The 144,179-nt window shown below is 39.2% G+C and overlaps 9 protein-coding genes across 15 annotated transcripts in view; 6 read left to right on the top strand and 3 right to left on the bottom strand.

Moving 5' to 3' along the window:
• Nucleotides 1–8,168, bottom strand: part of ark2n (arkadia (rnf111) N-terminal like PKA signaling regulator 2n) — a 29,447-nt gene extending 21,279 nt beyond the window's left edge. For all 3 annotated transcript variants that reach the window (XR_013817829.1, XM_079834062.1, XM_079834063.1), the window contains exons 1-2: nucleotides 7,981–8,168; nucleotides 5,089–5,850 (exon numbers count right to left, since the gene is read on the bottom strand). Coding sequence is in view for 2 of the 3 variants with exons in the window: in XM_079834062.1 (XP_079690188.1) it covers nucleotides 5,089–5,779 (691 nt within the window). In the remaining variant the exon portion in view is untranslated. The remainder of the gene's footprint in view (nucleotides 1–5,088; nucleotides 5,851–7,980) is intronic.
• A 53-nt stretch (nucleotides 8,169–8,221) lies between these two features.
• On the bottom strand, nucleotides 8,222–22,473 carry haus1 (HAUS augmin-like complex, subunit 1). Its single transcript, XM_079834508.1, has 9 exons — nucleotides 22,333–22,473; nucleotides 21,719–21,893; nucleotides 21,436–21,571; nucleotides 20,006–20,140; nucleotides 18,784–18,907; nucleotides 18,612–18,677; nucleotides 11,755–11,826; nucleotides 11,460–11,507; nucleotides 8,222–8,757 (listed from the first exon to the last, which is right to left on the bottom strand). The coding sequence occupies exons 1-9, from the start codon at nucleotides 22,351–22,353 to the stop codon at nucleotides 8,698–8,700; spliced, it is 837 nt and encodes a 278-aa protein (XP_079690634.1). The 5' UTR covers nucleotides 22,354–22,473; the 3' UTR covers nucleotides 8,222–8,697.
• Nucleotides 22,474–23,471: 998 nt separating this feature from the next.
• Nucleotides 23,472–29,532, top strand: atp5fa1 (ATP synthase F1 subunit alpha). Its single transcript, XM_079835744.1, has 11 exons — nucleotides 23,472–23,664; nucleotides 24,339–24,414; nucleotides 24,698–24,867; nucleotides 26,265–26,438; nucleotides 26,553–26,719; nucleotides 26,806–27,106; nucleotides 28,229–28,453; nucleotides 28,527–28,634; nucleotides 28,819–28,963; nucleotides 29,050–29,200; nucleotides 29,313–29,532. Exons 1-11 carry the CDS (start codon nucleotides 23,605–23,607, stop codon nucleotides 29,389–29,391), a joined length of 1,656 nt encoding a protein of 551 aa, XP_079691870.1. The 5' UTR covers nucleotides 23,472–23,604; the 3' UTR covers nucleotides 29,392–29,532.
• Nucleotides 29,533–50,990: 21,458 nt separating this feature from the next.
• thbs4b (thrombospondin 4b) lies at nucleotides 50,991–69,036 on the top strand (the record flags this gene model as incomplete). 4 transcript variants are annotated; one of them, XM_079835204.1, is made up of 23 exons in its annotated part: nucleotides 50,991–51,327; nucleotides 51,450–51,644; nucleotides 56,516–56,713; nucleotides 58,959–59,242; nucleotides 59,343–59,445; nucleotides 59,754–59,836; nucleotides 59,935–59,986; nucleotides 60,250–60,401; nucleotides 60,903–61,040; nucleotides 61,258–61,335; nucleotides 61,419–61,571; nucleotides 61,652–61,756; nucleotides 61,861–61,968; nucleotides 62,097–62,256; nucleotides 62,393–62,511; nucleotides 62,598–62,650; nucleotides 62,765–62,958; nucleotides 64,159–64,337; nucleotides 64,429–64,477; nucleotides 64,558–64,754; nucleotides 64,846–65,018; nucleotides 68,150–68,289; nucleotides 68,552–69,036. In XM_079835204.1, exons 2-23 carry the CDS (start codon nucleotides 51,569–51,571, stop codon nucleotides 68,608–68,610), a joined length of 2,853 nt encoding a protein of 950 aa, XP_079691330.1. In that variant the 5' UTR covers nucleotides 50,991–51,327; nucleotides 51,450–51,568. The 4 variants fall into 4 exon arrangements, with proteins under 4 accessions (XP_079691330.1, XP_079691329.1, XP_079691328.1 ...); XM_079835203.1 differs by lacking the exon at nucleotides 50,991–51,327 and having other exon boundaries at nucleotides 51,363–51,644; XM_079835202.1 differs by lacking the exon at nucleotides 50,991–51,327 and having other exon boundaries at nucleotides 51,363–51,644; nucleotides 59,340–59,445.
• Nucleotides 69,037–72,092: 3,056 nt separating this feature from the next.
• Nucleotides 72,093–76,138, top strand: LOC307137332 (dnaJ homolog subfamily B member 5). Its single transcript, XM_079834938.1, has 4 exons — nucleotides 72,093–72,454; nucleotides 73,357–73,603; nucleotides 73,780–74,279; nucleotides 75,486–76,138. The coding sequence occupies exons 1-4, from the start codon at nucleotides 72,362–72,364 to the stop codon at nucleotides 75,717–75,719; spliced, it is 1,074 nt and encodes a 357-aa protein (XP_079691064.1). The 5' UTR covers nucleotides 72,093–72,361; the 3' UTR covers nucleotides 75,720–76,138.
• A 10,792-nt stretch (nucleotides 76,139–86,930) lies between these two features.
• hwa (huluwa) lies at nucleotides 86,931–90,074 on the top strand (the record flags this gene model as incomplete). Its single annotated transcript, XM_079834919.1, has 3 exons — nucleotides 86,931–87,461; nucleotides 89,008–89,203; nucleotides 89,908–90,074. 3 exons carry the CDS (start codon nucleotides 86,931–86,933, stop codon nucleotides 90,072–90,074), a joined length of 894 nt encoding a protein of 297 aa, XP_079691045.1.
• A 787-nt stretch (nucleotides 90,075–90,861) lies between these two features.
• On the bottom strand, nucleotides 90,862–94,374 carry rpl37 (ribosomal protein L37). Its single transcript, XM_079836031.1, has 4 exons — nucleotides 94,309–94,374; nucleotides 93,406–93,541; nucleotides 91,760–91,844; nucleotides 90,862–90,963 (listed from the first exon to the last, which is right to left on the bottom strand). The coding sequence occupies exons 1-4, from the start codon at nucleotides 94,309–94,311 to the stop codon at nucleotides 90,894–90,896; spliced, it is 294 nt and encodes a 97-aa protein (XP_079692157.1). The 5' UTR covers nucleotides 94,312–94,374; the 3' UTR covers nucleotides 90,862–90,893.
• Nucleotides 94,375–97,923: 3,549 nt separating this feature from the next.
• On the top strand, nucleotides 97,924–130,536 carry st8sia5 (ST8 alpha-N-acetyl-neuraminide alpha-2,8-sialyltransferase 5). Of its 2 annotated transcripts, XM_079835040.1 has the most exons (8): nucleotides 97,924–98,332; nucleotides 108,888–108,995; nucleotides 118,956–119,048; nucleotides 119,285–119,371; nucleotides 119,555–119,699; nucleotides 122,201–122,313; nucleotides 122,412–122,504; nucleotides 127,847–130,536. In XM_079835040.1, the coding sequence occupies exons 1-8, from the start codon at nucleotides 98,202–98,204 to the stop codon at nucleotides 128,307–128,309; spliced, it is 1,233 nt and encodes a 410-aa protein (XP_079691166.1). In that variant the 5' UTR covers nucleotides 97,924–98,201; the 3' UTR covers nucleotides 128,310–130,536. The 2 variants fall into 2 exon arrangements, with proteins under 2 accessions (XP_079691166.1, XP_079691167.1); XM_079835041.1 differs by lacking the exon at nucleotides 118,956–119,048.
• A 4,920-nt stretch (nucleotides 130,537–135,456) lies between these two features.
• The window catches only part of loxhd1a (lipoxygenase homology PLAT domains 1a), a gene marked incomplete at both ends in the record, with an annotated part of 58,820 nt that continues 50,097 nt past the window's right edge, over nucleotides 135,457–144,179 (top strand). Inside the window, 5 exons of the mRNA XM_079834610.1 lie at nucleotides 135,457–135,751; nucleotides 140,690–140,804; nucleotides 141,137–141,148; nucleotides 143,905–143,985; nucleotides 144,065–144,179. The exon at nucleotides 144,065–144,179 is cut by the window's right edge and continues 70 nt beyond it. Coding sequence (XP_079690736.1) covers nucleotides 135,457–135,751; nucleotides 140,690–140,804; nucleotides 141,137–141,148; nucleotides 143,905–143,985; nucleotides 144,065–144,179 — 618 coding nt within the window. The remainder of the gene's footprint in view (nucleotides 135,752–140,689; nucleotides 140,805–141,136; nucleotides 141,149–143,904; nucleotides 143,986–144,064) is intronic.

Genomic DNA, 144,179 nt, shown 5'->3' with positions numbered 1-144,179 from the left:
TTTACATTATTATTAGGGCGGAACTGAAGCATCAGCCAATAATCAGTATCGGACAATAAAGGCAATGCAACTCATGTAAAATGTCTAGTGTTGAATTTAGGTCTGTCAGAGTTAAAGGCACAATATGTAAGATTTTTGGAATAAAATATCCAAAAAATCAATAGAAGTGTTATATATTTTATTCACTCACATTATCCCAAATGTTTCCAAGAATGTTTAAAGCCTGTGTCAGTGCATCGCCTATCAATAACATCATACCTGCATTACCCACGTTAACCATGGTAAAACTTATTTTACCATGCCTAATATCAATATAGCTTTTTTCCCTACCCATAAACATTGTTTGTAGGGTGTTTCCCCATCCAATTTGAATAAACTTGTCATGAAAACAAGTGTTTATAAAAACTACAGTTTTTTTTACAGTGTAATTATTATATTCAACTGCTACTTGTTTTCAAATATAATAGTTAGGCTCTGTTATTAATTTTACCTTTAAATATTATAGTAATGCACCAAATGAGAGGGCTATATGTACACACACAGAATTAGTTGGGAGTTTTCCTTCAAATAAAAATATCAATCGGTAGATGTCATTCTGAATTAGTGTTGTCAAAAGTAAATCGGTACTAAAATTTAAAAAATGTGATGCTTTGAGTGGAATCGCAAACACTTCTGACTGGCCATTGTGCTCACACGCTCATCAAATATGTCCGTGATTGGCTACAACGATCAGCCTGTAAATTCACATCAATGACGCTTTTCACAGAGCGCTTCCACAGATACACACGGGCACCTATCAGCCTACCGCTCCGCCTGCTTTTGCTTTCAAACGCTCCTGCTTTCAAAACACTTCTGTGTGCTTTCAAACGCTCCCATGCGTTGATCATTGTAGCCAATCCCAGACACATCCGATGAGCGCATGAGCACACTGGCCAGTCAGAGGTGTTTATGATTACAGCTCAACAGCGCTCAGAGTAGGGCTGTAACGATTTGACCAAAAATAAAAATCTTGATTAATTTAACATTGTACCTCGATTTCGATTAATGATTGATTATTTTGCCCTCATTAGTTCACTGATAAGGTTTGTACTGTAACTATTTTCTACTATTAAAGGTGGGATATTTTTTTATAATGAAAAAGTGCATTTCTTTGTGATTTTAAAATACTTGAAGGAAATGGTTCACTTTCAGTAGTTATTGTCTATGGAGCAGATTTCTGTTTGTTGTACATCAGATACAGATAAATTAGCACATAGGCCTACATTACATTTATTTGAATGCTTTAATGAGAGAGTGATTGTGTGTAGGGATGCTCATTTTGACCGTTTAAACGTTAACCGATAGTGTGAATTGTAAATAAAAATATTTAGTGTAGGCCTATTTATTTTATGCTTTTTAAAAATATTTTAATCCAGTTTTTCTGTGTTGTCAGAAACGCTGCAGGTGCGTGAACATTTGATAATGTGAATCCAGGTTCTGATGTTGTTGTTGGGCTGTTCTGTATGCTGCTGTTTGCACAGTAAAATAAACCCGTGGAAAAAAAAAAGTGTATTTTTAACGGGTCACAGACACTCTTCAACTGTATATTTATTTAATGCCAATTCAATATTATAATCTTATCAGTTAACGGTTAATATTCGGATAATGAGCGGCGGTTGTCTGACAGGAAAATGAACCGTTTTGAGCATCCCTAACGCCGCATTCACACGGGGCTTCGGCATCAACGCTTGACGGAGGGCGTGGCTGAAGCTTGGTGCCTGACGCGACCGTCATAGTGACAACAGCTAATCACATTACTTGCCGCTTGGACCACAACACAACACAAAAAAAGCGCCTTTTTTGACAGCTAGTCTGTGAGACTATTTTGTGTATGAAAACTGATCACTTTAATATTTGATTCCTCATTTGGCTGGGGGATAGCTCTATTTGAACCACACATGATATGATATGCTGCTGTCATTCAATGATAAACAGAGTACACGGACGGAATACAAGCATGATACATTCCAGATTCTCCAACCGTCTCTGCCACCTCCTTCCAGGCCTGGTCTCTCCAGTTTGTGTCCCGGTATGTAAATAATGATTGGTAGTAAAGGACCGGGTGATTATCCACCGCAATTATTAGCTTTTCCTCCATTTTAGATCGTTCTTTACTCTTCATTCACCGGTGTTTTAAACGAACGCGATTGGCTAGCGTCTGCTCTAGGATATTTGCATAGGGTGATCTGATTGGATGACGCCTGCGTTGGCGCTTGAAAAGTTGAGAAATCTTCAACTTTTGCCGCTTGCAACGCGAGTGAAGCGCCGCGACGGAACCCACAATTCAGTTCGGCAACGCATGACGTCACCCATTCAAAGTAAACGAGAAGCGTTGACGCCGACGCCCCGTGTGAATGCGGCGTAATTGTGTATGTCAATTACTCATACCGTCTCTATTAATATGAAGCTGTGGTTTGTACTTACATCAAAGGTATTCAAATATATGCCTATAACGGTTGAGTTACTAAGCTACTTTAGTGACTTTACTTTAGTCACAGGTAGTGTTGTTTTTGGCGGCCTGTTTTAATTTTAGTTTTAGTCTAGTCTTTGTGTCAAGCTGTCATTTTAGTTTTTATTAGTTTCAGTCAAAGTCATACTCTTTTTAGTCTAGTCAAGTTTTAGTCGACTAAAAGTCTGAGCATTTTAGTCTTATTTTAGTCAGAATTATCCATGACTATTTTCGTCGATGAAAACTTATGACATTTTAGTCAAGTTTTAGTCAATGAAAATTGTATTTTAGTCTCTTTTTAGTAATGCAATTCTATTTAACCCAGTCAATATAGTATAAGTACGTAGACAAAACCAAAAACTTATTTTAGCCAAACCCGTTTCAAACAATGTTATCTTATTATATTATTGTTACCTTATAGACTCAAGAATACATCCATTCCAGACACGGAAGACGCTCTGATTTGAAGTTACAACATATTTATTTTACCAACTAAACATGTTAGAAGTACACACACATACATTTAAATAAAATAAATAAAAACATTGAGATGTCTCTTAAGGTTTGTGGTGTTTTTTCCTGTGATTTTGTGGCCACGTTTCTCCCCATCTTTTTCCACAACACCCATTTTAATGTATTTTCCACTTTAATGTAATCAAAGTTTTTCCAAATGTCTTAATAAGAATAAATGCATATTTAATTTAATTATAGGAAAAAAATATCCAAATTATTATTTAATTATTTACATCTGTTTAAAATTAGACCCACATTATAGGTAAAATGTTTTTTCTGTCTTGTATTTTATCTCAAAATAAAGGATGTAATTTTATTCCACATGGAAATGAGCGGAAATAAGTGAATACAGCCTCTTATTCGCTTATGAGGTAATCATAATGCTGCGGTTATTTTAACATATATAATTGCTACCGTTATAATGGCACATTTCAAATGTTTACGTGCTTTTCTTTCTTTCTTTTTTTTTTGAGCGGTGATGAAATATCTTGCTCTTGTAAATACTTGCCAGCATTTCAGTAATACAAGTCTAGATCTTTCAAATGCATCCAAATAACAGCGAAGCACAACCGCACGGTGCTCTGCAGTGGCCAAAAAGGATATAAACCGTGAATTCTGAAGTGATATATAGTATTGAAAACTCAGAGATGTGGATTCAGACGGCACCACACGACCTTGGTCATTTACATTGCGTCTCGTCTCTTTTTCGTCACGTGATAAAAGGTTCGTTGACGACGATATTTAGTCATACTTTTCGTTGAGACTGCGTTTCTGCGCACCTCTCTGCGCGCGATCTTCACGTGATGTGCAAGTGAGTGTTCGTGTGTCACAATCAGGCATTAGTTCAACATAACACACATCTGATGGTCTAAAAATGCCTCAATGTTCAAACTGGCAGGCCTTAAAACACATAAATGACAAAGCTTTGTGAGGACGCAAGTGAAAGTGATCTGGCGCGCGTTGTCAGAGGCACGACACAGCTCTGTCTCACAGAAAACAGCTCATGAGCCTTGAACGGAGAAGTTTTCCATAACGTTGTTCTTGAAAAGTGCACAATAGCTTTAATGTTCAAACTGGCAAGCCTTTAAACTCATTTAATTGACAAACTTCATGAGGACGCAAGTGAAAGTGATCTGGCTTCTAGGCTTCTGTGTGCCATCTCTGTGTGTGTATCAGCGCATATAAGAACGGCGATTAACTTGCGTGTATAAACTGTGTGAAACATGCCATTACCATAGTAATTCTGAGCATCTATAAACAAAGATAACTGATCCTGAGTCCGAACTAACCAACATAGGAAAATTACGTCAGTTCGAGGTTCTAAATTTCGGTTTCGATTATTTTTCGGGCTAATCGTCCAGCCTTAGCTCAAAGTGTCACGTTTTTAAAATGTCAGTACCAATTTGGTATCGCGGACGGTACTTTTGACAACACGATTCTGAATTATCAACTATCGTATCGGCGGAGAAATTTAGTATCGGTGCATCTCTAATTAGGCTATTAATAAATCTATTGTAATTTAAAGATGCACCAATATGAACTTTGACCGATAATTCTTTAATATTTGAAAACTGATATATTGGCCGATAAATCTAAATTAACATTTTTGAGAGCCTGATTACAAAAACAAAAGTCTCACCACCCCCAAGCACACAATAACAATTTTATGTAGCCGATATGACAGACTTGTGCTGCACATGTCGCCTTTTTTGAAGTGATTCCAATCATATTTCAAGCTATTCAAAACCATCGGGGCGAACAGCACGCATCTGAATCGTCTCAGCTGAAGGAAATACATTTTTTATCAGCTTTAATATATCTGACAAATTTTCTTTTTGGGCCGATAGCGATAAATATCGGCCGATATTGATATGGTGGCCGATATATCATGTATCAGATTGTAAAACAATGAATTTAAAATTGCTCCACTGGTTGTCAAACACTTAATCAGAAGTCGTATTGGTTGTTAAATAATTAATAAATTTATTAAATATGTGGATCAGCGAATCATGATGCATCAGTGAATCGATTTGTTCAGGACAGGCTGTTACCGTGTAAATGCTGTGTGTGTGTGTTTGTGCAGTTACCTGGTGCGTGAGAGTTGATTGTCTCTCCCTCGTTGTCGGACGAGGCCGTTAGAGGCGAGGATGATGAAGAGTGGGCTGTGATGTCGCTGTCGCTGGTGCTGCTGTCCTGGAGCACGTCGGGCTTGCGTCTCGCCGCCGCCTCCCGCTTCTGTCTCAGCTGTCGCATGCGCAGCTTCTGCCGCTGGCTGCGCGGGCCTTTGACGCGGACGCGTCCGTTCGCCTGCTTCTCCTGGCAGCGGTTCTTCTTAGCCGCCATTGCTATGGAGGACGTGTCGCTCTCTGAATGCGAGCGCCGTGACTTCCTGCCGGCCGTCTGGGCGGGCGTGGTCACTTCCTCCGCCGACGAAAGCGTGTCGGAGTCCCCGAGGTGACCGGAAGAGGAAGGCGACCGCAGGCAGACAGAAGAATCGCTGTCTTCCTGCGGGCGGGACTGGGCGGCGCTCGGGGGCGGATCCGTTTCCTGCGGCTGCCCGGGGGCGGAGTCTCTATGAAGCTCCTTCAGTAAGCACGGCATGGAGAGCAGGCCAGGGGCTGACTGTTTGTCGGGGCTCTGCGAGCTGATTGGCTCTTCACAAGCCGGAGAGCTGGTGGGTGTGGTCTCTTGCCTCAGGGGCATGTCCTGCTCCTCTGCTGTGGCCCCGCCCTCTGTGGGGCATTCAGGGAGCTCGTTGGCCTTCTGGGCATCAGTCATCTCTGGAGGGCGGGGCCAGGGGCGGCGTCTCTGAAGTGGCAGTTGCTAGTCGATAAACAGGGGCGGCTGACCTGGAAAACAGCAAATACGTCAATATAACAGCCAACAAATGTCTGATTACACTGAACTGACTTGAGCTGAATAATGACACCATTGTCTTCTGTGGAGCAGCTTATAGCTGATATTAAACGCGTTTCAAAATTGATGATATCTGCAACATTATCAGTTATTTTCCTAATTAAATGTGACTCGACTATTTAACCACCAGAGGTGCAGGTGTTTAACCAACCCGAACGCTGAACTTTCACGCACCAGTGAAGCTCTTATCAACCTTTCTACAGGTCATCTGACTCCAATACACAACGCTGCATTTCACAACAGCGTGGCCTTGAAACGGCTTCAAAACATAATGTCCATAAACACATTTTTGCCACGATCAAGTGTTTAGTGAGTCCCGTCATACTGCATGAAGATTTTAAAAATCATTTTCGGGGACGGACCTCAGAAGAAGAACTCTTTACTTAATTGCAATACATTTCAGATCTACACAAAACTAAAAATGTTCTTGCTGTGAATATTAAAATCATTTAAGATTTGATATTGTTATTGATTCCTGGACTTTTTCAGGACAGAAAATGACAATTTTCTCACAGGTTTTCAATGACCGGATAAATGTTTTCAAAAACACTGCAGACCTTATTTAAATTCACCCTCTCCAGACATGCAAAACTTTACTATGGTCAAATTATTTATTTATTTAATTTATAATATACAATTATTTACTGTACACTTTCCACCAAAACACCCCATTCAGAAGAAATACTTGAAAAATACACACACGCTTATACATTGCATTAGTATATTGTATTTTTTCCAACTGCGGATGGCACAATTTTAACACTTTTTTTTTTAAAATAAAGCGGGGGAAAAAAACAACAAATTAAAACAAAGGAACAAACAAATAAGAAACTTGGGTTACACTTTTATTTAAAGGTGTAATTATGCATTTATAATTAACTACATGTATTTATAGGTTTAGCTGCATGCAAATATGCATAATTTATAGTTATTACTATAGTAACTACATGAAACAAGGACACTAAAATAAAAGTGTTACCGAAACTTGTGATGGTTTGAACAGGGAATCCCACTTCCGCATCAATTATTCATATTTATTTATTTATTATACATACACATATATACATATATATATATATATATATATACACATATATATCTATATATATATATAATAGCATTTGATTGTGCCATAATAAATATTTTCCTTAGAAATAATACATATTTTACATTAATCACAGTTACTATTGACAACTAAATATAACATATGTATTATATGTTATTCCAAGCAGACGTTTTACATGCACCGACTGCCACAGGTCGTGTTTCCTTATTGAACGTTAAATTACAACAATAAAAACTATAACACTGATTTGAGATACCAATGTTAGTTTCCAAAAGGATAAATTAAAATAACAGAACGATTCTGCAAGTTTCTTACACCGTTTGAATGAGATCCCAAGATTCATTACAACAACTGCGGTATTTTGGCGAACGCTGTGGTTACCATGGTAATTTTCATACGAGTTTCCATAACATTGCTAACGTTAGTTCTGCGCGCAGCCGGCTTGCAACACGGTTCACGCGCTCCATCAGACAGACATCAATGCATCATGTATGAACATATCGCGCGCGCTCTGATCCCGCACGCACCAAACAGCTGTTAATGGCGCATGTAACAGCCCGTTGAGTTGGAAGGGCTTATTTGCAAGTAATCCACATCAACGCTTCTTTAAAATATTCCCATAATCAGTTTATAGAGCAGTGCGCGCGTGCACTTCAATGCAACTGAACGCAGCTGCGAAATAAACCGACGGAATACCGCACAGAGAAAGTGGAGCAAAAAGTAAAACATACGCTAAATGAATGTTGGGACACTGCAGCACACACACACTCATCCTGCGACATGTTGCTGGAACACATTCGGTCTGGAAGTTGCTCGACCGCTGCACGGTAACCGGCGCATTTGCACGTTGAGTGAAGACCGCACGCGTGCACACATGCACGTATAAAAGCGTTCCGTGATTAAAGCGAGAGGAGGTTTGGGTCAAAACTGCAGCACAGGCTCAAAATGGAAGGGCGCAGTGAAGAGAGCGCGGCAATAACCGACGCCAGCCGCTTACCTGCTTCCAATCTGTCCTCATGTGTGTGTTCTCTGGGACATCTCAGGCTCGCGCGACCATATTCATGGGGGAAATATGGAGTCCGTTGGAAATTGTATGGAAAAACTGGCGTGTTCTCGACTTTCCGACCGCTTTAGCACAGTTTGCTAATTTAAAATGTCCCCACTAGCCGTCGCTGGAACAAATGTGTAGGCGTCATTTCCGCTGCGATGACGTCGATAAAAACACAAGGCACCACCATGAGATTCGGAGAGGAATTGCGTTTATTACAAAAGTCAAATGTATTACATTTATTAACATGTTTAATATCGCATTTATGCTCGTCTTAGCCACAAAATAAAACATTTTAAAAGATAATTGCGACTTTTTTTCTCACAATTGTGTTTACATCTCGCAATTATGACTTTTTTCCCTCGCAATTGCGAGTTTATATCACGCAATTCTGACTTCTTTTCTCACAATTGTGAGCTATAAAGTCACAATTGTGAGTTATAAAGTAATAACTGTGAGTTATAAAGTCATAATTGTGAGTTATAAAGTCCTAATTGCGTGATATAAACTTGCAATTGCGAGGGAAAAAGTCATAATTGCGAGACTTAAACACAATTGTGAGAGAAGTCATAATTCTGAGGGGGAAAAAGATTACATTTTTCTCAGAATTGCGAGTTTATATCTCTGTGGCGGAAACAAGCTTCCATACTTATTAGATATTTAAAGTTATCTAGATAAAGTGTTCATGAAGTCCACTTTCTGCTCCAGCTGGGCATCCAAGGCAGCCTTTGAATACAAATAATGTTACTCAAATTACTATTTCCAACAAGTATATATTATATATGTATAATAATGATATAAATTAGTGCTGTCAATGTTAACGCATGCAATACAATTTTTCCAGTTTAAAGGTGCACTGTGCAAAAAAAATTCAGTAAAATATCCAAAAACCACTAGGCCAGTGTTATATATTTCGTTCAGTTGAGTACTTACAATATCTCAAATGTTTCCAACTATTTGTACATCGTGAGAAATTGCTATTTTAACCAAGGAACCGGGACATGTGAGGGAGTCGCCTGTCGATGGCGTCATATCTGCGTTACCCTCGGTTTCCGGTTTTATTTTATTTGTGTTTTGTTTTTATTTTGCAGAAACGCTTTACTCTCACTGCAGTGTGAACAAGTGTCATAGCAGCCGCGGAGAGAACGCAGAGTAACGTCATAACATAATTTTCAACACACTCAGATGTATCTGATATGATAAACAGAGCTGTGTTACCTCATACTCATGACTGGAAAAGCGGAAGTGGCGCCGGCAACTGTGTCATAATAAAAGTCTCGCTGCTCGCAAGGCGTGCGTTGCGTTTATCTTATTAACAATCACTCCAGCGGTTCCTCAGCTCCACAACACTCGCTCCTGCTCTGCTTCATACTACAGTAACGTTAATAATCGCATCCTTGAACATGATTTCTGGCCGAGTCCTATCCCGATTCTTTTCCACCGGCTGTGAGGTGAAGACCACATGTCCCAGGATTCTGCGCTCAAACGTGGTGTCATCAAACTACGCTTTTGTTTTGAACAGGCGACCTCTAGTGGACGGAAAAGTTACATAGTGCACCTTTAATGCGCTAAAAATATTTTACGCAATTATGCAGTATCCGTTTTTATTTCATCCTTTGGCTAGCGTTACATTATATGATCACGCTCTTATTCAAGTAAATGCTTTAAAACCATTCAAGCGAGACAAGACACAAGAGAACACACTGTCTGTGAATGGTCTGTCACACACACACGACACGCGCCAGTATCATGCATGTACAGACAGCGCAACAAAATCGAGTTCTCTTTCGCGCTTTAACAAACAACACACAGAATTATGCCAAAATGTCAGTTTTGTCGAGTATCCGCATAAGAACCGGTTTAAATGATTTAAATAACGTCTTAAATGAACTAAAAGAGTTGTGAGAAAATGGGATCCGCGTCATGTTCGGCAGCGGCAGATCTGTCTGTCATTAAAGTTAATCAAAGACGAAAGGGAACAGAGAAAATCACTCACTGCTCTTGACTAAAGAACGTTTGTAGCTTTAATAAGAATTAAATTATATTTAATACATTTATGCAGTGCGGGCTGTTTGATAACTGTATTACATTTCTGTAGCCTATATTTCCTACCTGTTAGACAAGGCCACAGGTAAATATGACATTTATTATCGAGACAGAGCGACACGCGTCATAATCTGAAGACCACGCCCACCGGGGTTATTACTTTACTATTATGTTATTACACTGAGAACTACGCCCACTACAGGGGAACGTAATCAGAGACAGGAAATATCATATATAAAACTGACATTTGGATATTTCACTTACCAGTGACAAAATGTTTACTGCACACATAGGCATACTGAGACATACTGAGTGTCAGGATCCCAAAATGTACCCATTCTTCCTGCTGAAGCTTCATGTCTTATTGCCTGTCTCCACTTTTGTCTCCATAAACGCTTGTTTTTTTGGGTCAACAGCTTATAAAAACTTTTTTCTGGGTTTTTTAGCTTGTTTGCTGTACACCTTGTCACATATCAGCTTTTAGACATTGTTCTGTTTTTTGTTATAAGTCCGTAATGACAAGGAGGCGCTTCACGCAATGCAAAGTCAATGGAGTGCTTTGGATTGCCCCCCCCACCCCACCCCGGTGTGGGCGTGGCCTAAATATGCTCCGTCTCTTTAGGTTTATGTAAGGATTGTTTTAGGTTCACTTAAATAAAAAGTTATTATATTTTTTAAGCCTAATAAATGTTAAAAAGCTTTCAATCACACTGTAATGTTGAGTGGCTATTATTATTAATGTTTAAAATTTGGGGGGAAACCCATTTCATTGAGACATCAGTAGCTGTATTAGTATCACTGATACTGGCCTTCATTTATAAAAATATGTCATTTAACAAGTATTCAAAATATACTGTCTTTATGTTGTTTCTACGTTAAAGGGATAGTTCACCCAAAAATGAAAATTCTGTCATTATTTACTCTCCCTCATGTTGTTTCAAACCTGTATGAGTTTCTTTGTTCTGCTGAACACAAAAGAAGATAGAGTGAAGAATGTTTGTAACAAAGCAGAGAGAGCAACCATTGACTACCATAGTATTTTTTTCCCTACTATGGCAGTCAATGGTTGCTCTATCTGCTTTTGTTACAAACATTCTTCACTCTATCTTCTTTTGTGTTCAGCAGAACAAAGAAACTCATACAGGTTTGAAACAACTTGAGGGAGAGTAAAAATGATGACAGAATTTTCATTTTTGGGAGAACCATCCCTTTAATTTGGCGATTTACAGTGAAATTATTACGTTATAAAATATATTGAAAACATATAAAAAGTGTATTTAATTGCGATTAATCACAGAAAAAATGTGTGATTAATCTAGTTATTTTTTTAAATCGATTGACAGCACTAATATAAATTAATACAACTGTGAATGAAAACGTACCAGCTCTCGTTTAGCTTCCTCGATTTTCACCCGTGCAAGAGCTGGACTCTGGAAAAAAAAAAGTACAGCAATAATAAATACTGAGAAGGATTGATGAAGGATCAATGATAAGAATTTTAAAAACAATTAACAATGCTTTATTTGAATGTGGATGTGTTTTTCTTTTTATTGAATTGTGTCCTACATAATGTGCATGACAAAAATGAATATTTATTAACCACCCACACATCAAACAACAAAACCATATGATGGTTTCCATGTTCAATAAGGCAAATCTTCATATGAATGTACTTACAGGGCTCAAATCACTATACGGCTCTAGTTTCTTCTTCAAAGGTAGTGTTTCTTCTTTCAGCGCGGCAATTTTCTAATTATAGAAAAAAATTGAGAAAACAACTTCTGGTAAGATGCAGTTTTGTTTCAGTCATGTTTATTTAATTTAAATGTTCTTTAGTGTGTAATGTTGAAAAAGCTCTGCAAAGTTCCCAAGCACAAATTCACTCCAGCAAGAGTTCTTGTCTATATCAGTGTCACTGTTTCTGAACTCCCCGAAATGCCTCCATTGTAGTCTTGAACTTTCTTCCAGGAACGAGCACGTCACAATATTCTTCAATTAAATAATTCCCGCCCAAGACATACGCAAAATAAAGGGGCGGGGCCTGGTTGAGCTAGTTATGCCCTGTCCAAATACCCACACTTCCGGTCTTGGCCACTTGAGAGCGCTTGTACACGACAGGAAGTAAGTGCACAAGACTGTCCCATATCTTAGGCCCCAAATGGCACCCTAAACCCTCACGGTATTCCTCTGAGTCTGCACTTTCACGACGTAATGCCGCTTTGACTACAGGGTAGAAGTCCTCTGCGTAGCTCGCAAACTTGCGGGCTCAGCTGAAGTGCACAAAGGGGGCGCTCACGAGCACTCTTCTTTAAGCTTAAATGACGAATTGGACACCCTACGGTCTTGTGGACCGAAAGTGCAATATTTGGGACAGGGCCTTATAAATACCAAAGTGCAGTGCCCTTAATGCACACTAAACCCACACCATCTCGACTACTGCTTCAGAGCGGTATTCGAGGCTAAGTGTATCCCATCATGCATAATATTCGGGAACTCGCGTACGCCGAAATCACAAGATGTCGAGGAAAACATTCCACCGTAAGTTTAATTAACTAGATATTACATAGTAAAACAAAGAGTTGCACATTTTATTGGTGCAAAGATGAGTAGGCTATGTGTAACATTCGCAACTGCTTTTTATCACTTAATTAGCGCCACAATTTTAAAATTAAGTAGTGACTACTGAACAGACATTTAGAAGTTTATTTTAAAATGCGAAGTACTGAAAATAAAAAAAAGCTCTGCAAACACTTGCATTTTGTGCAACACTATAAGCGTGTCCCATCAGGTAATCAAAAGTTCTATACACACTCCTACTTGAACACTTGGGCCAAATACAGGAACGTGGTCAAGTGCAAAGACCGCAAGTGTGGGTATTTGGACAGGGCATTAGTAGGTGTGTTGAAACTCTCGGTTATGGTGAGGGGTGGGATATTTCCAAACACGCTCGAAGAGGTTGACCAATCACAACACAACCGACCAATTAGAGAACAGGAGGAGGGGCTTTATAGAGACAGAAAGTAAGCAGGGGTGCATTTCCCTAAAGCATCATTAGCCAACTATGTTCAAGGAGTCGTGTTTCCCGAAACCATAATTCCTATAAAAAACACAACAAACCGCATTGGAAAGTTGAGTGGTTGGAGCGACAGCTTTCGGTTAGAAGCATAGTTTCTTGTTTGCATTACATGGACTTCATAAATCCTTATCTTGAGCAAAATAAGCAAGCTGACATTTATTACAATCTATATATTTCATTTCCTATGTATATACACAAATTTAATTGATATCATTTAGTTTCTCAAGAGATTTAAAGTAGGGATGGGCAACAGTGGTAGAGTAATCGAGTACTCGAACGTGACCGCAATCATCGATCATGAGAACGATGATCGCCCTGACTTAAAAAAAAAAAAAAAAGTCTCTTTTTTTATTGGTCATTGCGTCATTTTGCGCGGTACCGGAGGTCTGATTGGCAGTGTTGCCACAGTTACTTTGAAAAAGTAACTTAGTTACTTTACAGATTACTTGATTTTAAAAGTAACTAAGTTAGATTACAAGTTACTTTATTAGTTACATTCATCAGTTGCCGACAACACCTCTGCAGCCTCAACATAAAAATGACAACCGTTTTTGCCAACACTAAACATAAAACATGTTACTAAACATAAAACACTAAACATAAAACCCTAAACATGTTAATGAAAAGGTACAAATTACTTTGTGCTCTTATTAAATACATTTATGAAAAACAATTTATATATAATTTTTAATTTATATTTATATATGAATGTAAATAATTATATGGGCCTACACAAATAATATAAAATTACAAGATTTATATTTTATTGTAAACGTAAGAACATTATATTTTTATTTTTTATATATATATTTTTTAATAATCTTTAAGTGCACAAAACTATGAAAATATATGAAACGCTTCAAAACAGAGCGGCAACAAAGCGCTTATGCGCATCCCGGGTGCAGAATGATGCGCTTAAAGCAACATGGAATCAGAGTGCGCAGTGCAGCGCGAGTGCACATTGAAAAGTCCACGGCATAAAGAGAAGATGAGCGTTGAGCCCACAAATCCTAGTCTACTATGTAGCCTATATCGGTCCAAACATTCACTGATTATTTGTTTCTTCACAGTTTTTAATTCTTGTGCGTGTGATGCTAATTAATAGTCCTTGTGTTGTCACCTGAGTAGCGAACATCTTTCAGAAACCGCTAGATAAACTCCAGGAAGATAAATTATTTTATCAACATATCAAGTATTATAACGGGAATATATCATATGGAGTGAGCTTTACTGCTGACTGGAACCAAACGACGCGCAGTTTTGCTGAACGGAGAATGATTGACAGCTGCAGCGGAGGAAAGACATTCAGCTATGGAATAGCTTTAGATGACTTTGTAGGCTACTAGCAAATAATAATATACTAATAATGATTGCTGAAGGATAATGTGACAATATATATTTCTGATGATTATTTAATTATCACGACATGCCTAATCTGAATTGGCTGCCTGTCTTGAGTTTTGTCGACAGACGGAGGCGGCAAGAAATTTGACGGAGCGGCCGCCTCGTAATTCTCTATGCAGGAAAACCCCTGCTGAGACTAAACAAGAAAGCAAAAATAAATATTTTTACTAAGGAAAATGACAAAAAAAAAGTAACTCACAGTGACTTGGATAAGTTACTTTAATCTGATTACTGGTTTGGAAATAGTAACGCGTTAGATTACTCGTTACTGGAAAAAGTGGTCAAATTAGAGTAACCTAACTGATCCACTTTCGCGGCACGACTGAAGCGTGGTGTTGTGACGCTTCCCCTCATGTGTATGTTGATGGGCGTTGCTCAAGTTTACCGCTATGGGTGTGTGTTTGAGCCAGCGGGGAATGAAAAACAAAGGACCGGCGAGAGACTTCCCTCCGTCTCCATGTGCTCTACTTCTATTGGATAGTCGCGTTGCGTTCAACGGATTCATTTGCATAAAGTTGAGCTTCGGTCAGCTTTTTTGACGCGCGGCGTTTGTTCAAATGCAGCGCCGCCTTCCCGGAATGCTTTGCGTGAAGTTCATGTGCGCATTCGCGTCCTTTTCTGCAGATGCATGTTGTCTATATCTGATTAATCTAATATAAAACGCGTTTGGTTGAGCTTAAGCTAGCAAAGCGCTGCCGTTGTACCGGCTGTTGTTCATTCTCTTCAGTTTCAGCTCAAATGCTAGCCTGGCGTGGCCATACTCAATTCTAGTCAGAATTTGAGTCTGGTACCGCTCCATTGAGCTTTGATTATGGGGCGTGTTTCAACCGAGCCAGGAAAGACCTCAATTGGATAGACCCACAACCAATCAGAGCAACGGAGCGACGCGTAACGTTAGTTGTCAAATGTCAACAGAACTCAACTGCACTGTTACCAAGTCCGTGTTTTTCTCCATGTCCGCGGATTGAAGCGACCCCAATTATGTGATTTTATAAACCCAGGAATGCGAATTTTAGCAGGCAACCTTGCCAAAATAACATATTTTGCCAACCAAACGTTTTGAGTAGCAATTGTGCGCGACATTGCAAAAACACTTGGAAACCCTGTCTGCATGCACGCATGATTAAGTAACGTTACAAGAAAAACATGAGTGTAAACGATCTTTGGCAGTAATAAAATAATTTAAGGATACACAGAGTACTTACCAACACGATCATCGTTTCTGAGAGAAATAGTAAAGGTGAACGCATATACGAACAAGTTCTCCGTTTAGGATAAGAGCAAATTCAACCCAAGAGCCTTCGATGACGTGCATGATTACATTACTGTTTATCATCTGTCCATCATCGTCTAAAGCCCGCCCTGACAATTTCATTGGTCCGAACAGTTTCTGTTCGGGCATAATTCCTCCTCTATGGAGCGAGTCCAGACCGAATTGCCCGAGCAAAACATTTTGTGGGCGGGGCTAAATTCGGCTGGCATCCAGGCTACTCAAATGCATTAATGCTCGACATTATGGTTTAGAGACGGTCATATTCTTTTTAGATAGGCTATTTCTTTCTCAGAATCATTGATATTAGTAATGCAGCAGTGCTATACTGTTCTCATATTTTTTAACAGTAGACCTAGTTTATTTAAAGTTGTTTTTCGTTATGAGTTCGAAAACGCGCAGTGATGTCTGTAAACGCTTCGATCATGAATAATACAATTAAGTGCATGATGTGCAGAGTCAATCTGTCAAAGCATTATAATGAGAACACGATTTTAATAAAATGTTGTTTCTGTGTGCTTTCGTTGTCCGTGTATGAGCGTTGTTAAGGGAAGAGCGCATTCAAAATGTTCCGTTTCAAACCCTTCGCCTGTAAAATCTAGCACGCTGAAGTTCACGTGCGCATTCACGTCCTTTTGTGTTGATTTAAGTTGTAATAGGTTCATATTAATCTTCATATTAATTGATATAGGGTGCGTTTGGTTGAGTTTATTAACCAGCTAGCAAGCTCTGCAGGGTGGTGTTATTCCACAGTTTCAGCTCAAAGGCATGCTCAATATTATTGACTTGGTTATTTGAGACGGTCATTTTATAAAGATGTTTCTTTTTCAAATACATTTATGCATCATAATCTAGCAGTTATTTTTAGTTTTATATGTTCATGTTTTCATGTCACGTTTTTATTTGTCAACAACCATTTTCATAACAGTATTTTCATTATCTCAATGACGGACATGCCCCGCCCCCTGCATATGCCCCGCCCCCGAGTACTCGAGTACTCGTTTTTGAGACCTATCGATGATCGAAATGAGAAATTGACAAAAATCCCCATCCTTAATTTAAAGCGGTGTTTCTGAAGAGTGAGGTGTTAGTGAGGCCAGCAGGGGGCGCTCCTCCTGTGGTCTGTGTGGGTCCTAATGCCCCAGTATAGTGATGGATGCGGATGTCAGAGATGCACTGTCCTTCGGATTAGATGTTAAACCGAGGTCCTGACTCTGTGGTCATTAAAAATCCCAGGATGTCCTTTGGAAAAAGAGTAGGGGTGTAACCCCGGCATCCTGGCCAAATTTGCCCATTGGCCCCTATCCATCATGGCCTCCTAATCATCCAGTGATTGGTTTCATCGCTCAGTCTCCTCTCCACCAATCAGCTGGTGGATGTTCTGGCGCAATATGGCTGCCGTCCCATCATCCAGGTGGTTGAGGAGATTCCCCCCTTCCATGTAAAGCGCTTCGAGTACCCAGAAAACCGCTATATAAATGTAACAAATTATTATTACGAAATATATGCGTACGTGCTCTAGTACGCAAGAACGAGCCTATGATTGAATCTGGAAAACAAACTGACAAAAATGAGAATTAGTTCTCAGATGCCATGTTCGTAATTTATAGCAAAGAATCTAGCATTTATTATCTCAAACAGATTCATTAAAATAAGTTATTTCTCCACCACCTGCGTGACATCATTAACCAACGTGGTTGAATGACAAATGTGACAATACGGTTGTTCATCTTAAATAATGCATTGTATGTAATGTCGTCATTGTATGGGAAACCCACCCCAGAGGGTTACTGACAGACTGAGAAGAGAGGAGCTACAACAATGTCAAATGACAAGATGATCAAATATGTGAAAAATAATGTTTTATTTTAAAGGTGTCATAAACTGGCTTTTTTTTTTTTTTTTTTACTGTTGTCTGAGGTAAACTTATGACGTTTGCGTGGTTTTTACATTAAGAAATATCATAATAAATACGTAATAGGCTATTTTCTGCATTGGTTTTGATGCTCTCTGAAGAAACGCTTGGTTTTTATGGGCGTGCCGCACTGAAGACTTGGAAGTTAACGCCCACGGCTAGGATTGGATAAGATTTGCATATTTAATGAGCTTCAGCTCCTCTCAGTACATGTGGGATTTGTTTTGAAAGCGTCTGGAGAAACGCTCAGAGGACTCGCAAAATGCCTTTATCAACCAAACACAAAGATATCATCTCTCATCCACCCGCGATTGATTGGAATGTTGTCGCCCGATCAGTGAATATAACCGCAAACCGTACACAAATACACACACACACACACACACACACACACGCACGCATCCTATGCTTCTGCATCCTATGATGTCAGTGGTCGACATATTGTGAGATCTCTCGTTTTCTGGGCCTGGTGTCTATAAAAGCTTTTCTTTGACTAACAAGGACGTTTTCAGCTCTGAAACTTACAGGATATTCTTATATCACGATGAACTTTTATATATCAAAGGCTCAAGGGAAAGTTGATTTCCCAATTCATCACCCCTTTAACATTCAAGCATGAAAACCTATTTTAGTAGAGCCGAAAAACTAAATCGACACTTTGTAAAAGGGCCTTTTTAAAATAAATCCCTACATGATGCAATTACAAATGCCATTTACATCATAACAGGCTAGTTATACGCCATTGTAGGTGTGCACAAAAATATCCTGAAAAGATAGAATGACTTTATGATACTAATGCTGCATTCACATCATGTTATTAAAAACATCTTTGTTGGTCTGTGATCTGGTAAATCAGTAGGGTAGTTTACCTCTGATAACTGCAGGATGGCCTGATGGGTAAGAGAATCATGCATCTGCCGCGAATCCAGCTTTTCCTGTCATAAACACACAGATTCTGTTTGTATAAGGCTGCATGACAGATATAATCAAACTGTATGAACTGATGCCTGGATACAATACTAAATAAAAAGAAACGCAAACCTGTGCAATCTTATTCCTGCAAGCGAGATCTCTGGATTTATTCTTCATGAAGTCCATGTTAAGAAGCCTCTCCTCCGCTGTAGCTGCTTCCACCTGCTGTATGTGTGTGATCTTCGTCAAATCGCTGAAAAACAGTTTCACACACAAGTGTTAGCTTTAGATCAGGGGTTTCCAAAGGTTTTCCAGGGGTCCGTGGAAAAGACTTAAGAAAATCTGAACAAATAAATAAATAATATGATCAAAATAAAGTTAATTGATTCATTAGATTGTATAGAAACTTGTTTCCACCACAGAATAAAAATTAAAAAGTAAAAGATAATTTATCTATAAAGACTTTATTTCTTAGAATTGCACGTTTATCTCTCACCATTCTTACGCTGCATTCACACGGTGAAGCTTCGTGCTGATGCGACCGTCATAGTGACAACAGCCAATCACACGTCGTCTGCTCTGGGGTTGCATGAACGCAATTGGCTAGCGTCTGCGCTAGGGTATTTGCATAGGGCGATCTGATTGGATGACGCCTGCGTTGGCGCTTGAAACGTTGAGAAATCTTCAACTTCTGCCGCTTGCAACGCGACGGAACCCACAATTCAGTTCGGCAACGCATGACATCACCCATTCAAAGTAAATGAGAAGCGTCAACGCCATTGCCCCGTGTGAATGCAGCGTTTGGAAAAAAGTCAGAATTGCGAGATATAATCTAAAACAATTCTGAGATAAAGTCACAATTACCTTTTTTATTCTTTATTCAGTGTGGAAACAAACTTCCATAAGATTGAAATAAATAAGTGATTAAAATAAAAAATATATTAATCTATTAAATAGACAAATTTTGATTATGATCAATATAAATAAAGAACATTTAGATTAATATTAAATAAATAATACATTTAACAGTAAATTACTATTGTGACTATAAAAATAACTATAAAATACTAATATTTAAGTGCATAAATTGGTGTTCATAAAAAATGGATGCCTCTTAAATTTTAGATTTTGATCATATTTGTGGGTCTGTGGCATCTAAAAGATTGAAAATCCCTGCTTTAGAATAATTTGAGCAGTTACTATAATCAGGAAGAGGAGTTGAATTAATGACAGGAGCAGTATAAATCATGACAGGTAAGAATCTTTCCAACCAAATCATTACCATTTTGCACAATTAACAAACAAAGAACAGCCAAGTGAAATGCATTAATTATCTCTTGTGTTTTCGTACTCCTGATGTTTTTTCCGAAGGACAACTGAGGCAGTGATTTTCTTCCTAACAGCAGAAAGTTCCCGTTGCAACTTGCGGTCCGTTTTCTCCGCCTCCAGCACGTCATTGGTCAGTTTATTGATTGCTGGCATGTAGCTGGAGGGAACAAGAGTGTGAAATCAAACACAGTTTAGATCAGTTATTATGCACATAGGGACGCGGCTTAATGTGACTTTGCCTAGTAGATCCTTGGGATGCAACAACTAACAACTAGTTTTTAAGTGCCCCAATTATGCTACTTTAAAGGTTCCTAATCTTGTTTTAAAGGTCTCCTACAACTTTAACACTTAATAATATACATTGCACATCACCACTCATCTCTTAAAGTCTGAAAATATTTTGTACGAAGATTCAGTCTCTCTAAACCCCTCTTTCCCAGTCTGTTGTGATTGGTCTACTCTGCTCTGATTGGTCAGATGACCCAGTCTGTTGTGATTGGTCTACTCTGCTCTGATTGGTCAGATGACCCAGTCTGTTGTGATTGGTCTACCACTTAAAGCGTCGGAAACAAAACCAACTATTACCATTTCTGAATTTCAGCTCTGGATCTTGATACACAGTGATACGAACAGTATCAATATTTTTAGTAACGCGGTTCCAAAACCACCACGCATGCTGCATCAGGAACATGTCTAAATTATGACTGTAATAGATATATTAGATTAGATTAGATTCAACTTTATTGTCATTACACAAGTACAAGTACAAGGCAACGAAATGCAGTTTAGGTCTAACCAGAAGTGCAATAGCAGCAAGTGCAGGATATACAACGTTTGCATAAGTGCAGGACATGGATATGTACTGAATATATATAAATATATCTATAAATAGAAAGATGGTTATTACTATAAACAGAATTTACAGGTGAATATGTACAGTGAATAATATACAGATGGTTAATACTATAAACAGAATTTACAGGTGGATATGTACTATGAATATAATATAATATACAGATGGCTATTACTATAAACAGAATTTTACAGATAGAGGTATACAATGATATGTTAGGCTAAAATGAGGAATATGGTAGTGGATTAAGGTAGTGCAATAAATTATGGACAGAAGCTATCCGAAAAAAGTGTAAAAGTGCAGTGGAAAGTGATTGCATATTACAGTTAGAAGTACGGTGCAAAATACAGATGTAAACAGTTGGTACTGTAAATAACAGTCGGCAGTGCAAATGAGCATCATCCAGTTACGGTGTGGTAGTGCAAAATGCATAAGTAAACAGTTGTTACTGTAATAAACAGTCGGTAGTGCAAATAACAAAGTGAAGGCGGATGTGAGGTAGGAGAGTTATCAGTATATGAGGGAAGTGGATCAATACACATCTACTACTTTTATCAAATCAATATATGATGCATTTATGATGTAACATGTTATTTTACCTTCCAAGCGATGTGTCCCTGAGTTTAAGCACTTCAGCTGTGCTCTCCAGCACCGACAGCAGGTCCACTGTGGGTTTGGAAAGTCCTCCAAGCTGAAGTCCAACCCCCTGGAGAAGCACTTCCTGCAGATGGGCTCCTGCCATAGACCACAATGAAAATCATGGACTAGCAGCCCCAGCTCAACATGAAAACAAGACTAAAAAATTATGATTCATTTATTCCACAACCTAAAATGTACATTTGCTGAACATTCATGCCCTTGGCAGGCTGTTCAGAGTCTCACCATCACTGCTGTACTCCTCTGTTTTCTGCTCGTGGTCCTCGATGAGCAGCTCAACCTCTCTGCATCTCATCTCACTGCTCTCCGCCAGCTCGTACAGAATGTCCACTGTGCGCTTGTTCACCTCAAACTCCGGTACCGGCTGCTGACCGAACACCTTCCTGAGCCACTGGGTCACCTGCAATTGTATATGTAAATGTAATGGTATATGCAAAAGCTTTGAGATTCAAGGATCAATGTTAATTGCCATAGCTTGGCAACACCATGGCACTTTAAAACATAATATTATTCTGAATGATTATTATATACATTTACACTGGTATTCACTTTGTATTTCAAGGTACAAAGGATACCACAGTATTGCATGTCCAAAATTGTTGTATTCATTTTTGTTGTTTTGTTTTCATCTACCACACAAGGACGTGTTGTATAAGACAACATACCATATCAAAATGAAAACGTTAAAATATATAGTATACAAAAAAGATTAGCACAGATAAACACTAACGTTACATGGAGCTGCTGTGAACATTTAAGCATTGACAAAGCGAATTGTTTCGCATTTCATTAATTTAGCGTATATCATTCTAGTGACTTCTACAAAGACATTAACTCACGATTTTGCTTTTCTCGCACATATTTCCAATAATTCAGTGGCACTTCTAATCAGATTAATTTATAAACTTCCGCTCCCGCCACTGGATTTGTTTTCTTCTTCTTGTTCCGGGGTCTCAATGCGCATTTCTCATTGGCTGCCCGAATGAAAAACCGACCAATGAGATTGTGGGACGCTGAAGCACCGCCAAATGACAACGCATCAAGGGAACTGACATTTTATCAAATAAAAGCATGAATTATACGTTCATATCAAGCCAAAGAAAAATGTTCAAAACGTCAAGACTTACACATTTTTTTACGGTCTATGAGACTAACGCAGAAGAATAATATTAGATCAATATATATCTGTTACTTTCAACTTAAACTTTTTTTTTTAATTTGCGTGATTTTTTTTTAAAGATAAGATTTATTGTTATCACAAAAGCGTTAACTCTATGTAAAAATAATTCTGTAATTTGTGAATACAGATAAATATACAGTGTAAATATATTTTCTCATACAACAAATTAAAATAATATATTTTTTTTCTCCCTTTTTCTAGTTTTAAATTAAATTATATTAGTTTGCCTATTAAGAAGTATATTTTTCTAAAAAAAAAAAAAAAAAAGGAAGAAGATATGTTTTTGAGTAGTTGTGTATTTTATTTTTACTTTAAAAGAAGTACGTTTTATGTTCGTTAACATTTTCACAACATTCCTAAAAAAAAACTTAAAAAAAATCACCATGTATTGTTTTCACAAAAGTGTTAACACTATGTAAATATAATTTTGAGATTTGTTTTATTGGTTTATATTTATAAACATACAGTGCACATATACTTTCCCATGCAACGAATTAAAATAAAATAACTGTATCTAGTTTTAAATTAAATCACATAAATAATTTGCCAATTTAGACGTATGTTTTTCTAAAAGAAGGTATGTTTGGCCAATGTTTATACTATTAAGAAGTAATCGTTCATAAAATATGAGCTGTTGTTCCTCTTTTGTATATCGCTTTGGATAAAACTGCCTGATATTATAAATATTTTTTGTTTTTAAATCAACACAAACACAGTTTAATTGATATAACCTTGACTTTACACGTTATAATCTATATATGAACAAAAATATATCGTGTCGTCTAAGGAACTACATCCGGGTCTGTTGTTGACCTTTCCTATATGAGCTGCGCTCACGACCTCCATTTCCTTCACTCAGCTCCTCGCGCTCCAGCCGGCCGCTGCAGGAGAATACACACTCGAGCTCACGCGACACAAACTATCAATAACCATGCTCTCCGTTCGCGTTGCGGCGGCTCTGGCCCGCTCCTTGCCCAGACGTGCCGGATTCGTAAGTCTCCTTTTGTGGCGTTTTACACCGCCGAGCCGGTGAATGTCAGAGCTTGTAAATGGCGTGAGGCTGCGCGTCGCCATCTTGCAGCATGAAGGGCCTTCCTATCCTGCGCTTCTTTAAGCTTTGTTTTTCGTTTTAACGACGGCAACATGTATTTTTAGGGGGCCGTATCTACTTGATAAAGCGTGTATTTGCCTTCTAAAAGGTTGCGAGTGCATTTTTAGCGAAGTTATTAGCAATGAATGACTTTCCCAATTGAAGGTCAGGAAATGCTGCTCGGGTTTGTGACAGATCAGCTGTCAGTAGCTTTACTATCTACATGAGTGAATGTGGAGCATTTGAGTGCTTATTTCATGGTTTAGTGCATCCATGTATAGCCATTTTGTTGCGTTTACTCTTTATTTAGGCGTGTGTTTGTTTGGATGATGTCATAGTACTTTGTGCCGCATTATGATCACTGAACACATTATGTTTGCAAATAAGCTACACACACTTCGATTAGTATTTGTAGTTGGTATGCTATTACACTGCTAATAGGTTTAGGTGCAGTTGTGTGGTTGTTGATGGCGCATGAAGGTCAAGGGCTCACGAGCAACATGCTAGGATTCTGCTGTCTGTTTATTACTAACTGTGTCATTATAGTATAATAACCAATATGTTTGCAATTGCAGGTTTCCAAGAATGTTGCTGCTGCATGTGTTGGAGCAAAGAACCTGCACACTGCCACACCATGGCTGCAGAAGACAGGTTATTAAATGTTTCTCTTCATGTTGCCCTTGGGTTGTTTAGGTCAGGGTTCCTCAAACTTGGTCCTGGAGGGCCAGAGTTTGGCTTCAACCCTAATCAAACACCCCTTCCTGTGATTTTTCTAGTGATCCTGAAGACCTTGACTAGTGTTTGATCAGGGTTGTTGGAGCTGAACCTTGCAGGAGTATGAGGAACCCTGATTTAGGTGTTGCTTTTGTATAATAGCATAAATATGTTGACCGATCCAGCCATGCATGCTCAAACACTCTCCACTGTTTCTCAGGCACAGCGGAGGTTTCCAGCATTCTGGAGGAGAAGATTCTCGGAGCTGATACTAGTGCGGATCTGCAGGAGACCGGCCGCGTGCTGTCCATCGGTGACGGTATCGCTCGTGTGTACGGGCTGAGGAACGTGCAGGCTGAAGAGATGGTGGAGTTCTCCTCTGGCCTGAAGGTGAGCGAGACAGGGGTCATGAGGTCGTCAAGCAGTCCAGATGCTTCAAGAGTCTTAAAGGGATAGTTCACCCCAATATGATATACTCGCCCTCAAGTTATTCCGAACCGGTGTGAAATTTCTTTCTTCCGCTGAACACAAATGATGCTTTGAAGAATGCTGGTAACCAAATAGTTGATGGACCACTGACTTCCATTAAGCTGTTACCCTTTCCTTCAAAATATAATTTATTCCGCAAAAAGTAATCCATACAGGTTTGGAACAACTTGAGGTCAAGTAAACTTGTATTTTTGGGTGAACTATCCCTTTAATTTTCACAGTATACCTACACTTTTTGTTGAGTGCATTGTTAGAGATGCATGTTTTGTGTGTATGCACTGTCTAGTATAGACACGCCTACTTTCCCCCTACATTTTTAGAATCAATTCTTAAATATTTAACATGGCTGACTAGTTAACTGTTTAAATTATAAATCTGGGGGTGTATTACAGAAACATCTTAACATCTGTTTGGTAACCATAGCAATTTCAGTTAAGACCTCATTTAGGACCAAAGCTATTACAGAATGACATTTCTTAAATTAATAATCTTACCTTAACTCTGGATAGGAAACGGGTATTACAGAAGCATCCTAACTCAACAAAAATCCTAAAAGCTGTCTTAACTTTAGGACAACCCCACTGGTGTCCTAACTTAAAAACTTTTGGAAATCCAATGGTAAAAATCACAGTACAAAGAGCTTTTTCAGATTGGTGTTGCGTTTATTAATTATACAAGATGAAGAGAAGTGGCGTTTGATGGTGGAGGACCCAGAGGATGTGCTTTGATAAAATACTAGTAAATGATTACAGATTCCACAACACATGATTTTGCGTTTAGTTGACAAATTGCGACCAAGGTTAAAGGCTAAAGTATGCTGTAGTTTCTCCATTTTGATTTCAGGTTTACCTCAGAAGCAGTTTGCGCGTTGTTGGTTGCTTGGTAACAGACCTGACAGTTGATTACCGAACTCGATGGAGAGGTTTAAGATTTCCCAAATAAAAATTTGATTTTGTAAGGTGGGATAAGAAGCCTAAATCAAGTTAAGATTTGCTACTGTAATACGAAATTGTGAGAATTTAACTTCTCATATCTTAAGTTAAGACCTAAGATAGAACGTTTCTGTAATGCGCCCCCTGTAGTATAAATGTAAACATGGTGTTTAAATAAAATGGTACAAGTCGATTATATAATTTATTTTTTTATTTTTTATAAAACTGTCTGACTAGTAAAGCTTTAAATGAAATTTAGTAACTTGGCATAAATAACTCAAATTGAAATTAAATGATTTGAATTAAAGTTGTTTTTAAATATTGAATCCAGTCTCTGTATTCTTGGTTAACCGCTTCTCCTCTTAGGGAATGTCTCTGAACTTGGAGCCTGATAACGTTGGTGTTGTGGTGTTCGGTAACGACAAACTCATCAAGGAGGGTGACGTCGTCAAGAGAACCGGAGCTATTGTGGATGTTCCTGTCGGAATGGAGCTGCTTGGCCGTGTTGTGGACGCTCTGGGAAACCCCATTGATGGCAAGGTGTGACACCAATTGGATGCTTGCATCGTTGTAGTTGCTTTCTTTAATATTCGTTCCAATTGTCAGAATTGTTCCTTTAAGAGTTAAACAATCTGTCTTTGTTTTTCCTCCAAGGGTCCCTTGGGCTCTAACGAGCGTAGGCGAGTGGGTCTGAAGGCCCCTGGCATCATCCCTCGCATCTCCGTGAGGGAGCCCATGCAGACCGGCATCAAGGCCGTGGACAGTCTGGTGCCCATTGGTCGTGGCCAGAGAGAGCTGATCATTGGTGACAGACAGACTGGGTAAGTGTAGGAAGATGACTAGACTTTTTGGCATTGCTTGCTTCAAGCCTATTGTAGCTCAATCCATTTATAAATGTTTTCCCCAGCAAAACCGCCATTGCCATCGACACCATCATCAACCAGAGGCGCTTCAATGAAGGCACAGAGGAGAAAAAGAAGCTGTACTGTATCTATGTGGCCATCGGTCAGAAGAGATCCACCGTGGCCCAGCTGGTGAAGAGGCTGACGGACACCGATGCCATGAAATACACCATCGTGGTGTCCGCCACCGCATCTGACGCCGCTCCTCTGCAGTACCTGGCTCCATACTCTGGCTGCTCCATGGGCGAGTACTTCAGAGACAACGGCAAACACGCCCTGATCATCTATGACGATCTCTCCAAACAGGTGAACTTGGCACTAAAGCTGCAGTCGCATTTACTCCTTTAAATCCAGACATGACCAAGGTGTCATATAGGCCACACTAGACTAACTAGTGGGCTTTTATAGAAGGGTGAAGCACCAACTTGTTGATTAAACATTGACAAAGATGTTATCAAAACAAACTTAAGGGCTTATTTTGAAAGATGGACTCTTACAATTTCTATCAACTACATTTAAATATTTTATAGAAACATGTTTTGTTTAAGATGTGTAATCTCTATTTGCACTTAAAATGGTTGTGGGTAACTCAAATACCACTTCTAAAGCTGCGGTCTTGCATATGTGATTGAGTATCATATACATCAGGCTTTTATGGGTATGATGGAGTGAGAATATGGATCTCACATCTGAATGTTATTCAGGTACCCAAACAAGCAATATGGTGCAGTTGCTGTTATTTATATGGGCAAAAACTACTATCTTCGGATGGCCTGTGAAGTAAATTGAGAGCTTAAGGGTAGCCGATGTCAATTTCCCAATAATGTCTTAAAATATTGAAGTGCTTTTAGATCTATAATCAAAGCTCTGCAATTTTAAAACCAATGCGAAGCGATGAATGAGACAAACGGTCCTCAAATGTAGTGTTAGATGCTCTATTTGAACCCCCCCCCCCCTTTTTTTTTTAAACCATTGTATTGGTTAAGTAAACAAGTTGCTTCAGTCCAGTAAATGTTCATCTTAAAAATATTGCTAACAATACAGGGTTGTTTACTTTTAACATCGCCCTAGAAATGCGCGTATCAAATAATTTGTTACTTTATATAGCGCTTTTCTAGGCACTCAAAGCGCTTTACATAGAAGGGGGGCACCACCAATGTGCAGCACCACCTGGATGATGCGACGGCAGCCATATTGTGCCAGAAGCCCACCACACACACCAGCTGATTGGTGATTTAGGAGGCCATGATGGACCGAGGGCAATGGGCAAATTTGGCCAGAATGCCGGGGTTACCCTACTCTTTATCGAAGAACATCCTGGGATTTTTAATGACCACAGAGTCAGGACCTCGGTTTAACGTCTCATCCAAAGGACAGAACATTCCTGCAAATGATACAGTAGCTAAATGTAAGCTTTGTCTCTTTCAGGCTGTTGCCTACCGTCAAATGTCCCTGCTGCTGCGCCGTCCCCCTGGTCGTGAGGCCTACCCCGGTGACGTCTTCTACCTGCACTCCCGTCTGCTGGAGAGAGCGGCCAAGATGAACGACAACTTCGGTGGTGGATCCCTCACCGCCCTCCCCGTTATCGAGACCCAGGCCGGAGACGTGTCCGCTTACATTCCCACCAATGTCATCTCCATCACTGACGGACAGGTGAGTCCCTGCACAAGCAGATGCTGCACAAAGATTGGATACACAAGCTGATCTACTCCATCTCTTCATGCAGATTTTCTTGGAGACCGAGTTGTTCTACAAAGGTATCCGTCCCGCTATCAATGTGGGTCTGTCCGTGTCCCGTGTCGGCTCTGCTGCCCAGACCAGGGCCATGAAACAGGTTTGTTTTGTGTCCTAGTTTGGCTCCCAATGGATGTTTAGCTTATTTCTAGTAGGGCTGCACAATATAGCTTATTATTTTTATTTATTCCCCCATATTGCTATATATAACCAGTCAATGTTTCAATATTTTTTACATAGAGCAGCCCTAGTTTGGGTTCTAACACGCCGGCTTTGTCCCCCAGGTGGCTGGTACCATGAAGCTGGAGTTGGCTCAGTACCGTGAGGTGGCCGCTTTCGCCCAGTTCGGTTCTGATCTGGATGCCGCCACACAGCAGCTGCTCAACCGAGGCGTGCGACTCACAGAGCTGCTCAAGCAGGGCCAGTACTGTAAGTACACTGCTGCCCTCTAGTGCTTAGGAGGACACGCTCACACTCACAACCTATCTGTAATGTTCCCATGCTGTTGTCTTAAGGTCCAATGGCCATTGAGGAGCAGGTGGCCGTCATTTATGCTGGTGTGAGAGGACACTTGGATAAGATGGAGCCCAGCAAGATCACCAAATTCGAAAAAGCCTTCCTTCAACACGTCATCAGCCAGCACCAGGATCTGCTTGCAGCTATCAGGTACATTTCAGAAGCTATTCTTCATTGTAAGAAATGCCAGGAGCACATTGTTCCTGAGCCATCACTGTAAAACTCCTATGATCGCTTATACTCTTATCTTTTTGTGTTCTAGGACCGAAGGTAAAATTTCAGAGCCCTCTGATGTAAAACTCAAGCAGATTGTGCTCAGCTTCCTCTCAAGTTTCGATTAAGTTTCCTGTATTGCTAATGTTTTGTCAATGTTCGCATAGTGCTCCTGCTTAAATTTATACAAACCCTAAAGAAATTCAAGTGGCACTTGATCCTCGATGTACAGAAATCTCCTAACAGAGAATAAAGTGTTCCCAACTCCATCTCTTTCTCTCTGTGTTGTGTGCTTGTGACTGTTTGAATTGTTCAGTGTTTATTTAGGGGTGTTCGGTGCATTTCGGGTTAATGTGTCAACTGGTAGCCTTAAATGTTTAAAGGTAGCCCAGTGTTACTGTTTTCTAGGGTTGTAAATATAATGTACATCTCAAACTGTGCCAATGAAAATGTGGCTTTGATTTAGTTGAGTCGTCAACCCCTTACAATTTAAAATACAATGGGTAGTTTGGTAACGCTTTATAACATTTACTACAATAGCTAACATGAACTAAAAATGAAAGACAAGCATTTTTACTAGGTGTTAATTTCAACAGTTGCTAATGCATTAAAATCAATAGTTTTGTTAATGATTTAATAGACTTGAACTATGAAAAGCTCTTTTACTACGTTTGAGTGATTTATATACTGACATGTCAATTATTGAAGTTTAAGGCATTTACTAACCTTAACTAATGGGACCCTTTTGTAAAATACTGATAGTTTTGAAATGGACTTCTGATTGCTGATACTCGGTGTTCCACTTCATGTGTGAAACATGAGTCATGAAGAGATTTCAGTTTTCAAAACTTGTTTACCTGTAAACCTCGTATTCAAACCTAGTTGTGGTGTGAGCTGAGGTCATATCAGTTCAATATCATTTTAGGGCAGTTACACATTCTGCCACTAGGGACACTCTTCTTCAGCTTAAACTATTGTTGGTTTCATGTCTTTACCACCAGGTGGAGACTGTGCACTTCAGGACACTAGTGATGGCAATGTGCATTTGCTGTAAAATACAAAAGCCCTGTAGTAGTTGGTCAAAATTTGGATTAAACTTTAAGCAGTAGCTGATAATGCCAATGGAGAAATTGTAATGATTATGTAAGACATGGTCTTAACAAACTGAAGTCCTGCAGTTGGAAATGGCATTAGAAATACAACTGACACTTCCCCCACATGGGTAAGTCACACTACAGAACTGACAATCATTTTGACAGTCTAGTGAGATGTTTTGTAACATGGTCACCATATGTAAATGTGCACCTACATAAACTACAGCAACTGCTTCAGACACTATAAAAATAAAGGTTCCAATTGGAACCAAAAGGGTTTTACATTCTAATGTGACAGAACTGCTTAAAGATACGGTAGGATTAAAAAAACTTGTGTTATACTAAAAATCTCTTAACATCCTGATTATAGCGTTTAATAATTAGAAGTGGTTTAAATATTAAAAGATGTACATATTTCTTCTGTGGAAGTCTCAGGACCAAGCAATGTTCGTCCAATCATTGCATTCGGTCCGAAAACGCGAATAGAGCATCAAAATCGTGTCTAGTTGGACGCTTGAACATTTTGAATCCATTCGTGCGTCCACAGCGAATTGGACGCACATAAATCGAGCGGTTGAAGCGAAATAGTCACGCGTTGAAGGCGCTCCAGGAGAAATGTCCTAAAACACCACTCTGCCTCTTTTAATTTTCATTAAAAATAAATATTAAACATTAATAGCAACACACGTGGTCCAGGCAACTCCTACATTGTCTTCACTGCATGTATATTTCAATATCCTAAAAAATAAAGTTATGAAACTTCTCTTTGCCCTCAGTCAAAATGATTTGGCAGACAACAAATTATAGATTCATGACACCAAAGATCGCCCGCAAGATGAATTCTATCTCATGTTTAACCACTACAGAGGCATCCGATCCAGTGGCAAACGTCAGAAGGACTGGCCGAGGAAAGGCTGCTCTCGCTGGGGTTAATGAGCGCTGAGCACCGCTGGTCGCCTTGATCTCACAACTCCAAAAACACAAGATTATTTTATTAAAATAGGCGCTCTTTATAAATAAACCACAGATTTGAGCTTTAAACGACTACATTCTCACCTGAAAAAGTCTTAAAACTAAATTGACACAATAACAGTAGTATTTTAAAATTATGCAGGGTTTTTCATCACGTAACTTTACCACGTGACAGCAGCAAGCAGGCTCCTGATTGGTTAACGTGGCGCGAATTGACACCAAAGTTCAGATTTTTCAACTCGGGCATCAGACGCGAATTCCCTTCAAACGCATGAATGCACAAAAAGCACCAAATAAAATAACTCTCGTGTATCATGCAAGATGGTCGATTCGTGAACTGGACGCTCGAATGAGGCAAAACGCGTCTATCGCGTCGCAGGAACTCCAGACACGCATCAACACGCCTTTCCATTGACTTCCATGACTCACATTACGCTGCATTCACACAGGGCGTCTGCGTTAATGCTTGGCTGAAGCTTCGTGCTGATGCGACCGCAAAAGTGACAACAGCCAATCACACGTCGTCTGCTCTGGGGTTGCATGAACGCAATTGGCTAGCATCTGCGCTAGGGTATTTGCATAGGGCGATCTGATGACACCTGCGTTGGCGCTTGAAAAGTTGAGAAATCGTCAACTTCTGCCGCTTGCGACGCGACGGAACCCACAATTCAGTTCTGTAACGCATGGCGTCACCCATTCAAAGTAAATGAGAAGCGTTAACACCGACGCCCTGTGTGAATGCAGCGTTAGAGTTTAGTAAAGCAAGAAACTCCACCTCCGACGCTCTGCGCCGTGCCTAACAACGCTCCTTAGCTGTTGTAAATTCACTGTAAACCACAGCTTCACAGGGCGCATTGCTTTTAAATATTTATTTGAACTTTTATTGTAGTGCGCAATAGTATGTTGGTGGAGAATGCTGCTCAACCAATCAGAATCAAGGCTTGGAACTATACGTTGTATAAGTTTTTTTTTTAAATTCCAGCCATTTTTTCTATCAACAAAAAAAAAAAAACATCCAACTACATGCTTTCAACTTGACATCCTTCATATCATGTCTTTACATTTTTAATTTTTTTTATTTTTTATTAAATTAAAATTGTATTTGGTTTTCTACCAATCATGTCTTTTTTCCTAATAGAGGCAACAGGGCTATATAAGACCAGGTAGATAGAGGAGTAAAAATCATAATATTAATGAAAACAATTATTATAACTATTATAATTATAACGATTAAATAGGTACTATTTAGTATTGTAATACTAGGCATAATAACACTGTAATGAAGTATGTTGATATGGGAAGGAGAACTGGAGAACGTTCAACACTTTAATCCAAAATAAACAAACTGAAAGTAAAAGCCCCTCACGGACGGCTGCGCGCACACACATAATAAAATATGAACAAAACAAAACGTAAAGTCCAGGCCTGGGGTCTCATTTATAAAACTTTGCGTAGGATTTGCGTCAGAAGTGGCGTACGGATGAAACATAGGACATGCGTACGCACAGAAATATTCGGATTTATAAAACCGTGCGCACGCACATCCTACGCAGTTTTCCCTTAATAAATCACAATCAATTCGAAATGTAGCGCAGCTTTTGCGGCTTCATGTCACGCCCATAGTTGCCCATAAACAGAGGGGGACAGTAACGAAGTACATTTACTTGAGTACTGTACTTAAGTACACTTTTTGAGTATCTGTACTTTACTGAAGTATTATTTTTTAGGGATACTTTTACTTTAACTTCGCTACATTTGAAAGACAAATATCGTACTTTTTACTCCACTACATTTCTATCAAGGTCCTCAAAGTCAAAAGTCGTTTTTGTAGCAGCTTTACAAGTCAGTGGATGATTTTTTTTTCTTCTTTAAAAGTTTTTTTTTTGCAAAATGTAAATGTCTGGGAGAAAGAGAAGCATAGACATATGGATGAATCTGAAAAAGCATGATGAAGGAGCTCAGTTCAGTCTGTTTTGTGCCTCTGAGATGCCAGAGCACGAGAACTGGATAGAGCTTTCTTTTGCGATTTTTTTTCCGCACTTAAACACTTAAACAGACCACACATAATGTCAATTTTCATTTTGGAAAGTATTCATGTAAACAAAGTTGATTATGTCTTAAGTGAACGTAAAGAGTTGAGGGAATATCGGGTGTGTATCAGTGTGTAGGATTTGTGCATTCTCCCTTAAAGTGACAGCAGCTTTGTAAAGAGCTTTGTAACTTTTAAGTATTTAAATTAGTTTAAGGCAGTCGTATGCTAGCATGTCGGATGGAGCATCACTGACTGGCTTAAACCACCGTGCATTTATACAACAATGCAACAATAATAAAATAATGCATTGACAAAAAAAAAGGAAACTTACTTTTGATACTTAAGTACTTTTAAAAGCAAGTACTTCTGTACTTTTACTTAAGTAAAAATAGTTTTTAACAACTTTCACTTGTAACGGAGTAATATTTGACCAGTAGTACTTTTACTTTCACTCGAGTAATGGAGTTGTGTACTTTGTCCACCTCTGCCCATAAATAGTCCGTGAAACGCCCACAAATTAATATTCATCGATTGCGAAATCATGGCAAACACAGAGAGGAAATAAAAAAAACGTAACTTCACTCAATGTGAAGTAGAAGTTATCGTTGGCGAGGTGGAAAAGAGGAGAAAAATGTTGTTTTGGAGGGCACAGTGTGGGCATTACTAATGCCAAAAAGGCACTTGAGTGGCAAAAGGTTGCAGACGCGGTAAATGCTGTAGCCTCACAACCTCGGACCATGGCCGAAATAAAAAAGAAATTTGTCGGACATCAAAGTCGAGGCAAAAAAGCGTCTAGCGCTCCATATTGCCACATCTTCTAAGAGCGCAAGATCAGCCATTGTGCGTCATTACGCATTGTGATGGGCATTTTATTTCCATCCATTTAATTGTATCTGACAAGCTACATATGTTGGTTATTATCTACGTGGAAATGGGAAATAGTTCAGTGCAAATGTAATTTCTTGCAGCTTTCTGAATGGTTGAGACATACGTCATACGTTATTTGATCAAAAATAAAACTAAAGGCATATGCATGAATACCATGATTCCGTAGCTGATGAAGAAATTTAACTATGAAAACAACTCTCCCCAGTGGACAATTAAAACATCTATCTATCTATTTATCTATCTATCTCTATATCTCCCTAATTATCTTTCTGTCAGTCAATCTAATTGCATCTATATCTGCTCCGCCAGACGGACACATTGACGAGAATATCAGTTTTGCACATTATTTCATTCTGTTTACCATATTATTTATGAGGATGAATTGCATAACATGCCAATATTATTGCAGAACATATTTTCACGCCATTTCTCATTTCACCCGTTTTTGTGCGTACGCCTGGGTCAGAGCTTGCATGAAGGACCGCACATTTTCCCGTCAAGTTTGCTTTTTATAAATACCAATTATTGCGTAGAGAGCGGCGTACGCCTTCTTTTGTGCGTACGCAACATTTATAAATAAGGCCCCAGGTCCTCTCTTGTCCTTCACTGTCGTCACTCTCTTGCCCCGTTCTCGCTCTCCCTCGGCCTCGCTGCTGACCACATACCCTCATTGCCCCTCACAGGCCGGGGGGTAAACCCGAGACTGCTCTCTACCAACCCATTTTCCTTAAGAGTGCCAATAAAGAACCATTACTTTTTAAGTGTAATAAAAAAAAGGTTCTTTTAAGAACTGTTCTTTGGGGAACCAAACATGGTCTTTCTGTGGCATCCTTTATTTTTAAGAGTGTTTTTATACAAAACTTGTGCCTCTTTATTGGGCCACAGGAAATGTTATCTACCAGCGGGATACTGTACTAGAGTTTATGATCACAAACACACACGTCTACCGATCCCCAATGCATAAAATGCTCTGCTGCTATATTTACACAGGCTCTGGTATTATTATGTCCCAAGGTAGAACTTTTTAATATCACAAACACACTCTTGGCACGAGGACTCGGAAGGTCTGATGTTGGAGTGAGTGAGAGTGTGTGTGTGTGTGTGTGTGTGTGTGTGTGTGTGTGTGTGTGTGTGTGTGTGTGTGTGTGTGTGTGTGTGTGTGTGTGTGTGTGTGTGTGTGTGTCTATAAACCAGACAGGATGCTCCAGGTCTGCTGTATGTGTGTGCGTCATTTGAGATGCGGTTGAACGGTGAGTTCACGTCTGAGAATCTAGACATCAATGTACGTGGATAAGAGAAGGTTGAGGTTTAATGAAGAGGGACAAATAAAACAGATATTGCATGAGCAGCATTCAAATCTTTTGGAAAAAGCAGATATACACACAATTCACAAGTTCACACTTACATCAAATAAAATAGATTAGGCGTATTTGGCGGGCTGTCCAGGGGAGGAATTTTGGCCCGAACCCAGAGTATCCCCCTGTGATAGAGATAGTCTAGAAATAGACTGTATTATATTATGGATTGTGTTGACGTCTAAAGCCCTATTCGGACGGGATTAGTTTAACATGGGGAGGTTCTCTGTGATTTTAGTCCTGTCTGAATGTGCCATCTCGGTAATCATTACGGACAATGTCAGTAAAGATTACGGAGACTTTTACCTTCTGTAAAAAGGTCCGGAAAAATGACCTTGGGTAAAACTAATCCCGCTCGAATAGACCCGCTGTAAAAATGTACGGTAAAATTCCATAATTTCCTGTTTAAAAGTATTTTTGGCGTTTTACCCCCACCTCCCCATGTTAAACTAATACCGTCTGAATAGGGCTTAATAAGAGTTTATTAGAATCAAAGTGAGGAGATGGGGTGGTGGAGGGATGCTAAAATAGAAAGAAGGTAAATCTGCTATATATATATACCCCTCTTATCGTTGATTAAATTGATTAGCTTGATGTGTCCGACTCGTGTTTAAATAGGTTGAATTATCTGAGCGTGCTCCTCCCGAAATGTGTTAATAAAACATCACTTGTGACCGCACAAGTCGTAAATGGCCTGCAAAATAATTATTTCTTGATTATTACTATAACATTAGCCTTTTTTATTGTATTGCTGTTGCCGATATTTTAGAAAAACCACTAAGACAATCAAGGCTGTGTATGGGTTTCAGTGATTTTAAAGGGGTGGTAAAACACATTCTTTCGAAGGCTTGATTGTGTTTGTGGGGTGCACTGTAACATGTGTTCATGCTTCGTTTTTAAAAAATTGCATTATTTTTCATATATTTTACCTTTATTCTACACTGCTCTGTCCCTCCTGACAAAAACGGTCTGATGGTTTCCGGGTTCTATGAAGCCAGTCCCTCAAAAATACGCAATGGGCTCAGATTGGTTAGCTGGCCCAGTGTGTTGTGATTCGCTAACCGCCTAGTGCACGTTTTTCGGAAACGTCACGCCCCTTACCTTTACCGGTAGTCTGTGCTTTGGTAGAATTAGAAACAATGGCATCAATAAAACCATACCAATCTGAGCCCGAATCGGACCCAGACAATTTTAGTGAAGATGATCGAGCAGAACCTGTTCAGTCCTCAAGAGTAAAGACTGTGGGTCTATAGTGATCGCTACTGAATGGCACTTTTACTTTTGTATTTTTAGAACGAATATAGCCAAATATCTGTCGCAAGAACTATTAACCCAAAACGAACACTAAACATTGGATTTACTATAGTAGCCAAATCAAACACAGAAGCATGTTTAGCATGCCTGTAGATAAACAAGAATGTAGATAAACAATACATAAAAGCTCTAATCAAAGAATAATTTACACTACTTCCAAGTTCGCTGTTGAAATGTAAAAAAAGTTTGTAACGTTAGGTGTTTGTCGGATAACGTTAAGTATGAATGAGCATTTAACAGACTGGTTTGCAGAACAGCGTTGTCATTTGTTTACTTCCTTGCTACAACGTACAATTAACAATACGAACTATTACAGGAAAACACATAGACGAAAAATAAATCATACTTACAGGTTGTGGCCCGTAAACAGCTTCTGTTTTTAAATCCATCTTTCAGGACAAGCCGTTGTGCGAATCCTGCATTGAACTCGCAAAGATTGTGGAAGCTTTCCTCCGTGGAATCTAAAACAAAAATCCAGAAAATCCCATTGTATGATTTTTAAGTAATTAATTTGCATTTTATTGCATGACATAAGTATTTGATACATCAGAAAAGCAGAACTTAATATTTGGTACAGGAACCTTTGTTTGCAATTACAGAGATCATACGTTTCCTGTAGTTCTTGACCAGGTTTGCACACACTGCAGCAGGGATTTTGGCCCACTCCTCCTTACAGACCTTCTCCAGATCCTTCAGGTTTCGGTGTTGTCGCTGGACAATACAGACTTTCAGCTGACCATCCAAAGATTTTCTATTGGGTTCAGGTCTGGAGACTGGCTAGGCCACTCCAGGACCTTGAGATGCTTCTTATGGAGCCCCTCCTTAGTTGCCCTGGCTGTGTGTTTCGTGTCGTTGCCCAGCCATCACCCATCTTCAATGCTCTTACTGAGGGAAGGAGGTTGTTGGCCAAGATCTCACGATATATGGCCCCATCCATCCTCCCCTCAATACGGTGCAGTCTTAGTGTCCCCCTTGCAGAAAAGCATCCCCAAAGAATGATGTTTCCACCTCCATGCTTCACGGTTGGGATGGTGTTCTTGGAGTTGTACTCACCCTTCTTCTTCCTCCAAACACGGCGAGTGGAGTTTAGACCACTCTCATCATTTGTCTCATCAGACCACATGACCTTCTCCCATTCCTCCTCTGGATCATCCAGATGGTCATTGGCAAACTTCAGACAGGCCTGGACATGCGCTAGCTTGAGCAGGGGGACCTTGCGTGTGCTGCAGGATTTCCATGACGGCGTAGTGTGTTACTAATGGTTTTCTTTGAACCTGTGGTCCCAGCTCTCTTCAGGTCATTGACCAGGTCCTGCCGTGTAGTTCTGGGCTGATCCCTCACCTTCCTCATGATCATTGATGCCCCACGAGGTGAGATCTTACATGGTGCCCCAGACCGAAGGAGACTTACCGTCATCTTGAACTTCTTCCATTTTCTAATAATTGCGCCAACAGTTGTTGCCTTCTCACCAAGCTGCTTGCCTATTGTCTTGTAGCCCATCCCAGCCTTGTGCAGATCTACAATTTTATCCCTGATGTCCTTACACAGCTCTCTGGTATTGGCCATTGTGGAGAAGTTGGAGTCTGTTTGATTGAGTGTGGACAGGTGTCTTTTATACAGGCAACGAGTTCAAACAGGTGCAGTTAATACATGTAATGAGTGGAGAACAGGAGGGCTTCTTATAGAAAAACTGAGGTCTGGGAGAGATTCTTACTGGTTGGTAGGTGATCAAATACTTATGTCATGCAATAAAATGCAAATTAATTATTTAAAAATCATACAATGTGATTTTCTGGATTTTTGTTTTAGATTCCGTCTCTCACAGTTGAAGAGAACCTATGATAAAAGACTTCTACATGCTTTGTAAGTAGGAAAACCTGCAAAATCGTCAGTGTACCAAATACTTGTTCTCCCCACTGTATTAAGCTTAACTTAAACTACATGAGTGCAGTAGAGTTCTAGTTCCCAGCATGCTTTGCATAAGACTGCACAAGGAGGATACATGTTGAAATGAAATGTTATTTTGTGTGTTTTTGCACAAGATTAATATAAGGAGAGATGTGTTCGTTTAATCTTCTGTTATGTTGCAGTTTTGCAACATTACACCAGCGATTTGGAAAATGGATGGATGGAGGATTCAGCTGCTTGCGACATCTTCTGGTCAGACACGGGAATTAATTTGGCGCATGGCTCTCAAAGTGCATTATGGGTATTCTCTAGCCATCGAGTGTACATTGGTTGTACACTCGTTATTGCGGTGCATTGTGGGATTGAATGAGTGCACTCGATAACGTCCACTATGGATTCGGACACCACTACAAATGGCTGTCCCCTCAAATAGTGCCCTATATAATGGGAAATTTCGGATGCAGCCAATGTCTCAAAATGAGTAATTCGCGGTTTCTACCCAATGTGACGTCACAATGGAACAGGCCCCACCTACGACTGCTGACGGAATCTGCTGACTGTAAACAAAAATATTATCTAATAAGTTGCAATTAAGGCATAATGAATGTTAAAATACCTTTCAAATGTAATGTTAAGTGGGTATCGTGTACCCATTTCACTCTTAGTAATTTTAATAATTTAATAAATGTAATAATTAAAGAGTTCAGTTTAGAAGTATTGTATCGGTATCGATATCGTGATACTGGCCTTGAAGGTATCGGTATCGTATCGAAAACAAAATAAGTGGTATCGCCCATACATAATACACAGTCACAAGCTGTAAAGGCACAGGAAAGGGGGGCGGGGAGCAGCAGCTCATTTGCATTTAAAGAGACAGATATGAAAACAGCGTGTTCTTGCTTCCAGCAAAAATGGGGCATTTTGGGCATGGTAAAATAAATGATCTGGGGGATATTTTGAGCTGAAACTTCATAGACACAATTTGGGGACACCGAACACTTATATTACATCTTGTAAAATTTAAGGGCAACTGATTGCCTCAATTTTTGTAAACCCTAATAAGTCCTGCCAACTTATTAGGGTTTACCGTGTAGCAGACGTGGAATTCTGACCAGTCATATTGTCATTTTTATTTATTTTTATACACCTTATGCTCCAGAGAATTTTGTGTTTGAACTGACTAGCTCGGTATATGTCTATGGCATCGCTGTCGAAGAGTAATTAGCTGGTGAACTCGATTTACTTATTGCAGTTAACATGAGCATTGTAATGTTTGAAGCGGATGTCATAAATGTCAGTAGACCGGGAAGATTGTAAAACGAGCGGTGCAGTCATAAATCCGTAAGATCTTACTGGAAACTTGAAGACAGAACACAACCAGCGCAGTGCTGAAAAGGGGTGGGGTTACAAAAGGTCTATAGATCATGTCCTGTGTAAAATTGAGCTTTTTTTATTCTTAATCAGTATGATTAAATGTTACCGATACTCTGAGAAGCATGAACGTTCTGCTAAACATCTCCCTTTGTCTTCCACTAGAAAGTCCAAGGGCTTTGGAGCAACATGAGGGTGAGTAAATAATTTTCTATCCCGTATGCCAAATATTCATGAAAATGCCCTTTTAATGTGTTGGGGTCTAAAAATAGGTTAAGCTCTTTTAAATGTGCTCTCCAGAGAGAGAAGTTCTTGAGAACATAAAAAATGTTTTTAAAGAGGCCATCTTTTTTTTGTCCTGTTGCTGTTTATCGGCGAGATGAAAGCTTTGAATGATGAAATGGAGCGACCGTCTGGAAAACTGCTCAATTTCTCTTTCTGTGAAAGCCATTATCTATACACACATTCACTATATAATACAAAACACACACACACACACGCACAGTCAGGTCATTTCGATTCCATGGTAAAGCAAGATAATACAGTCAAGCGTTTTTGTCTAAACACACACACACACACAGGGATCATTTTTTTCCCTAGCGGACATCATGTGACCATTAGCTCATTACAGCGATGATGTCAGTGTTTTGGGGCTGGTTCCATTTATCTGATAGTGATTTACCTGCGCTGTGCGACCTATTCAGCCTCCATAGACTAAACGTCTCTAAATCATCAGCTCCAGTCCACCTGGCCCCCAGACACCATCTGACAGAAGGTCATGCTTATATATCCACATTATTACACCTTGTGTTGTTTATAAGAGCAGACCTTTGTACAGCTCCAGAACTTTTTCCCCCCTTGTTCATTCCAGGTAAACATAACCATCTGATTTTTTTTGACTTCCTTTATAACATTCTGAGAAAAAATGGTCAGGAGTTACACGTCTTCTCTCCCGATGCCAGCGTTACAAACACTCTGATCCAGATGTCTGTGGGACTAGTTTGGATTTAGTTTGGAACTAAGTGTGGAATGAATGTCATTGTGTTTGGGTTAAAGGATGTGAGACCTGGTGAAACGTGTTGATGGAGATAAAGATTTTTACTTTTAATAACTGCAAAACCATATTACAAAAGTCATGGGGCCAGATTCACAAAATATTCTGAAAAATAAAACTCTTCTTAGCTGCTGTTTTCTTTTTATATCCTAACTTCCTAGGAATATTTTGCATTCATAAAAACATTTCTTGAGAATGTAATTTTTTTTCTTGCTCTGAAAAATGAAGGTTCTTTATTGGCACTGATGGTGATAAAATATCCATGGAAACTTTCCATTCCACAAAAGGAATATTCAATTACAGTGGAAACATTTTCGTTAGATATTTTTTTTTAAATGTCTATAAAAAATATGGTACTTTTAAAGGCCCACTGAAGTGACTTGAAACACGCAGCATTATTCAATGTGATGGTTCAGGGTGGGACACATCGAACAACCACTCCCCTTTAAAAAAAATAGCCAATAGCATTGAGTTGTGATATAAAATAAACACTACTGGCTATTTTAAAAAAGAGGGAGGAGCTCAGCCAGGGCCATTCAGCTCGGTCTTTTTTGTGGTCTGCGCCGACTCGATCATATGATCCGCTCTGTTATTGTGTTTCTGGATTGGAGCAAACTGTGTGTGTGTGTGTGTAGCATCGGTTTGCGTGACATTAACATGAAACCAGACTTCATTCGCCTCCAATGGAAAGCATATTTACACTGAATCGTTCCCTATTCCCTATATAGTGCACTATGTGCCATTCACCATGTAGAAAATAGTAAGTGTGTGAACGAGTGAGAGATTTTAGCCGCAGCTTCAGTGTCTGTTTATAATGTAGGGGGCGGGGCTTTAGATTCTAGAGAGCATTTGATTGGACAGAGTGATGTCATCAAATCCATTGATCCATATTGGCGCAAGTTGTGAATGCGTATATCTTCTAAATGCAAATTTTGTCATTGTTTTGGAGCACACTAGCTTGTAGAGAACAGTAAGACTCACATATCCAAAACTTCTATATTGATTTCATGGGGACTTTACGAACTGTTAGTTAGTTTACAAACTTCAGATCTTTTTGTGAACCCCATACTCTCATTTCTTTTGATCAATATTTATTTGCCAAAATGATTTATGCACACCATCGCATTTGCTTTAAACTCGTCCTGATTTTGTCCAAGCATTTTTCCCAAACCCAAGCACACTAACCCTGTGTGTGTTTGTACGCGGGGAGACTAAGTACCTGAGTAATAGCTTCCATGTGCAACCTACCTCACCACACACACACACACAAGCAGTGACAAACACACATCCCTGAATGCTATCCATCACACAATCTCATTCATCTCGGCTGATGTGTCTTTGAGGTTTGTAGCGTGTGACCGCACATTTGAGCTGGTTGTCTTCTAAAGCCTCAAGTTTTCCTGTTGATCCACAGAGCAGCGATTCCTTCCAGCCTCCAGCGTAACACACAACAGAAGCTGATAATCAAAGCCTGTTGTTGTACTTTTACCCCGTGCCCTCATTTCTGAGAAAACGACTAATAACGAAAAATATTTATGCGGTTTGGAAATTGCTGAAGTTTTTGAAATTACGTACATTTTTTTGCTGTCGTAATCCTGTGTACTAGAAATGTCCCAGTTCAGAGAAAGTTGGCATGCTGTTGATTACCACAGGACAGAATTTTGACTCATCCATCAGTTTGTAATAACAAAAAAAAATCACATTAACATGAATTAACTTGCACTGGGATGCATTTTAAATACATGCTGCTTTGAAAATGCAGTCAAGAGTTTGAAACATTAAGTTTAAATTATTTAATTACATTATCAAATTATTCTGGTGTAATTTAGACTAGAGTGATGCAATCAGTTACTATTATTGGTTTATGCAAAGTTCATATAAAATCAAATATTTCAATATTCTACATACTATGTAGTCGGTAATCCCAGTAATTTTGCATAATCCTGTAATGGGTGTGATTATACAGTATGTTTACATAAAGAAAGCCGGGTGCAGGGCTACAATTTTGTTTCTGGTGTCCTTTGACAGCTCTTTGGTCTTGGCCATAGTGGGGTTTGGAGTCTGACTGTTTGAGGTTGTGGACAGGGGTCTTTTACACTGATAACGACTTCAAACAGGTGCCATTAATACAGGTAACGAGTGGAGGACAGAGGAGCCTCTTAAAGAAGAAGTTACAGGTCTGTGAGAGCCAGAAATCTTGCTTTTTTGTAGGTGATCAAATATTTATCTTCCATCATAATTTGCAAATAAATTCTTTAAAAAAAAATCAGACAATGTGCTTTTCTGGATTTTTTTTCTCATTCTGTCTCTCATAGTTGAAGTGAAAATGACAGGCCTCTCTCATCTTTTTAAGTGGGAGAACTTGCACAATTGGTGGCTGACTAAATACTTTTTTGCCCCACTGTACATTCATACTGTCACATGTCTGTTTGGTCTTTCTGTTGTGTTTTGATTCTGTCACATGTTCCTTTCTCGCCACTTGTCTGTTTCCTTGGTTCCCCTCGTTAGTTAAGTTCTGTTCAGTTAATTTTCTCGTTTTTGTCTTTGTCCAGTCACCGTTATGCTAAGTGTGTGTTTCTGTTTGCCTGTGTTTGCGAAGATTAAAGTTTGTTCCTGCCTGCACACACCCGTGACACATACAGTGGGGAAATAATGATTTGATCCTCTGCTAATTTTGTAAGTTTGCCCAAAGAAATTAAGGGTTTATAATTTTTATGGTAGGTTTATTCTAAAGGATAGAGATAGAATGTGACCCAAAAAATCCAGAAAAAACACATTATATAAAAGGTTAAAAAAAATTGTTTGCATTTCAGTAAGTGAAATAAGTATTTGATCCCTAAGCAAAACATGACTTAGTATTTGGTGGAGAAACCCTTGTTGGCAAGCACAGAGGAAAGACGTTTCATGTAGTTGGTCACTAGGTTTGCACACATTTCAGGAAGGATTTTGGTCTACTCCTCTTTACAGATCCTCTCTAAATCCTTATGGTTTCTTGGCTGTCACTTGACTCCACAGATTTTCTAGGCCACTCTATGACGTTAATGTGCTTCTTCTTGAGCCACTCCTTTGTTGCCTTGGTGCTATGTTTTGGGTCATTGTCATACTGGAAGACCCATCCACGAACCATCTTCAGTTTCAGGCTGGTTCTCGTCCAAGATTTTATAGTACATGGCCCCGTCCATCATGCTCCTCAATGCGGTGAAGTCATCCTGTACCCTTAGCAGAGAAATAGCCCCAAAGCATCTCCGTGATTGACAGTAGGGATGGTGTTCTTGGGTTCATAGTCAGCATTTCTCTCCCTCCAAGCACGGTGAGTTGAGTTGATGCTAAAAACCTAAATTTTTGTCTCATCTCACCACAGCACTTTCTACCTTCTCTGAATCATTTAGAGGTTCTTTGGCAAACTTCAGACGGGCCTGTACATGTGCCTTCTTGAGCAAGGGGAGCTTGCAGGCGCTGCAGGATTTCAATCCATTGAGGCGTAGTGTGTCACCAATGGTTTGCTTGGTGACTGTGGTTCTAACTGCTTTGAGATCATTAACATGCTCCTCCCGTGTAGTTCTGGGCTGATCCCTCACTTATTTTGTATTTCTTCCATTTCCGAATAATCGCACCAACAGTTGTCTCCTCCTCAGCAAGCTTCTTGCTGATGGTCTTGTATCCCATTCCAGCCTTGTGCAGGTCTGCAATGGTCTTGCCCATGGTGGTATTGAGGTTGGAATGGAAGAAACAAATTTGTGGACAGGTGTCTTTTATACACATAACAAGCTGACATCAGGATTACTTTAGGATTAAGTGACGGGACTAATCTGTGTGTTCCACATTGGCACATAACCAATCTGTGGAAGGCAGAATTCTTGCTGGTTGGTAGGGCATCAGATACGAATGTCACTCGATCAAATGCTAATCAATTTTTAACCTTTAATAATGTTTTTTTTCTGGATTTTTGGTTGATATTCTGTCTCTACCGGTTAAAATAAACTTACCATAAAAATTATAGACCCTTTATTTCTTTCTAAGTGGGCAAAGTTACAAAATCAGCAGGGGATCAATTCATTATTTTCTCCACTGTATATATATTGAGGAGCACAACAACGAGTTTGAGGTGTTGACTTGGCCTCCAAATTCCCCAGATCTCAATCCAATCGAGCGTCTGTGGGATATGCTGAACAAACAAGTCTGATCCATGGAGCATCTTGGCGCCAGATACCACAGCACACCTTCAGGGGTCTAGTGGAGTCCATGTCTCCGCGGGTCAGGGCTGTTTTGGCACAATATTAGGACATTATAGCAATAATGCTATGCCTGATCGGTATATATTAGGGCTGTGAATCTTTGGGTAGGCAGTGAATCGATTCGATTCACGATTAATAGGTTTTCGATTCGATTCAGGAACATTTCTACATTTACTAATGCATTATTAAAATCTTTGTAACATTAGTTAATGCACTGAACTAACATGAACAAACCATGAACAGCTGTATTTTTTATTAACTACCGTTAACAAAGATTAACTAATGTTGTTCATTGTTAGTTCATGTTAACAATTAACATCCTTATTGTAAAGTGTTACCAAAAAAACCTTTTGTCCATTGTTAATGTTAGTTCACATTATTACTTTATTGTTTTATTATTATTACACACTTTACTTTTAATAGCCTATATAAAATAGCATTTGTAGAAATGTACATAAGCCAATATTTAAAAAGGCTTTAAAAGTATTGTTACACTTTTGCAATTGGGTTGTTTTAACCCAGTGAATGGGTCGTTTTAACCCAGCGGTTGGGTTAAATGTTTGCTTAAAACAACCTATAAACAACCTGTTACTATAGTATCGCATGCATCTGATTGATAGATAAACCGTGCGCTCTTATTTCAGTGTTGTAGTTACTTTAGCAGTTTCCTTTGTATATTCAGTTAAACAAATTTAAGTTAAATTTCATGTATCATTCAGAACTTAACCCTAACCCTGTGCGTGTGCATTTTAGACACTTACAAAAAAAATTCAGGTCTCCAATTTAACATTTTCTAGTGACCGATCACATCTAAATGTTTCAGTTGGCCAAATAAAATTTCTGTGAATTGATGCAATTTAATTAACAGAAATTCAATTTGGCCAACTAAAAAAATTTGATTCGACCAATCACTAGTGTTTGTTTGCTCCATCCATGCAATAAATGTGCATCCTTAAATAAGCAGGGTTTTACTTCAACTGCTCAGGTATGACCCATTTCCTTAAAACTGCAGTATTTAAAATTATATAAATGAGCTACGGATGGAGCGCGAGAGCAATCTAGTGAAGGTGGTAGTGCAACGCGTGTCTGTTAAGGCGAGCTGTGAGGGCGCGGATGACGCAGCACAACGTCTCTATTAATTCACACGTAGTAGATATAATCAAATGTTTATTTTAAAGCACTGAATCACTATTGAATCGCGATTCATTCGATTCTTAACATTTTAAATCGAGTATCGACCGAAATCAACAATTCACGATTCAAAAATACTTGTTTCAAGATCGATGCATATGCATCGTCAGGATTTGTAATCGATGCATCGAGAAAACGAGTGAATAGTTACACCCCTAGTATATATACAGTGGGGCAAAAAAGGATTTAGTCAGCCACCAATTGTGCAAGTTCTCCCACTTAAAAAGATGAGAGGCCTGTAATTTTCATCATAGGTACACTTCAACTATAAGAGACAGAATGAGAAAAAAAATCCAGAAAATCACATCTCGAAAAAATCACGTCTCCACAAGGATTTTACACACTGTTGCTGGTAGTTTGGCCCATTCCTCCATGCAGATCTCCTCTAGAGCAGTGATGTTTTGGGGCTGTCGCTGGGCAACACGGATTTTCAACTCCCTCCAAAGATTTTCTATGGGGTTGAGATCTGGAGACTGGCTAGGCCACTCCAGGACCTTGAAATGCTTCTTACGAAGCCACTCCTTCGTTGCCCGGGCGGTGTGTTTGGGATCATTGTCATGCTGAAAGACCCAGCCAGGTTTCATCTTCAATGCCCTTGCTGATGGAAGGAGGTTTTTACTCAAAATCTCACGATACATGGCCCCATTCATTCTTTCCTTTACACGGATCAGTCGTCCTGGTCCCTTTGCAGAAAAACAGCCCCAAAGCATGATGTCCCCCCCCCCCCCCCCCAAGTTTTTTACCAAAAAGTTCTATTTTGGTTTCATCTGACCATATGACATTCTCCAAATCCTCTTCTAGATCATCCAAATGCTATCTAGCAAATTTCAGACGGGCCCGGACATTTACTGTCTTAAGCAGGGGGACACGTCTGGCACTGCAGGATTTGAGTCCCTGGCGGAGTAGTGTGTTTCTGATGGTAGCCTTTGTTACTTTGGTCCCAGCTCTCTGCAGGTCATTCACTAGGTCCCCCCGTGAACTCATTATTTTAAGTCAGTTTAATGTAATTTAAGTTGCAATGACTTAAACATCCAAGTTGGTTGTACACAACTTAAGGTAGCAACTTTTTTTTTACAGTGTAATAAAAAACTTTTTTTAAGTTCAGATCTGCTTCCAATAGCTTAACTTTTATTGGACCTGATGGATTCCACGGAAAAGGCAGTTTTAAATCAGTTCAAGTTGGTTTTCTGACTTTAACTGGTTTAACTGGTCTTCCATCCTGGGCCAATTATCCCAAACCCCTCTAAACACCATCAAACTAGACCTGTGTGGCCAGATAAGACCAGTAAACCACTTTAAGCCGGTTTTAGATGTTTTTTCAGCTGAATAAAAAGCTTCAGAAGTGCCAATGAGTCACTGTTTGTAACTTGTAGATGTTGAGAGTAAATTTATCAACCCGTAGCAGGTTATGAGAACATTCCACCATCCCAAATGAGGTCAGAAGAATACTGTGCTGCCCCGAGGGGAGGTCAGGGGAAAATGATTCTTCCCTAGAGGAGTTCAAGAGAACATTTTCCCGCCTCAGTTTACCCCGTCTGAACAATTACATGCTCTTAAAGCCCTGTTACACAGGTTGTTAAAAGCACAACTATAACCAGCCCCAATAAACACATTGAACACGACCTGTGCGTGAGAGGTGTAGCTCATGTACGAACACTGTGAGGAGTCAGCAGTATTGGGTAAGAGATTTTCGACTCGAAAACACATGATTGCAGCTATTCTTACAAAAACATAGACGCGGATACACACGCAACCGAACCCTTGTGCTCACACACATGGTAAGATCATTAGCGGGGTCGTCTTACCACAAACCAACAGCCTCTGTCAGGCCATCTCAACCTACAGTGAGAACAAAAGGACACAGTGTGAGTGTGTCTGCTCTACTGACGGATCCAACATAACCAGACATTCAGAGAAAGACTTAAGGCCAGATCCTGTTGTAACACACACATGCCAATGGAAGGCGGTTTGAATCAGAACATTCCAGAACTTTGCCCACCTGGGTTTTAACATACCCATTATGCCTTAGAAAGCTTTAATGACAGAGCAGCTTCGGTAAAAGTCTGTAATTAAGCTCCTCTAACACACACACACACCGGGCAGTGTTCGCCCCTCTGATTAGGATGTGGGATTATGTCACTCACCACAGCATCACGTGATTGGTCAGTGGTCAGTGTGATCAGCCAATCGGCGGTATGAATATGAGTATGTGAGCACTATATCAGAATCAGACAAGTCTGTTATTAATGATACCGACCGCCATGAGTAACGTACTGGAGCTCCGCCACGAGACGAGTGATAGTATTTAGATTTCTTTTCTCTGTCGTCATTGTCTTTATGAGAACAAAGCATTTTTTTACATTTATTTTAAAATATATTTTCTACTGAAAATGTGCTTGCCTGTAAAAAAAAAAAAAAAACTCCCATGCTGCTAGGATTGTCGGTGGTTCCTTTGGTATTTGCTTGATGGTTGTTAGGTGTTGTGAATAATTGCTGTGGAAGGTTGCCAGGAAGTTTCTGTGTTGTTGTGGGTAGTTGCTTGGTTGTTATCTATGGCATTGCATGGTAATTGCTGGGGTGTTGCAGGAGGTTGCTAGGTGGATGCTGGTGTGTTGTGGGAGGTTGCTAGGTGGATACTGGGGTGTTGTGGGAGGTTGCTAGGTGGATGCTGGTGTGTTGTGGGAGGTTGCTAGGTGGATGCTAGTGTGTTGTTTGAGGTTGCTGGGGTGTTGTGGGACGTTGCTAGGTGGATGCTGGGGTGTTGTGAGAGGTTGCTAGGTGTATGCTGGTGTGTTGTGGGAGGTTGCTAGGTGGATGCTGGTGTGTTGAGGGAGGTTGCTGGGGTGTTGTGGAAGGTTGCTGGTGTGTTGTGGGAGGTTGCTAGGTTGATGCTGGTGTGTTGTGGGAGGTTGCTGGGGTGTTGTGGGAGGTTGCTAGGTGGATGCTGGTGTGTTGTGGGAGGTTGCTGGGGTGTTGTGGGAGGTTGCTAGGTGGATGCTGGTGTGTTGTGGGAGGTTGCTAGGTGGATGCTGGTGTGTTGTGGGAGGTTGCTAGGTGGATGCTGGTGTGTTGTGGGAGGTTGCTGGGGTGTTGTGGGAGGTTGCTAGGTGGATGCTGGTGTGTTGTGGGAGGTTGCTAAGTGGATGCTGGTGTGTTGTGGGAGGTTGCTAGGTGGATGCTGGTGTGTTGTGGGAGGTTGCTAGGTGGATGCTGGTGTGTTGTGGGAGGTTGCTGGGGTGTTGTGGGAGGTTGCTAGGTGGATGCTGGTGTGTTGTGGGAGGTTGCTAAGTAGATGCTGGTGTGTTGTGGGAGGTTGCTAGGTGGATGCTGGTGTGTTGTGGTAGGTTGCTGGGGTGTTGTGGGAGGTTGCTAGGTGGATGCTGGTGTGTTGTGGTAGGTTGCTGGGGTGTTGTGGGAGGTTGCAAGGTGGATGCTGGTGTGTTGTGGGAGGTTGCTGGGGTGTTGTGGGAGGTTGCTAGGTGGATGCTGGTGTGTTGTGGGAGGTTGCTAAGTGGATGCTGGGGTGTTGTGGGAGGTTGCTAAGTGGATGCTGGGGTGTTGTGGGAGGTTGCTAGGTGGATGCTGGTGTGTTGTGGGAGGTTGCTAAGTGGATGCTGGGGTGTTGTGGGAGGTTGCTAGGTGGATGCTGGTGTGTTGTGGGAGGTTGCTAGGTGGATGCTGGTGTGTTGTGAGGTTGCTAGGAAGTTTCTGGGATCTTTTGGGTAGTTGCTAGGTGGTTGCTGGCAGTGTTAGTTACATTTTTGTGTCACTGTTTCTCACCTGGGCTAAGCTTGCTTGTTTGTTTTAATAACAAGTTTTTTTTGACAAATGTAAAGGCAATTTGCTGGAAGCTAGATAATTTATTTTATGAAGTTTTAAATATGGATATTTTTCTTACACAAACGCATCGATTCGCTTTAGAAGGCCTTTATTAACCTCCCAGAGCCGTGTGGAGCAGTTATATGGTGGATAGATGCACTTTTATGGCCTTCAAAAACAGAGCAACAGTCACTGCCATTATAAAGCTTGGGAGAGCCAGGACATTTTTAATCTTTAATCTAACTATTTTATTCGTCTGAAAGAAGAATGTCATATACACCTGGGATGACTTGAGGGCGAGTAAATCATGGGCTAATTTTCATTTTTGGGTGAACTATCCCTTTACACGTTTTGTAAAGTGCTACTGTGAATGTTATTAAACTGCCATTGAGCTGAGAGAGGAGATAATTGCTCCTGTATCATTAAACGGCCGTTACCAGTGTGTGTGCCTGCTTCACATGTGTATCTGACTTTTTAATTTATTTTTTATTACAGAATCCCTAGTGCAAGAATCAGACCTTCACGGAACATTAGCAACTCTCCGTCCAGTTAACTTTAAACAATTCTCCAGAGATCCACCCCGGCAGACGCATTTTACGGCACCTGCCAGTCAAAATGACAGGAAAATATGTGAAAACCTGAGAAAGGAAGAACGGATGGAGGGAAAAGGAGGACGGATAGAAGGATGTGGAACAAATGGAACCTCATAAAAGGTACCAATAAGAGTTCAGACGGTAGCCAGGCCCGCCAATTATACGACACCACTCTTTGCTCCGCCCACTCAGCATGGAGGTGTCTGTTAGACTCATAACTCCGCCCACCACAGCTGCTGTAAGTTGATAGACAGCCTGTTTCCTCACCCCAACACACACACATCATTAAAACCCCAATGCACACAGACCTTGCTCTTTTCTTCTGTCCCTCACTCCTGTGTCCTACTCAATCACTCACAGACTTTCTCTATAGAACACACTCGCAGCCAAAAGACACGAAGGAATCAAAGATCAGCACCCATAAGACTTCTCTCTCTCACACACTCCTTCTGTGGGGTGGCAGAAGGTTGTGGTAAAGGATGGCCGGCGCAATGCGTCTCCTCACGGCTGTTTCTCTGATGTTGGCTCTCAGCTCAGCAAGCGCAGAATCAACCGGTGAGTACACGAAAAGTTTCCTTAAGAGGTTAAAATGTTTCTTTAATTCATGGAGTCGCCTGGTTTAACTAATAATATGACTATTTAAGTTAATTCAGAATAACATTTTACTGTAGTTCTATTTCTCTTTTCTTATACTTCTTTGTCTGTCTTGTAAAATCTCACGCTGAGCCTTAAATCTCACTCTAAAAGAGTTTAATTTCTCCCGGTTTCTTCCTTTTCTTGTGTTCTTTTCCTATTTACTTTGATCTTCTTTCAATGTGGATGTGTTTATCACAAAGCATCAATCAGGCTCCGATTTAGTTTTTTGGTCATTGCCTGTGTGTATGAGAGAGAGTTGAAGTGTGTGTGTGTGTGTGTGTGTGTGTTCTGGGCTATAGAAGTCATAATGTCTTTTGCAGCGAGGATGAGATTGCATTATTTTATTGAATCTGAAAGGCGGACACATAATACTTAAAGAAAACACACCCACACAAACACTGAGTACTTCCACCTACAGAGGATATAAACATTACCCTCTTTAATGTATATGTAATATTTACTTCAAGACTCATGACTTGGAGAATGTTTGAACATTAAAATGACAAATAATACATAAAGCCAGATCACAGATGTTGACCATCACGGTTGGCATGTAAATATTTCAACACATGATGCTTTTGAGCAACAAACAGCTGTTTGAAATGGGCAAAGTATAATCTTCACAAGAAAGCGAAGATAAACAAGAGGCACAACAATAGCCTTGGTGTTTGTGGGAATATACTTAGTTGTATCGAGTCAATTGATGTGATAATTGCTACGGCATGAAAATGAGAGTCAGGCCATCTTTGTGGGTGAAAATATTGGAAAAGACGTCATTCCCGGGTCATTAACATTTTTTCATTCAACATTACGTTTGCCTGTTTAGCCAATGGCACGCTTCCATCGCCATAACATCCAACATCTGTATTTGACATCCGGCAGTGACACCACAGCGGCTGTTCGTTCACCTGGTTTCCATGAAGTTTTCCACTGAAAATGTTCAATGGATAAGATCCAATTCGATCCCTGTCCATCTCAATTATACAAACTAAGACCAGTTTCTTCAGTTACAGGGGTTTCTGTTTAAAAACTCAAGATATTAATCTGAAATTCAAGCCTTTTGTGCTTATTCTGGAACCCAACAGAACATATTTCTATCAAGTGAAATTTCTACATCTTTGTACCTCACTCAGCAAGCATGTTATGGCCTGGTTTCAGCATTTAGGTCCCGTCAACACGGAGACGCGTTTAGCTGTATACGTAAACATGTTGTACCGTATGAGCTTTTCGTCCACACGGATCCGGCGTTTTGGGAGCATGAAGCCAATATTTTTTGAAACCGGGTCCCAGAGTGGATGAATCTGAAAACGACACCCTTGCGCTTTCGTGTGTACAGCCAATTCGTATATTTTTGTGTAACGGTGATGTTATCACAACACTTCCCGCACGGGAAAGACTAGAAAGGGATACAACTACGGGCACTGGGCATGCGCACATCAATATTGCGTATGTTATTTACTGTATTTGCATTATTGTAGGTTTAGGGTTGGGGTAGGTGTAGGCGTTAATAAAACACATCTGGTAAGTAGCCAATTTATTTATTGTTATTTTATTGTGAAATTTTGCCTCACTCACTTCTAGTCACAACTCTTCTTCTCCGTTTATAGTATATTTCTGTGGCAGAATTACAGCGCCACATACTGGCCAGGCATGTGCTGGTCATATAATTAGAATATCATAAAAAAGTTTATTTATTTCACTAATTCCATTCAAAAAGTGAAACTTGTATATTATATTCATTCATTACACACAGACTGATATATTTCAAATGTTTATTTCTTTTAATTTTGATGATTATAACTGACAACTAAGGAAAATCCCAAATTCAGTATCACAGAAAATTAGAATATTGTAAAAAGTTTCAATATTGAAGACACCTGGTGCCACACTCTAATCAGATAATTAACTCAAAACACCTGCAAAGACCTTTAAATGGTCTCTCAGTCTAGTTCTGTAGGCTACACAATCATGGGGAAGACTGCTGACTTGACAGTTGTCCAAAAGACCACCTTGCACAAGGAGGGCAAGACACAAAAGGTCATTGCAAAAGAGGCTGGCTGTTCACAAAGCTCTGTGTCCAAGCACATTAATAGAGAGGCGAAGGGAAGGAAAATATGTGGTAGAAAAAAGTGTACAAGCAATAGGGATAACCGCACCCTGGAGAGGATTGTGAAACAAAACCTATTCAAAAATGTGGGGGAGATTCACAAAGAGGACTGCAGCTGGAGTCAGTGCTTCAAGAACCACTACGCACAGACGTATGCAAGACATGGGTTTCAGCTGTCGCATTCCTTGTGTCAAGCCACTCTTGAACAACAGACAGCGTCAGAAGAGTCTCGCCTGGGCTAAAGACAGAAAGGACTGGACTGCTGCTGAGTAGTTATGTTCTCTGATGAAATTAAATTTTGCATTTCCTTTGGAAATCAGGGTCCCAGAGTCTGGAGAAAGAGAGGAGAGGCAAACAATCCACGTTGCTTGAGGTCCAGTGTAAAGTTTCAACAGTCAGTGATGGTTTGGGGTGCCATGTCATCTGCTGGTGTTGGTCCACTGTGTTTCTGAGGTCCAAGGTCAACGCAGCCGTATACCAGGAAGTTTTAGAGCACTTCATGCTTCCTGCTGCTGACCAACTTTAGCAGGGCTCGACATTAACGCTTGTCCGCGACAAGTGGATTTTTTGAAGGGGCAAGTAAAAGAGAATTTTACTTGCCCGACGGACAAGTAGCCTGATAAAACAAAAATAACTAGGGAATCACCCAAATGCAAGAATGATTCTGCATTCATTACTGTAAGTGGCGATTGACAGTGAATGATAATAATGTATAATGAACTGACGGTAACTAACGTTGCACTGTTTACGCTCGCGCAGCCTCTCGAGGAGAAATCGAAACAAATGTGCACCGCTCACACAGAGAAACTCAGTTAACACACTGCCGTAAAAATGTAGAAATGTGGAGTTTATTTATATTTATAACATGATACAGTTGCAACGTCACATTACCAAGAGTGCTGTTTTCCTGAATAACATCACGACTGAAAATGACACTGATTTCATATGACAGTTCCATAAACAATGATTAACATTAAGTCACTTACATTTTAGATGCAATATTGAGTGTTTTTGTTCTATTTCAGCAGCGAAAATAGTTCCAAAAGATCACAGCAGACGCGTGTCACAGCAACAGCGTGTTACTGAATGATTCAGCGTTTTGAATGAATCGATAGAATCAAAGATTCAATGAACTATTCGTAAACGGCTGCCTCATTCTTGAATGAATCAGCGTTTGAACGAATCGACTCAATGACTCACTCATTCAGACGGTCACATGCTGCCACCTACTGGTAGTTTAGTTTCATCTTTCCAACATTTCTTATTTGTATATTCAAAAAATATTTAAAACAATCTCATAACATTATTTAATGCAGTTGTAATTTTTCAGTGTAAATTATTTAATTTGACTGATAACAGCCAGTGTCGTCTTCTAATTTATTGATCCAATTTAAGAATATAAAAGGAAATCTGAATTAAAGCCTATATTTAAAAAGATTGGGAAAAATGCCCTTTATAAAAGGTAAAAATATCACAAATATGCATATGTCAAAGCTGATTGAACACTGGTGAGAATATTGCTTCAGAATACATTTTATTTACAACACACACAAAAAAAACAAAAAAGACATTTCCGGACAAGCACATTTTTTACTCGGACAAGTGGATGACAGATTTACGAGCCCTGTTTATGGAGATGCAGATTTCATTTTCCAACAGCAACAGGACTTGGCACCTGCACACTGTGCCAAAGCAACCAGTACCTGGTTTAAGGACCATGGTATCCCTGTTCTTAATTGGCCAGCAAACTCGCCTGACCTTAACCCCATAGAAAATCTATGGGGTATTGTGAAGAGGAAGATGCGATATGCCAGACCCAACAATGCAGAAGAGCTGAAGGCCACTTTCAGAGCAGCCTGGGCTCTCATAACACCTGAGCAGTGCCACAGACTGATCGACTCCATGCCACGGCGCATTCCTGCAGTAATTCAGGCAAAAGGAGCCCCAACTAAGTATTGAGTGCTGGACATGCTCATACTTTTCATGTTCATACTTTTCAGTTGGCCAAGATTTCTAAAAATCCTTTCTTTGTATTGGTCTTAAGTAATATTCTAATTTTATGAGATACTGAATTTGGGATTTTCCTTAGTTGTCTGTTATAATCATCAAAATGAAAAGAAATAAACATTTGAAATATATCAGTCTGAGTGTAATGAATGAATATAATATATAAGTTTCACTTTTTGAAAGGAATTAGTGAAATAAATAAACTTTTTGATGATATTCTAATATGACCAGCACCTGTATACTACATCGTTTTGAGTCGGTTTCTTGAAACCAGGGGAAAAAAAGATTGGATAGGGAAAGCTCTGGCTTTGTGAGGACGGGGCCTTAGACACACACCATTATCCCATTCGCAACGCCAAAACATTCAAAATTTGAATGCATTTAAATGCCATTAGACTTGTTACGGTTGAGTTGTGTTATGTATAAAAACCTAACTAATTCTTGCCATTTATACACTTCAAAGAACTACAAATCCTTAAATATTTATTTAGCTACATGCAACCACCTAAATAAACAGCAACGGTATTTACAGTCTAACAGAAATGACATCAACCTAAAAAGGCCTGGGCATCACTCCCAGCATGCATTAGCCTGAGGAACAACTGCATGTTTGTGAGCAGTTTGCTTTGTGTTTCAGTAACACTTATATAACATTTAAATAACATTTCCCCCACAGTGTATAACCTCTTAACGTCGCCGGACTGTCTACCGGATCTGCTGCACGGAGGTTTGGCAGAGCAGGGAGTAACGGAACTCTTTATTCTCACAACGTTCCGTCTCCAGCCTAGAACCGGAAACACCATATTCAGCCTCTACAATCCACGAGACAACAGCAAGTACTTTGAGTTCTCTGTGCTCGGAAAACTCAACAAAGGTACGTGAAATTTGACAGTGCCATACCTGTTCAAGCTTATGATTTCAGGGAAAAAAAACCTGTGTGGGCTTCATTTGCTTCGATTTACTATAAAAATTTGCAACTGACTTAAAGGTAGGGTAGGAAATTTTCAGAGAGGCTAGCAATAGCGAGCTAGCTTTGAAAGCATAAGATCCCACCCTCCCTTCAGAGTGTCTCCAAAGCCACGCCTCCTCCAAAACACACGCACACAGCAGGGAGCAAACAAAAGCACTATGAGAGACAGCATTAAAGAGTTAGTTCACCCAAAAATTCAAATAAAGCGATGAGAATATTTTTGGTGCGCCAAAAAAAGGAAATAACGACTTGTATAGTGATTTCAAAACACTCCTTAATGAAGCTTCGGAGCATTATGAATCTGCGTTTCGGAGCACCAAAGTCACGTGATTTTAGCAGTTTGGCGGTTTGACACGCGGCCCGAATCATGATTCGACACGCTGATTCGATACGCTCCGAAGCTTCATGAAGCAGTGTTTTGAAATCGGCCATCACCATATAAGTCGTTATTTTTGTTTTTTTTGGCGCACCAAAAATATTCTCGTGGCTTTATAATATTAATATTGAACCACTGTACTCACATGAACTGATTTAAATATGTTTTTAGTACCTTAATGGATCTTGAGAGAGGAAATGTCAATGCTGGCTATGCAGGCCTCACTGAGCCATCGGATTTCAACACACATATCTTAATTTGTGTTCCGAAGATGAATAAGGTCTTACATTATTGACATTATTTTCATTTTTGGGTGAACTAACCCTTTAAACTACTTCATGTCTTAAAGGCGCACATAACATTACAATAATAATGAACATAAACAACTTAGAGAGCACTGACCTGTATCATCGGACTGCTGCAGTTTCATTTCGGCGTTGATAGTGTTGCCATTGAAACACATAAATTCGAATATGTATCGTTGATGTAAACGATATAATTTGCGATATAGTGTTGTTTTATCCAAGGCTCAACTTGCTGTATTTATAAGGTATAATTGACCTAGAAATGTAAATTCTGTCATCATGTACTCTCATGTCGTTTTGTTTAACTTCCAAACACAAATAAAGAACTTTTTTATGAAACCGAGATTTCTGTCTCTCCATTTAAAGTTTATTCCTCTCAAACTTAAAAGATCCAAAAAATGTCATAAAGGCATCGTAAAAATAACGAATCGAGTGGTCTAATCCAAATCCAGGTCTTCTGAAGAGACACAATGGATTTATATAATGAACAGATTTACAACTGCGCGCATAGGCCTACTGTAGTAAACACGGATTGCTTGCGTGACGCGTGAAAACAACATGTGAGGGAGTAAATGCAGAATTAAAATTTTTGGATGAACTAAACATTTGCAGTTTGAGAATGGTCATTTTGACATTTTGATTTGAGCTATGATTGATTGCATTGATCATTTGAAGCGCACACGCTGGCGAAATGAAATTCCTCAAAGTCAAAGCGCAAACATCATTTAAAGCGGCACTCCTCAAAGTGAAAGTTTTAGTAGTATGATTATTCAAAGCATTTTAGATGGTTTATTCCTGTATGTATAGTGCATTAATAGCGGGAGAGGCAGGAGGCAGAGTCTGTGTGCGCGTGGCAGATCCAATGCCTTGAAAACTTGAGTAATGTGTGAGCGAAAAAAAAATTAATTTCAGTGACATCACTACAGTTAACGACTATATATGTAAAAATAATACAATGGGGGAATATTTGTGGGTCCTGATAATAATACAATAATAATATTTTAATAATAGTAAAAAAGTAAAATAAAAAAACTTTATTTTATTTTTTAAAAAACTGGCTAAAAATATTGCAATGCATATCGTATCCTGAGTCCAGTATCGGGATTATTATCGAATAGTGACACGAGTGTATCATTACACCGCTAAAACGCACTGATGACGTGTGATGTCTGCGTGAACAGGGTGTGTGGAAGTATGAAAATACATACATTGACAGGCAGGTAGGACATCGTATCATTGCATTCGGATGATTTTTTTTTTATGGTCCTACTCCTCCCACAGACGATATATATACATATAAATACATTTAGACCACTTAACTTCATGATTGCTATTAGGATGTGAAGAGACTTTCAACCAGCATAACAAAAAATGTTTCTGGAACAAATCACCTGCCCTGCCTTAAGCTCTAAAAACAAGCTGAAATGTGCAAATGGATAAGCACAAAAAACTCTTTCTCTCTCTGTAGCTACTTTACGGTACCTGCGCAGAGATGGTAGGATGAGTACTGTCACCTTTAACAACCTGAAACTGGCTGATGGAGAGAAGCATCGGCTGCTCTTCCATCTGAAGGGACTGGAGGTGGGCCAACCAGGGGGCTTCCCGCAAGGCCAGGGGGTGTTACCGGTGCCTGGGGTGGAGCTACACCTGGACTGCAGGCTGGTGGAGACGCTGAGAGATTTACCAGCTGTGTTTAATGGCCTAAACAATCACCAAGGAGTGGAGTTAAAAACTATGCAGGGGAAAGCACAAGTATATATATATTTAACATTTTAAACAGTTACACACGTTTTTTTTTGCATGTACTAATACGTGAACATAAACTCACCCTTGTGCACTTTCTGATTAGCAGGAGGATTTGGAGGAGCTCAAACTGGCATACGGTGATTCAATGGAAAATGTTGCATCGCTGCAAGACTGCCACACTCATCAGAGCGACTCCGTACAGACTTTAGGTAGCTTGATTTTTACATTTCTGAAGATGAGTGGTGCTTACATGTGCAAAAATCTGCCACCGAAATTCTAGGGTGTTATTGGTGGTTGCTGGGGTGTTCTGGTTGTTGCTACGGCTAGAAGTTTGTTACAAACAAAGGATTTTCCAGTGGCATCCGCAAACTTTTTCCATCCAAGACGACTGTTATATCGGCAAGCACAAAACCAGTTTAATAACTGAGTGCACCTTTGGGGAATAGATTCCAAAAGAGATAAGAAAGACTCAGTATATGTCTACTAAAATTTTAAATGTTTTTTGTTGTTTATAAAGGGCTTAACACGAAACAGCTTACAAATCAGATGCTGGAGCTAACAAAAGTCATCAATGAGCTGAAAGATGTTCTTATTCAGCAGGTAAAACCTTTCTACCTATTATCCTTTTGTGCACCTTTGTTTAGTGTTCTTAATTTCCACCACTGCTTATTTACGACCCAGATTTTGTGTGTTTACAGGTGAAGGAAACATCTTTCCTCAGAAACACCATCTCTGAGTGCCAGGCCTGTGGTAAGACATTGCAATGAGCAAGAGCTTGATATGCATGAGTTTGTTGATGCAGACATTTAGATAAGAGACCCAAACAAGATATTTATCTGTGTCCACAAATATTCATGGCAACATGTGTCAAACAAATACTCCAGTCATGACTTCAAAGTTGCCAAAGCTGAAGCAGATTTTAAGCAGGAGTGCAATCGGTCGGGTGTTCAGTTACAGGCATATGAATGCTTCAAACCACACCATATATGCTAAATATTATTGGTTAATTCTAGGTCTGGGTGGAACAGAAGTGGTGAAACCAAAATGCACACCTGGAGTGTGTTTCCGTGTTGATATGTGCATAGAAACAGACGAAGGGGTGGAGTGTGGTCCATGCCCTGATGGATACACTGGGGATGGATACAGCTGTGACGACGTTGACGAGGTACGTGCCTATTCATTAAAGGGGTCATATCGTGACAAATGACTTTTTTCTTGATCTTCTGAAATGGCTAATAAAATTTCGTAGTGATGCAAGTTTGAGTAGTGTGTGGGATTTATACGAGTTGAAGTTTTTGATGTGTTAAAAACATACTGCATTAATGAATGCATGGCCACTCACTTTGAGATTTCAGTGATGCCTTATAATTGTTTAAGTTGGCCCACCCAGGTACAGCGAGGTAAGAAGGAACATTTTTACAAGCAAAAAATTGCCTATTTAACATCAATGAAACTTAAATTAGGACATTTTTTCAAGTTACATGTGTGGACTTTTTCACCTTTATTTTAATAGAACGTATAGAGTTAGACAGGAAACAATGGGAAAGGAAATAACCATGAGCCAGAATTCAAACTCTGGTAGCCCAAGGTGAAGATGCCTTGTATGTCGGAGCACTAATCTTGTTTGAATGCATGACATTGCCATGCATTTTTGTTTCTATCGCAGTGTCAATTTAACCCCTGCTTCCCTGGTGTGAGGTGTGTGAACATGGCTCCAGGGTTCCGCTGTGAGGCATGTCCTCTTGGATTCACTGGCAAACCACTGGAGGGTGTTGGTGTGGCCTATGCACAAACACACAAGCAGGTATGTTGGATTTCACATGATCACATGAATCATGTCAACGTTCCCTAATGCGTTGAATTGTCAAGATTTAGCATTCCCCAGAGCCACTGTGCACAATATTTATACACTGATATTTTGATGCACAGCCATTGATTAATGGAGTAACAAGCGAAAGGGTGTTTAGTGTTTGACTGGTTACCAAGTGTACATTTCCTAATTCCTACCTAATTTTCTTTAGGTGTGTGATGATGTCGATGAGTGTAAAGGACCAGATAATGGAGGATGCACACCCAACTCCATCTGCGTGAACTCTGTGGTGAGAACCGACATGTTCATGCATTTCTGTGATGCAATGTGGCATCACCTTAAAGTGTAATATGTGTTACGGTGTGTGTGTAGGGATCATATCAATGTGGCCGATGCAAGACCGGATTTACAGGTGACCAGAACAAAGGTTGTAAACCAGAGAAAAGCTGTGGAAACCGCCTACAGAACCCTTGTGACCCCAATGCACAGTGCATAGAGGAGAGAGATGGCACCATCACATGCCAGGTACTTTTGAAACGCACATTCACACATATGAAAAAGGGCATTATGCTCAAGGGCAAATGCTGATTATGTGTGTTTACTAGTGTGGCATTGGATGGGCTGGAAATGGTTATCTCTGCGGTAAAGACACTGACATCGATGGGTACCCTGATGAGAAGCTGCGCTGCCGCGACCCAACCTGCAGAAAGGTAATTATGGCAACAATGCAATCAATATCGACTTGCTTAGGGCTCTGTTGACATCACTTGCCTGTCTCTGGGAGAGATGATTCATACTTTGTCCTCAATAACAGGATAACTGTATTAGCGTTCCGAACTCGGGACAAGAAGATGCAGATAGCGATGGGAAAGGCGATGCATGCGACCCAGATGCAGATGGAGATGGAATATTGAATGAGCAGGTGAACACACATACACACACATTCATGCATTGGTTGTTATATGTTAATGAATTTCACAATAATATCTTTAAAAAACCTACCTCTTGTGTTTTTATCTCTTTGTTCCTGTGTATATGTATGGGTTTTAGGATAACTGCTGGTTGACGCCAAATATAAATCAGCATAACAGTGATAAGGACAGTCATGGTGATGCATGTGACAACTGTGTCCGAGTGAATAACCCAGACCAAAGAGACACAGATTCTGATGGCCTCGGAGATGCATGCGATGACGACATGGATGGAGATGGTAAGAGACAAACACACACAGTGAACAGTGAAGTACGTCTAATAGTCTTGATGATTTGGTTCCAACAAAAGAATTGTCTTTGTCTTTTTGGTACTGAGTCACTCCCTTTTTTGGTGTCTGTTTTATTGATTGTCAGGGTTGAAAAACTTCCTGGATAACTGTCAGCGAGTGAAAAATCGTGACCAGCTGGATCGTGATGGGGACGGTGTGGGAGATGCGTGCGATAGCTGTCCTGACATCCCAAATCCAAATCAGGTTCATTATTCGCAGAAGGCCAAATATTCCTCATATACCGTTCTGCTCTTTTTTACTATATTTACTTTCAATCCTCTTCTCCCCAGTCTGACATTGACAATGATCTTGTTGGAGACTCTTGCGACACAAATCAAGATAGGTAAGAAAAGGTCCATCAGTTTCCTTTGCACATCAGTTTCTTCATTGTTACACCAAAATCATGAATTATCAGCCCAAACTGTGAATGGTCATACCATTTTTCTATTTGCTTCAGCGATGGTGATGGTCACCAAGATAGCAAGGACAACTGCCCGCTGGTAATTAATAGCTCCCAACTAGACACAGATAAAGACGGACTGGGAGATGAATGTGATGATGATGACGATAATGACGGTATTCCCGACTCGCTGCCTCCTGGACCGGATAACTGTCGGTTGGTGCCCAACCCTGAACAGATAGACGACAACAGTGAGTACACCACTAATCCTTACTCAGACATAGTATGCACTGTACATTATTCTGTGATAATCTACTCACCCAGAATGTCCGAAGAACAAAAATAGAAAATTAACTGGCTGTCAAGTTTTATAAAAGTAGTTGACATACGACGTTGCACTATATTCCAAGTAGGGATGCGCGGTATACCGGTACTGGGAAAATACCGGTATATTTTATTTCAAACGGTACAATATCATGATTTTGCTCATTTCGGTAAATGCTGCTGTTACGAAGTGAAAAATGAAAGCGGCAAATGTGGCAACAGAACAAAATTAATACAGCAGTTGAATCTCACTCAACACGCCCAAAACGAATTCATAAAGAGAGGAGTAGACGTAAAATTTGGAATTAATTTGCTTATAAAACTAATAAAGACCCATCAAACCTTGCCAAGCATCGGTCACTTACCCATCCTGACTTGTACAAGACATTAAGAGATCGACAGGTGAATGCATAATTCAAACTATCTAATTTAGACATTTATTTTCTTTTAACACTGATCAACGCACATGCATAAGATCGTATCATTTAAAAATAACGAAAATCTCCAGCGTTCGATTTCAACCAGTGACATTTAGATTTCATAATATTTGCACGCATACTATTGCACTATTTCCATTCGGGTAAGACATAACCAAGTGTGTTTATGTGACTACTCACTAAAGATGGACATTTTTGTGCGTGTTGTTAGTATGAGCGCATCTCAAAGAGCTCCCATCCCATGTATTACGAAATGCTATAAAATCGCTTGCATGTTCAAATTGGCCAGGTTTTTCCATCAGCTGTCCCGAAACGACAGCAAAAGTGTTGAATCTGTGTGCAGATTGCTTTTTTAGTGCAGATGCGATGTCTTTTGAAGCCAGAAGCAATTTGCGGTAATTTCCCGCTTCATATACCCTAAACTTGCGTGAATAAAATTATGCGCAATACCCTCGCCAAAATTCAAACCTGTATGTTATCGATTTAATATCTGTACTTTGGTTATCGATTGTGGTACTGTACTGAAGCCAAAATGGTGGTATTGAGGTCTTCTAAAGCCGTACGATACCTTTGTGAAAGAAACAGAAAATCATCCCATTATTCACAGAAAGTCTTGTATTTTTGTATTGCACTGAACACACAGAAATCATATTACAATCATTTCTCACTCACCTCTTTATTTCTACACAGATGATGGGGTAGGCGACATTTGCGAGTCAGACTTTGACCAGGACAAGGTAATCGACAGGATTGATAACTGTCCAGAAAATGCAGAGATCACGCTGACAGACTTCAGAGCCTATCAGACAGTTGTACTGGACCCAGAGGGCGATGCTCAGATTGACCCCAACTGGGTGGTTCTTAACCAGGTACAGCAAAATATACATATAATTTTATGTCTCTACAGAAAACTGTGTTTGAGACATACAATTCTGAAAAATTCTTTGCCTTGCTGCAAAGGGAATGGAGATTGTCCAGACTATGAACAGTGATCCAGGCCTCGCTGTTGGTGAGTGGATGCATTTTTTCCCCGTCACGATTAATGACACATTAAGTTATTTTGAGGAATGATGCCATTCCCCTCTCCAGGTTACACCGCATTCAGTGGTGTTGATTTTGAGGGAACGTTCCATGTGAATACGGTGACTGATGATGACTATGCCGGCTTCATCTTTGGATACCAGGACTCTTCCAGTTTCTATGTGGTGATGTGGAAGCAAACAGAGCAGACGTACTGGCAGGCCACGCCCTTCAGAGCTGTAGCTGAACCTGGCATTCAGCTGAAGGTTGATTAGCTGAATTCCAAGATATCTGATCTCTAAATTTGTGAGAAAGTCTTTCATGGAATTAAAACTAATCTGTAACTCTCGCTCTCAGGCAGTGAAGTCCAAGTCTGGTCCAGGTGAGCATTTGAGGAACTCTCTCTGGCACACAGGTGACACTAATGATCAGGTGCGTCTCCTGTGGAAGGATCCAAGGAATGTTGGCTGGAAGGATAAGGTATCATACCGCTGGTACCTGCAGCACCGCCCACAAGTCGGATACATCAGGTGAGCCAATCAAAATTCAGGTGACTCATAGGCTGTGTTCCACTTCAAATTTTTATGCCCTTCACTCGCTAAGTCTTCCCTCAGACTCGGATGTGCGTCATTGCTTACGCTGCAACTCGTGCACACTACTGGCGGAACTCGTGCACAAGGTTTAAATGAAACGCACTGTAGATGTACAATACAATCGTAATAAAAACTACAACTGCCAAAGTGCATCAACACTGACTGAGCAACTGTTACGTTTCGTTCTGCGATCGACTGCTTTTCATGCCTTCTGTCAGCAGAGCATGTGCAAGCGTGTGCCACGGACTACACTTCACAGATTGTTTACCAGGTGAAATGGCTGATGTTTCTTTGCAGCCACGTCCAAATTAACTAGAAATACCACATTTGGACGATCATAAACAAGGTCGGAAATTAGCGGGGGCTTGGGGCAAAAATGCCACCAAAAATAAATTAATAAAAAATAATTTAAAAACGCCCCTGTATGAGTTCTTGATTTAATCTTTATCCGCTGCAGTCCATAACTTTTATTGTGTTTAAAAATGACTAGATGTATATATATGAGTGAGTACATAATGAATCAATTTTCCAAACCGTGTTTTTATCTTACCCTGAATCACTACGGTACACATATAATAAGTGTTAATATTCTGACTATTTTATTCCAGCAGCGCTGTGGAGGGGCACAGTCCCTGTGTGACTTGCCATAGACATAAACAGAGAAGTAGCTCCGGCTGCATGTTCTTCCGCAAGAACTTATGTTTATTAAGCGCAGAGTGCCAAAAGTTATGGATTGCTATTGCTCCGAGTATTGGCATGATTGCAAATATGATACTGATCTTGTACAAAAGTCCAATAGACAAGTTGATATTAAAGGTCCTGTTTTTCCTGTGTTTTTGAAGCTTTGATTGTGTTTACAGTGTGCAATATAACATGTGTTCATGTTTCGCGTGTAAAAAAAACCACAGTATTTTTCACACAATTTACTTATCTGTATACCGCTGTTTTCACTGTTCTAAAAACGGCCTGAAGATTTCCCTGTTCTATGAAGTCACTCCTTCAGAAATACGTAACGAGTTCTGATTGTGCCAGCGGTTCCCGTGTTGTGATTCGACAGCAGCTTTGCACACGTTGCCCGGAAAGGTCACGCCTCTTACCATAACGGGGAGATGCATGCGCTCAAAGTTATTGTAAACATGTCTAAATTAATCTGCGTTTGAACGATTGAATGAATGACTTGACACCACCTACTGGCTGTTTTATTTTCATATTTATACTTTGCATGGACTTTTTATTTAAAATATAAATATTTTAACTAAGTTTAAGTTTAACTTGTAGGTACATAGCCTATTTCTAAATTCAAAAACTTATATTTAAAACATTCATACAACATTATTTACCCATGAGCTGCATTAAGTCTATGTAAATTGGTCTAAACAGCCCTTCAGATGGAGCTGCCTTCGCCACTTCTACAGTGCAAAGATTGATCTTTTGATGCTGATTTAATTAGATTGGTAACAGTCTGGTTGTGTCTTATTGCTCTAATTGAATTTATTGTTTAAATTAACATTTTAAAAACAACTTTTCTATTTTAATTGAAGAAATTGACAAAAGATGATACATACATTTAATAAGATTAGAAAACATTGCTCTCATAATGGTAAAAATGCCCCTGGACATTAATTTAAAGGGACAAAGATCGTCCTGTAATGGGAAAGTTATTGGAATGCGTGTTATTGATCAGAAAGTGCTCCTAAATTTTTGACTGTGCTCCTAATTTTTTTAGATTAGGAGCACAAGTGCTCCTCAAGAAAAATGTTAGCGTAGAGCCCTGGGTATATGAGCTGTTGGAAAAAAATAAAATTAAACAAACTAAACTTTGACTGTGAACATAAGGTAGCAACAAGTATTATGCGATTAAATCTCAACATAATTAATATATTATACACTATTATGCGATTAAAAGGTTAGTTCACCCAAAAATGAAAATTCTGTCATTAATTACCTACCCTAATGTCGTTCAACACCCCGTAAGACTTCATCGTTCATCTTCGGAACACAAATTAAGATATTTTAGTTGAAATCCGATGGCTCAGAAAGGCCTCCATTGGCACAATGTACTTACACTTTCAAGACCCATAAAAGGTACTAAAGACGTCGTTACAAAGTCCATCTCATTACAGTGGTTCTACAATAACTTTATGAAGCAACGAGAATAGTTTTTGTGTGCAAAAAAAACCTAAATAACGACTTATAGTGATGACCGATTTCAAAAGACTGCATCATGAAGCTTCGAAGCGTTATGAATCAGCGAGTCTTTCGTAATTCTGTATTTTGCACACACAAGTTAAAAGGCATTTGTTTGTGGATAGTAAAACATGTTTACAACATTTATCAAGTTCATGGATAAGTGTGTGTGAATGTATTAATCATTTTGAGTCTAATATCATCCCATAACGACGCAGCAACAAACCGTCCTTGCGCAGCGCAAGCCATTGAAATGAATGGATTTCTTAGCGTAGCGGTGCCATTACCGTGTTCTGTGTGAAAGGGCCATAACAGTGAAACCGGCCTTACACAAAACTGGATGCCCTCTCTCTCGCTCAGATATTACATGTGCATGCTCAAACTTTGTCCTCCTGCATGTGCACTTGTGAATCTAGAATTTAATGTTGCCAGAAGTGCAACATTACAGTGGGCACCCACCGACATAAACGTTAATCGCGCATATGCCAAGTTTGCCAACAAATGTAAATCAATATTTACATAGCAAAATAGTAGTCCGTTTATCTGTCTCACACGTGTCCCGCAAAATCACATCAACTGTCCTGCAACAGATCAATAGCCAGGTGGTCACCCTAGACTCGCTCCCTCTGTCAAAATCGAGGGGGCGAGGGTCTGTCCATATAAACTTCCCTCATCCACTTCACGAAGTGGAACGCACTTCAAAATGGCGGCGGGGATTCCCCCGAGGGGAAAGTGCTTAGGGAAATTTGCGAGTGCGCGTCTAAAAGTGGAGTGGAACGCAGCCATTGTTAGAAGCCAAGCTAGCAAAGTTGTTACTTATGAGAAAAAAAGTGTTAAAAAGCAAGATGATTCAGTACAGACTTCTATGTGTGTGTTTTTAGGGTTCGTTTCTATGAGGGCACAGAGCTGGTGGCAGATTCTGGGGTGACAATTGATACCACAATGAGAGGAGGAAGACTGGGCGTGTTCTGCTTCTCTCAGGAGAACATCATCTGGTCAAACTTGAAGTACCGCTGCAATGGTAAGAACACAAACATGTGTTATACACTGAAGCTGCAATGCAACAGTTGGAACAAGCATAAACAAATAAAGGAATTAAAATAAAGAAATGAATACTTTTATTCAGCAAGCAAGCATGCATTAAACTGATTAAAAGTGATATATAATTATAACAGTGTGTTACCTAAACCTTTGAATGGTAGTGTACATACAAGCCAATACAAACTCTTATTACAGAACCTATACACTTATCATATTGTATTTTATCATCACCTCTTTTCCAGACACCATTCCAGAGGACTTCCAGGAGTTCAGTACACAACATGGCATGGACCCCCTGTAAATTATTCCTTTAATGCTATGTTTATACCAACACACCATTACACACAGTCCTATGTGTGTCTCTGAAAGTGTGAAACACATTTGAACACAATGTGTGTGTAGAATTGGGATACGTGTATACACAATGTGTATGCCATTTGTTTTTTTAAGAATCAACTAATTTTTTACTGTTTATTAGGTCAAAAAACTTGAGCAAATAAGTTAGATCATATAACATTTAGATGGACATTATTTCCTGTTGTCAGTCAGTAACAAGTTATAATAATTATCAGCTACCTGCCTAGACTGTAGGTATATTTGCATCACATTCATTGTAAAGAGAACATTTACAAGAAAGGATGAAATATTACGATAAAATATAAGTAAACCTAAACTTTGGATTCTCACATTCATTTTGGCACCAATAAAATAATCTATTCAAAACATGTCCTATGTATGACTGTACTTTCATCTGATTTGTATGTTCTGTGGCCCAGAGACAATACATCTAGTGAGCTGCCTACCTAGCCAGCTGTATTCTAAGGTAATATCCTAAATGGAAACATTAGAAATGATTTAGTCAGGATACTTGACTTCAGCTAAAAGGTATCTTAATTATGCAGCCTTTGGAACATTAGTAACATGCCTTAAAATGCTGTTTTGGCAGGCGTTGCTCAATAGGGTTTGGACCAGAGCTTATGTTCACTGAGCATATAAGTTAGTTCATTCACATGAGAAGCTGTTTGCTCTGCAGCATTAGTGCCAGAGCGAGTTAACAGCGGGAGTAAAGAGTCTCTCCTGCTGTTTTTGCTCTTAGCTCATGCTAACCTCAGCAGTTCTTGCCTCCGTTCACATTCCTCCTTATGTGGAAGCTGTTTTATTAGAGAGTTTGAAGGAGGGGAAAAAAGCGTTGGCTGTTCAGAACATTTAAACAACACGGTCAGCAGATGGCAGTATGGCCCTAGCATTCACTGACTATTACTGCTAGCTGTTAGAACAGACAGTTCTCTTCACGGTGTTCTTCGCCTTGCCTCATGTCTGTTTCCCATCTCAAATTATGAACATTTTTCAGACAATCACACAGTCTGTCAACCAGTCTTGGCTGGATTCATTAACAAAGCAGTTGATTATGAAAATAATTACACAACCAACTGAATCTCACTGAGAAGGATCTGAAGTGAGAGGTGCTGTCAAATGCCACTTTACTCATTTATGAATCACCCCGTAACCTTTACTGAGAGAGACTGAGAGAGAAAAAGTGAGCACAGAAGGAGAAGATGGTGTAGGAAGAACCGTACCTGTGAATATCACTCCCCTGCAACATAGCTTATCCTACAATATGGACAAACGGGGAAAAGGTTAGACAGAAAGACTGTAGGATGGTTCATATTTTCTAAAATCATATATGTGATTTCTTTGACTATTCCTCTAGTATAAAGGTACTGTAGTAGTATGGTATGGTGATGGTATCATTATGATACTATTATCATATTCATATACCACCTGTCACTAAGCTACTTTGAGGAATAACCATGGTAGTGTCCAAAAACCATGGTACCATAGTTACTAGTTTTACAAGTGTTCATACTTAGGGTTAGTGTTTTTTTCTAAACATGTTACTCGTTTACAAACATGAGTGATACCTTAATTTTTGTGACTTATTGAGAAGAGGTGTGCTATTACTATTCCAATTGAACAGGTGTATGATTTTCAGCAAGAGGAGGATAAAACGGATAAAAAATACCAGACAAGACATTTTTGGATGGTTTTGTTTGATTTGTGAAGGAAAACACCCAGCAACATGCTAAAAACAAGCACATTTTCTTCAGAAAATGTCCAAATGTATTCGTTGGGTATTCTGTTTTTATTTTAACGGTCATTAAAAAAACGCGTAATCAGTCAAAAAACCACTTACTCGAGGGAAATCCCTCAATCGCTCGGACTTTGTTGGATATATGGGTTCTAATTTAGTCGGGAATTAATTTAGGAGACATTTGGTCGACGATAATATAACGGTCATCCGTCCACAGTGCGCGCGATTAACACTTCGCCACAGCGAGCGCGCGAACATTACGCGGGCATCCGCTGGTCACGAGCCGAGTTATTATTAAAAGCACGAGATCACGACTTCTTAGGATCCCCTGCAGAGCTGCACAAATCGCAGAAGCACAATGTTCCCCGATTGTCCTCGACACTGCGCTAGCACAATGTCCCCACAGTTTCCTCACAAACATTTTCACGGCGAGACACTCTCACATTCATCTTTCTTTCAATCGAGACGCGACGGAAATGTCCGGCCGGTCTATCTTGACAGATTTCGAGGTGTCATTCAACACCCCTCGGCTCGGCTATTCTGCGCCCCCCTCTTTCTATTTTTCCAAAATGGACGAAATCTGGCTCGGAGATTCTCTGACGTTTCTGACATCTACACCAAATTTGTCCAATTTTCCGGTACCAGCGGGAATCCTGAAGCATCCTCCGTCTGTGATTGGCTGAACGCGTAACGTCTGAGGAAATATGGCCATTTATGTACCGAGGAATGCTCGCCAATTCACCTGCACGTACGTTGCGTAATGCGACATTCCCCAAGGCTCCGCTTTTTAATGCATGGTCAGTAACGCCAGTTTGTGAACGCGCGCTCGATCGTGAACGCGCAAAGACTTTTTTATTCCTGCGCAGATGGGAACATTGAACTGTCCCCGTGACGAGCACAAAGAACTATTGGTACACAAGCCAATCACACGTTAATTGCCTGTAATTGCATGTGTGGGTGAAGCGTTCTGGCTGTAATTTTCCATCTGTTTTAATTGCACTTTGACACAAAGGGACATTTAAGTGTGCCTGTGAGAGATATGCAATTAGAATAGGACTTTATTGCTTGCTCAAAGCATCAAACATGATTTGACATTTTATAATAAAACTGACATTCAAGCATAGATCTTTCTTTCCACGCGTGACCAGGGGTCAGAAGAACTAGCCTATAAGATGTCTAACCACCATAGACATTTTCTAACTTTCTAAGTAGTATAATATCCTATATCTAATTTCGAAAATGCTAATTTAGCAGTATAAACTGAACAGCTTTGTCAGGAAGTGAAATGTCCTGTTGTCTCACCCAATGGCAATTATTGATTTTGTTCAAAAGTATAAGTGTAAATAAATGTTTACGGTAGGCTAACATTAAAGTTGCACGGCTCAGGTGGAGGTGCTTATTGGAAAAACTCACCTTGTACTTTATTTAAAAATATACCTAATATGCATCTTTTTTTCGTGTTCATTTGCTATTATTCCCGTCTTTTATGCGTATACCTTTTCTGTGTTCAACCATCCTTTGCTGAAATCTCTCATTCTCCAACCCCAAAAAAACTGTCCGACAAGCCAAAAAGAACAATCTGTAACAGGAGACCAATTTAGGATGGAAGGATGGAGAGAGAGAGAGGAAGGGAGGGAGAGAGTGAGGGAGGGAGGGATGAGACTCATTGTGAATTCCGGAAGCGCTCCTCCACATGGAGAGGTAGGCTGCCACATCCGCGTGATGCTCATCTTCTCCCGCAGCAGCGTCGAGCGTGGATTGGTGGGCACGCGGTATTCCCTCTCGTGTCCGAGGAGAATGGGCGTGCTCGGGGAAGCTCGGTCACGCAGCGTGGGCGCCGTGAGTAGAGCGCGGGTATAAAAGCTCGAGCAGACCGGCGGGAGATGCAGCAGACAGCAGCTCAAGCAGCTCACGCGCTCGGCTAACACTCCACCGGCACCGGCAGCGACAGCAAAGCATCATGGTTCTTATCTGGACTCAGTTCGGCGTCAAACACAAGAATGTCAAGTGCAAAGTCAAAGTGATCCACGGAGAGGAGGGATGTACCTCGGAGGTGAGATGCTGCAGATTATATTTAATATGCATTTATATCATGCACTATATAATATACACTCACAGACTTTGGTGTATATTATATAGAGGTATACCTATGGATATCTATACTTATATATTCTCCACTATGTAATATACACCCCAAAATGTTAGATATTGGAGAATATAGAGGCTATGTTTTTTATATATCTGTATTCTCTACTATATAATAAACACTCAAAGAGGGTTATATAGTGTGGAATATAGACATGTATAGATTTATAATTTGTTATATATATTCTCAGCTATATTATACACCCAAAAACTTTTGAGTGTATATTATATTTTAGATCTGTGTATAAATCTGTGCTTTTATACCCCACTATATAATATACACTCATAACCGTTGAGTCAAAATTCAATACTTTTGTTATGTCAAATAATGTATGCTTATACTTTATTTTATCAAATTATAATTACATTAAAAATATTATTTACATTTTTGTTTTAAACCATACAAATGTTATAATGCATGCATATACTTTATTATATGAAATTAGAATAATTACATAAAAAATATTATTTACATTTTTGATAGTTGTTTTAAACCATAAAAATGTTATAATGCATGCTTATACTTTATTATATGAAATTAGAATAATTACATTAAAATAGTATTTACAGTTTTGATAGTCGTTTTAAACCATAAAAATATAATCTGTGCAATATTCCCAAGACAAATTGATGATGCTCTGATGATTATATATTAGGGAGACCCTCTTCATTATCTATGATGCTTGCGTTCCTGCCTGAACCAATGAACTTCATCCTTTTCTTTGGAATCACCTTGTGTTGGTGAACCAAGGAGAACTAGAAATGAGCGTACTCTAAACTCCTGCCATCTGTCTGTGTATGTTTATGTAGGAGGCGCGAGAAGAACCTGAGGTGTCTAGCCCCCCGTCCTCACCAGAGTGTGTGGATTACTACTCTGTGCTCGGTGTGCCGAGTGACTCTAATGAGGAGGAGATCAGACGGGCGTACAAGCGTCTGGCGCTCCGTTATCACCCAGACAAGAACTCAGAGGCGGACGCAGAGGACAAATTCAAACAGATTGCACAAGCCCACGACGTTCTGACCGACCCAGAGAAACGCAGCATCTACGATCAGCAAGGTGAGAATCGATTGCAGACACATAGACTACATCATTTTAGATGAACGACATCAGCTGACCCGATTCACACACTCGTCAATTATTTATCTATACTTTATTAACCATTCCCAAAACAGACAAGCATTTATGAAACCCTAAGACATGTACACTAATCAAAGCTTTTCATCTTCCTCCAGGTTTGCCCAAAGGGGGTGTGACTCCAGCTGGAAACAAAAGCGACCCCTCCCACAGCACCTCAAAAGCCGACGCCCACTCCTGGCACATGTTCTTCAACTTTGAAGTCGACTCGGATGACGACCTGTTTAACCCGTTCCTGAGGAACCCCCTGCCCCACCTCAGCCGCAACAAGGGCGGGCTAAAGCCATCGGGCGCGGCCGAGGTTCACGAGATCCTCGTGTCTCTGGAGGACATTTTGCTGGGCGTGACGAAGCGCGTCAAAGTGACACGCCTCCGGCAGGCGGACAAACACACGCTGCGGCCGGAGGAGCGCGTGTTCGACGTGGAGGTGAAGAAGGGATGGAAGGAGGGCACCAGAATCACCTTCCCCAAGGAGGGCCATCAGATGCTCGGCCACGCCCCTAACGACCTGGCCTTCGTTGTGAAGGAGAAGAAGCACGCCCACTTCAGACGAGACGGCTCGCATATTGTGTACATCGCCACCATCACTCTGCGAGAGGTGAGATGTGTATGTGTGTACGTGTGCGTGGCAGTACGAAATGTTCCCTCGCAGTCGCTGGTACTCAATAAGCCTCTGCAGAGAGCAGAATCTAAATTTAGCATCTCTCCCCCGCAGCCTCAGCGCACACACTCTCACACACTCCCCCTCCCATCTCGCACACCTCCTCCTCGGCTCTTAGCATCGTCTCACACACATTCTGTCATTCGCTCCTCTCTAGCAGAGGATTTCATTTCGCCTTTACGCCCTCGTGCATCTATTTTCTACTATGAATAGACCCATACTAATATCTTGAGATATCATATTTACAAGACAGAAAACTTGAAACTTGCACTTATTTTACACAAGTGTACTAAAAATAAACAACGGAAATGGTTAATTATCCCTTGAAAATCCTGTTGACAGACTTTGGAACTGACACTTTCAACCACTTCTGTTAACTAGACAAGCGAACATGGATCATTTGATGGCGATCATCTTAAAAGGGCCAATTCATTGACATTCCGCGATTATCGTCATTGATAACCGTGCCTGATTGGCCGATATAATGTTGATATATACATACAAACGCACATCATAGTTTATTATCCCTTGAAAAGTCCACTGATACTTTTAGCTAACATTTGTTAACTAGCCAAGCTGACATTGATCGATAATCCTAAATTAATTGGCCAATAATCGGCCATTTTGAAATTAGAGATTATTGGCCGATAAACAGAAGCGCTCATTAAATCGCCATCCTGCTCTCTAGATATCAGATTTGGCATCGGATGTTAAAAACAACCGTTCCATCTCATTTCCATTCTTACTTTCCACACCAAACCTCTCGCCCACGTTCGCTCTCTCCCTCTCTCATTTCCACATCCACTTCATCTTTCTCTTCCCACGCACACCCTCTCGTCCCCCGCAGACTGGAGCATCATTGAGAAATGAGAGCGATTAGCGGCTCTTTTCTGCCGTTGCGTAACACTAATGTTCATCTGTCTGGCCTATATTCCGCCCGCGTTCATTCTCGCGTTATATAAAAGCCTCATATATAGACAAGTGGATTAGACATATGCCGGAGGGGCATTATAGCTCTTCTGCAGTGCTGCAGAAAGTGTGTGATATAACAGATCGTACCTCAAGACAAAGAGAGGATCGATATAATCAAAGATGGGCCTGTGACACAATGTTTAACGCTCTTCTTTCTTTGTTTTTCTCCAGGCTCTATGTGGGTGCACGGTTAACGTTCCTACGCTTGATGGACAGACCAAGCCCCTCCCATCCAGTGATGTAATCAAGCCCGGCTCGCTGAGAAGGCTCATAGGGGAGGGGCTTCCCCGAGCGAAAAACCCCGCCCAGCGCGGCGACCTACTGGTTGAATTCCAAGTGGTTTTCCCAGATCGCATTCCTCCGAGCAGCAAAGAGATCATCAAGCACAGCTTGGGACAGTGTTAACTTAAGACAGCACTCTAATTTCAGTGATGGACTTAACGTCAGCTGTTTGTCTCTGTGAGGCACACGCACACCTAAGTGTGAGACGGGATGCTCACACAAGCATATTACACATGGGTATGTCATACCTGCGTAAGTGTGATCGGTACAGAGAAAAGGTGTTTGAGGAAAACACACCTACACTCCTCTGACAGAAGAGCATAGGTGCTACTCTGAAGTGTTAGCATACTTCTTTAACCATGACGACCTTGTACTCATGTACAGAACTGTCAGTGATTTAGTCTCTATGAGAGATCCCGGTGTCATGTTCCAATGAATTATTTGTAAAAATTATACAGAGAAAATGTGACTTTAAGGTATTGCCTGGCATGTAAGATGAACGCATGTTTTGTAAGCAGAAATAAAGTTTTATTATTGAAATGAATGGCATTGTGGTCTTTAATGGGTTCAAAATAGAAGATGAAGAATGCACGCATGGATGATGCATGCAATAAATAACATACAAGAGGGAGAAAAACGTTTAGTGTTTAGTGATTTGGGGCCGATTTACACCCTCTTAAGTGTTTATTACACATTATTTAATTGCGTCTGTAGATTTGAATTGCAATACATACTCAAAAATGCATTAGCATTATTATATTCCAGTTTTATTATCTATATTCTGAAGGTTGTTCACATATTGAACACTTTTGCCTGGTTTATATGACATTTTATTCCTAAAATATTTCGATTTTTCTGATTTATGGAGCGAAAAAAAGAGATGAAACACGATTTTAGCACCTGGCTTTATCAATTATTTAGATTTCTGTTCTGAAAATCTATGCAAATCACCGCATAATTATTTTGCTAATGCCTCATTTGCATATTTAAACAACATTTCAGAAAGCCTGCAATACAAAGCGATTGAGTGCAGGAGGAAGTATGGTGATATCTATTAGCTACCGTTTTTTATTTCAAAGATAATTAAAGTGTATCTTTCTGTATTAATCATTTGAGATGTTCATATTTCACACCAGAAAGGGTTTCTGTTCTGTGGATTTGAATACTAATCAACGTAAAAGCCATACGAGGCCATGTTGTGGTTGATTAAAAGCCAGTAGCTACCACAAAGTTTTAGCTTTTAAATATTTAATCAGCACAATATTAATAGTTTCAAAGCCTTCTGCATACTCCCTATTCCTTTCTGAAGATGAAAATATAACTTTACTTGTACAGCACAAAGTGCTCCACAGGAACTAACCAAGAACACATCCCAGAGTAATTAAAGGGGGGGTGAAACACTCAGTTTCAGTCAATCTTGTGTAAATCTTGAGTACCCATAGAGTAGTATTGCATACTTCATATCTTCGAAAGGTCTTTTGTTTTATCATATTTATAAAAGAAAGATACGCTGTACCGAGCGGCTGGAGGCGTATCGTGTGGGCGGGGCTAAACAGCCACAAGCGCACGCAGCTATTGCATTGAGAGCGTCTTGAAGCTTTGACATCCTTAAACGTGGAAAAGAAAACGTTATGCTAAATAAACCATTGAGATCAATCAGATTTAGCCATACATATATGATCCAGAATCAGATCTAGAGGCTGAAATTGAACAGGAGCAGCAGCAACGACGACTACAGCAGGACGTCTCTATGTGGTAATGTTATGTACTGGAACTGTATATATTTGCTTACCGGCTTGTCATGCGCGAGTTTTACAACATTTGTGTGTGTTTACTCATGGTTTATGAGGTCATAAACCAGGTTTATAAGGACTTAAAGTTAGCAGTAGCAAGCGTTGTTTACTTGAGGTGCACTTACAAATCAAAGACATTTGAAGCAGTTTTACTCACCACCTTCTTCCAACGCACGACCGTGAACCTTAATCGCTGGAACAGCTCCATCTTTCAGCATTAGACGAGCTACAAATCCGGAGTTGAACCGGGCCTTGTTTATAAAACGATCGTTGCCGAAATGTAGCGAACAAACAAAAACACTTGCACAACTCCGTTGCTGCTACGGAAAAACAAACTCCTTCCACTGTCCCATTAACGCTGGATTCTTTGGGAAGCTGTGTAGGGTTGTCTTGCCCTGACAACCAAAAACACACTTCTTTGGTGACATTGCTGATTTCGTGAAGTCCTGTGACTGCAGCGCAGCCGGCTTCCTTAAAGGGTTAGTTCACCCAAAAATGAAAATTCTGTCATTAATTACTCACCCTCATGTCGTTGGACACCCTTAAGACCTCCGTTCATATTCGGAACACAAATGAAGATATTTTTGTTGAAAGCTGATGGCTGAGAAAGGCTTCAGATAGGCCTCCATTGGCATTCAGTACATTCACACTCCCAAGACGCATAAAAGGCACTTAAAACGTCGTTACAAAGTCCATCTCACTACAGTGACTCTACAATAATTTTACGATGCAACGACAATAGTTTTTGTGCGCAAAAAAAAATCAAAATAACACCTTTATCCAACTTGTTCTTGTCTTCCGTGTGTGCCTCCACGACGCATGCGCGAGAATATGACGCAGATCCGGCGTTCGGACACATGACCCAGAAGGGATTTGTTTACAAGCAGAGGAAGACGCGTATTTGTAACAACGTTTTAAGTGCCTTTTATGGGTCTCGGGAGTGTAAATGTACTGAATGCCAATGGAGGCCTATCTGAAGCCTTTCTCAGCCATCAGCTTTCAAAAAAAATATCTCCATTTGTGTTCCGAATATGAACGGAGGTCTTACGGGTGTCGAATGACATGAGGGTGAGTAATTAATGACAGAATTTTCATTTTTGGGTGAACTAACCCTTTAAAGCCGAGCACAACACGTTAATGGGCGTGCATTTGCTCTCTTGCTCTAGTCACGCGCGCGCCCTTCCGGGAGAAGAGCCCGTACAAGGACATTCCGCCCTTGTTGACGTCACATAGACCCATACTCTGAAAAAACTTTCTGAAACTTGTGAGAAACCGGAAGGAGTATTTTTGGCACATAAATACTCCTTAAAACGTCCAACTTTTTTGGGGGGAACTTTGTCCATGTTTAGCATGGGAATCCAAGTCTTTAACAGTGTAAAAAAATCCCCCTTTAATATACATTAAAATAATGTTGGATAAGTCTGGTTGATGAGGAAAGTTTGGAAGGACTTGTGCACAGGCCAAACTTGAACCCTTATTGAAGACTTTTGGGATGCATTGAAACAGTGAATCAGTGGATCAACATTCCTGTTCGAAAATGTAGTCCTAACCCTACCCCTAAGCCTAACCAATCCAATGGAAATGATGTAGAAGCACCAAACCCTGCTTTTAATCCTAAACTGTAAACTTGTCCCTCAAATCTGATTGGTTGATTGGAATGTTGTTCCAAGATCAACGAAGATGTTGATCCAGGAACATGTTGTACTTCATACATCACCTCAACGATGCTTGTGTGAGAGAAAATCCCGGCATTCATGTTCCAGCATCCATTGTGGAAAACCTCCCCAGAAGATCGGAATCTGAAGAAAGAAAGAACAAATATTTTTTGTTCTGCACTGTATTTTAAAGGTGCATTGTGTACATCTTAGCGGCATAGCGGTGAGGTTGTGAATTGCAACCGCTCACCCTTCCCTTTCGAAGCACATAGAGAAGCTACGGTGGCCAACACAGGACAAAGATGTCGTCTGAGACAGCAGAGAGTAGCTAGCGCTCTGTAGAGCAGTTTGTCTGTTTAGGGCAGTGGTTCCCAAACTGGGGTACACGTACCTCTGGGGGTATGTGAGGTGATAGAAGGGGTAGAGTCTGCTGCCTTAGCAAATCATGCTAAATTACTGCCGTTCTCGACAATGTACCTGTAGATTTATTACTTACTTACTAGCATGAAGAACAAATAGCCTGGTAGACTGTGCTAAAGATCGATAAAATATTCAAACTCTTTGATAAAAAAAACACATACACTTTTTTAATGTTGATAATATGTTATTCCTGGTAATATATAGCCTGGTTCTCAGTCGGAAAAGGGTGGCTTGCCCACTTCTGGTTGGTGGAGAGTTCCTGCCTCAAGTATCTTGGGGTGGAGGGAAGTGAGGGAAGGATGGAACGGGAGATCGACAGACGGATGGGTGCGGCTTCTGCAGTAATGCGGTCGATGTACCAGTCTGTCATGGTGAAGAAGGAGCTGAGCTGTAAGGAGAAGCTCTCGATTTACCGGTCGAATCTCACCTGTGGTCATGAGCTGTGGGTTTAGACCAAAAGGACAAGATCCCGAATACAGGCGGCCGAAATGAGCTTTCTCCACATGGTGGCTGGGCGCTCCCTTAGAGATAGGGTGAGGAGCTCGGTCACTCTGGAGGAACTCGGAGTAGAGCCGTTGCTCCTCCACATCGAGAGGAGCCAGCTGAGGTGGCTCGAGCATCTATTTCGGATGCCTCCTGGATGCCTTCCCAGGGAGGTGTTCCAGGCACGTCCCACCGGGAGGAGGGCCCGGGGAAGACCTAGGACACGCTGGAGGGATTATGTCTCCCGGCTGGCCTGGGAACGCCTCGGGGTTCCCCCGGAAGAGCTGGAGGAAGTGGCTAGAGAGAGGGAAGTCTAGGCGTCTCTGCTTAGACTGTTGCCCCCGCGACCCGGCCCCGGATAAGCGGAAGATGATGATGATGATAATATATTATTTGAGCAAGAATGCAAATCCATATCCACACGTTTGCAAATGTGCACATTTTATACAACTGTTCAACAAACAAAAGGGTAATAATATTAATTGATGCTTAATTTTGCTCTATTTTGCAACAAAATAATAGTTCCAACGAAAGCCACAGCAGAACGGCAACACAGCTGTTTCATTAACGAATCATTTGAACGAATTGTTCGTGAAAGTCATTGATTCAATGATTAATTCACAAATACAGCTACTTGCTTCGCTACTGAATGAATGACTCAATCAGTACGTTTACATGGACAACACTGATATTAATAACTCTGATATTAATTTGATTAAGACCATACTCTGATTAAGAAACTACCATGTAAACAGCGATTTCTAATTACCTTAATCCGGTTAAAGTCATACTCGAATTAAACAAAAATCAAATTAAGACATGTAGAGCATGCCTATTTTAGTCGCATTATCGAAGTGCATTGTAGACATGTACACACCTTAATCTAACTATTAACGTTGTGTAGGAATTTTCGCCGCATTTTGTGACAGGACGCACAAACACACCCCAGGCAAGTGTAGAGGGGGGGCTTTGGGGGCTCGAGCCCCTGGCCTTTTTAAAAATGTATCAAAAGTGCCCCTCTTAACAATCAATAATATTGTGACAAATAAAACAGAATTCGAATTATAATTAATATAACAGCGCGTACAAAACAGTAACTAAGCGCTCAAATGTCCGAAATGTCGTTGCCATGACGTGTTGCTATGGTGCGTGTCTTGCTGACTGCTCATTCTGACACGGCCTCCTCTATATTTTTTTCTTTGTGCTGTAATAATTCTGCTCATTGTAAAAGTAAAATACAATAAGTTTGTATCTGTAATCCCAGATTCATAATTGTGTGCTTACAACAGCGGTCGGGAACCTCTAGGCTCGAGAGCCATATGGCCATTCAGTGGACGCCTGTGGCTCGACAGCAGAAAAAAACGATCCAAACAATCACGATTTTGAAACCTTCATTTTCATCATTAATTAAAGCTATTATTCGAAATGTAGGCTGTCAAGAAGGAGGCAAGATGGGCAGTGTCTCTTAAAAAAAACCTGAAAGACACAATATATAATATTACAAAAATAAACAATATATATACACAATATATATACAATATATGCACATCAAAAATAATATAAAAATCACTCGTTTTTATAAAAGAACACTGTCCACGAGCTATGTTCTACAAAAAACGGGAACATGAACGGAATATTCTAAAAGCAACTCATGTAAACACCTTAATCAGAATATTGTCTTATTCAGAATAAGGTCAATAATTAGATTACTGCTGTCCATGTAAACGTAGTCAATGACTCACGCATTAAGACTTACCGCGACTTTTAGTTTAACATTTCAAAGATTGCATATTTCTATATTGAATTTTTTTTTCATTTAAAACATTATTAAATGTTATAAAGGTATATATATATATATATATATATATATATATATATATATATATATATATATATATATATATATATATATATATATATATATATATATCTCAGGGCTCTACGCTAACATTTTTCTTGAGGAGCACTTGTGCTCCTAATTAAAAAAAATGAGGAGCACAGTCAAAAATTTAGGAGCACTTTCTGATCAATAACACATATTCCAATTATAACTTTCCCATTACAGGATGATCTTTTTCCAGGGGCATTTTTACCATTATAAGAGCAATGTTTTCTAATCTTATTAAATGTATGCATCATCTTTTGTCAATTTCTTCAATTAAAATAGAAAAGTTGTTTTTAAAATGTTAATTTAAACAATAAATTAAATTAGAGCAATAAGACACAACCAGACTGTTACCAATCTAATTAAATCAGCATCAAAAGTAGAAGTGGCACAGAAGCTCTATCTGAAGTGGTGTTTAGATACATTTAAATGCAGCTCATGGGTAAATAATGTTGTATAAATGTTTTAAATTTTTGAATTTAGAAATGGGCTATGTACAAGTTAAACTTAATTAAAATATTTATATTTTAAATAAAAAGTCCATGCAAAGTATAAATATGAAAATAAAACAGCCAGTAAGGTGGCGTCAAGTCATTCATTCAATCGTTCAAACGCAGATTCATTTGATCGAACCGCTTGGAGATGCATAACTGGTGTAGTTTTGATTTTCACGAAATAAACAGTATTGTGGCTAAAACGTTGTTACTTAATATCAACTTGTCTATTGGACTTTTTTACAAGATCAGTATCACATTTGCAATCATGCCAATACTTGGAGCAATAGCAATCCGTATCTTTTGGCGCTCTGGGGCTAATGAACAGAAATGCACGCGTCTTGCGGAAGAACACTGCAGCCGGAGCTACTTCTCTCTGTTTATGTCTATGGCGAGTCACACAGGGACTGTGCTCCTCCGCAGCGCTGCGACCCAAACTGGAATTGAATAGTCAGAATATAAACACTTATTATATGTGTACCGCAGTGATTCAGGGTAAGATAAAAACACGGTTTGGAAAATTGATTCATGATGTACTCACTCATATGCATCTAGTCATTTTTAAACACAATAAATGTTATGGACTGCAGCTGATAAAGATTAAATCAAGAACTCATACAGGAGCGTTTTTAAATTATTTTGTATTAATTCATTTTTGGTGGCATTTTTGCCCCAAACCCCTGTTAATTTCCGACCTTGTTTATGATAATCCCAATGTGGTATTTCTAGTTAAATTTGGCTGCAAAGAAACATCAGCGCGAGGCGTCTAGTGCTCATGGCCGCGTCACACCCGTTTCACTCATAGGCCGTGGTTTCACCTTTTAATCTGTGAAGTGTTAGTCCGTCGCACACGTTTTTTGCACATGCTCCGCTGACAGAAGGCATGAAAAGCAGTTGATTGCAGCACGAAACGTAACAGTTGCTCAGTCAGTCAGTTTTTCTAGTTTTTATTCCGATTATACATAGGCCTATTCATGAGAAGCAATCGGGTCACTCGCACCGGTGCGCCTAAATATTTTTTCGCAGTCGCACGCTGTAATTTTCGGGCGAAAAGGTGAGAGTGGAAGAGAGGGGGTACGCAGAAGGATGCCTCAGGGGGTACTCCACTCCAAAAAGTTTGGGAACCACTGGTTTAGGGCTACTGTAGAAACATGGCGGCGCAAAATGGCGATTTCACTGTAAGGGGACCCGCGGTGTATGTAGATAGAAATGGCTCATTCTAAGGTAATAAAAACAGAACGGTTCATTATGTAAGGTCTTTATACACCACTGAAGACATAGTTATGTATATTATGTTGCATTTCTGTCAATAGATCCTCATAAATACTACACACTGCACCTTTAATAAAGCTTATGGTGTTACATGTAAGTGATCAACAAGTGCATGAACGAAGTGTAGGTGTCCTTTTGGCCGTTAGTTTATTCTGTGTGTGTTTGATTAATCTACAGGAAAAGATCCAGAAATAATAGTAGGATCAATTGGTTTCATTGATGAAATCCTTTATAACCAATGAGAGCTGCATGTTGTAAACATACACCGATCAGGCAAAACATTACGACCACTGACCGGTGAAGTGAATAACACTGAGTATCTCTTCATCACGGCACCTGTTAGTGGGTGGGATATATTAGGCAGCAAGTGAACATTTTGTCCTCAAAGTTGATGTGTTAAAAGCAGGAAAAATGAAAAAGCGTAAGGATTTGTGCGAGTTTGACAAGGGCCATATTGTGATGGTTAGACGACTGGGTCAAAGCATCTCCAAAACTGCAGCTCATGTGGGCTGTTTCCGGTCTGCAGTGGTCAGACTCTATCAAAAGTGCTCCAAGGAAGGAACAGTGGCGAACCGGCGACAGGGTCATGGACGGCCAAGGCTCATTGATGCACAGGGGGAGTGAAGGCTGTGGTCCGATCAAACAGACGAGCTACTGTAGCTCGAATTGCTCAAGAAGTTAATGCTGGTTCTGATAGAAAGGTGTCAGATACACAATGCATCTAATTTAGTTGGGGCTGCACAGCCGCAGACCAGTCAGGGTGCCCATGCTGACCCCTGTCCACCACCAAGAGCCAACAGTGGCACGGGAGCATCAGAACTGGACCACGGAGCAATGGAAGAAGGTGGCCTGGTCTGATGAATCATGTTTTCTTTCACATCACGTGGATGGCCGGGTGCGTGTGCGTTGCTTACCTGTGGAACACATGGCACCAGATGCACTACGGGAAGAAGGCAAGCCGGCGGAGGCATTGATGCTTTGGGCAATGTTCTGCTGGCAAACCTTGGGTCCTGCCATCCATGTGGATGTTACTTTGACACGTACCACCTACCTAAGCATTGTTGCAGACCATATACAGCCTTTCATGGAAACGGTATTCCCTGGTGGCTGTGGCTCTTTCAGCAGATAATGTGCCGTGACACAAAGCAAAAATGGTTCAGGAATGGTTTGAGGAGCACAGCAACGAGTTTGAGGTGTTGACTTGCCTCCAAATTCCCCAGATTTCAATCCAGTCGAGCATCTGTGGGATGTGCTGAACAAACAAGTCCGATCCACCTCGCAACTTACAGGACTTAAAGGATTTGCTGCAAACATCTTGGTGCCAGAGATCACAGCACAGCACACAGTGGAGTCCATGCCTCGATGGGTCTGGCCTGTTTTGGCAGCAAAAGGGGAACCAACACAATATTAGTCATAATGTTATGCCTGATCGGTGTATTATGTACTCTCATTAGATGTGGAACATGATTTATGTAATTTCCTTTTCAATTCTTGCTACCAATGTGTGTGCACATTATTATACAATTTTTGCATATTTATTTTCTGAGAGTGTACTGTACATTTGAAAGGGGATATTTGGAAGTGATTCCCTCCAGCTCAACAGACTCGGTTTCACAGGAAATGTGCAAATGTATGAACTGTCTGAGTGAGAAGAACATTGTCTCGTGTCAGTCATAGCTGCGTTTGTGTCCAATGAGTCACACTCGCAGCTTAAAGAGACACTTACACTTACTCAGGGTCAGAATGGCTGTTTTTAGAAAAGTGTGATCCTAGATATTTCGTGGAAAAACCGAAAAAGCCAATTCTATATCTGAAGTGTCACATTTGCTCACCATTGCACCCATTTACACTTGGAAAAACCAGCATTGTGCAATGTATTTTTTAAATTAGCTACAATTTATGCAGAAAATATGTATTTGTCACTTTTTCTAGCATCGAAGGAGGCAAATCATGACATTTCACAACACCTACAGAGATTGTGTATTTGTGCTTGAAGCCTAAGTGGTGTGTATTATTCTCTGTGGAATCATTACTCATTTATAAATCACTTTGCATAAATGTGCCTGCAAAATGAAAGGACATAAATGTAAGTACTTAAGGGACCATCTAAAGGGCCTCAATTCTACAGGGATCAAGGTTAGGTTCATATTTTAATGAGTTATTTGATGGCTACAAAGACACAACATGTACTTTGTGAATGCGTTTACATACAACTGAACTAATGGAAATAAAGATGACTACAATCTTAAACTGGCCTATACTGCCCTCTCGCGGCCATAGAAATGAATTACATGGCGAGAACCATATTTACTTTAATTAAAAGAATATTGAGATATCCGTGTTCTTTTAGTTATATTTACATGCCATTGTTGTAGTATTCATATTTTGATACTTTGAATTTACTTTTTTTATATTTTCCATTTTCATTTTAGTTAGGCTAAGTTGCCTAGTTGTATGTGTTTAGTAATGTTTATTAGGCCTATTTAGACTTAATTCAGTTTTAATATTTTTAGTAGACCTACTTCAACTTCAATATTCATTTAATATTAGTCTAATATTTAATTTCAATTAGCAAAAAACGATGTTTCATCGTTTTAGTTAACAATAACAACACTGGCAAAACACCAACAACGTTTCCCTCAGGAAAAACTAAATAAGAAATGGGCTAATTAGGCTACACATCAAGTTAATGTGTTTTTTTAAGATTTACTGTACTTTTTATTCATTTTAAATAATTTGGGCAACATGTAAAAATAGATTTTAATAGGCCTACATTTACAAATTCTGGCTACAAACCTGCGAGTGACGCTTAGCGCCATCATAGAATTAGCAAAAACATGCTATAGCTACACCAGTATACATTAATATAACATTATTTACATTTTATATCTTCAACAAATGTTTTTTTCATTAGCATTCCCTGAACTTTACTGGTGTTTATGCTTCGTTTTCCAGTCAGATATCACAGTCTTGATTTCACCTCAGCTGAAAGTCCTCAAAAGCCGTCGCACGACTCCCTGCAATATTACAACTTCATTAAAGTGCTATTTTGAGGAATTGCGAACAAAAAAGACGGCTTAACCCCACCAAAGACATTCTCATCTATGAGGTAAGACTGTAAAGTTGTTGTAAACTGTCGATTTCAAGCGGTGAAAAGCCAGAAAGCTCTTGACGCCTCAATTAATTGATGTCAATGGGGCGCACCTGCGGATCAACTGTCCACTGTCAGTTTTAGTCATTTTATAGATATTATTTTACATAAAACATTAATGATCACAGGTGAAATTGAGTAAACATCAAAATCCTATTATTTTATCTTGATTTGTGATGAAATGTCGCAGCTGGGATCGGCTGTGCCCTCATCAAACTTACCCGAGGGCCTCCCGGTGTCCAGCTTGGCCCTGCTGATTCTGGTGCTCATTCCCTGCGTCCTTTTGCTCCTGCTACTCAACTGCCTGTTCGTGGGGTACAAGCTGTTCCGCATGACCCGGAGGAAGAGAGACCGGTGCGGGTCGGAGATCTCGCTCATGCACTCGTCGTACTCCACCCGCCAGAGAATCACCCGCTTCTCCGACGAGCCTCTGTTCGCTTCAAACAGAAAGAAAAACTATGTCTCGGTCTCGGAACCGATGCTGGCGCCACCCATAACCTCATCCCTGACCTCCTCAGCGGAGAGACGGGCCACCGGGCAGCGCGCCAGGTTTCTACGCCCGGATGGGGCCACCTACGCCGGGTCCGAGTCGCTGCGCGTGCCGAATTGGAGGACGAGCGCCCCGGTTCTGCTGCAGTCCAGTGACTCGGACACGGAGCGGGTCAACACGGTGCCACCAAACTCACCAGCACTTCATTTGACTCCAAACGGGGTAGGGTCAAAAACACCAGAATGTCCAAATGCTTGTCCTAAATCATGATACACTATAAAATTGGATATTAATTTGAGTATTGAGGAAAGATGTCAATGTTTATGGTGGTTATGGGCCTATTGGATATTAATTTGAGTATTGAGGAAAGATGTCAATGTTTATGGTGGTTATGGGCCTATTTCATATGAATTTGAGTGGGCTATTAAAGGAATAGTTCACCCAAAAATTAAAATTAGCCCATGATTTACTCATCCTCAAGTCATCCTAGGTGTAGGCTATATGACATTCTTCTTTCAGACGAATACAATCAGAGTTATATTAAAAAATGTCTTGGCTCTTCCAAGCTATTATAATGACAGTGAATGGCTGTTTCTGTTTTTGAAGGCCATAAAAGTGCATCTATCCATCATATAACTGCTCCACACGGCTCCAGGGGGTTAATAAAGGCCTTCTGAAGCGAAGTGGCACGTTTGTGTAAGAAAAATATCCATATTTAAAACTTTACAAAATGTAATCTCTAACTTCCGCTAACTGTCGTATGCGTGTTCACGAGAGACTGGCGTTCCAGCGGATGACGTAGGATGCTCCGGTGAGAATATGCTAGTTCTAGCGAGAACCAAGTTTTGTTTTGCTCTATCCTCTGCGCTTCCGTGTTCATCACTGGAACTTGCGCTACGCCTGTGTCCTACGTCATCCGCTGGAACGCCAGTCTCTCGTGAACGCACGGATGACAGTTTGCGGAGGTCAGAGATGAAAGTTTTAAATATGGATATTTTTCTTACACAAACCCATCGCTGCGCTTCAGATGGCTTTATTAACCCCCCGGAGCCGTGTGGAGCAGTTATATGTTGGATAGATGCACTTTTATGGACTTCAAAACAGAAACAGCCATTCACTGCCATTATAAAGCTTGGACATTTTTAATATAACTCTGATTGTATTCGTCTGAAAGAAGAATGTCATATACACCTAGGATGGTTTGAGGGCGAGTAAATCATGGGCTAATTTTCATTTTTGGATGAACTATCCCTTTAAGAAAAGATGTCAATGTTTATGGGGTTATTGAATATTAATTTGAGGATTGATGGTGGATATTGGGCTATTGCATATTCATTTGAGTATTAAAGATGTCAATGTTTATGGTGGTTATGGGCCACTATTAATACCATGGTTCTTTGATCATTAAAACTATGGTTATTTGATTGCCATTTTCATAGTTGGTTTTACAAAATGTAGCCATGGTTTTACTACAAAAAAAACATGGATATTGTTTGTAGTTAAACCAACAAATGAACCATAGTTTTAATACCATGGGTAATTGTAGTAAAACTTGTTATTCAAATAGTAATCAATCTGCCAAAAAAACATGGTTACTACCCTTTTACTATAGTAAAATTTTTGGTTAATTTTCATAATGCCACTACCATTTTTAAACACCCCGCTTTACTATAGTAGCACCATGGTATTACTATAGTACCCTTCTTTTGTTGAAATGGATGTTTGATCCTATGCAAGTCATTTAACCCATTAACTGCACTGGTTACAGTTCTCAATGCCGAGGACTTCCATGCGTGCATTGCGTAGAAGCAGCACAATGGACCTGGAGAACGCTTCTCTGGATAAGATCCATGTGGAGTGTGAGTCCGCCAGCATCATCCCGCCGGATAACTACTGTTATGTGGCGTCATCAAGCCCCTCGGCAGGGGGTTCTGGACTGGACAGTGACTTTGGAGCCAGTGCAGGTGAGTTTTGTCCTCTCATTCACTGCACTGAGGAGACTTCAAAAGTTCAAACTATTTCTTTAAAAGTATATAAATGCTCAGCATGACATATACACTACTGCTCTAAAGTTTTTAATGTTTTTGAAAAGACTCATCAGGGTTGCATTTATTTGGTCAATCATACAGTAATATTGTGAAATATTACAGTTTAAAACAGTAAGTTTTTCAGTATTCTTTAATGAACTGACAGTTGAAAAGAACATAATTTCTAAGAAATAGAATCTTTTGTGACATTATATATGTCTTTACTGTGACTTTAGACCAGTTTAATGCATCCTTGCTGAATAGAAAATATGAATTTCTTTAAAAATAATACTTAACCCAAACTAGAATGGGGTATAAACTGAATGGAAGTCTTGGTGAGAAGTATGGAAGCTTGTTTCCACCACAGAATACACATTTTTTAAAGGTAATAGCGACTTTTTCTCAGAATTGCATGATATAAAGTTGCAATTGCTAGTTATAGTCAGAATTGTGAGATATAAACTTGCAAATCTGAGAACAAAGTAGCAGTTATCTTTTAAAATGTTTTATTCTGTGGCTGAAACAAGTTTCCATAGAGAAGAGACGTATCTTAAATTATTAAAAAATCATAATTATTCCAATCTTTTGACTGTATATTTGGCGTTTGTCTATTCTTTAAATTCTCCTAATTGTTCATTTAGGTGTCTCTCTGCGTATCCTTTCTATGGACAGTGATGGTTTCCCGGGCTCAGTCTGGGCATCAGCTCTGGAATGGGATTACTACGACCCAAGTTACGTCACTCAGAACCACATCCCGAAGCACAGACACCACGCACCCCCCATCACCACCAAACAGTACTGGGTCTAGAGCCTGAAGAACTCCAGAACAAGACTCAATTCAGCCATTCTCATTCTAGAACTTCAGTTGAGCTGAGTCTAGGTTTATTCTGTCCGGGTTTAGTGCATTTAAATGTCCACTTGCTGTTTTAACTGCAACACATCACATGTTGTCAAAGCACACACACACACAATTCAAAAAGATGTTCACGATCACAGCTTCTTTCTGCAGCAACTCCAAACAGGTTTGTTCTGTTTACAAAAATGCGTTCGTGGAATCACTTCACCGTTGTTCTCACTTTAGATCACATTGATTGACACAGTGTTTATTTTACACTTGCTTTTCACCGTTTGTTATTTTTATGTTCTGCACGTGATTCTCAGCACGGAGTTACTGAGGATTTCAGAAAGGGCTGTTTAGAGTATTTCACAATTGAGACACCATACACACTTGTATTTAAGAAAAAAAGAAAGTATTTGATTATGCCTGAATTGAATAATAAAGTTTTAAAAATACAGGGTTGTCTTTGGTTACTTTTTACCCAATGCTACATCTAATGCCACTGTTACATAAAACAACATGTAACAGTGATTTTCCTAGCAAGATCGGTTTGCATTACTGCAAATCATGAGTTTAAAGTCTCAAATCTGGAAACTTCCATGAAAGTGAAATTGGTGAAGACCAACTAATTTAATCTTCACAAAATTCTCTTCAGTTAAGCCTTTGGTTTGTATCGAAGTTGCAGCAATCCTGTTTAGTCAGACGGTTTGAGAAGTACTGAGTGTTTGTGTGAATGAATAAGGCATTGAGACAGACATTTCAAACGTCACTTTTTATTGGAAACACAGTTTACGAGGAGCTGGACGCAGCCACTGCTGCCCGGCGGGGCTTGGGCACGGTTCCCTCACGGAATCCATTTCTGAAATGCACAGAAAACGTACTTTAGTTAACAAAAAGCACAAACTAATATTTAAATGGCTTTATGGTGATGATACACAGGGCAACTTTTTGAGCAACGTTACTAGGCAATGTTGCTGTCAACAGGCAACCAGTTAAGACACAGGGTCCTTGACCGATCTTAAGTATCCAGATAGAAATGTGTTGCCCTTTCCCAATGAGAAAGTGGCCAAGCAACATTGCTCAAAAAAGTTGCCCATGTATCACCTTTAGAGACTGCACAAGCCCATAACATGATCAATGGAGTTTAGATGCAATAAAATCCCCACCAACATGAGTAAAAAAAAAAAAAAAAAAAAAAACTGTTTTGAGGAATAACAGAAGCACAATATTACGGAAAACTGATCCTAACAGAAGTCCGTCTAGGAGTGCATGGGTCACGCTTACCTCAGTACAAAATTAATATCACTGGACAGTCATTAGTTCAGACATTTATGTTTGGACATCATTGGTAAGCCACCTAATCTAACCGGACAAAAGGCACTCAAGTTGGGGGCGAGTCTCGGTGAATAATCAACAGGAAGACTATAACTATAATTAAACATTACAGCATCAACCTCAACCCCTGTATCCTGCCAAGACCTTTTAGTGTGTCAGTCATAACATGCAAAGGAAAGTAAAATATGCATAATGTATTAAAATTGAAAGTAAAAAATAAGCGTGAAAATGCTTTGACAACTCTACCATGAACTGGGGCGAGAACGCAAACCCAGGTAAAGCTCTTAGTAGCATGAACATCTGCATGGCCGTTTACTCACCTGAACCTGCGGAAAACAACCTTCATGTGCCTCATGCGGCCTGTCCCTGTGGTGCTGCGTCTCTTGGCCTTAGTGCTCCAGTTGTCTACAAACAAAACAATCATTAAACTTCACAAACTTGAAAACATAAAGATGCATTTGACCAGATGAGCACCTGTGTTCTGTTCATAAACATCTCAGGGTTACCTCAGTTCAAGATAATGTGATCACTGGACAGTCATTTGTTCAGACATTTGTTATTTTTTGGATCATCACTGGTAAGTTTTGATATGCAGACAGAACACAGCTGTTCTTACAGCTTCCCTTTTTTATTTTTAAATGCATGCAAGTGTTACTTTAAAGTACCCCATTTATGCTTTTTAAAAGGTTCCTAATTTTGTTTTGAAGGTCTTTTGTAGGTTTAATGCATCCAAAGTAAAACAAACAACAACAAAAAACTCATGACACATTGCAAATCTACTCTGCTCTGATTGGTCAGATGGCCCAGTCTGTTGTGATTGGTCTACTCTGCTCGGATTGGTCAGACGGCCCAGACTGTTGTGATTAGTCTACTCTGATTGGTCACAGCTCAGTCTGTTGTGATTGGTTGAACGCTTGAGGTCAAAAGTAAACTTCACTTTTTACTCCTACGCGAGGGTCAACATAGAGACCTTGATGCGAACTGACATCAGAAGAGTACGCACACCGGCTGATTTTTGTAACCAGGGTCACATGTCATGCAAACGTACATTTTTTGCCGTATTTACATGGGTTGTAACTCGTGACGCGAGATTGCTCAAAGCTGAATGCGGCGAACGCCTACGAGTCAAAAGTAGCATACTTTGCAAGGCTGTGCGTTTGACTTTTTACGTGTACGCAAGAGTACGCACAAAAAGTATACTTTGGGCTTTACAGCACGTGTCGGAAATTAAATGCCCATTATCATATCTGAATTTCCGCTCTGGATCTTCCTCAGCATTTGACACAGTGATACAAACAGGAACGATGGAGTCGTTTTTTTCTGTAACAATTCCAGCGCGAGTCCTCATCTTTTGGAAGTGCATCAAATTGGATTCGGAGAGCTGAAAACAGCGCCTTCTCGACATGTTGACAACACGAACCAAACTCTTCCAGTCTCCGCTATATTACATTTACGCATTTGGCAGACGCTTTTATCCAAAGCGACTTACAGTGCCCTTATTACAGGGACAATCCCCCTGGAGCAACATGGAGTAAAGTGCCTTGCTACCAGCAACCTTCTGCATATCAGTTCCATGGTTTAACCCACTGGACCACCATCTCATATAACTACAGTGGTCAAAGTAGACGTCTTTCACGGGCAGCCAATGAAGACCATTGACGGGCATTATGCAAATGCGTTACTTTGTAGCGTAGGCATAACAGGAAGAGACTGAAGTAGTCACTGCATCTCGACTCAGCAGCTCAGAATCCATTCTCTCTTTTAGGAGACAATAACTTTGTTATGCACTTTGATATTTAAAACTCTGCAGACCTTCTACAATCACAAACAGCTAAATTAAACTGCATGAAAGGAAATATTAGCGGGAAAAAAAACATAATAGGGGCACTTTAAGGTTACCAATGCAATTAAACGACTAGAACCTAAATCTGTGCGGTCACCCCACACCTTTGACCTGTGAACTTACACTTTCTCTTGCGCTTGGCAGGGTAGCCACACTTCCCGCAGGTGGACTTCTGCAGATGATACGCCTTGGATCCACAGCGGCGGCACAGAGTGTGCGTCTTATTACGACGCTTACCGAAAGATGACGTACCCTTCGTCTGAAAAACAAAAAGATTGACATTATTGCTTGAATTTATACAGCAGGTTGCATACGTAAACAGCATTTACCAATATGCAGCTTCCAGGACACTATAAATACTAATAAAGTATGTCTATGTTGTCAGCACATTACTCTGAGACTATAGAGAACAAATTATTTTTATGTAGTCAGCTCACTAGATTATATTTCCCAAAACTCTCAAAGTTGTTGCCCACAATGATATGAAGGAAGCTAAACATGTTAAAGCATAACAATTAGTATAGGAATAAGTTCAATGATAGTAGATAACCATGGACTATGCTTTTCAAAGAAACTGTTTAGGGAAGGAAGCACACTAGGCTGTGAGACTAATACACACAAATGCTGTCTAGAAAGCTAAATGGGCTCCAAAAACACAACCAACCATGTTTGCACAGGCCAAACTCACGCCACTACTGTAACTAACGTTACTAGTTTCTTATTTAGACAGTTAAAAGGCCTCTAATGTATTAAGACACAAGACTAAGAATTATTAAATTAATACGTTTTAAAGCTAACCGGTTTATTTTCACGAGTTGGTTAACACTGTACGGGAAGGCTAAGCGTCATGCTAACCGATAACATAAAATCATCTATAATCTCTCATCATCGACTAATCACAAACATAATAGATGATACTGAGACTTAAATATATATGCTTGTGATATTATTCATGGAACAGTGGTTAAAAACAAGCCACGAATCAGATGTTGAAGGATTTTGAAGGCAAGGCGCTGAAAGACTCACCATCTTTCCTCAGAGCTGATTCGAAAGAGACCGGAAGATGCTCCGGTGTTCCGTTAAAACACCACCGGAGCGCCTTCGGTGCAACACCTAAATACGTCCCCTTATTGTTGCACTGCGGACATCTCCATTCAATCACAACGAGTCCTTCAGATACAACTAATAGTTTTAATGGCAAGGGCAAAACGTATTTTCAACGTAATAAGTAACTGTTCTGGTCAAAAAAGGATACATTAAAAAGCAATTATTCTATAAATGTCAAATATGATAACAGGATTTATTAATATAGCCTATTTACACACTGAAAACCATTATAAAAACATCCTAAGGAAATTCTGTCTTTAAATATCCTAAACTTAACATTGTACTAATGATTTCTGTTAAGGTTAGGTTTAGCAGAATGGTTTGGTGTAGTAATAATTAGCTTAAAGGCACAATATGTAATTTTCGCCGCTGGAGTTTGCTTATTCAGAACAAAGGCGTAGCTTGATTTATTAAGCCACAGTCACCACTTCTGCTTCTTCCACTCATGTGTATGTGGGGCAGTGATGGGAATAACGGCGTTACAGATAAACGGCGTTACTAACGGAATTATTTTTTTCAGTAACGAGTAATCAAACGAATTACTGTTCCTCCCGTTACAACGCCGTTAGCGTTACTGAGGGGGAAAAAAGCGGCGTTAGTCGCGTTACTATAATTGAGCTCACTGAAGTGCTTTTCATCCGAACAGGCTCTCTGTCAGTCGGACCTGCAACGTGTGTGTGTGTGTGTGTGTGCGCACGCACCAGCCATGCGTGTTGGGGGTGGGTGCGGTGGTACACATAACTGATGATGATTGGTGGGTGGGAGACAAGGTTGAAGTTGATAGGTTGAGTTCACACCTATGGTTCACACACTCACACACACACACACACACACACACACCTATGACGCACACGCATATGCACATTCAGCGATGGTCCAACGACTTCAAAGGTAGCTTTCGCAAACTGGAAGTATTAGCGCTACTTTTCCCTCGTTGAGGTGAAAGGTAAGAATATTTAAGTAACATGCAACTTATGCCCAGGAAGAAAGAGTCTCTCCACACCGGTGACAATTGATTCTGAAGCGCCTCACATCATCATATGCCACAAAATTAGTGGCTAAAAACCCAGGTGATAACGTGAGCTCCACTACCAAAGGAGTAGTATAGTACTGATAATATTTACACAATATTTACACTATAGTAGGCCTACTGATAATATTTACAATAATGCATTGAATTTGATAGGTGTCTCTTACATTGTCCCACAGCAACATTACAATAGTGTACATTAATGTACAATGTTTTATAATAATAATTTATTCTATTTAGTGTCCAATTCATTCATTTAACATATCTAATATTGGGGGCATCCAAGTTATTTGACATATTTGAACATTTGGAAAAAAAATAAAAAATTAACGCAGTAATTACTTTCCCTGGTAATTAGTTACTTTTATAATGATGTAACTCAGTTACTAACTCAGTTACTATTTGTAAGAAGTAACTAGTAACTATAACTAATTACTTTTTTAAAGTAACGTGCCCAACACTGATGTGGGGTAACGCAGTGCTGTTTTATAGATACAGTTGAGTGTGTTGAAAGTTGTGTTATTATAATGGTACTTGGTGCGTTCACTCGGCGGCTACTATAAGACACTTGTATAAGACATTAGTCATGGTATAACACAGGGTTGCCAACTCTCACGCATTTGGCGTGAGACACACACGCTTTCAGGCTCTGTCTCACTGTCTCACTCTGCCTAGCTTAATCTCACGCCAAATTGCCAAACCTGCTTTTTAATTCAAACGATAAATATCGTTTTGGCACATTTTGAGAAGATCTTTTGGTACTAAATACTATTTGTGCAATAATTATTGGCAATTAATGACCACTTAAAATATTTTCTTCTAATATTTGTATTATTTATATTACAATTAGTGTAGTAATTAAGGTTAAAATAGAGAATTCCAATTCAAAGAGGCAAATTAGAGTCATGTTGTGGCTAGAAAAATAATAATTTTCATTTGTAATGCCAATGGCTGTATGGCTCTTTAATAAATATACATGTATCTAATCTAGTTGCTCAAAAAAGTATTGCAGATCATAACTGCTTACTTATTTTTAGGTTTTGCATTTTAATAAATATTTAGACATGATCAAACACTAGATTTTCTTTACATGTGAAATTTTAAAACGTTAATAACTTGCATCCTAATATATTATATATAAATATTTTTAATGATACTTAAGCACACACCAGTGAATATTTGTGCCAATTATTCATAATTTATACCCCCCCCCCCCCCAAAAAAAATCTCACTCCAACCCTGATAACATGGTACTCAGGTTTAAGTCTTAAACAATATGACTAACTGTGTTGAGCTATATAACAATTATTATAGTTTTCTGTCGATGAATGAATGTATCCAAACAGTTGCTCATCTGTTTAATAAAACATAATATATTAAAGGTGCAGTGTATGATTTGAGGTTGTGAATTGCATCTCATCTTCCCTTTCGGAGCACATTAAGCTATGGCGGCCGACACAGGACAAAAATGACGTCGTCGGAGAGAGCAGAGAGTAGCTAGCTCTGTAGAGCAGTTTGTCCCTTAAGGGCTACTGTAGAAACATGGCGGCGCAAAATTGTGATTTCACTGTAAGGGGCCCGCGATTTATGTAGAGAGAAATGGCTCATTCTAAGGTAATAAAAACAAGTAGGCGAATTGGGACGCAGCCATGGTTTCTACAACATAAAACCGGAAATCGAGGGTAATGTGGATATGATGTCATTGATAGGCGATGCACGGACTGCTTATTTATCTGGATTTAAACATTCTTGGAAATATTTTGGATAAGACTATTCTAGTGGTTTTTGGATATTTCAAAATTCTCACATATTGTGCCTTTGATTTAAAGACAACACACGTAAATTGGCTAAGTAGAGATCCTTATTATTGGGAGAACAAAGCCAGCGAGTTTTATTGATTTTTCTTTTCCCAATGGTCCGTTAACTGCAAGCACTCACAGCCACCCCTGGCAACCACATAAATTACAGAGCTGCCAAAAACGTCTAGACTCAAACAAAACAAAATAAAAAAAATCCCAAATGACCTTCGTTAGGTCGCCACGAACAATCCTCTGATATCCCCGCATATAAAGCAGTCCCATGCAATTACAAATTTGGACACTTTTGTCCCATAGGTTATGACGTCATTACAGTAAAATAGCCTAATTATGTTTTTCAGTAAAAAAAAAAATTCCACATCATAGGGCCTTCCCAGAAGAACTAGTAATTTTACTACCACTTATGTTAATTGGGGTAGTCTATTTTATTGATATTACTTTATTTAGTTAATCATTTCTGCATTAGGCTATCATATGCGTGTGTAAACAAATATAATGTCCAACTATCACCGCAAAGCATGCTTCCTCTTGTAGCCTATGTGCAGTCATCGATCCTGCTCTGATGTCCCCTAAACCCTCGCATCGTCTTCCATTAATGGTTTGAAACCAGATTGGGTCTGCAGTACCCCCCTGCCCCATTGGTGCTGATGAGAGGGAGTGGAGCGCGTCACCGACTGCGCGCGCTCCGCATTCGTGACGCGCATTCTGCAGGAGTGTCGCGTCTTTGCAGGTGATGCGAGATTACTACCCCTCCACATACAGAAGATTCGCCTCAGCGGGCAGTGATACTATCGCTTTAACTGACATAAGCACGGGCAGGTTGCTCAAACGCGACACCGAGGCGAACGGCAGCTGCTATGGAGACTGAGCGCGCATCGGTGCCTGTGAGGACGGTAAACACGCGCGGGTGTGCCTCGATGTGTCTTCTGTAGGGCAAAAGCGACCGTGGCTTTCTCTTCTGAAGGATGGGCTACTCAGATCCGACATCTAGTAGAGATCTGCTAGGAAACAGATCCCTTTGTTTTATTTTCATATGCGCTTTCGGACTGGTCACCTTATTGCAGCAAATCCTCTATGGCAAGAACTACATTAAAAGGTAAGGTGATGATTTTTATCTGTGCTGCGTAATGCAAAAATAAATCAATGTTCAGTGTGGGTATCTGTGTAATAAAGCAAAATCTGTACTTTTAATATAAAAGTCTTCAGGAATTATTCTTAGACAGATTCTAGTCATATTGCACCCATATTGCTCCTTAAACATTAAATCATGCCATACACAGTCCCTTGAATGACTGTCTATGCAGCAAGATGCTTAAGTCTGCTTTTCTTCTTCCTCTGTTTTTCTTTTTCTCGTCTTGGTTTGTTTTCTTTTCTATCTTCAGCCCTTTAAACAGCTCATACATCTTGCATAAACCTGTGTGACAGCAAATATATCACATGCAGTAATATCCATAATACGATATAGGCTATGAGGAAAAACAGTGCACTTGAAGACTGTGATGTAGCCTCTGTTTTTTTTTGTTTTTTTTGCATGAGCACATAGCCTAGATTCAAGCACTGGAAATTAATTATGCATTTAAATCATGATGGTGTTTCATAAGACCCAGATTTCATGCCTTTTTGGGGGCACTTAAATCAAAATGACATCATACGAAGATTAAGTCCTGGAAGGTGAATCATTTTAGAGGGTTTTTTTGGGGGAGCGGAGGTAAGCAGAGTGAGATGGCTCAGCATTGCGAGGGTGTTTGAGAGTGCGTGTGTGTGTTTGTCTATGTAAAATGGCGTCTCTCTCGTAAGAAGCGCCCCCCACCCCCTCCCCGGTGCATTATGGTTCCTGCGTCCCAGCAGATGCCCATATGCTGAATTGGAGCTTTCTCACACTCCCACCTGGACCCCCCTCCTGCGTCCACCTCTAACACACACACTCAGCATTCATGACATCAGAGTCTGGCGGCTGCGTTTCGATTGCATGAATGCTGTCCTGTACTCTGTATCTATTCTGCTGAAGTGGAGAGAAACACGCATAGTGGTGGGTGATGCTTTTGGTTTTAATGTAACATGCGAACTGCAGCAATGGAGACCAAATGGAGACTTTTACGGGGTTTTTTTAAGCCCTTAATATCTTGCGTGTTTCCTTAGTGTTTCAAAACAGATCTGTGAATGAAAAACTGTGCTCAGATTAACTAAGAAACCATATGCTTTCATAATGAAAATGAACTTAAAATCAAGTAATAGTCTGAGTATACACACTAAAAAATAGTATACACACTAAAAAATGCTGGGTTAAAAATAACCCAAGTTGGGTTAGAAATGGACTAACCCAGCGATTGGGTTGTTTTAACCCAGTAATTAGGTTGTTTTAAGCAAACATTTAACCCAACCGCTGAGTTAAAACAACCCAAATGCTGGGTTAAAACAACCCAATTGCTGGGTTAGTCCATCTTCAACCCAACTTGGGTTATTTTTAACCCAGCATTTTTTAGAGTGTAACAGTTATCTGGGTCATTCTATATTGTTAGTTGTGTTTTGCCAAGGCAAATGGTATTTTTCGAAATGGTAATTGCTACACTGTAAAAAACAAAACAAGAAAAGGTTGCTGCCTTAAATTTTTAAGTACAATCAACTTGGGTGTTTAAGTCATTTCAACTTAAATTCCATTGAATCTTGTGCAACTGACCCTTCGCTAAGCCCCACCTTCCTTAGTTACTGTTGCTATGCCTGACAAGCTTTCGCGCCTGGCACGTCTATATGCGCCGGTGTCAGACATTCCCAAGGAGATAATTAGTCATTTTTGGCGGACAGGTGAAATATTTGAGAGAGCAAGACAAAAGGGACTGCAGTGTGCACTCGAGGGATATATCCACAACATTATATGCCAGCGATTAGAGAATAATTTCATCAAAATGGAAGCTGAAGCCTGTAGGTCCCAGCGCAAGCAGCAGCCGCCTCATACGCTGACCATTCAAATGGGAAACACACAAATTGAGGAACAGTTCACGCACAGCAGGGTCAAATTAGAAAATAATCTAATAATTATAAATCAAACAGCTTATCCATAAATCTTGTGGAATAAACACAAGACATTAGCCTGACCACTTTGCAATGATAACATTCTCCTGCTTATATATTTTCTATATATATATTCTCCCACATTGCTTGATCCACAACAATCTGATGGGTTATTTCGCACTGTAAAATCATTTCCCCCAATAAGAATCCTCGGTAAAGTTACACTGAATTATTTCACGTAAATTAGTCACAAACGCTAACACGCAGTAGGATTTTTCAATGCGGTAGGATGGATCGATAGATATAGTTATAATTTTGCGCTACGGTAGGAAAATCTGACAAGGTAGGACAAATCGACAGAACACCGTCATTTCTCCCCTTGGGGTTTAGGTTTGTGGAAGGAAAAAAATCCCCCCCCCCTGTCCAAATTTTTAGGGTATCAGATTTGCACAATCCATAAACACAACGCTTCGGCATGTTTCCCTCGCTCGAAAGCTTGACAGACCTTCCGCGCCTAGTTACAGTTGCTAAGCCACGATTGGCCTGTGTCGGTTTTCGGGCATGGCTTAGCGAAGGGTCAATTATAAAAAAGGGGGACTTATTATGCCAATTTTTACCAGATGTAATTTAAGTGTCCCCAGAATATGTCTGTGAAGTTTCAGATTAAAATACCTCACAGATCCTTTATAAATCCATGTTGTAAACCCCCATTTCTGACTACAGTCAAGAACAGGCTGTTTTCGTGGCTGTACCTTTAAATGCAAATGAGCTGCTGCGTGTGGCGTCCCCTCTCCACACAGCTCCTGCCTCAATCGGATTCTCTGCCAAATACTAACAAGACATATGCTTGGTTTTGATGATCAATAGTTTATTATTTCCAATAGCTATATTCATTTAAACTTCCAATGGATCTTATCTTATCCTAACTTCTAATGCGCTTATCTGACGCACACAGGCAACTGACTGTCAGACGTCAAGTCTTGTGAGTAACTTCTCCTTCACTTTATTTATAAAGCACATATGAATGCCTTATTCTGCATGATCATATTCTACATCCCTTAATCCTACCCAATACATAAACTTAACAACCACCTTACTAGCTAACTATTAATAAGCAGTAATTAGGAGTTTATTGAGGCAAAAGTCATAGTTAATATTTTGTTACTAGTGAGAATTGGACCCTACTCTAAAGTGACTGTGCCTTAAAGATGCATTATGTAGCTTTTCCATCCACTAGAGGTCGCCTGCTCAAAACAAAGGCGTAGTTTGATGACGCCAAGTTTGAGCGCAGAATCTTGGGACATGTGGTCTTCACCTCACAGCCGGTGGAAAAGAATCGGGCAGAAATCACGTTCATGGATGTGATTATTAACGTTACTGTAGTATGAAGCAGAGCAGGAGCGAGTGTTGTGGAGCTGAGCAAGGCCGCTCGAGCGATTATTAATAAGATGAACGCAACACACGCCTCACGAGCAGCTGGACTTTTATTATGACACAGTCGCGGCGGGACTTTTATTATGACACAGTCGCCGGCGGAACTTTTATTATGACACAGTCGCCGGTGCCACTTCCGCTTTTTTGGTCATGAGTATGAGGTAACGCAGCTCTGTTTATCATATTAGATGTAATAAGTGTGTTGAAAATTTAAGTTATGACGTTACTCTGTGCGTTCGCTCGGTGGCTGCTATGATCTTGTTCACACTGCAGTGAGAGTAAAGCGTTTCTGCAAAATAAAACCGGAAACCGAGGGTAACGCAGATATGACGCAATCGACAGGCGACTCCCTCACACGTCCCGGTTCCTTGGTTAAAATAGCAATTTCTCACGATCTACAAATAGTTGGAACATTTTGGGATATTGTAAGCACTCAACTGAACAAAATATATAACACTGGCCTAGTGGTTTTTGGATATTTTACTGAAGTATTTTATAATGTAATGTTTGTATTCAGCCATTCTGCACAATCCTAAACACCACTTACACATTTTCTTCAGAAAATGTCAAAATTTATACATGTACTGTCAGGTGTCGTACTAGAAAGATGCAAAAAGATCCAAAAGCGAGTGAACAACAAGTTTATTGAAAAGATCAATAAGTGAAGACAGAGCAGGTTAATTCCTGATAAACAGATGCAGGCTGTAGAATCCCAGAGGAAGGACAGGACACAGGCTTGATAACGCAGGGACGCAATGGGCAACAGATGATCCAGGGAAGTCTCTCACAGGAACAGGGAACGAACCTCCAACCCAAGGAACGCAGGCGAGCCTGAAACAATCTGACAAACAGGACACGTTCACACAGACATTAAATAAGACGCTACATGAGGAACAGCTGATGCTGATCCGTAATCAGCCGCCCACACACAGCACGCATCACTTGAGGGCGAGACGGTGAATCCATGAAATGTACTGTTTACCGTCAATTGTCTAATTTTGCCCTATTTTTAATCCTCCAAATGAATTTTTAGGAAAAACACGATAAGATATTTCTGAGAAACGCAGCTGAAAGTGGATCAGACCGAACACCAAAACACTTGTAGCCAATCAGCAGTAAGGGGCGTGTCCACTCAAGAGGGGGGAGGTGACTGTGTTTTCCATAACGTGTTTGTGAATTTGGGGGCGGCGCTATCAAGGGGTGTGATCTTTTTGGGTAGGGGCTTCTACCCAAATCCCTTACTGCATCTTTAAGTCTTGAACACACTTATTACATATGTGTGAGCATGTGACAATTTGAAGTTATTTTGATATTTACTGCTCAGCATTAAAGCGGTGGCAAACACATCTTTATTACAGTTCTCTGGCTGCCGCCGTGGAGACATTGACAAATGCACGCATTAATAATGCATCCACAGAACTGAATAACGCCACTGAATAAAACGTCCTCTCAAATGCTCATGCCAGGTTGAATTACAACTTAGAAATATTAAAAGCACTTTATGGTGGAATTGGCCTTTTAATGTAATTTCGACAATTCTTAAAGCTGTCATGTGGTGCAGAGGTTGACGCAGAGTTACAAAATCACAAGGAAACTGTCCAGGGCAAGAAGCAATTGCTATAGACGTTTATGCATATGAATCAACTCAACAAGGTTATTTTATTACGTTTTCCTCCTAGCTCCGATAGCACTGGCGCTAGATTTAGAATCAGCCTCAGTCCTGAGCCAGGATTGAAATTGGTCCTGGAGATATTGATTTGCTAAGTGCAGAACAAGTATTGACATTTAGCTCCTTCTTCAGCCGTGACCTCTTCATTATCTACTCGACTGCAGAATAGCATCTTCACATCCTCCTCTCTGTCTCTCTCTCTCTTACCTCTTAACATTAGCAGCTGAGTTTGCATTTCTCATCCTGGTCAATGTTTACAGGAAGTTGAAGAGCTGATGTCCACGTTATACTGATACTTTCAGGATACTGCTGTGCATGTAGGCTACTACAGCGAATTTTGGCATTCTGTCCTTGTCTGTAAGCTCGGAAACTGCTTGTGTACTGACTCTTCAGGGATAATAGTTTTTTCAAAAGATTTTTTCCCCCTAGTGAAATACTGTTTATATTAAACTGACTGATTGGTTTAGTAAAATTGGTATTTTTTTCTAATACATTCACTAATAGTTAACCCTCTGGGGTTCTTCATTTATGGGTCACACTCAGGACCTTCGGGTCAAAAATGACCCGGAGGGCGGGATTAAGATAAAAAAGATTTTAGTAAAATCAATTAAAATGATTTTTGTTCAAAATTTTTTGGTGTTTTGAGATAATTTTATTTTATGATTTATAATGAATATTTATGCAATAATTATGACCCTTTTTTCCCATTGAATATAATAAAAAATGTATATATATATATATACACGTCCCTGCGTTATATATATATTATTTTTTTAAATTTTTTTATTAAAGCTGTATTTCATTTTAGAGTCAAGCCTAGGCCTCATGAAAGCAATTTTTAAAATGAGATCGGTGCCATAGCACATTTTTATTGGATCTTGCGTTTTAGAAATTGTTTTTTAAAAATCGTAGCTTCATCGGAATGGTCCGAAACTTGGTGACTTTATTGGTACTTGGTATGTGAACACCCAAAAAATTGGGGACAGGATTTGAAAAGTCTAAGTGGTCTTAAATTTTTTTTTGTCACACTCAGGACCTTCGGGTCAAAAATTACCCCCCTAGGAAATGAATGGGAAATTAGTTTTTTTTTGTGCATACAATCTACAAATCAGCCAGGATGCAGAAAAAAAGAACTCAACAGTGAAGGGGTGAATCTCTAAAACATCAAGAGTGCAAAACAGACAAAAAACTCACACACACACACACACACACACACACACACACACACACACACACACACACACACACACACACACACACACACACACACACACACACACACACACACACACACACACACACTTATACACACAAAAACACACGCACGCACAAATGAACGCGTGCCATTCCAAAAGCTAATTGTGTTTTTGTGTGTGTGAGTTTTTTTGACAGTTTTTTTTACGACCACTTAGACTTTTCAAATCCTGTCCCCAATTTTTTTGGGTGTTAATATACCAAGTACCAATAAAGTCACCAAGTTTTGGACCATTCCGATGAAGCTACGATTTTTAAAAAAAAATGTATTTTAAAAAATTAGGGTCAGAAATTACCGTAGAGCCCCAGAGGGTTAAAAAGAAAAATCCTAAATACAGGTTTAGCTTTTTTTATTATGATTTTATAATATGTTTTAAGAAAGCAATGTCTTATCTCCCAAACGCCTGTAAATAATCAGGATTATTGCTTTTCTTCTAACCCAGCATATGTCTGATCTCTCTCTCTCTCTCTTGTGGATTTTACCAGTGTTTTAATCCATAAAGCATTGAAGCCAAAATGAGCACCAGTAAGATTAGTATCCAGAAACACGCAAAATAAGACCATTTGCAGGGTGAACATTTGCAACATCTGTCTTCAGTTTTAAATACTATACCGTTCAAAGTTTTGGGGTCAGTAAGATTTTTTTTATTCTGCATGGATGCATTAAATTGATCAAAAGTGACGTCATTTATAATGTTACAAAATATTTCTGTTTCAAATGAATGCTTTCTATTCATCAAAGTATCCTGATTAGAAATGTAGCACTATTTCCTCAAAATATTGCACAGCACAACTGTTTTCAACATTGATAATAATCATAAATGTTTCTTGAGCAGCAAATCCTCATATTATAATGATTTCTGAAGGATCATGTGACACTGAAGACTGGAGTAATGATGCTGAAAATTCATCTTTGATCACAGGAATAAATTACATTTGATAACATATTCAAATAGAAAACAGTTGTTTTAAAATTTTAATAATATTTCACAATTTTACTGTTTTTACTGATCAAATAAATGCAGCCTTGATCAGCACAATAATCTACTTTTTTAAAAAAACATGAAAAAAGTTTTACCAACCCTAAACTTTTGAATACTAATTACAAAAAACTGCATTATTCACTGTTTTCCTGAGTTTATTGTGATGTTTGTAACAGAGAGAAGGTCTAATACAGGACGTGTATAAACAATCTAGCTGGTTTCAAGATATCATAAGTCATACTTAAAAATGTATGAATGACTTTGCATTAGATAACAAAATAACAAACCAAACTACCTTTATTTTGAGGAAAGAAAGGACAAGTACACTTTTCAAGTTAATTCATTGCAAAAAAGGCAAACAATGTAAACTAGTGCAGCTTTTGTTTGCAGATGCCACTTGGTTTGATTCTAATGAATTAGACATTTTGAAGTGTCTAAATACTAGGGGTGTAACGGTACACAAAAATGACGGTTCGGTACGTTTTCGCAGCAGGGGTAAAAAAACAAACCATTGCTGGATTCGGAACGGCATTCTACTACTCAAACTACTTTTACCATATATTTCTCTGGCAGAAATAGTAAGAGTTGTATACCACTAGTATGCGGTTCTGAATCCAGCACGTTTTTTTATTTATGGACCCTTTTCACAGGTTTCTCAGAAGCGGACGACATAGTTGGGTAAACTCCTATAGCGGTGAATGAGAGACTACGTTAAATATATTTTTTGTGTCCCCGTTTGCTCAAATAGCAAAAGGAAAACTCCACTATTTTTGAAAATAGGCTCATTTTCCAACTCCCCTAGAGTTAAACAGTTGAGTTTTACCGTTTTCAAATCAATTGAGCCGATCTCCGGGTCTGGCGGTAGCACTTTTAGCATAGCTTAGCATAGATCATTGAATCTTATTAGACCGTTAGCATCTGTTAACCTGACGAAAAGATTTTTATGCAATGTTATCCACATTATATTTCATCTGCAACAGCATTGAGTACGTTTGTAATGATACGTTTGGCCATTCACTTTTAAACATATCATCATATTCAAAATGAGGGTAGTCTCCACATGAAATACCCACGACTGGTAGATCAACGTGCTACTATAATTCTCTCCGATACGGCAGGAAATTTAATTAAATTGAATGTGGAGGGTTTTAACTGTGCGTCCGAAAACCCTAGTCAGCTGACTCGTTGCCTCGCTGCCTTATCAGACAATGACTTATAAGGCAGCGTTTGTGCATGAAGGCACCTCACGGAACTAATTTCGGACAGACTTCTAAGGCAGTGTAACAGTTTAATGATCTACAGCAAAATAGAGAGAGCTTTGGTGACAACTAAACACATAATTAATTACTACATTAGAAATTATATCAAAAGTAGAAAATGTTGGTAAAAAAACAATTACGAACAAACTGACCAGCAAACGCAACTTTCGGACGCCATCTTTTTTTTTCAGCTCACAGAATGGAACGCACAGGATTGTGGGATATCAAAGGCAGCGAAGGATACATATATGCTGCCTTCAAAAATGGATCAGATGAAGGTCTCTCAGGAGACAGGAAGTGAAACTAGTTTCGGACGTGCCTTGATGCCTTCCTACTTTGAAATGTGTCCTCCGAAGGCAGCATTTTCCAGGTTTCGGCGACGGGATGCACTCTCTTGAAGCCAATACGGAAGTGCCTTAAACTGCAATTCATCGACTGGCCACTAGGTCCAGGCTCCAGAAGGGAGCAGAATCTCATTGAGCCCCATGTTAAAATGCCGAAATTTACAGCAGAAAAAAACATGTTTACAGTCTGGTACAAATAGTGGTTTCAGTCTATATATCTAATTTTGCCCTTCATGACAACTGTGAGGGTGGTGAATATTTTAAAAACACATTTGTTTACATTATATAAAGCCTTAAAGTCCTGCATAATTAAGGGCGTGGCCACTTTGAGTGACAGGTGGATAGCCGTTAGCTGTCTGTTAAGGCCAATTTATACTTCTGCGTCGAGTGCACGCAGAGGGTACGGCGTACCCTACGCATAGACGCGTTCGATAAGCCGTACGACGCGCACCTCTCCAAAAATGTAACTACGCGTCGCATTGACGCAGAGCGCAAGATCTGTGATTGGTCGGGTTGGTACCGACGCATTTCCCGCGTGTTATTTCCGGCATGTTCTTCTCTGGTTCTTCTGCGCCACCCGCCATTTTTAAATCCCGAATTACAGTGAACAACATGTCGAACGTGGATATGGATCAAGCGACCGAGCGTTTAATTGAGGAGGTGAGGAAATACAGCCATTTATACGACTCCTCTTCAGCCGATTATAAAGACTGCCAGGTGTCAGCGAATTCGTGGAGAGAGATTTCTTCCAACGTTGGTTTGGAGGTGGCTGAATGTTCACAGAATGTGTTCACAGGTCGCACGTACCATCTCCTCCTCCGATGCCTTCTCTCGTTTCTGCTTTTTAATTTGAGTAATTTCAATAAAAGTAACTTTTTTTCAATATCGATCAGCTCTAATTCCAACACGATCCGCTCTGTTTCATTCGCCATTTTTTTTCCCAGAAAGAGACAACACAGTGGAGCATAGAAACCCCATCACCCACTAGCGTTTTGGAGGTGTAATTGCAGAACAACGCAGAAACAACGCAGAAGTATAAATGCTCACGATGGCGTCGGCTACACGCGTAGCCTACGGCGTACACTACGGCGTACACTCGACGCAGAAGTATAAATTGGCCTTTAGTCATCGCGTCACCTCAGCTCCGCCCACGTCCCGCCTCTCCCATTTTCTGTTATCCGGGAGTGACGCGCAATGATGCAAGATGGCAACGGCCAGCTCGACCCTACTTTACGCTTCAAAACTTCTCTTCAAAATCCGATGGGTGACGTCCATATTTTTTTACAGTCTACGATTGGGACGCAGCAGCTGTATTTGTACAGTACACATGCGAAAGACTCTTACCGAAACTGTTAGGTAGGCCTACGTGTACCGTTACACCCCTACTCAATACGTTTGGCGCCACTGTAGTAGGCTACATGTACACTGCAGCTGATAATGATGGTATTTCTGTCATTGTAAACACTTGTTGTTTGCAGTATGCGAAGGGCTGTTCTGGACTTCATCTTGTTCATGTCACTTGTCTGTTCTGGAAGATTTCCAGTGACACTCCTATCAGCATACACAAAATTGCACATACTTTGATAAACCATCAATGAAAAACTCAAATAATCTTACAGTTCTGTGTGTGTTTGACATTTATTTGCTGCCTTGAACGAATAAATGAAACCTTAAACGTCCTGCCTCATTTTCTCACTAGTGGGCAACAGTTTTCCCGCCTCAAAGGAGAGGAGGTGGGCAACTGGAGCGGGCTCATTAGTTACCCCGATGATGGAGGGATGAAGCCGGCCAGAAATGGGAGGAAAAGGTACAAAACCGCACAGAAACCTCTCTACAACACCACCAACACTCTAGAGAGCCAGTGAGAGAGAAAGTGAGAGAGAATGCCACATAGTCAATGATCAGCCTCTTGCATGTCTGGACTGGAGACACATCTAATCCCATTAGCCAATCAGACGAGCAGAAATAACCAGCTGTGGCAACTAAAACCACTTTACCATTATCAGAGCGAATCAGAGGACCAGGACTAATTAGAGTTGCACAGCAGTAATCGCTTCAGGAAGTATTGGTCCCATTCGCTTTCTCCAAACCAGCCTGCTGTGAACTCAATCGCAACGAGTTAAGAACTTTGATTTGAAGTTAACATTTGAACATCTGAGAAAAAATAGACAACGGTGTAAGTCTGTGGTTTTTTCACAATGGAATACTAACTTACTGTATATTGCACAATATATACTGTATAGCTATGTCATAATACACATTTCAAACGGTAAAACATCTGGCTTATTCGTCATACGGGAAGGGGAAGGAAAAGTTGGGTGCACTGCATTGTGGGAAAAAGTATTCTATGCAATTAGCATGCCGAAATATAGCACGATTAGTATGCTTTTCTGAACAAAGCCACTGCACTTGAACGGGAACAGACTACTTATCCCATAAAGCATTGCAAATATTGTAGTTGAATCAGATTTTGGTGCCAATTTACCATAGGTCATTCATTTTAGGTAGAAAATACTATCTCATTTTGTTTGTAAACATTTATTAAATGACGTATCATTAAATAGGATATAAATGTTACACAGCCATGCATCTTGATTGCTGATTTGCAATAAAAGCCTTATATTACCTAATTTGATGATGCCAAGTTCAAATATATATAAAAAAACCTTTCCATTACATGCATTTTTCTCACAAAATAAGAATAAAGATTTTTCTACATATATATGTATCAACTTTTATGCACTTATCAAAATAAGAAAATCAGTTAAATGTCAAATGTTCAGTTATAATGGGTTTGTTTATTAAAAAGGTCTTAAATCAGAGCAGAAAGCATTACATTCAATGTTGAATGCATTGCAAACGTGCCTTCCTCAGTGTTTTTGTCCTGTTTTCCAATACAAATGTCTAAACATCTTTAAATCAAGGTACATTTACTTGAGATGCAAATGTAAAATGAAGTCTTGAATAATGAAGTTTATGCTTAAAACAACAACAAATACCTATCAATGAGTTATGAAAACTCCCCTCTGAATTCAGTTGATTTTTCAGAGCCCATTTTCAGATATTTGTTCTTGTTTTAATCATAAACTCAATTCATTTTGTTTCAGTTTCACAGAAAACAGTGTGATCAGCATTAAAGGAACACGCCGAATTCTTAGGGACTTTAGCGTATTCACCGTATCCCCTAGTGCAGTCATTCCCAAACTGTGGTCCGCGGACCACTAGTGGTCCGTGAGGGTACTGCAGGTGGTCCATGGAAAGGCAAAATAAAATAAAATAAAATAATATTTTTTTACCTTCATTTTACCAGGAAAATCCCATAAAAAATAAAAAGTAAAAAGAATATGTAGGCCTATATTGATATAACATTTGTATTTAATTGTCAAGTTATTGTGCGATTACAAAAATAGGCTAGTGGCGCTCGGCCGTGACTTTCAAGTTCAGTGCTGTTATGGATCGGTGGATAGCAACAGGTTCTTTGAAGAGAAAAGAGACAGAGGCAGAAGTTACAAAAAATTAAGAGATTGACAGTGAGTCGGATGCATCTATGAGCCAGAATAAATAAATTAAATATGTAGCAGCCGTTGTCTGCAGTAAACTTTCTTTTAACAAGCCTGTTGTACTGATGTGATGACTAGTTATAGTTTTGGTGCTAGTAAGCCTATTTAGAGGTGCGGAATAATTCAGGTAGGACTGTGTGTAGACATATTTTATTATGTGTGTTATGAGGTGGTCCGCAAAATTTTTTGATTACAAATAGTGGTCCACACACACAAAAAGTTTGAAAACCCCTGCCCTAGTGTTAGATAAGTCCATACATACGATTCTCATCTCTGTGTGTACCATAACTCTGTCTGACACACTCACAGCTAGCCTAGCTTAGCACAAAGACTGGAGGTAAATGGCTCCAGCTAGCCTACTGCTCAATACATGACAAAATAACGCCCACATTTTCCTATTTACAACTATACTCTCATTCTTGCGTAATGATCAAGGAACTTTGTGCCCTACCATGAGTGCAGCGGCGCAATGATATTACACAGCGCCTGAAAATAGGCTAACTTCCGTCAACATAACCAACGGGACAACCTGCTTGCACAGAGAGCATGCTGGGGACTATTTTCAGGCGCTGGGTAATATCATTGCAACGCTGCAGTCTTAGTACACGATGTAACTATACACATCACAAAATGTAAATAGGAAAATGTTGGCGTTATTTTGTCACTTATTGAGCAATAGGCTAGCTGGAGCCATTTACCTCCAGTCTTTGTGCTAAGCTAGGATAGCGGTGGGTGCGAGTTTATGGCACGCACGGAGATGAGAATGGTATGTTGGGACTTATCTAACTCTGTTGTATGGTGAATAAGTTGAAGTCCCAAAAAGTTGCCGTGTTCCTTTAAAAGTTATTTCCATATTCTAGTGGCTGTGAGTAGAGCAATTTAAGCTTCTTCTTATTTTAGTGATGGATATCAAGTTGTATTTTCAAACTCTGAAGTGTTCTCCCTAAACTTTTACATTTAGAGAACATATTGAGTTGCCTTCCATTTATTCCTTAAATTGTATTTACTTGGTCTTAAAAAGGTCTTAAATTGACCTCCAGAAACCCTGAGTATTTAAAATACACAATTTAACATTCTGCAAAGAAGGGGAAAAACATGTCAAAGAACTTTACATAAACACAAGTTTATAAACAGTCGCTGTTTGGATAGTAAAACACTCAAAGATGCAAAAAAATGTTAACCTTGATATCATGAATAGGGCTTAAAATAATGAGATGTAAAATTTGGTTGATAATTGGACGGATAAATGCAAAATTTCTTCACAAATGGTTGTCAAAAGCAAAACAAAATGCACATATTTTGTGAGAAAACAAAGCAGGCACTATTTTTGGAATCTGCACCCCAAAATGAGTAAGAAACAAGCATTGGGTTTCATTCAGCAAATATGATGCAGGGTGGTGTTATTTATAGTATTTTCATTAATATACTATAAAATTATATTATTTACAGGCGCACAAGGGGGCTAAAGGCTCACCGGGGTAAAAGGAGAGGCAGCTCACTGCAGAGCCAACGGGTGGAGCTTGACGTTCAGTGGATTTAATGGGTGGTGCTAGACAGTCCAACCACACCCTAACCCTACCCATAACCCATCACTAACATAACTCCACCCATTACGTCCACAGAGGGGGCGATGGACGTCATTTGGCTCTGCAGGGAGCACCACTTGGGTAAAAGGCGCATTTGACTTTATTCTCTTTTTAACCACTAGATGACACAAAAATTCAGCTCAGCACTTTTCTTAAAGGGATAGTTCCTTTGATTTACTCACCGTCAAGTCAAAAATATCCTGGCTCTTCTAAACTTTATAATGGCAGTGAATGGTAAATTAGAGTTTTTGAAGGTTAAAATGAATCCAAAATGAATCCATCCATTCATCATAAACGTACTTCACGCGGCTCCAGGGGGTTAATACAGGTCTTCTGAAGCAAAGTGATGCGTTTTTGTAAGAAAAATATCCATATTTAAAACTTTATAGCCTAAAATAACCTGCTTCTGGCAGATGACCGTATGAAAGTCGGCTTACGCCAAAAGAGTAACTTGTGACCCGACGCATAACACATTGACAAAACAAAACACCGGTCACGAATTAGAAGTCTAAAACTAGAAATGTTGCCCAGCCCTATTTGTTTGACCCGCAAGAGGCATCAAATCTTACGCTACTCCTACATCCTACGTCATACAACAGGTCACAAGTTACTTTTTAGCGACTTGAGTACAGTCATCTGCCCGAAAGCTAGATCATTTTACTTTATAACATGTTAAATCTGGATATTTTTCTTACAAAAACACATTGTTTTGCTTCAGAAGGCCTTTATTAACCCTCTGGAGCACTTTTATAACGGATGGATGCACTTTTTTGGGCTTCAAATTTTGGGCTCCCAATCACTGCCATTATAAAGCTTGGAAGAGCCAGGACATTTAAAAAATAAATAAAACTCTGATTGTATTCGTCTGAAAGAAGAATGTCATATACACCTAAGATGGCTTCAGGGTGAGTACATTTTCATTTTTGGGTGAACTATCCCTTTAAAAAATGATTTTGATGATGCACGTGGAAAGTTGTCTGATCCTTGATGCGATCGCGGACAACAACGGCAAGTTGATCCTGCGCTAATTTGATCTAATATTTAATGTTTTTTAAATGTTGTAGATTAAAAAGCAAATGAGAATCACTAAAATTATTTTGAGACAAAGTTCTTCTTGATTTTAAGTTTTGTTCAAGGTAATTAAAGCAACAGTTTTTCAATAACGGAAGAATGTAAGTGTATGGTATTTGGGGTAAAAAGCCATGACATGGTTAGAATTCGATTTTAATCACCATATTTATAACGAAACCATCATATTTCAAATAAAACTATATTAATAATTTAATATAATACAATGTTTTAATGTTACTACTGTAAATATATATTATGGGATCTTATTCAATGCTTTCATAATCTTGTATTGTTAAAATGAACATATTTTAATGACGGATATTTTGTTTGTCAAAGCACAAAACGTGATTATTTTGAACACGTATTAACTTAGTCATTATTAAAAACATATTATTTTACCTAAAGTATTTGTATCAATACTTTGTGCCTTTTGCCCCCCTCTCCACCTCATCCATTTATAAACATCAATGTTCAATAAAAACATATCTTTTTTCTGCAATCGTACACCATTGGCACATTTTCCTTAAGGTGCGCCTTTAGCCCCGTTGTGCCCTACAGTGCCTATTGAAATGGTCTTTGCTCCATGGAGAAAACGGATGGGATTTTTACCTGGGGAATCCTGCTGTTGTGCTCTTTTGTGGTTTTCAGGAACTGAAGGGTCATTGAACCACACGTTTAAACTCTAAACCTAATCCACTTGTATGCATCTTGACAGATGTGTCCGTCAGAGTTTTCAGCACTCTGAGGCTCAGAGCTCCGTAGTTATCACGCCGTGCCTAGCTGATATTCAGAAGAAAAAAAAAGAACAGAAAAGGTAGGCCACACTGATGGCATCTCCAGTTCACCTCCTTGCCAACCTTACGTCCCCCCTTGAGGATGTCTCTTCGTCTTTTCCATCTGGTCTGAGAGGTTTCCGACTGCTCATGCTCAGTGCTCGGCGCACCGCCGGTCCGTTTGTGCATGTTGTCTGCAACCTTCCATCCGCCCTCGACCTTTGACCTCCGACCCCCCATCACCCCCTTCCCCTCTGCCTGAGGATGGGAGGCCCTCCTTGTGTTCCTCTGGATGTCATGGGTCGCTGTTTCTATGTGTCCCATCATGCATTTCTTAACCCCCACCCCACCCCGCCCCCCTCACACACCTCACCTGTGTGTGTCATGAGCACACTTGAGTGTGTGTGTGTGCGTGTGTGTGTGTGTGCACGCAAACGGTTTGTGTAGTGGAGTGAGTGTGTGTGTCATGTGACTTGATTCCCGCTTGCACATTGCACTGCCTCTCTTTGACCTAAACAAGTATTTTTTTTGTTTTGTTTCTTACGGTTTTTCTTTTCATCAAAACGATCACAGAAGTTTGTAATGTGTCGTCGAGGGGTGTTTGACTGATCACACATAAGGTCGCTCATGATTACCCAGTGTGCACCTCTTCAGGCTACAGCACAGTCACATGTCATGACGTCACTCCAGTCAGAGATGTATGGAATCGCTAATTGTGTTTCTTTTTCTTCTGCCTTGCCTTCCATCGCTCTTTCACTTTATTTCTCTCTTTGTTATTTTATCATTGTTCTTCATTACAAACCATTGTTTTTTATTTTTCAATGTAACGCTGGTATAGTTAGCATTAAATAACATTTTATTTATTATTATTATTATTATTATTATTATTCAATGCTCAGCTTTTTATATTACAGTATAGTATTATTACTGCAAATAATAATAATATAATATTTATAATAATAATAATAATAATACAATTTAAATAATAATAATAATAATCAATATTATTATTATTGAATACTCAGCTCTTTATATTACAGTATAGTATTATTACTACAAATAATTAGGGCTGTCAAAAGATTAATCGCGATTAATCGCTTCCAAAATAAAAGTTTGTGTTTACATAATATATGTGTGTGTACTCTATTAATTATTATTTATATATAAATACACACACAAGCATGTATATATTTAAGAAAAAAATATTATTTTTATATATAAAACATTTATATTTATATATTATATATTATATAAATGTATATACAGTATATACATGCAAATATTTCTTAAATATATACATGAATGTGTGTGTATTTATATATAAATAATAATTAACAGAGTACACACACATATATTATGTAAACACAAACTTTTATTTTGGATGCGATTAATCGCGATTAATCTTTTGACAGCCCTACAAATAATAATATAATAATTATAATAATAATAATAATAATAATAATAATAGTTATTATTATTATCATTATTACTTTTTATTTTACTATAAAATAGTATTATTGCAATAGTAATAGAATAAAATAATATTAAAATAATACAATTTAAACAATCATAAAATCTAAATATTTTAAATATTAATAATAGTTATTACTATTATTAGTAATAAATATTAGTAATACAATAATAATAAAAATCTAAATATTTTGAATAATAACAATATTTATTATTTTTATTATTAAATACTCAAGTTTTTTTCAGTGCAAAAGTATTATTGCAATAGTGATAAAATAAAAGAATATTAAAATAATAAAATGTTAATATTTTGAAAAATAATAATAGTAATTACTATTTTTAGAAAATAATACAATTTAAATAATAATAAAATCTAAATATTTTGAATAATAATATTAATACTTATTAATAAATACTCAGCTTTTTATTTTACAGTGCAATAGTATTATTGCAATGGTGATATAATAAAATAATGAAATCATAATATTTAATAATAAAAATAATAATTTGAATAATAATAATAATACAAATGTTTTTGTTATTATAATGACTGTTATTATTAGCAGTATTAATACTATTTATTAATATTAATATTATAAGTCATATTGAATGGGGGGAGCATGTTTTCCCTTTTTACGCCCTTAGCTGATCACATGTCTGCTAATGCTAAGATACAACAGCGAAGACATGAGATCATGGAAAGTATATCCTCGTTTAGAACATGTTATTATAACAAAGAAGAAAATATAAAAAAAAAATGGTGCAGTGTTTGTAGACTTCTACATAAAGTAATGTGCATGTTAAAGTGATTTCAGACTGGCGTAATGGTGGTAGACAGATGTATGTGAGAGCCATTTTGGCTCTGATTTAATTTACAGTATCAGTAAGTGTTCTGCCGTAGCAGGCCGTCCACCATTACAGTTCATTTAAGCTCTGAGTATAGACGCCATGCCTGAGGCAAGACTGAAAATGGCAAGCAGAGACATATAATGAGAAAAACACACTCTATTTTACAGTTTATTCATTTAGTCCTTGTTTTTTTAATGCATATTTTCTGTATTTCTGTTTCACAACTAAGGTGAGGACTCATATTTCATCCATTCAACCCCTGCTGCCTCTTCACATTGTGGTGAAACTGTTATTTCTTTTATATTTCTCCTCAGAACATCAGAAAAGGCCATTTTAAGCTGAATGTGTCTTGCATATCAGAAGGAATTTCTTCACAGTGGCTTGTCAAGAATCCTCAAGGTTTTCTAATGGAATTCCTATTATAATTTGGAACCAATACAAATGGGATCAAAGAAGAATCCGGTTTTACACCACACACACTTAGGGAGCGCATACACATTTCTGTAATGGGTTCAAACAGTGAGTAAACAGTTCACGCCAGTGTTTTATGTTGCTTCATAAAAGACTCTATTGCAAAAGATCGTATTGCTAAGGTGCAGTGTGTGAATTTTAGTGGCATCTAGTGGTGAGGTTGTGAATTGCAACCACCAACCGCTCACTCCTCCCTTTCCAAGAACATAGAGAAGCTACGGTGGCCGACACAGGACAAAGATGTCATAGTCGGAGAGAGCAGAAAGTAACTAAGTAGAGAAGTTTGTCCGTTTAGGGCTACTGTAGAAACATGGTGGCGCAAAATGGCGACTTCACTGTAAGGGGACCCGCGGTGTATGTAGAGAGAAATGGCTCATTCTAAGGTAATAAAAACATAACGGTTCATTATGTAAGGTTTTTATACATTTTTATACATTGCATTTCTGTTAATAGATCCTCATAAATACTACACACTGCACCTTTAAGCCTGTTTTCAAGATTTACGAATTTCAATTCATATTAAAATTCAATCAAATTGATTCGAAAAATCATTATTCATATTCAGATTTAAGAATTTTGAATGAGTAAAAAAAAAATAGAGCTTAATAAAACATTACGTATAAATCTTAACCATATTTCTATTTATTTTTTTAAATTTGTGAATCACATAAACAAAATAGTCCATTCCCTTGTTCCATTAAGATTTTTTTAAGCTAATTTTTTATTCATAATATTAATTAAAAAAAACTAAAAAAAAAAAAAAAAAAAAATATATATATATATATATATATATACATATATATGTTTTTGGAAAACCATATATGAGTGAATTTTAAAAGTTTTAATTGATATAATTTGATTAGTAGACCTGGAAAACTTATGGACATACATATACATAAATAAATGTTTCACTTTTTATTATTATTATTTTTTTTTTTCAATTAACATATTTTGGAAATATGAGGGCATTTTAAATGTGGAATCCAGAAAAAATTATCAAATATTATAAATTAATACATTTAAATAAATAAAAGTATATAAAATATATAATGAAATATATAATATGAATATATAATATTATCACATTTTGATATAATTGTTTTACTTTAATATTACATTTTATAAATATAATATGAAAGAAATCTATAACAACTTAACAACTACAAAATATATTTAACAAAATATAATTAACATATTTTGGATATATGAAGGAATTTTAAGAGTGGAACCTGGAAACATTAATAAATTATAAATTAATACATTTAAATAAATGTTTTTTACAATTAACATTCATGTGCATATATATATATATATATATATATATATATATATATATATATATATATATATATATATATATATATATATATATATATATATATATATATATATATATATATATATATATATATATATATATATGTGTGTGTGTATGGAGAGAGAGAAAATATATAATATGAATATATAATTATATTTTGATATAATTATTTTACTTTAATATTATATTAAGTGTAAACCCTGCAGAATATTCAGTTATTGAAACTTCTGGAATTACAGAATTTAGTCATTTACTAGACAAATATTTAAATATTAAATTAAACTAATTAAAATTGCTAGTTTCTGTAAATAAAAAACGAATTTCTCATTACAGCAGAAGCACCAGAAATATCACGAGGCTTCATAATTGGGAGCTTTCAGAGTCAGGACGTTTGAGAAGCGCTGCTCTAAAGTGTTAATATGCAATACACATGCAATGTAAATAAATCAAATATATTATTTGTTTCTTAAAGGATTCATTTTCGATTCCGTTAGGACTGGTTCCAAGCTATGATAGGAACCCACTGGCATTCCCTCGGGATTGTTCGACAAGCCTGTAGAAATGCAAACGTCCAACAAGGATCCTCAGTTAGGCTGGAAGCCCATGGCAGTGTGTGCATGTGTTCAGGTGCAGGACAGGACGAGTGTTTGACTCTCTGTTTTCTGGCAGGTATCTGGAACGCTCCGATGGCTCTTTGGAGTTCAACTCCACTTCCTGCAAGGAACTACGGCAAGAAATCACAGATGTGAAAGTACTGACCATGTACGTTTCTCTCTCAGATGTCTGTACGTAGAGAGTAAGCCGTCCAGCGGGAGTCAGACATCCTGATGAATGTCTCATCTCAAAGGACAGACCTTGTAAAAAGAGCTTCTATTTAAAGAAATATAATATCTGAGCAAGAGCGCCGCTTCCTTTCCTTTCTTTAGTAGTGATTCTTAAGGAAACCGCACTCGTGCCATGGCTGTGTGTGATTGGCTTTCTGTGTGCGTGTGTTTTAGGGTGAAGACGTCAGAGCTGTTTGAGCGCTGGAGGAACCTGCAGGTGTGTAAGTGGGAGCAAAACAAGGAGGAGACGGATCATTTCAAGTGAGTCACACAAACACACGTCCACTTTTTCCTTTACCGCCATCTTCCCCGACTTCGTTCGACACAGTCTTAATGGGAGTTCTTTGTCAAAACAAAGGAATGATGTCATCTCTCTCGATGTCCAATAGGATTCTCTTGTTGTAACGAAGTGATGGTGATGTCATCTCTCCCCCTGTCCAATAGAATGTCTCTGTCCCGTTGCTGCAATGCCCCCTCCTTCCTGTTTACCACGAAGAGAAACACTCCCTCGGGCACTAAACTGCGTTACGAGGTGGACACGAGTGGAATCTTGCACATCAGCCCGGAGATTTTTAAAATGTTCCCTGATGTGAGTGAGTGAGCGTAGCGTTAAATCACCTTTAAAGTGCTTGTCTTTGACCGCATGAGCTCGGAAGAGCGGAAAACACCAATGATTCCAATTGGAATTTCATCATCATTTAGAACCAATCCTACTTGGAATGTTCTTATTAGATTCCTTTTTTCGGGTTTTGGCATCAAAAAGAAAAGAAACTCTATTTCCTTTTTTAGTTGCAAGACATTATTCCAATATAATAGAATTGGTGTTCATAATGTATGTTATAATGCTTTATACATTTTCATATATAATTGTAACCGAGTTCAAATTTGCTGATTTTTTAGATATTGTTTGTCAATATGTTTTATAACTGTAGTTACGGGTAATAATGAGATCATGCGATGCATCATAAGACAGGCATGATTCATTCAAAAACTTTTATAATGCATTATATATAAAGGCTTTAAAGGGATAGTTCACCAAAAATTTAAATTAGCCCATGGTTTACTCACCCTCAAGTCATCCCAGGTGTATATGACATTCTTCTTTCAGACGAATAAAATCTGAGTTATATTAAAAAAGTCCATGCTCTTCCAAGCTTTATAATGGCAGTAATAGTTGCTCTGTTTTTGAAGGCCATAAAAGTGCATCTATCCAATCCATCATATAACTGCTCCACACGGCTCTGTGGGGTTAATAAAGGCCTTCTGAAGCGAAGCGATGCGTTTGTGTAAGAAAAATATCCATATTTAAAACTTTATAAAGTAAAGTTCCAGCCGATCGCCTTCCGTGGAAAAGTGTTGAAAGTGCCTTCTCCCCCAATTGACCTATCGGTAAGCCACGCCCCTCGAACGCAGATGAGCCAATGGCAGTTGAGTATCAGTTGCGCTGGGACCGGAACTCAGACTTCTTTAGGTTTCAGCGCCATAGAGAAACATTGGAAAATCGGTTTGATGGTGTTTAAAATGGTCAAACGATGTGCCTGGGGCACTTTAACACTGATTCCAGGTATTTTGCGAGGATTTTCTGGTGGTCATACTCTCATTAAGTTACAATTAAAGTTACAGAGTCCCTGCTAACATACAAACCCAAATAACTAACTGTTCTCACGTCATGTAAAGTTAACAAAAAACGTTTTGTTTTTGTATATATTTCTTATATTTCTGTGAGTTTAGATATGTTTAAGGTCTACATTATCTGTCTTACTAAGGAGGACTCTTATTTTGATGGGTGTTATAGTCTACAGGTAGTGAAAGCGAGAGCTAGCAGTTTATCGGGGTTGTTTTGCAGATACAAAGTTTACAGTATAGCACCCCCCGAGAAGGCACACGGTCTGTATATGTTTGTTTACTGTTAGTTGTATGAGTGTTTTTGTATAATTTGCTGAGTATGTTAATGATAATGCAACGGAGAGAGAGAGTTTGTGAATGAGACGTTAATGCGCACTTCTGCTTTGTTTGTTCAGCTCTTACGGTGATTTTTTTGGAGTGAAAAACTTCATAAACCATCAGTAAAGTTTGGCCATCAATCGGACAGGGTCCGCTACATTCTTTGTCCAAAAACATCTTGGGATAAGGTTTTCACACTGACAGCTGTCGTTGTAAGACAGTTAGCAACTCTGTTTGTTTGTCCGAGTTAGCAACAGTAACTAAGGGGGGCGGGGCTTACCGATAGGTCAATTCAAGATGCGTACGCGACGTCTGACGAGCATACCGGGTACCGTTAGTCTTTCGATCGGCAGAGGCACTTTCAACACCTTCTCCATAATCTGAATACGGAAGGCGATCGGCCGAAACTTCACTTTATAAAGTCTTAAATATGGATATTTTTCTTACACAAATGCATCGATTCGCTTCAGATGGCCTTTATTCCCCCCAGAGCCGTGGGGAGCAGTTATATGACGGACAGATGCATTTTTTATGGACTTCAAAAACAGAGCAACAAATACTGCCATTATAAAGCTTGGAAGAGCCAGGACATTTTTTAATATAACTTTGTCGATTTTATTCGTCTGATATAAGAATGCCATATACACCTAGGATGACTTAAGGGCGAGTAAACCATGGGCTACTTTTAATTTTTAGGTGAACTATCGCTTGAAGTGTTAACAAGTTGCACAAACAAGAATCCAATCAGGATACCAAATTCTGATTCACATATGACTAATTATTTGATTAATAAAAGATGAAGATATTAAATAGGAATCCTGAGGACATTCCAATCGGATTGTTTGAAGTGCAGGAGAAGAGAAGAGATTCTATCTGCCTACATGAGATCTTTTCACACACACAGATGTCATTTTTCTTCAGAACTGAATCTCCTGCATGAGGCTGCCACACCCTGCCTAACATTACGAATCAAACATCTTATAAGTATCAAGGCAAGCGTTACCTAGCAACCTCTGCAGTGATCACACCCTAGAAACTCAATGCCTGCAACAGTTGCCAAGCAACCATCTCCAAGCAATCATCCCTGTAATCCCATTTCGGTTCCTCCTGTCCTGTTTCTGAATGTATTCTCTGCTCTGACTGCAGGACATGCCCTATTCCAAATCCCAGTTTAAGAAATGTGCCGTCATCGGGAACGGCGGGATCATCAAAAACAGCAAGTGTGGACGAGAGATTGATGCAGCTGACTTTGTCTTCCGGTAAAATGCAGAAGCGTTGTGTGTGTGTGTGTGTTTATACATCATGGGAATATTTAAGGACATCTGGTAAATCTCATCACGTTCAATCTCTCTTTCAGATGTAATATTCCTCCTATCTCAGATACGTACAGTGAAGATGTGGGGACTAAGACCGATCTTGTGACAATAAATCCCAGCATTATAACTGAGAGGTACACACACACACACACACACACACACACACACACACACACACACACACACACACACACACACACACACACACACACACACACACACACACACACACACACACACACACACACACACACACACACACACACACACACACACACACACACACACACACACACAGATCACAAAATCTATGTGATCTAGTTACTGTTCACAAGTAAAATGTACACATACATTTAATATATTCAATATAGGATTAAATATATTACATAATAAATAAGATTAAATATTATATAATAAATTCCAATGTCTAGGTGAAGTATAGTGAAATGTACAGGTAGGTGGAATTCCTGCTAGGCATTGCTGCCGGTCGCACCTCCTCCGGTGCCCATGGGTCAGCTGCAGGGTCATCAGCCAGGAACCACCGTTCACGAACGTTTCGCTCCTTTAATCCTGGAACGACTCCTGGTGGCGGAGCAATGACAGGGACGTCTCCCTGTCACCCCCTGCAGCTGATAGGTGTTACCCTCTGCGGCTGTTGTCGGGGTTAGTTGTTCTTTCCCCAGCTCTTGTCTTTCCTCCTCAGCCAGAGCCAAAAGCTTCCCTTCTCTGCCTCCTCCGCCAGCTCTTTGGTTGCCTTCTTTAGGTTCCCTCCGGTCACTGTAAAATCCAACAGTTGTTCTTACTAAGACTTTTTTAGTAAACTTTACTTAATGTCCAATAATTTGTTGACCTTACTTAAAACAAGTAAGTAATCTGAACTATTTGCATGCTATGCCTTCGTTACTTAGAAAACTCAAGTAAACATTACTTGACTGGTTTGAGTACCATTTTGCCAAAGCAAAAAAACAAGCGGGTGGACGGGCGGACGGGCAAAGTGTTTTTGAGGCGGGGCAATTTTTTCTAGACTTATCACTCATTTCCTCCACTTCTTCTCACCATAATTGTGATTAGTGTTCCCTTTGGTTGGACACTTGGAACTTCATTCATATTATAGTAATTAACTTCCTATTAATGCAGCAATGCAACAAGAAATTTATTTCAAAACAAGGGAAGTTATATATATATATATATGTATGTATGTATGTATGTATGTATATATATATATATATGTATGTATGTATGTATATATATATATATATATATATATGTATATATATATATATATATATATATATATATATATATGTATATATATATATATATATATATGTATATGTATATATATATATATATATATATATATATATGTATATATATATATATATATATATATGTATATATATATATATATATATGTATGTATATATATATATGTATGTATATATATATATATATATATATATATATATATATATATATATATATATGTATATATATATATATATATATATATATATATATATATATATGTATATATATATATATATATATATATATATATATATATATATATATTTAATATTTGTCCATTAATGATATAGAACATAACTATTTTTCATGTCAAATAATGACCTTTTTAACATTTTTTTTGCTAATATTTATGGCATAACCTTTTAATTGAGTTGATATAATCCCTCTATGTTTGTCGCAATATCATTTGACCATGCTCGAGTGTGTCACACACACACTTCAACATTCAGCATGCAAAACACAACAATGGTAACAAGGATTTTTTTATTATTTTTATTTTTTTTTTATTATTAATACGACCTTTACTATTTTACTTGCTGTCATTATTGGGGTTATACTGACAAAATACAAATAGTAAAATAAAGCCAAAAATAGTAAAACGAAGCAATTAATTTATTCATGCCACAATGCACTCTGGGAGTACACTTCCTCAGATCCCAGATAGAATTAAGTTGACAAAACTTAAACGGTTTAAGTAAGAACAACTTAATGCAATTAAGTAATACTTACTTAATTGAATTAAGGCAACAAGTTTGCACAATTTAATTAAGTAAACTGAACTAATTCATTTTTACAGTGATACGTCCCTCAGAAGGCGTGTGGTTGACAGCCCCGTGTAGAGCCAGCCTCTTGGCACTCAGCAGCCAGCTCTGAGTACTTGGCCATTTTGCGTTCGTAGGCGGCCTCCATGCCCCCCTCCGCTGGCATTGTGAGCTCAATGAGGAGCACAGACTTTGCCTTGGTAGACCAAACCACTATGTCAGGGCGGAAAGATGTAGCAGTGATCTCTACCGGGAAACGGAGCTGTCTGTCGAGGTCCACTCTCATGTTCCACTCCTGGTCCAGGGAAAACGGCCTAGATATTTCTCTTGGCCTGATTTTTCTTCTCCCCCCGTCTTCCGTGACGAAGCTGATGTGGTTGTGGTTCTCTGCTGATGGTACCCCTTTGCCATCTATAGCGTCCTTGGGAAAGCGCAATCTTACAGCCTGACAAGATGTGCTGGAGGCTTGCGTTAGAGGTATTGCAGAGTGTGCAGCCTTCCTCACTCCCAAACCACTGGTGAAGGTTGCGAGGACAGGGAAGCATGTCGTAGGTTGAGCGAATGAGGAAGCTGAGTCTTGCCTGCGGGATCTTCCACAGGTCTGCCCAGGTGATGTTTCGGTTGACAACTCCCTCCCAGGTTGTCCAGCTTCCCTGTCGGCCCTGTGACACAGCCTTGATCTTGTAGCGATCTTCCTCCATTCTTGTCACCTCCGACACCACCATCTTCTTCCTCTCCTTGTTATTAGCCTTAGACCAGAAGCGTGGCGCTTCTCCCCACCCTAGCCCTGCTCTACCTGCCTGGACTCTGCCGACAATCTCTTGATGTTGCAGACGACTGATGGCTTGGTCAACCTCAGTCTGGGCATTCCACTTCCGGCCTGTCAGAACCTTGGGGTTCGCGTTCCTTACAGCCTGGTCAGCAGACTCTCTCAACTCGAGGACAAGCCTGGTCTTTTCCTGCTTGTAACCCAAAGTGATTGATTGAAATGGCAGCTGGAGGATGTTCCTTCCAAAGAGGCCAGTTTCAGAAAGGCACCGTGGCAACCTCAACCACTTTCGGATGAAAGCGTTGGCTTTTGCATCCATCTTACTTGCAGTGGATGAGGGGATCACACTCATTTTCAGTGGCCACATCACCCTCCTTTAGAGTGTAAATTGGTAGCACCAGACCTTGTACTTCCCTGGGAGTTGGCTTTGATCGATCTTTGCCAGGCCTTCTGAGCGCTGTTTCATCACGGTTCTCCCCATCTGTTTGTCCATAAGCTCTGCCGTGTACTGCCTCCCCAGGCTTTTAATGGGTTTCTCAGAGAGGAGTGGGATATTCTCTCCCCCTACAGTATATATATATATATATATATATATATATATATATATATATATATATATATATATATATATATATATATATATATATATATATATATATATATATATATATATATATATATATATATATATATATATATATATATATATATATATATATATATATATATATATATATATATATATATATATATTGCATGTATGTATATAACATACATAGATACACACACACACACACACACACACACACTCACCAGCCACTTAATATAATACTTTTTCTTTTAAATTGGTACTTAATGATAATATATAATACAAAATATATTTAATTAATTATTAATATTATTGTATTGCATTGTAAGTATTATTTAAATATATAATATAAATATAATATATAATATAAATATATTTTTAAGAATTATTATTAATACTTATGATTCCTGTTACTTTTATATAATATGTTTTACTATAATACTTTCATTAAAAGTAATTCATTAATTAATAAATTTATTTATTTTTTATTTATTTAAATCCACACAACATAAAGCACAACAAGTATTGACATGATGAATATAAATACTTAACAATTTAGATAATTTATATACTGTACATATTTAGCATTACATTCATTTACAGTAAAGAATGTGGGGATAAAATATGTTTAATAATAATAATCATGAAAAGAATGTCACTACAGAAATCTTAATGGAATTTCTTCATTTTCTTTAATTACTATATTACTATATATATATATATATATATATATATATATATATATATATATATATATATATATATATATATATATATATATATGTATATATATATATATATATATATATATATATGTATATGTATATATATATATATATATATATATATATATATATATATATATATGTATATATATGTATATATATATATATATGTATATATATATATATATATATATATATATATATATATATATATATATATATATATATATATATATATATATATATATATAGCAGGTTTATTGGGCTGCTGTCGCTTTATGATCCATTATTACACTGTTACACATGCGTTTTCTTTCTCAACTGTTTACATTCACTTAAAACATAACTGACTGAGTTTACTTGAATACTCGCCAAGAATGGCATTTTGACATTATTAGTGTGTATTTGACTGTTGAAGTGCAATAAGCAGCTAAAAAGGACTCAATTTAGTACTGAGAGGTGGTTTTATATGCCGCACTTTGGGTGTGCAAATGAGTAAAATTATGTGCACTGCAGGAAAAGACCAGGCTTGTCCTCGAGTTGAGAGAGTCTGCTGACCAGGCTGTAAGGAACGCGAACCCCAAGGTTCTGACAGGCCGGAAGTGGGATGCCCAGACTGAGGTTGACCAATTAGAATTTGATTCATAGTTGCTCTGTTTTTGAAGTCCATAAAAAGTGCATCTGTCCGTCATATAACTGCTCCACGCGGCTCCGGGGTGTTAATAAAGGCCTTCTGAAGCGAATCAACGCGTTTGTGTAAGAAAAATATCCATATTTAAAACTTTATCGAGTAAAGTTTCGGCCGACCGCCTTCCCTGTTCAATTTATGGAAAAATTGTTGAAAGTTCCCCTGCCGAACGAAAGACTAACGCGACCAGGTCCGCTCGTCATGACGTCACGTAAGCATCTTGAGTTTCACTGTCAACATTCAACACTTTTCCAAGGAAATCCATCGGCTGGAACTCTACTTGATAAAGTTTTAAATATGAATATTTTTCTTACACAAACGCATCGATTCGCTTCAGAAGGCCTTTATTAACACACCGGAGCCGTGTGGAGCAGTTATATGACGGACAGATGCACTTTTTATGGACTTCCAAAACAGAGCAACTATGAATCAAATTCTAATTCTTGGATTGGCCTGGACTTTTGTAATATACCTCAGATTTTATTCATCTGAAGGAAGAATGTTATATACACCTAGGATGACTTGAGGGTGAGGAAATTATGGGCTAATTTTCATTTTTGGGTGAACTATCCCTTTAATGTCAAGCCCTGAATGCAACCATTGAGACACTAACTCTCTCTCTCTTTGCACCAGGTTTCAAAAGTTGGAGAAATGGAGGAAGCCGTTTTACGACGTTCTCCGGAATTACGAGAACTCTTCGGTGGTTTTGCCGGCGTTTTATAACACGCGGAACACCGATGTGTCATTCCGTGTGAAGTACATGCTGGACGACTACGAGTCCAACCGTGGCGTGTTCTTCTTCCACCCGCAATACCTACTGAACGTGCAGCGCTTCTGGGCCGTGCAGGGCGTGCGCGCCAAACGCCTCAGCAGCGGCCTGATGCTGGTCACCGCCGCCATGGAGTTATGCGAAGAGGTGCATCTCTACGGCTTCTGGGCGTTTCCCATGAACCCCTCCGGGATCTTCATAACACACCATTACTATGACAACGTCAAGCCCCGCCCCGGCTTCCACGCCATGCCGTACGAGATCTTCAACTTCATGCACATGCACGCTCGAGGCATCCTGCACGTGCACACGGGACCCTGCAGGTGAAACAGACTCTGATTGGTTCGTTTTGCAGAGCTCCTCCCATTTACTGCCGCTACGGAACTCAGACTTGCGCATGTGCACTTGCGTGTGTAAATCGCTGCCTTGAAGGCCAGGCGTTTTATTACTACGTGTTTTTACAAAATCATGTCGGGACGGTTGCGAAATGGTACGTGTTTCCTGTGTGGTGATTTCCTGTAGTTGTGTCGTATTTGTGTATCCGAGCAGATATCACGTTTGAAACTTTGTGAAGAGGCTTCATGCGGCAAACAATATAGCGACAGATGATGACGTAAAACAGAATATTTTATTTTTATGATTTCTGTTTGTGCAGAGTAGCCCCGCCCACAGTGGAATGTCATTGGTCCAAAATCCCAGTTCACTCAGTTGTAAATTAAACCTCAAATATATTCTGATCGGTTGAGTTTGTGTCACGTTGCACCTGGTTAAGACACACCTAACACTGTTTTAAGAGCAAGTTTAACATTCAATAATAACATGACGTTGAACATTTCAGTTGTATAATGGTGAATGCTTGTACATGTTTAACGCATAGGTTCTGAAGATGTATGATAATTTACAAATGAAGTAACACACTTGTTTATGTTTAGGAATGTTTTTACAGTCCATTGGTTTTTCTCTCTCACACACACACACACGCACAATCTGTGATTGAGGTTTTAGCGTCTTTTAAATCGACTGATCTTGTTCATAATACTGAACTTTATATACTTTTGTTTCTTTCGTATATGATATTGTGATAACAGTGTGACCTTATCACTTTACCAAGAAATCAACTTTTTAATATTTGCGGTTTGATTCGATCCTGATTTCATGAAACTTGAAGACATCTTAAAGACACCTATCTATCTATCTACACTATATTGCCACAAGTATTGGGACACCCCTACACATCATTGAATTCAGGTGTTCCAATCACTTCCACGGCCACAGGTGTCAGATGCTTCTACAAACATTTGTGAAAGAATGGATCGCTCTCAGGAGCTCAGTGAACTCAAGCGTGGTACAGTGAGAGGTTGCCACCTGTGCAATAAATCCATTTGTGAAATTTCCACACTACTAAATATTCCACGGTCAACTGTTAGTGGTGTGATAACAAAATGGAAGCAATTGGGAACAGCAGCAACTGAGGTGCTGAGGCGCTTCTCTGTCTGGCAATCCGATGGACGAGTTTGTGTTTCACGGTTGCCAGGAGAAAGGTGCTTGCCTGGCTGTATTGTGCCAAGTGTAAAGTTTAGTGGAGGGGGGATTATGGTGTTGGGTTGTTTTTTAGGGCTTGGGGTTGGCCCCTTACTTCCAGTGAAAGGAACTCTTAATGCTTCAGCACACCAAGACATTTTGGACAATTTCATGCTCCCAACTTTGTGAGAACAGTTTGGGGATGGCTCCTTCCTGTTCCAACATGACTGCGCACCAGTGCACAATGTCTCGGTCCATAAAGACATGGATGAGCGAGTTTGGTGTGGAGGAACTTGACTGGCCTGCACAGAGTCCTGACCTCAACGCGATAGAACAACTTTGGGATGAATTAGAGCGGAGACTGAGAGCCAGGCCTTCTCGTCCAACATCAGTGCCTGACCTCACAAATGCCCATAAACACACTCCTAAACCTTGTGGAAAGCCTTCCCAGAAGAGTTGAAGCTGTTATAGCTGCAAAGGGTGGGCCAACTCCATATTAAACCCTACGGATTAAGAATGGGATCTCATTAAAGTTCATCTGCATGTCAAAACTTTTGGCAATATAGTGTATCATCTATCTGTTTATCTGTTTATCTGTCTGTCTATCTATCTATCTATCTATCTATCTATCTATCTATCTATCTATCTATCTATCTATCTATCTATCTATCTATCTATCTATCTATCTATCTATCTATCTATCTATCTATCTATCTATCTATCTATCTATCTATCTATCTATCTATCTATCTATCTATCTATCTATCTATCTATCTATCTATCCATCCATCTATCTATCTATCTATCATCTATCTATCATCTATCTATCTATCTATCTAGTCTGTCTGTCACCACTGGTTTCTTAAACTGCACAAATATCTGTTATTCTATTTTTACTTTTTATTATTTATTATTATTTTTTTCCCCATATTTATCATGCATCTTGTCGTCAGTTAACCTATACCATTGGTTTTGTAAAACAGATGTACAGTTATTTGACAAACCAATAAAGTACACAGATCTGCTTCTCTTTAAAGTGAATTCTGTGGTGTTTTTATATGATTTGTAAAAAGTCTCTCTCTCTCTCTCTCTCTCTCTCTCTCTCTCTCTCTCTCTCTCTCTCTCTCTCTCTCTCTCTCTCTCTCTCTCTCTCTCTCTCTCTCTCTCTCTCTCTCTCTCTCTCTCTCTCTCAGATATCCAGGGTTGGTGTCGGATGTTGATCCAGTAGTAAATAATTGATCAGTTTCAGAGGTTAATCAGTGTTAATCAGACAATAGTTTGATTTCTCTGGAGGTCTCCTCCTTTACCTACACACACACACACACACACACACACACACACACACACGCACGCACGCACACACACACACACACACACACACACACACACACACACACCTCACTAGAGTTTTCTGTTAGTATATTTTTCTTCTTCTAAAAACTCCTTGGTAAGTTTTTCTTAAAATATAAAGAAGTTGAATTCCTCCGGACATAAATGAAATAAGAAATACTTTTGAAATCTGCAAAAGAGATTAACTGGAGAAAATCAGAGGGAATAGCATATGTTTTTAATGAATACTGCACTGGAATGATTAATAAAATCTGAGGAAATTACTGATGGGGTTCTTTGTTATTTTTAATTGAAATGCTTATTAAACATTATTAACATATTTGACAGACAGGTTCATTTGTTAACATTGCATCAGTTAACATGAAGTAGCCTACATGAGTCTACATTAACCGTTAGTTAGGGTTAGGTTAAGCTAACAAAAATGTTCACGTTCGTTCACAGTGGATTAACTAATTCTAGCAGATATGACATTTCACATTACAATGTTTCAGAAAACGTTATCTATAACATCTCAGATTAATAAATGCTGTAGATGTAGCCTACTGTTAATTGTTATAGATCATGTTAACTAATGTAGTTAAGTAATGTTAACAAATGTCATGTCATGTTTACAATAACCTTATTGTAAAGTGTTAGCTGACAAGCTAACTTTAGGCCTACTAGTAGGGTAGGCTACTGCATGACGTCTGACAGAAAATAAATCAAGACTTTTATCTGGATTATATTATTGGATCTATACAAATCAACTCCACTCAACTCAACTCAGCTTTATTTATATAGCACCATTAAAAACAACAATTGTTGACCAAGGTGCTGTATATCAAATATCAGCAACATATACATAAACACATAAGTTTAATTATATAAGTTTACTTATAATGTAAACTAAAATCGAATCAAAATGCAGTTTAATATTTTTTTCAATTACTCATGCACATTGGATTTATTCTAAATACACAATTTATTAGAACACCTACAAAATATTTTCTTTCTCAGCAAGAATAGTTCACCTAAAAATCCAAATGCATTATTGACTCTCAGAGAACTATATCAGAGACCGAATCGTTCTTTTGAGTCGGTTATCTTTAATGAACGACTTGATCCGGTTTACAAAGCAGACTGGACTCACACAAACACCGACAGGAGGGTCAGATGTAAGTATATTAGCTGGTCAGCTGACCCATTTGTTGTCTCTACAACAGACTGTTTAGTGAAGAGTGAATTATTTAACATATGGTGTGTGTTCTGTATGTGTGTGCATCATGACGGCGTTCTGTCATATCGTCCTCTGCTAGCTGGCCATGTCTCTAGTAAAAGTGCACGTGCAAACTGAAATAAGTTGTACCAAAAGAAAGAAATTGTGAGTTATTTTCTTTAAAAATAATATGGCTGGTGTTTTTATTGTCGTAAATGGTCAGGACAAGAGAAATGTCCTACCAACAAAGATAGCAAATCCTGAAACAAAAACACAACATCCTTGCTGAGGTAATTTGAGGGAGGGCGAGATAAAACGTGTATGCCAGAGATTATAGTGTGTAAATGAGCTGTTGTGAGGCTGTGTGTGTGTGTGTGTGTGTGTGTGTGTGTGTGTGTGTGTGTGAGTGTGTGTGTGTGTGTGTGTGTGTGTGTGTGTGTGTGTGTATGAGTCTGTGTTTATCAGATGATAGCAGTATCAGGTGTTTGTAATAAAGCTAATGGCAGGAGTTAGAATTAAGGTTTCGTCTCAAGAGAATTTATTATGGGTTCAAATTTTTCCGAATCAACAAAGACAAAACAATCCATACACATATAGATTAGCAATTTACTTGCACAATAATTATTATTAGCATTAACATTAACATTGTGTGCTGTCAGTCCTTTCAGACCAGATCTGCATTCATTGTCACTAGACATCTTACATTTGTTTTATGTATGTTTATGGCATGTTTTCTGTGACATTTGTTCATTGCTATTGGTTTGTGTGTATGGACAAAATGTCCCCACAAAGATGGCAATATCCGAAATCCTTGGCACATTTTTTGGTCCCATGAGGAAAACAGCTTATAAATCATACAGAATTTTTTTTTTTTTTTTTTTATGTAGAAATTGTTGTGTGATGGGTAGGTTTAGGGGTAGGGTTAGTCTAAGGGGAGAGAAGATACAGTTTGTACTGTGAAAAAAACTATTTCTATGGAGAGTCCCTACCTACTGTGTGTGTGTGTGTGTGTGTGTGTGTGTGTGTGTGTGTGTGTGTGTGTGTGTGTGTGTGTGTGTGTGTGTGTGTGAGTGTGTGTGTGTGTGTGTGTGTGTGTGGCCTGGTAAACCCTACATTATGATGACAAAAGACAAAATGTCCCCACCAAGATGGCAATATCACAAATCCTTGTTAGTGTGAGGACAGTTTTGGTCCCTTTGAGGAAAATAGCTTATAAATAATACTAAATTATGTTTTTTGAAAACGTAAAAATGCAGAAAGTTTTGTGTGATGGGTAGGGTTAGGGTTATGGGTTAGAATATACAGTTTGTACAGTATAAAATTGATTATGTCTATGGAAAATCCTCAAAAACATGAAAACACAACGTGTGTGTGTGTGTGGCCTGGTAAACCCTACGTTATGGGGACAAAATGTCCCCACAAAGATGGCACTATCCGAAATTCTTGTCCTTGTGGGGACATTTTTTGGTCCCCATGAGGAAAACATTTTATAAATCATACTAAGTGATGTTTTTTGAAAATGTAAAAATGCTGAAAATTTCCTATGATGGGTAGGTTTAGGGGTAGGGATAGTGTAAGGGGATAAAAATATACAGTTTGAAAACCCAACATGTGTGTGTGTGTGTGTGTGACATACTGCTTGCGATGTGATATGTTTTGTAGAAATAGCAAGAATGAATTGTGATTGCTTTGGTAGCATCAGTAAGAATGACTTCAAAGTAGTAGTCATGTTTTGTTATGCACCCCCCCCCCCCCCATTTTCTATAATTTTTGTTTATGAATTTATGGAATTTAATCTGTAAAATTTCCAGCTATTATTGCATTTTATTGCTTTAAAATTTATAATTCAAAATTATAATAACATTTTTGCTCACATATAAGTACAAATAAAAATATTATTTTTAATATATTAAAATAATTAAAAATATTAAATATTAAAAATAAATATTACCGATCCATATTTGAATGGTTAAGTTTAAATTGTACAAAAAAAATATAATTTTAAAATACAATTTTGGTTGTATTAAACTACTCGGCCAGCAGAAACAAACCTTTGTTGAGCTCTGTTCAAGGCTGAGCTATTTTGACATGGGCCGGCAAAAAAACTACTTGACGACTAATCCGAACACCTTAGCAAACCACCTAGCAACTATTTAATAACTCTTTATCAATGTCATAGGAATGCCTCAGCACGTACAACATTGGTTTGCACAGTCAAGAAAATGTAAAAATCTGTCTTTACGAGCTGTTCTTTGTGCAGCTGTTCTATGTTCACACACACACACACACACACACACACAAGTGTTTTAGGGAGACTTCTTCCACTTTCAGCCAGACGGCAATTTGCCTAAATTAGGAGCCCGATCTTCTTTATTGCCTAGGTTGGGTAAAGCATGTTAAATAGTTTGACCACGTTAATCCAGTGGCACTTACTTATTTATTTGTGTTAATGAAATCACTGTTAATTATTTACAAGTGTTAGTGAAGCGTCTTTAATTATCTGTTCTGTAATACTCCCTCTCAACTGGTGTATCTTTTTTCTCTCTCTCTCTGTCTGTCTCTCTTTGTTATCATCTCCCTTTCTTTTTTTCGCTGTTTCCTGTTTCTGTTGACGTGGGTTTGAATTGTACGACGTGCATAAATGAGCATATATTTTCCTCAACGTTGTGTTTAGTTTTTTTTGATAAACATAAACCATATACGTCGGTTTATGCTTTAGTAAAGCGATCCCAGGACCATGAATAATGTACATAATGAGGCCCAACCCCCTCTCTCTCGCTGTCCTCTCCGTTTTCATTTGCTTTCTCTCACAGATCATGTGACCACTCTGAGGCAAGGAATTATTCATGAGCTCCACGCCGCACCGCGGGACCTGCGCGAGAGAGCCTCCAGCTCCGAGCTGAGGCCCCGCTCCAGCTGCACGCAGGGGCCCATCGGCCTGCACGGGTCAGACGGCGACACCTTACACCGCAGACGGCGAGGAAACACTCACCCTCACTCCGCCACACTCTGGATGAATAAAAGATGCCCACAAAAGAGAAAAAACCAAGAGAAACCGAAGAAAGGGATGACGAAGGAGAGGAGAAGGAGCCGAAGGTGAAAGGAAAGAGTAAGAGGGATGCAAAGACGAGACAGAAGAGCTCAGAGGAGGAGACAGCGAGCGCTGAGACACTTGCAGAGAAGGCGAGCAGAAAAAAGAGTGACTCCGTAAAAGAGAAAAAGAAAAAGAAGAAAAAGGAAGATGTTGAGGTGACAGAGAATGACAACGGGACAGACGAACAGAACAACAATGAGCCTATCGCCAAAGAAAAACGGACCAAAGGGAAATCCTCAAGCGAGGAACGGGACGGGAAAGAGCTAAGGAAAGAGAAGAAAAAGAAGAGTAAACCATCCGAAGGACAAGAAGACATGGGGTCCAAGGAGAAAAAGAGCAAAGACGGCAAGAAAAAGAAGAAGTCGGCCGAGGAAGAGGAGGACGAGGATGCCGTGCAGGAGGAGGAAGAGGAAGAGGAGGACAAGAAGAAGAAGAAAAAGGATAAAAAGAAAAAGAAAGGCTCCGACAGCGACGAGGACAAGAAAGCAAAGAAGGGGAAGAAGTCGAAGGTCAAACAGGTGGATTATGCCGAGATCTACCAGGAGGAGCTGATGAACTATCACACGGAGGAATCGGATGATCAAGACGACGAATTCAACAAAAAGAAAGGTAGACTCTGGATGAGGATTCCCCTCCACTTCACCTTTTTATTGTCAAGTCTGTCTCTTCAAGCCTTTTCATCGAGATGAAAGAGAAAGGGAGGGTTTAAAACTAGATGAGCTGAGGTTTTCCCAAAGCAGTTTGCCAAAACTGAATGCATTTATTCATTTAAAGGTATAGTTTGTCATCATTTGCTCACCCTCGTGTTCGTCCAAACATGCATTTATGGGTTTGAAAGAAGTAACCGTGTCTTTTAAGCGTCAAAACGGACAACAAAACCTTCATAGACTGCTGAAATTTCAGAGCTTCAGTGATGGAGAAGATTATCAATGAACGACTCCTGGCCTGTTTCTCAGAAAACGTTGAATACTGTGCAAAATTCATGGAGTACAGTTTTTGACAGCCGTGGTTAATGTGAATTGTCCTCAAAAATATCTCTTTTTGTGTTCAGTGTGTAGGTTTGGAACAACACGAGGGCGAACACAATTGTCATTTGTTGATGAACTATCCTTTTCAATGGGCAGATTGCATTCTGAGACTTGGTTAAGCGTAGAGCCACCGCACACGACCTACTGTGAAACTGGGGATGAGCTGTCTTTCTCTCTCACTGCGTCTGTCTGTCTGTCTCTCTCTCTCGGCTTTCACTCTCAGTCAGACACCCCCGTCCTCTCGGTTTCTCACAGGTTGGATTTCTTTTAACCCTGGAACATCTCTTAATTGATTACTTGAACGTTGGAGGTTGAATGACGGAAACAGAAATAGACGAGGGAGGAATGGAGACCGAAAGAAAGGTTCTTACGAGCAAGATGAGCAAACGATTTGTTCTTGATCTTATAGGCCTGCGATAATTCTAATTGATTTAAATGGGAACTTTGGTGTTTAAGAGTGTCAGTATCTGATTTGCAGTCAAATTGTGATCATTCCGCTAACGTCCAGTCAGAGAATCTTCCGGATTTCATATTGGCAGTCAGCTCTAGAGGCACAGCAGAAGCGAGTCTGGATTGGCTGATTATTACAGTGTCCTGGCAGCAGGGTATCATGAGAGACCGGCGGCGGGCATCATGCCAGTGGTGGATTTGAATCAGACGGGCACCTCTCTATGGCCTGAAACATTACACTCTAATCGGCCTTTTCATGGAACCATCAAAACCGCATTCAGCACGATCGACGTCATGCTGTCAGGTTCAGTCAGGTGTAAGATTGAGGTTATTGCACTGATCCAGGGGTACCTTACCTTATATATCGCAACTTAAAGGGATAGTTCACCCAAAAATGAAAATTCTGTAATTTGCTCATCCTCAAGTTGTTCCAAAACTGTATGAATTTCTTCCTTCTGTTGAACACAAAAGAAGATATTTTGAAGAATTTGGGAGCCAAACAGTTGACTTCCATAGTGCCTCCCCCCCATACTATGGAAGTCAGTGGTCCATCAACTGTTTGGTTACCAAATTCTTCAAAATATCTTATTTTGTGTTCAGAAAGAAATTCATACAGTTTTGGAACAACTTGATGGTGAGTCCGGCAGAATTTTCATTTTTGGGTGAACTATCTCTTTAAAGTAAAACATAAGTAGCCTAATGTAATCCTTTATCACCTAAATAAACCTTTAGTAGTTGATGTAAAATGTCAATAAGATATTTGACAGCTAACTGTGCAAAGGGAGACAAAAAGTGGATTTTGCGCCGTGCAAGGTTAAATATTACATTATTTCATGAAGCAACATATTGTGAATTATACGTTAATGGCTATACAAATAATTGTAGGGTAATTTCATAAATGGAAGTAAACGCTCGTTTTTCAGTGAGTCATTTGTTGATTCAGTGTCTGCTATGAACGATTCAGTGAGTCATTTGTTGATTCAGTGTCTGCTATGCACGATTCAGTGAGTCATTTGTTGATTCAGTGTCTGCTATGAACGATTCAGCGAGTCATTTGTTGATTCAGTGTCTGCTATGAACCATTCAGCGAGTCATTTGTTGATTCAGTGTCTGCTATGAACAATTCAGTGAGTCATTTGTTGATTCAGTGTCTGCTATGAACGATTCAGTGAGTCATTTTTTGAATCATGCTGCGTTCCACTCAAGTTTTAGACACACATTTGCGAACTTCCCTAAGCACTTCCCCTCAGGGGAATCCCCGCCGCCATTTTGAAGTGCGTTCCACTTCGTGAAGTGGACAAGGGAAGTTTAAATGGACAGACCCTCGCTCCCTCGATTTTGACAGAGGGAGCGAGTCTACTTCATATGTACACTTCAGGCAGCTTCATATCCCACAATGCAACATTATTGTGACGTCACCGCATTTCGCGTTTAATTTACCCCACCACAAACAACTCTATGATATTTTATTATTTTAAAAAACATTTAAAACATTCCAAATACACCTATATACATATAGAATGCTGCATTAAACAATTTCGTAAAGGAAAAAAACAAATAATAAATCAACTCCATTGTGGATTTGAAGTGATCAAGGGCTTAGGACATCCAGTGCAGTCGATTGCAAATGTTCCTTCAGTAGTCGGCACTCATGCAACTTAAGCAATGACGCACATCCGAGTGAACGAGACGGAGGGAAGTTAACGAGTGATGGGCATGATAAAAATGAACTGGAAGGCAGCATCAGTGTCTGCTATGAACGATTCAGTGATTCATTTGTTGATTCAGTGTCTGCTATGAACGATTCAGTGAGTAATTTGTTGATTCAGTGTCTGCTATGAACGATTCAGTGAGTCATTTGTTGATTCAGTGTCTGCTATGAACGATTCAGCGAGTCATTTGTTGATTCAGTGTCTGCTATGAACCATTCAGCGAATCATTTGTTGATTCAGTGTCTGCTATGAACAATTCAGTGAGTCATATGTTGATTCAGTGTCTGCTATAAACGATTCAGTGAGTTCGTTCAGTGAAAGATTAGTATGATTCTTTTCTGATAACTTTTTAATTTGCGAATCTTGACTGATAAATTTAAATAATTAAAAGAACCAGTGGCCAGTTGTATAAACTTAGCCTTTATGTTAAGACTGTGTCTTAAGAGTTATGTAGGCTAATAAGACTAAGAGTTACAGCGTGATTAAATAATACTTTCGAGCAGAAGCGTTACCTGAGGTAGGTGTGTAGGCTATAGCAACAGTGCTGTACTCATGCTTTCCGTTAGAATCTGGATGGTCAACTAAAACTGCCATCACTTAAATAAACCTAGTGGTTTATTTAAAATGCCAGTAAGATAGTTGATAGCTGTGCAAGGGGAGGCAAAATGTGAATGTTGCGCCATGCAAGGTAATATTACTGACAGAGTCAACCCAAGTTATAATGATTAAAATGCCATTATTTGGCTACATGAAGCAACATATCATGAAATATACTGACTTCACGAACGGTAACTATACAAATACTTGTTGGGGATATTTCATAGATGAAATTAAACCAGTAAGTCATGTTGATTCAGTGTCTGCTATGAACGGTGAGTTCGTTCAGTCAAAGACTCTATAGAATGATTCAAACCGATAACTTTTTAACCACTTCAGCTCTGCAAACACCGACCCAACCGTGGGTCCAATATTGCATCATCATAATCATTTAAAAAAATCTATAAGTTGTGCAGCACAAAACTAGACATATATTGAAAGATTAGAACCTCAGTTTTCTTGATAACCCAATCACTTTTGCATTTGTTACATAGAAAAAGATAATAAGGTCCGAATTTGACCCCCCTGCAATGACCCCCTCTTGAGAAAATCATATGAATAATATTACATTTCATATTTATATCACACAAACTAACCAAAAATAGACATGTGATGCAGACAAATACTCTTATTATCCTTAGTTTTGATCGTCTTTGTTAGCGTTTACCTGAGGTAGTGTAAATCACAACTGTGGCCTACTCAAGCATGCTTTCCGTTAGGATCTTTATGGGATGTACTGGTAAAGTAAAGCATAATGCCATTAATTATCTCCTAAATAAACCCTTAGTGGTTTATTTAAAATGTCAGTAAGATAGTTGACAGCTAATTGTGCAAGGGAAGGCAAAAAGTGGATGTTGTGCCACACAAGGTAAAATTACTGACAGTCACAGAAAAAGTCGACCCATGATAATCATTATGACATTATAACTCATAATGATTAAATGCCATTATTACATATCGTAAATCATACTGATTTCACCAACGGTAAGTAGCCTAGATACAAATAATTGTAGGGTTATTTCATAAATAACTAGTTTTTCAGTGAATCATTTGTTGATTCAGTGTCGATGAACGATTCAGTGAATGATTCAAACGAAAACTTTTCAGTTTATGAATCTTGACTGATTCATTAAAACAACCAGTGTTTGCATAATGCAAATTCTTTTATGTTAGGACTGTGTAGAACTAGTCTGACCAACTAGCAGACTAAAAAGTTATAACCAGTGTTAAAGAACAAAAATGACATGACTAACGTCTAAGCAATTTATGTATCCGGCCTTAGTTCACAAGAGTAATTTGTTTGTGAAACGAACTAGTTACACTGGATGTGTTTTTTTTTTAAGTTACTTCTTGTTTTTCTCTTATTTTATTATAATAAGAGATATTTGTTTAAAGAACCTCTAAGAATCATCAAGAACGCTCCTACATGCTGCTCCTCAGGATAAAACATGCATCTGGTTGTCACAGGGTCTTGGAGTGGTTCAGAGAAAGGTAGAGGTCACACGGTGAGCATCAGGGCCATGTCGTACTCTCACTCCATTAACATGGCTAAGTTACAGCGATATTGCTTACAGCAATTCAGCTTATACAAAAGTCGGTGAGCTTAGAAGAGCAGGTTGTTGGGTTACACGGGATATACCTGAGCACTCTGCACTTGAGACTACAACCCTTCTAATGTTATGCAAATGAAAACAAGATGCTTTCTTCGGTGGAGGTCAGGTATAACAGTTATATAACCAAACGTTCTGCTTTCTCCTCAGTGTACGAGGTGGTGACCGTCACAGGGGATGTTAAAGGCGCCGGGACTGATGCTAATGTGTTCGTCACCTTGTATGGAGAGTTTGGAGTGGCTCCCAAAGTCCACCTGGCCAGCAAGTAAGTTCAATTCTGCATCTGATGTTAATCGTGAGAGTTTCCAAAGTCAAGTCGTTTTTCTTAAAGGGAAAGTGCAAATGCACATTGACGAGCTTGGTCATTCGTCATTATTAGTATTATCATTTATGATTGGTTCGATGCATATCAAAATGTCTTCACTAACTACCTGTAATTGTTTTGTGTTCTCAAATCTTTCAAGTGTCAGATGAATTTTCTGGTATTTTTGAGGACGTCTGGTGCAAAATAAGTAGGAATTTGTGTGGATTTTGACAGGACCGTGCATACCTGCCGTATTAATTATTGTATATTTTGTATTCTTCTTCAATCTACAGCACAGAAAAGAGGTATAACATTAACATGGCCACCTCATCTGCTCGTGTGTGGCCGTGCACTGCTTTTTGCGCTCAATGCTGTACAAGAGAACATCCTGCGTGCTTTGACCATCTCATTCACACCTACACATCTTAGTAAAAAAAGAGATTGTTTTCTTAGCAGGGCTATATGATTATTCATGAAATGCATGATTCATGAATCTTAATCACACTTGGCTCATCCATTATCCACGATCACATGGTGCAAAGCACAGGATCGGCTCTCCTCTATACAGCCACACCATGGACATTCATCTGAAGGTGAAGAGATTCATGTGACTTTCTCATTGAATCGATGAGAGGACTCAGTCATATGGCATCACTTCCTTTTGTGGTCTTTCAGGAAAACGTAAGACGTTTACGCATAAACACAAAGAGGTAGGTGACTCATAAAAATCTCCACACACACGTAATGTCCCATGTGTGCGTGTTGATTTTATATGAGTATAACCACAGACCCTCAAAACTCTCCCTACAGTAATAAGTCATCCTGATCAATGACCGGTAAAGTTACTAATGGGAGAGTTTTTACCTGCTCAGATGAATGTCCAAACGTTTAATGTTGCATAATGACTTATAAAACATAGGAAAGAAGGAAAAAAAAGGACAGATGCAACTTCAGAAAAGTTTGGAAGAACATTGCACAATGGCGAACAACAATTCATAAACTGGATATTCATAAATCATTTGAAAGTTTAGCTTATATGTCCCCAAATTTTCGATTTTACAACCTATTTGAGAAACGTTGTATATTTGGGTAGATGGGTGCATCTCACGAAAACTTGTCAAAAACATCTGGGTTAGATTTCACCCCAATATCTAAAGAAAAGCTATTTTACTTTAAAGGGTTAGTTCACCCAAAAATGAAAATTAGCCCATGATTTACACACCCTCGAGTCATCCTAGGTGTATATGACATTCTTCTTTCAGACGAACACAATCAGAGTTATATTAGAAAATGTCCTGGCTCTTCCAAGCTTCATAATGGCAGTGATTGTTGCTTTGGTTACAGTCCACAAAAGTGCATCTATCCATCATATAACTGCTCCACATGGCTCCGTGGGGTTAATAAAGGCCTTCTAAAAATGTCCATATTCAAAACTTTATTGACGAAAATAACTAGCTTCAGGCGGTACGCGAGTCGACTTCCACTAAAAGAGTAACCCCGACACGGCACGTTTTGTTTTTCTCTATCCTCTGCGCTTCTGCATTCGTCAATACGCATGCGTCAAGGGTTACTCTTTTAGCGCAAGTCAACTCGCGTACCGCTGACCACCGGAAGCTAGTTATTTTAGTCTATATAGTTTTAAATATGGATATTTATTTTACACAAACACTCCGCTTCGCTTCAGAAGGCCTTTATTAACCCCCCAGAGCCGTGTGCAGTTATATGATGGATAGAAGCACTTTTACGGATTTCAAAAACAAAGCAACAATCACTGCCATTATAAGGCTTGGAAGAGCCAGGACATTTTTAATATAACTCTTATTGTATCTGTCTGAAAGAAGAATGTCATACACACCTAGGATGACTTGAGAGTGAGTAAATCATGAGCTAATTTTAATTTTGGGGTGAATTATCCCTTTAAAGGGGTGGTTGCATGCGATTTCACTTTTTTAACTTTAGTTAGTGTGTAATGTTGCTGCTTGAGCATAAACAGTATTTGCAAAGTTACAGCGCTGAAAGTTCAATGCAAACGGAGATATTGTCTTTTAAAGTTATGGTAGTTTATTGCCTACAAAAACGTCCGGTTTGGACTACAACAAGCTTCTTCCCGGGTTGGTGACATCATAAACCCTTGCTATTAACATAAACACTGCCCCCTCGAACACGCAACAAAGTGGGCGAGGCCACGTCGCAGTCATTACGAAAGAGAGAGAGCTGTTGCAGAACTACAAACTACATTTGGCCATCTAACCAATCTAAGACCATTGCGTTTTTCGGAGGGATGGGCTTCACAGAAGCAGGAAGCAAACGAGCCGTTCAAAGGACAGTGGAGACAGCAGTGTGGAATAAAGGTAAAATATAAGTAAAATACAGCTTACAGTTTAAAATACAGTAAAAAAAAAAGAAGAATTAAGAGAAATTATACTGCGCCCCATAAACACAACCAAGCCTAGAAAAAAAACACGGAACCACCCCTTTAAAGGAAATTGAGCATTGTGACATGTTTTCGTGGGATTCATCCAGTCAGCAAAAGACAAAAAAAAGTTTTTAAGTAGATCTGTTCATTAACAGAGAGTTTCACCAGAATAGAACAGAAATGTTTTTGGACTTGAATTCTGTCCGACAGTCAACATGCAACATTTTGGAATCGAGATGCTATTTAACAGAATCTCTGAATCTGTCTAAATGTCATCATTTCCAAAGTTTGCTGGTGCGGTTTCAGCGTGCTGATCTCAGGTGACATGTGTGTTGGTTTCACCGCATCGGTAAGTCCTTGTGGACGTGTGTGAGTAATTTGGCAGTGTGAGTGGATGTGTAATTCATACTGGGTGATTTTTAATTCATGCATTTTGCATTTTGATTAGAGAGATGCTTTTGCAGAAGCCAACGCGAGAGACCGTAGAATGATATGTGGGTCAATGACAGTGACAGATGGTTCTCTCATAAACACACTCTCATTCATAGTCAGTCTCAGATATCGGGGCATTTCAAAGTTAGAAGTTAGATTGAGTGTCAATCGTTTCGTTTTGAGTCTGTTCACAGGTTTATGTCTCTATTTCAGGAGCAGAACAGCCTTCGAAAAGAACAAGACTGACGTCTTTAGGATCAGAACTCACAATGTTGGGCCAATAAAGAAAATCAGGTATGCAAACATCCAAAAGTAACTACCTTAAAGGCAAGTCGTTAAAGTTACAACTTGTGATGTACTTCCTGTAATGCAGAATCGAGCATGATAACACTGGCATGAGTGCCAGTTGGTTCCTGGACCGAGTCATTGTGACTGACATGAATAGGCCACACCTACGCTTCTTCTACGCCTGCAACAATTGGCTGAGC

Source organism: Gobio gobio (assembly GCF_949357685.1).
Source record: "Gobio gobio genome assembly, chromosome: 14".
NCBI lineage: Eukaryota > Metazoa > Chordata > Actinopteri > Cypriniformes > Gobionidae > Gobio > Gobio gobio.
This window is presented reverse-complemented; position numbering and strand designations above follow the sequence as displayed.

Excerpts from the sequence above, each read along its gene's own strand:
- haus1 (XM_079834508.1), bottom strand. The coding sequence starts at position 22,353 with ATGTGCGAGAAAAGCAAAATC. Across the intron at positions 21,894-22,332 it reads TGTGCGAGAAAAGCAAAATC|GTGACCCAGTGGCTCAGGAA; the intron begins GTGAGTTAATGT and ends ATACAATTGCAG. Across the intron at positions 21,572-21,718 it reads AGAGGAGTACAGCAGTGATG|GAGCCCATCTGCAGGAAGTG; the intron begins GTGAGACTCTGA and ends GGTCTATGGCAG.
- atp5fa1 (XM_079835744.1), top strand. The coding sequence starts at position 23,605 with ATGCTCTCCGTTCGCGTTGCGGCGGCTCTGGCCCGCTCCTTGCCCAGA. Across the intron at positions 26,720-26,805 it reads ATTGGTGACAGACAGACTGG|CAAAACCGCCATTGCCATCG; the intron begins GTAAGTGTAGGA and ends TGTTTTCCCCAG. Across the intron at positions 28,635-28,818 it reads AGACCAGGGCCATGAAACAG|GTGGCTGGTACCATGAAGCT; the intron begins GTTTGTTTTGTG and ends TTTGTCCCCCAG.
- LOC307137332 (XM_079834938.1), top strand. The coding sequence starts at position 72,362 with ATGGTTCTTATCTGGACTCAGTTCGGCGTCAAACACAAGAATGTCAAG. Across the intron at positions 73,604-73,779 it reads CAGCATCTACGATCAGCAAG|GTTTGCCCAAAGGGGGTGTG; the intron begins GTGAGAATCGAT and ends ATCTTCCTCCAG. Across the intron at positions 74,280-75,485 it reads CCACCATCACTCTGCGAGAG|GCTCTATGTGGGTGCACGGT; the intron begins GTGAGATGTGTA and ends GTTTTTCTCCAG.
- rpl37 (XM_079836031.1), bottom strand. Across the intron at positions 91,845-93,405 it reads TGCCAAGCGCAAGAGAAAGT|ACAACTGGAGCACTAAGGCC; the intron begins GTAAGTTCACAG and ends TTTTGTTTGTAG. Across the intron at positions 90,964-91,759 it reads GTTGTTTTCCGCAGGTTCAG|AAATGGATTCCGTGAGGGAA; the intron begins GTGAGTAAACGG and ends TGTGCATTTCAG.
- st8sia5 (XM_079835040.1), top strand. The coding sequence starts at position 98,202 with ATGGGCTACTCAGATCCGACATCTAGTAGAGATCTGCTAGGAAACAGA. Across the intron at positions 108,996-118,955 it reads GCCAGAAATGGGAGGAAAAG|GTATCTGGAACGCTCCGATG; the intron begins GTACAAAACCGC and ends GTTTTCTGGCAG. Across the intron at positions 122,314-122,411 it reads GCAGCTGACTTTGTCTTCCG|ATGTAATATTCCTCCTATCT; the intron begins GTAAAATGCAGA and ends TCTCTCTTTCAG.